This window comes from Adiantum capillus-veneris, chromosome 6, assembly GCF_014529385.1.
Source record: "Adiantum capillus-veneris isolate H3 chromosome 6, ASM1452938v2, whole genome shotgun sequence".
Classification (NCBI taxonomy): Eukaryota; Viridiplantae; Streptophyta; class Polypodiopsida; order Polypodiales; family Pteridaceae; genus Adiantum; species Adiantum capillus-veneris.
The window spans coordinates 81693507-81837685 of record NC_140936.1 but is presented as its reverse complement, the minus strand read 5'-3'; the positions used below and the strand labels follow the sequence as shown (position 1 = coordinate 81837685).

Genomic DNA, 144179 nt, shown 5'->3' with positions numbered 1-144179 from the left:
TAAAAATAATAATAAAAATATGGAGGAGTTATGGATATGGAAAGATATTGGAATCATATGATATGGTCCCTCCTTGAATTATTTTGGGTGAAAGAGGAAAATGTATGCAAGTAAATAATATAATAAAAGTAACCAATGAGTAGAAATCAATTTTTTGTTTTCACGAGGGTGAGGGTGAAAATGTGGGAGTGATTTGTATAAAGGAAAAATATGAGGTTAGAGTATGTACATATTGGCAAAAAAATAAAATTATGGTGTAAGAGGATGAAAGAAGGTGTACATAGGTTTAATAAAACACACACCTAAGTAGAAATATTTAAATAAAATACCAAAATAATTATAAAAAATCTCTATATTTAGGCCATATATACAATGAAATATTTACACACAAAGAGGCCATAATATACTTTTATTTTTTTTTATTTTTTTATTTTTTTTGGCTCACCTAGCCCAGTGACTAGCTAGCTGAGGGTTTTTAAGAAGATATGGGAAAAGTCCCGTGACTCACGCACGCCTATGTACAGTGAAATGGTAGGGATAGCCACAGTGTTTGGGTGATTTTGGTAGGGTGAGGTAACTCACTGTGGCAATCACAAAGAGCCTAAAAAACGGCTATCATTAGCCCTCCCCCTGGATGATGGTATATTCATGTACCATCATAGAGCATCTTTTCCAAAGAGAGTGCTTCAGAGTCCTTGACGAGATCTTCATTGTTTAGCCCCTCAGAATTTTGGCTGGAGTTACACTCATGCTTCATGTAACAATACTTACATAAGAGAGCGGCCTTTGGACAGATCTTTTGTAGATCCTTTGGTAGAAGGCGACTCAAATAGGGCTTCAAGCGATACCCGTTTACTTTCCTGGAGTGCTCTTTACCATTCAAGTCCATAAGCTGATAGTAACTTGAATTGAAAGCCTTCTTGACTATGTATGGCCCTTGCCATCTTGTTTCAAACTTGGCATCAAAACGATTGTCAAGTCGATTGTCATACCTTAGCACAAGCTCTCCTTCCTTGATGCCTTTGTCCTTCAGTTTCTTGTCGTGCGTTTCTTTCACTTGTGTGGCTTTCCTCTTGTAGCACTCATATGCTGCTTCTCTTTTCCACTCAAGCTCCACTAACGTAAGAAGTCGATCCATCCATACCTCTTGATCATCTTGTGCTCCTTTGCCATGAAGTCGCATTGTTGGAATGTTGAGCTCGATAGGCTGCAAAGCCTCTTGACCATAGACCAAGTGAAATGGTGTGAACTCCGTGGCTTCCCTATATGTGGTTCGATATGCCCACAAGGCACCATCCAAGAAGTCATCCCATAATTTTGTCTTGTTTTGCACCATCTTTCTAATGATTCCTGCAATGACACCATTAGCCTTCTCCACCAAACCATTTGACTGTGGGTAGTATGGTGTGCTATGACGATGTAGAATGTGAAGCTCTTCACAAACTTCTGTGAGAAATCCTTTTCTAAACCCTGGACCATTATCAGAAACAATCTCCAAAGGTGTGCCAAATCTACAACAAATGTGAGTGTAGACGAATTTGCTCACTGTCTTCTCATTTACCTTTGCCACACTTTGTGCTTCCACCCACCTAGTCATATAGTCTACAGCCACTAGAATGTAGAGTTTACCATTTTTTGTCCTAGGCAGAGGACCCATAGCATCAATGCCCCACTTTTCAAAGGGTCCATTTGCAAGCACTATTTGCCTCGGGCCATGCACCAACCTTCTATTTCCATTTATCTGACAAGTGTGACAGCTTTTACACCAATGTTGAACATCCACATGCAAACTTGGCCAAACATACCCCGAAAGCAAAATCTTCTTCACAGTTAATTCTTGGGCAAAATGACCACCACATGCCTCTTCATGCAAACCTTTTAGAATGGCTGGAATTTCCTTGATAGTTGGTACTCGTCTGCACACTTGATCCTTCCCTCTTTGATAGAGGGAGCCTTCTAGGAAGAGATATACGCTTGCCTTCTTCATGAGTCTCCTCTTCTGAGCTTTTGTGAAGTCTGGTGGAAACTCACCCTCCAAAATGTAGCCAATGATGGGAGCCAATGACTCCAATCCCTGGTACCTCGGTTGCTTCACAGCAGCCGCCACCATGATGACCTGCACTTCTTTCTTTACACATGCAACGGCTTGTTGTGCAAGTAAATCAGCATCTTCATTCTGTTTCCTAGGAATATGATATAGTTGCACTTCTTCAAATTGATTAAACAATCTACGAATGGCATGAACTTTTGTCCGTAAGCTCTCATTCTTGCATGCCCAAATGCCTAAAATCTGTTTAACAATGAGAAGTGCATCTCCCTTTACCATGAGGCGTTGTATCCCTTGGCCAATGCACATCTTCAAACCATGAAGTAGAGTGTCATATTCTGCTTCATTGTTGCTAGTTGAACCTGGTAGATTGACCTTCTCTTTCATGACCACCTCTCCACTTGGGTTGAGCAACACTAGCCCTCCCCCTGCTTTTCCTGTGGCTCGACGAAAAGCTCCATCAAAGAACAAAGTAAAAGCATTAGGAATACTTTTTGGTGGTGGCAATGGTAGGGTCTTTACTTCAGGCACCTTAATCTCCTTTTCGTGTACCCTATAAGTGAGAATCCCTGCCAATTGTGCACGCACACTATCTTCTACCTTGAAAGAGTATTGAAACTCTTGCAACTCCATAATCCACTTTGAGATCCTAGTACTAAGATTCATTTGAGATGACACCCAAGGGAACAAATTTTCTGCAGTGAGAATTACAAAAGGTTTTGGTAGCAGGTAGGATCTAAACTTTCTCACCGCAAACATGAGAGAAAGCATCATGAGTTCTGCTTCTTTGTAGTCTCTCTCCAAAGCATTCATGACCCTACTAGCAAAGTAGATGGGTCGCATCCTTGTACTGTGGAGATCTTGTTGTAGCAACACAGCACCAATTGTTTCCCTTCCAACACTAGAGCTAACAAAGAATGTGTACTCCCAACAAGGAGGCATGAGTGTTGGTAGCTCTGACAAAATGACTTTAATGTTACAAAAATACTCTTCAAGCTCATCAGACCATGCAAATTCTACTTGTTGTGTCAACTTTTGCAAAGGATGAAGCAACTCCGAGGCTAAGTGAATGAAGCGTGACATATACTTCACCTTCTGAATGAAAGAGATGACCTCCTTAAGACTCTTCGATGATGGGAGTTCAATAAGAGCCTTTGACTTTGAAGGATCCACCTCAATGCCTTTATAGGAAACTTTATGACCAAGCAAGATTACTTCATCCTCACCTATATGGGACTTTTCGGGGTTGAGTTGACCTCCCATGTCGTAGAGCTTCTTTAAACCTTATTCTACCCTTTGTAGATGCAATGATTTTGAGCTATAAATACAAAAATCATCAATGAACACCCTAATTGACTTTCCAAAGAATGCTTGAAACACCATATTCATGAAACGTTGGAATGTTGCAGGAGAATTTGTCAGACCAAATGGCATGACTCTAAAAGCATAACAACCCCAAGGAGTGATAAAGGTTGTTTTCAATTGATCCTCCAATGCAATCTCTATTTGAAAGTAACCTGAGTAACCATCGCACATAGTGTACTTCTCATGACCAGCTACCTCATTTAGTATCTCATCCTGGAATGGGAGGGGAAAGTGATCTCTCTTTGTTGCCTCATTGAGGGGACGGTAATCCACACACACCCTCCACTTGCCGTTCTTCTTAGGAGTGACAACAACAGGAGAGACCCACTCTGAATTCTCCACTGGATAAATGAACCCTGCTGCTAGAAGCTTTCTTACCTCCTTGAGTAAAGCCTGCTCCTTGATGACTCCTAGCCTTCGTAGCTTCTGAGCCTTAGGTGTGGCCTCTGGCTTCAACTCAATTTTGTGTTGAACAGCATCTACTCCACGCACATCGGTGTAGTCTTTAGCAAAAAGCCTAGGAAACTTCCTTAGCACACATTTGAACTCCTCTCTTTCATCCTTTGTAAGTGTTGTTGATAGCATACCTTCCAGCATCCCTTCATCTTGATATTCACCTTCGTTCTCTTGAGGACCTACCTCCTCCAAGCCTTGACAAGAGGTCTCTTGGTTGCTTGGCTTAAACCTTACCCCCATGACTTCGATGGAAGACTCCTCTTCAGTAATGCTGCCGCTACTTTCTTCTTCTGAAGTGCTATCGGTCCAACCTTCTTCCGTCTCACTTTGAGATGATTCTTCATGGAGCTCCTCTTGGCGTTGCTCCTTCATGTCAAAGACAACCTTCTTGTGATTGTCATTCCTGCAAATTAGCTTTCCACTCTCCCAATCCTGCAAAGCTCGCATTTTCATTAGCCATGGTCTTCCTAGGATAAATGGGTAACCATTTCCCTTGGTAGACATGACATAGAAATCCACTGCCTTCTTAATGCCAAAGGCCTCCACAAAAACATTTTTACAAATGCCTACGCACCTAGCCTTGCTATTGTTTGCCATCTTGACCCTAATTTCAGGTGTCTCATGGATGTGCATGCCTAGTTTTTGCATGAGTCCCTCTGTCATGATGCAAATTTGTGCACCCCCATCCACTAGACCTTTCCTAACCAATCTCCCTTTGATGTAACAGTCTAGCACCGGTGTAATGTCCTCATTCATTTCAGCTTGTGCAATTTTTACAACAGGCACACTCTCTTTTACCTTTCTCCTAGTGCTAACTGCCCTTGTTAAATCCCTCCTAACTTGTGGACATAATGCAAGAAATTGAGGCCATGAAATATCAGGACCCTTACCTCTCATGTCTTCCAACAAGTTGTACGGAGCCATACCATGTCCAAGAGGGAAGTCTTGGAGATTGATACGACGTCGAGTCCTCTTAGCTTCCTTGGTCTCTTTTGCCTTCTTGCCTTGTCCATGGTCACTCTGTGATGTGACTCCTTCTTTCTCTTTACCTTTTCCTCGGCCACGCTTAATTCCATTGGCTTCCATGTCAACCTCATTTGAATTTGTCACCTCTACCACATGCACATTTGGATCTGGCAAAGGTGGAACTCCTTCTACCCCTTGTGGAGGTGGTCTTGGTCCATTTGGCCTTTGTAGAAGCCTTGGTTGTTGACCAGTTCCTTCACCTGCATTCATCACTGGGTAATTCAAGTTAGGCCTCCCTGGCTCCCCACGGGGCCAAGGACAATTATACATCCCATGTCCAGACTCTCCGCAATTCCAACATTGCAAGACTCTCCTAGGTCGTGGATCTCGCTCTTCAGACTTCTTTGCTTGTCCCTTTGGACCTACAGCTTGTGCAAGGTGAATTGACAGGCTGCTTAAAGATTCGTTTAACTTCTCAATTACTTCCGCCGTTACCTCAGGAAGCTCCCTCGATGTTGATGCTTGTGACTTACCTTTGGGTCTAAGACCTTCTATTGGAACCTCTCCCCTTAAGCACTTGAGTTTCCTATACTTCTCAGCAGCCCTAGTTTCAGCTGCATCAAAAGTAGCAGGTGCACCCGCCTCAACTTTTACCTTAAGGTCAGGAAAGAGTCCGGCTATGAACCTCTCCTTCTTTAAAAATTCTGCACCATCACCAGGGTTAGCAACATTTCGTATCCATAGAGCCCAAAGACGTAGAAACTCTTGCTTGTACAAGTAGTAGTCATCTAAGTCTTTTTGCTTATGAGAAACAATGTCTTGCCATAGTTTTTGAGTGTTTTGGGGATCAAAGAAGTATCTCTTAAAACGATTCAAAACTTCTGTGTAATTCCCTTTAACTTCCTCAGGCAAAGAGTCAAACCAAGTACTAGCATCTTTCCTAAGGACCACCTCAAACATTTCTACACGTTCTTGATCGGTTACTATCCTCTTGATACGGCAAGACATCTTGAAATTTGCTAAAAATAATTCTGCATCCTCTCCAGGCTCTCCAAAGAAAAGAGGATATCCAGACATTTGGCGTTGGCTCTCCATTATTATGAAAGATTACAACACGAGTTACAATAAGGGATACAATAGAGATCTAGAACCACTCGCCTGCAAATGAAGAAGTGAGAAAATACCACTCTAGGTTTTCTTCTTCAGCTATCCAAGCTTCAATAAGGTCTCGATTTGTTTGATCAAAACAAAAGGGTAGACTATTGATGAGCTCTAAGAAGGGTTGAAATTCTTCAAAGCTAAGGCGATAAACAGAAATCTCTAGAACTTCATTTTCTGGATCCAAAAGAGCAACCACGTCCCAAGTGATAAATTGCACTTGCTCTACAATTCCCAATGCACAAGCGGTTTGTATAAAAACTAGATCTTCATGCTCGTCGAAGGCCGTGAGAAAGTAGCAATTGACTAGGAGCTCCTTTCCTTCGAGTTCCACACAGTCGGAGTGAGGCAACCTTCTCACAATTTCATAAAGAACATCCTCATCAAGTCCAGTCAAGTTTGCAAGATTTAAAGACTCCACTTGTGCTACAAAATTCCTGGACAAAAACTCCTTAGGATTATGGTTAAATCATTCAAAAGCATAAAGAGATTTACAATGTCTCTATGAACAAAGTGTCATAGAAAGTAGAGAAGGATGAGAATTTATACAAATTTGCAATCTTCTCTATGCTCTCTTTATTAAGACAAGCTCTGAATAGCTCCCTATCTCCTTTGTTGAAAGCGAAAGGAAGACTATTAATAAGACGCAAATGAGGGAAAAATTCACCAAATGTGAGTCTATGAAGCATGAACTCTGGCCGCAAGTTTCCTGAAGAGTCTTCCTCAATGGTGAAATGCACTCGCCAAACGCCAAATTTCACTCTATTTACCAATCTTAGAGCACACACTAGTTGGATGAATGCGCGGTCTTCCTTAGTGCCCAACAACAAGAGGAAAATGGAATCCACGCGTAGGACCTTCCGTCTTAACTTCACCACCCTCTTGTTATGAGGGAGACGCCTTACTACTTGCTCCTGCAACTCAATTGGTAATAGAGCTAGATCTCTAAGGATTGAACTTTCACTGCACACACATTCCCAGTTAGAACAAATGATCGTTTTTTTGTTTCTTGTAACAACTTGGACAAAGAAAAAACAAACATACACACTACTTTGCCGGGCTGCACTTCATTTTAAAATAAAATGAACACATGTACATCAAAAGAAGTGTGATAGTTGATGAGAGGTAGAATGACAGGGTTTGGTGATGCAAGAATTTCTCCTGCTCTTTGGGCACCAAACATGAACACCATTCGTTGTTGAAAATGGATCTTTCTACTAATTGCAACGTTTATTCTAATGTGTGGAGTAAAATGAAAGGGAAAAACCTCTATTCCTGGGCCATTATCCATGGCCTATGCATGTCCTAATGCTTAAAACAAAACAAAAATATAGACGTCCAAACTAAGGTCGTACCTAATGAGAGGCAAAATAAAAGGATTTACTGAAGCGTTTATCTCGGCCAACCTAAGAGGACCTAAAATTCTACGAATGACACGTTGAAATTGCAACTTAGTACTAACAATTATGTGTACCTTTTGCCTTGCAATGGGAATGAAGGGATCATACAAAGCTTTGTGATTCATGCAAACTACTTGACTATGCTAAAGCTTGATTCTACACAAAAATACACAAGCCGTCCTCCGTGGGGGCACCAATTTGAGGCGGTCCGGGGCGGGCAACAAGAAGAGTGGCCTCTAGACACCCTTCAAGGCTCCCGTGCTGCTCAATGGGGCTGGGGCACAACACAACACAAACCAAAACAACAAACCCACCGCCAAATCCCAACTACACAAGGGGCACCACCTAGTTTAAGAGCGAACTAGGACGCAAAAGAGGAGAATCGTTAGAGCAACCCACAAACAAGCAAGGAATTACACTAACCCTAACACCAATGGAATACTCTCACACACTAAAACACGAGAGAGAGAGATAGATAGATAGAGAGAGAGAGAGAGAGAGAGAGAGAGAGAGAGAGAGAGAGAGAGAGAGAGAGAGAGTGCTCGGGCTGCTTTGAAACGTATCGGCGATGATCAAGCAAACACAACTATATATTTAAGAAAGAGAGAGAAAGGGGGAGGGGGTGCTTGTTGCATTAATACCTTCTTACAAATCTGTCATGACAAATCAAAGTGAGATTAGTACTTGTTCAACATAGCTTGCGTAAATTTCACCACAACACATCACTAGAAAAGCCACCCCAATCACTGTCTTAAGGCCAGGGGAGTCCTCTCCACCCTGTCGCCCTCTTACAGTATGTGGGATTTATGGCTAGATTGATGACAACACCAGAGACAAGCTATCAAGAACTTAAAAAAAACCAAGACACTTACGCATCATTGTTGTCCATTACTTCACGTTGGAAGGGAGACAAAGTATCCAAGCTTAGTCCAAATCCACCCTCCTTGATTCAGCGAATGTTGGGCTTACACTAGTAGGAGAAATGATAGATTTCGTACTCTCAATTGAATGATCACTCTCTCTCTTACAATGGCATAGATTTCCCTTGCTAATCCCCTATTACAACACATGCACATGCATAAGACAATGAGCTTCCACTCAAGAGCTCCTTCTAGAGAGGTTGAGCTTGGCTTCTCAAGCTATAGCATAGTGCTCTTGCTTATGGCTTCCCCCCTTTTATGCTAGCTACACCCTCCTTTTATAGCAATTTTGAAGGCTAGGGTTACTCCTCTAACCATGGTTGGGTTAGATTTTCAGCAATTTATCTAATTTCTTTTGCTTGGAATTATCAAGAAGTTGGTGGGGAAAGAGAGAGGAGAGAAATGGAGGTGATAGGACTTTTCATAGTGGGTTAGTGTTAGTAGAGTTAGTATTAATTTACAAATGGAATTGAATATTTACAATGGGAGTATCCATGTAGGATACAAATAAGGAAGAAAAACTCTTAAGAGGTAAGAAAAGGTGGATTTCTTACAAGGTTGATGCTCCAAGTGTCTTGAGTAGGGCCAATTTTGACGCTTGTTGACGGTCCACTAGCTTTGACGGTACATTTTTTCTCCACTCTTGACCTTCCTTGAGAGACAAGGTAATTGAAGCCGAGTAATCAACCACCATGATGCTGTCTTTTAAGAGAAGAGGCTGAATTTTGTGGTTTTTTGATAGATATGGGTAATTTGGAGGAGGAAAAATGAGACTAGGTGGTCAATTTTGGAATGGAATTGTGTGTGGGAGGTATGAGTTCACCATGGTTTCTCTTATTCTTCAAGGTTGAGGAGAAGGTGAGTAGTGTGCAGAGAGGAGTGGTGAGAGAAATGGGGATGATGAGTGGAGAAGTGTGTGTGAAAGAGGAAAATGATAAAGTGGAAGAGAGAGTGTGGCTGCATAGCATGGGAAAACTGGGGTCCACTAAAAACATCATAGCTCACAGCTGGTAGCTCCAAAAATCATGAAAACATTTGGGGTGATTATTCAGAGCGTGGGCTACATTTTCTCTTTTGACCACCTTTCCAAATTCGGAGTGGAGATAGGTGCCAAAATTCTCACCAAAAAGCTTGTTTTTTAGGCCTGCAAAAGTCTTTTAGTGGTCCCCTCCTTTGTTGAATTTGTACAATGCATCCAAGAGTGAGCCCCTCCTTTGTCATATTATAATACAAAGCATTCAAGTTGCCCTTGACCCATGCATGGAGGAGGATTATTGGTGAAATAAGAAATATATACATGGTGGGACTAGTGTATGGACTATTCATGGACTTTAGCTCAATGAGCACATGGTGTTAGAATAATGAGTAAAAATAATAATAAAAATATGGAGGAGTTATGGATATGGAAAGATATTGGAATCATATGATATGGTCCCTCCTTGAATTATTTTGGGTGAAAGAGGAAAATGTATGCAAGTAAATAATATAATAAAAGTAACCAATGAGTAGAAATCAATTTTTTGTTTTCACGAGGGTGAGGGTGAAAATGTGGGAGTGATTTGTATAAAGGAAAAATATGAGGTTAGAGTATGTACATATTGGCAAAAAAATAAAATTATGGTGTAAGAGGATGAAAGAAGGTGTACATAGGTTTAATAAAACACACACCTAAGTAGAAATATTTAAATAAAATACCAAAATAATTATAAAAAATCTCTATATTTAGGCCATATATACAATGAAATATTTACACACAAAGAGGCCATAATATAATTTTATTTTTTTATTTTTTTTTATTTTTTTTGGCTCACCTAGCCCAGTGACTAGCTAGCTGAGGGTTTTTAAGAAGATATGAGAAAAGTCCCGTGACTCACGCACGCCTATGTACAGTGAAATGGTAGGGATAGCCACAGTGTTTGGGTGATTTTGGTAGGGTGAGGTAACTCACTGTGGCAATCACAAAGAGCCGAAAAAACGGCTATCAACGTTAATATGTGTGAGTTGATTTAATTAAGTCAGTATATGTGAAGTAATATCAATACTAATTTTGTGAGTTGTCCTATGTGCAGGTTGCGACGCCTAGTCATTAGTGGACCAGATTTCATCTATATGCTTTGTGAGACACATACACGCTTTTGTGTCTCTTTTTTGTACAAACAGTTAGTGTTCAGACAGTTATTGTTTCCCTTATGGTTATGATTATTGTCATTGTCAATGTATAGACAGTTATTGTTTCTCTTTCTGGTTATGCTTATGGTTATTGTTAATTTTGTTTATGGTTATGGTTATCTGCATTATGGTTTTGATCAAAGTGGTTATAGCCGGTTATGGTTTTAAGTTATGGTTATGGTTCGTTATGGTTATGCTTTTAAGTTATGATTATGGTTCGTTATGGTTATGCTTTTAAGTTATGGTTATGCTTTTAAGTTATGGCTATGCTTTTCAGTTGGTATGGTTGTCTTTTATTGGCCTTAAATCTCATGTGAGATCCTACATGGATAGAATGTAGCAGGCGTATACATGATATGGTTTTTTTTGAAAATTTTATGTAAAAACAAAGGGAACTCTGCCGAAATTTCTGCGCGCGGGAGCATGGTTGATATTTTGGTGCTGCTTGCTTTCTTGGGCAGAGGGCAGGAAGTCTGGATGTGGCTGTGTCCATCTTTTAACTGGGCACAGGCCAGGCTACCTGCCCTCTGTCCAAGAAAAACATTTTCTGCTATGGTCGTCGCTATATGCGTGGCTATGAGCGTTGCTATCCGCGTCACTAATAGCGACTGGTTTCATAGCGACGTGCATAGCGACGGGCAGCGTCGATATATGCGTCGATGACACCCGTTTTTGTTGTAGTGATTGTTTATGCATCCTACGTACAAATATCAGCCCAAAACAGATGCGTACCTGTAGGTAGAAGAGTGAAAAGCACCTGCCAAAATTTCCCGCCTACAAAGGCCTAGGAACACTAATTGAAAATTAGTGAAATGCAAGAATTATTGCATATGTAACCTTGGGTGTTTCCTTTGCAATCGAGAGCCCTTGGTTTAAAGAAACATTGTCAAACCTCTTGGTTAAACGTTGCATGAGAATTGCTCAACAAGCAGCCACAGTCCTCGGCCTTGTTCATGACCCCCTTGGGTTTGCCAGTGGCATTTCATTACTTTTGAAGTTGAAATATTTCCACTACCCCTTGGTAGTAATCACAACTAAATCTTGCTCACACCAAAAGATCCATGATCTTGGTTTGTCGTGAACAATCGTGTGGTCGAAAATGCTGGCGTCATCTATACACCTTGGTAGAGATAATCTCTTACGAGTTTCACAATTCAAGTTGACGTTCACACGTAAAGTGTGTAGATTGAAAATAATGTCCCACAATTTACTTATGGGAAGACTCTTGCTTGTCCATTAGAATCAATGGGTACTCAACAAAATAGAATTGTTCCATTACTAATGGACTACAAACAGATGGATTTTAACCATGCAAAAATAGGTGGTAATAGATGGCTCTTGGCCCTTCAACGGAGATGATCAACAATCTCTCATTAGAGTTGGAGAATGAGAGGCATTCAAGTATGGTTACAGAAAATGAAGCGGTTTCCAAAATCAGGCAAATTCAAGAAGAGAAGGCATCATTGATGGCGAAGATTTCTCAGGTTCAAACTGAAGCCGGCTTGCATATTTCTTACTGTTGTGAAGTTCATGATGCTCTTAAGAAAGTTGTTTTGCATAAGGATAATCAAATTGAGGATTTGAATTTTCAACTTACTCAAATCAAGAATATGGAGTCTTCTTCAAACCTTGATGTTGTGGAAGGTATCTTGAAGGATGATGTTGTCTTATATGATCTTTATGATATTGGTGCTTTTACAAATTTAGTCAAGGAGATTGGAAGTCCACCTTTTTCCAACAAAGTTTAGTTTCCTGATGGTATTCTTGAAGATATGTATTCCTTATGTGGTCATGAACCTGATGTCAATGTTGTGGATGGTGTTTATGATGAGGATATGGTTTTAACAGATGATGATGCAAGTATTTTGCAAGTTCTTGATGATGATCAAGTGGGTTTGGAGATTGTTCTATCTTTGTTTGTGATACATTGTCAATGAAGGAGATATGATGCGTAATATGTGCTTTATGCAAGAAGAGAAGAAGTGGAAGGAAATTGAGTGGTGGACACGAATCAAAAGTTGTCAGTTTCAGGGAGATATTAGTGATTGGAGAGATTTGCGACTAAAAAATGGATTTCTTGATGTTTTCAAGGGAGAATATGTGCAAGCCATCTTGGTGGTGTCTTTTATGTGCGAAGGAGATTTCAACCTTTTGTTTTCAAGCCTTGAATCAAATCATTTTGATGAAGAAGCAGATCAGTTTGGATGTTTCTTGAATCAAGATTTTCAGGAAAATCAATTGTTTTGGCATACTGAGTATAAATCAGGTCTTCGAGTGTTGCATCTACATGCAAAGATATTGGAAATGTTCAAGAGGTGTCTAAAGGAACCTGAATTGGAATCTAAATCTGAACCTGCTACTAGACCTAAATGTGTACCTGACTCTAAATTTGGATCTAAACCTGAACCTGTTATTGAACCTAAACCAAAACCTGAATGTGTACTTGAATCTAAAAATCGACTTCAAAAGTTGAAACTACTTGAAGAAGAGGAAAGTTTACTGATTTGTAGAAGAGATTTGAAGCGGGATGCATGAAGCAAATATCAATTTGCTTATTTTTTTCCTAACATGAGTCAAGAAGATCATGAAAATCTTGTTTTTGAGGATGTGGAGTCCAGAGTTGAATCTAATCTTCTTCCATAGGTGTTGGAGATGCTGAAGAAGCAATGTTTGATGGTTTGCAAGGTGTTTTCTCATATAGAACCATTTGTATCTCATTTTGAATTGAAACGTGATCTATCTAAAAGGTTATCTACTGCAAAATGGTGGTTAACATTGATTGTGGAGATGTTTTTGAAGTATGTGATGATGGTTACTGAGCTTAAATTTGTAGATGCGTCAAATCTTGAAGTGTCAAAAGCGGGTGAAGCTCAATCTGAAATCAGTTTTTCAAATTTCTTGAATTTTGAGATTGTAAATCAGATCTTGTAGATGGAAGATGTTTGTTTTGATGATTCAATAACATCAGTTTCATATTTTTTGGATCGAATTTTGCAAGATAATGATCAGGAGATGAAGGTTTTGGACCTAATTTTGTAAAATGATTGTGGAGTTCAAAGGGACTTGATGTTTTGAATGTTTTTCTTGCTAAAGTTGCAGACTTTGATGAGTGGAGTGATTGAGTTTCAAAGAGAGGACTCTTTTGAGTCTAATTTACCAAGAATGATGAATGTTGAAGAGGAGATGTTTGTGGAGAATTTGGATCAATTTTTCCATGGTTCTAGGAAGCAGTTTGTTTACTTAAGAAGATGTTTTGGGGATATATTTGCTGATTTTCAGATTTTCAAAGGGAGGCAAAATTTAGGAATGCAGAATTCAGTACTGCAGATTTCAGAAATGCAAATTTCAGGGATGCAAAGGATCCTAAACCTGAATTGGATTATTTTTATTGAATTTTGGTTGAGTGAAAACTTGATCATTGGACTGTGGTTCTACCAGTTTGTTTTGTATGAGCTCTTATGGATGACGATTTACTTGATGGGTTCCCAGCCTTGGCATGTTGCCAATAAATGGTGCACTTGTAAATCACTCTTGATGGTGAGGTGGTGCACAATGTTTGTGATATCAATGTAATCCTTTGGGGGAACAAAGGGTGGTGTCTAATGGCCTTAAGTTATGTGGTTGTATATCTTGGATTTAGTTCCAGGCAATATACTTTGCCTACTTTTGAGGAGTTAGCACTGAGTTTTTGGAACAAGGGATGTGTTGGATTCAAGTCCAAAGTTTTTGTCGGGAAAAACTTTTTGCCTCCGGGCTGTGTCAGGTGTTAACCTTGCATATTCTTTTAGTAAAGTGTTATTGAACCTTAGTAGTTTACTTTTCAGTTTTTGTAATTAGTGAAGGGCTTTGTACCTCTTCATTCTTCATAGTAGTAATTGGCCTCGCGCATGATTGTAGCACGTTCTATGAGAGAAGGGCGATGAATGAAAGGCTATGGCTATGAAGATTCTATGTTTCTCTGTGTATTATGTCTTCAATTTCCATTCAGTACCCTGATTCTGTTCCAAACCTGCACAAGTATTGAAATTGTTTTGAATTTGTAATGAGATGATGCACTATCTTAATTGTTGATTTAGTTGTTATTCCCACTCCCCTATGCCTCAATAACAGCTATTTGCAATGCCATAATCATGCTTTTTTTGTATGTGGATGATGTAGTGCTTCTAACACACACTTTAGAAGATGCACAAAAGCTTATGGTTGTCCTTGAGAAATTTTGCTTGCATAGTGGGCTGATTGTGAATGAATCCAAAACAAAGGTTATGCTTGTGAAAACCAACCATAAGGAGAAGCCATGCATTGCGTACAACAATGAGACACTTGAAGTTGTTGAGAGATTTAAGTACCTTGGCCTTGAGGTTCCGTCCAATCACAGGTATGAATGTGCTATGCATCAATTGGAATCGGGAAAGAGAGCATATTATGCATTTGAGAACATGTGTAATGCAGGAAACATCAAGTGTTGGGTTCTCAAGAAGTATCTTTTTGATGCATTGGTGAGAGCTTTAAGTACCTTGGCCTTGAAGTTCTGTCCAATCACAAGTGGTATGAATGTGCTATGCATCATTTGGAAGCAGGAAAGAGAGCATATTATGCATTTGAGAACATGTGTAATGCAGGAAACATCAAGTATTGGGTTCTCAAGAAGTATCTTTTAGATGCATTGGTGACACTGGTTCTTCTTTATGGAGTTGAAGTGTGGGGCGAAAGCATCTCAAATTCTACTTGGAAAGAGTTTGAGAATATTCAAAAGTGTTTTCTTACAAACGTTCTCTAAGTTAAGACACAAACACCATATACGCTTCTACATCTTGAGTCGGGATCTCTTCCAATTGAGGCTATGGGCATGAAACGGGTTGTGGAGTACATGATAAAGATGCATCAAAACCCCTCGCATTGACTTCCTACAATTGCATGGGAAGCAAGCAAAAAATTTCAAAAGACGTATAAAAGAGAGATCTTGAGCACGGGATGGATGCAAGACATAAAGAAGTGGTTTGGGAGATGGGATGCATTACACTTGCTACATGATGCTTCAATTGACTCCCAAGGGAATGAAGCTTTTCTACAACGCCAATGTATTATGGCTTGGGAGAAATTTGATGGGTCACACTTCATACATTGCACCACCCATATTGCCCCCAACTACAAAACTATGTTTTTCGCTGAAAGAGGAAACCGTACTCACACTTTCATGGTTGAGCCTATCCCCTTGTCAGCGATACATATTATCGCAGCCATTCGGCTTATCTCCCATTTCCTTCGATGCGTGACAGGGTGTTGGGGAAATGAAGAAGAGTCAAATTGACTGTGCACATTATGCTCACTACAAGCTCAAGAGTCTGAGTACCATACACTACTAGAGTGCTCAGCTTTTGGTCACATCTGAACTTGCTTCCCTCACATTTTCAACCATGACTTAGACCTACATACTTTCCTCTCCTAGCCACAGTGTGGTCTCTCCACATTTCAACTCTCATCACCACAATTTTGGAGCATCGAGAGTCACTCATCAGCCATACACATACTACATCACATGTAGCTTTGGTCCCATAGGTCACATTTGACCTTCGAGGATGATAATAAAATATATCTCTCTTTCTCTCTCTCCCTCTCTCTCTCTCTATCTATCTCTCTCTCTCTCTATCTATCTATCTATCTCTCTCTATCTCTCTCTCTCTCTAACCTATTTTTATATACTTCTCTCTATTTCTCTCATAATCCATTTCCTAATAAATCTACCACTTACATTCATTTGCAAACAAAGCTTGCATATTACAACAACATGCAAGAAGATTGCATCTACTTCACTAAGAAACCTACAACAAATGAATGAGGTATGTGCACTTCTCTTTCTCCTATTGTTTCTATCTTTATGAGTATTTTTTGCGGCTATGGTACAAGAGAAGTAATGTCCCTCTTCCTATTCTGTGAGTATTTTGTGCAAATAGAATAGGAAGATTTTGTGTGGCTAGGGTCTCAACCAGAGGCATGTATGGTTGAAGGGTGGATTGTGCAAGAGGCATTTTTTTACATTTCACAGTATTGGGCACACGTTGATCCTTCAATGCCTTGCATGTGGTCAGACAAGGAAGTTGCAAGGATGACCACAATTGCCAAGTGGAAAGGGAAAATTATTTAACATGGATATTAATCTATCCCGAGTGGTCAATAACTTTTGTATCCTCAATGCAAAGGTTATGACCAAGTGGATGGACTTGTGGACAATAGAAAAGGCAAGGGGTTTGCAAGAATGAGAAGCATGAAAACAAGTACATGGAGAAAGGAGGGCACCCCCAGTGCTTAGAGACCTTCCGTGTTTCCTAATCTCATTAATGCAGAGTGGATTCATGAGAGAATGACCGCAGAAAAAGCATGTGGAGAAGCTATCACTGACAAAGAATGAGAGTATGCACGAGGCTGTGTACCGAAGGTAGAGTATTCATATACCTACACCATGTTGTAAAGTTTTTTCTTGATTTTTTTTTTGTAATTGATAAAAGATGTTCTCCTTTTATGTAGTGCCTTTCCTTTAACTCTATGTGGTCAAAGGGTCGACACTTTTGTACGCGCCACATTGATGAGCGTAGAATCACCATCATGGAATGTGGCATCATGGGCAGCTTTGACACAGATGATGATGAAGTCTGGTACTGTGGAACTATTGAAAGGATACTAAAGGTTAATTTTAGAACCTTTCATACCTTCATGTTCCAGTGTAGGTGGTTTGCAAATGTGTCTAGACGACATGAGAATGGCCTCTACATGGTGGACTCTAGTGTGCACCACACAGGGAGGTATGAAAATTAATTTTTGCAACGCAATTGTGAGCAGGTGAGTGACTACCTTTTTTATTATTATTTTCTTGTAACATTAATATACCAATGTTACTCACTTTGAGATTCTCTTGTATAGGTAATTTATATCCCAACAATCCACCAACCAAAACTTTGGTTTGTAATTCCTGTAACACCTCGTGGGAGAACCACTTTTTCCATCAATGAAGTGGAGACCATCTTCGATCCTCTTCCACCTCCTACTTTGGATGAGGGGGAGATGGAGGAGAGGGAGGTCAATGAATCAAGTCCTACGACCACCAGTCTTAGCGAGGATGATTTCATGATGATGAAGATGATGAGACGAAGGATGACGAATTTGAAGATGATGACACCAATGCATCCACAAATGACAATTCTGTTTCTTTCTTTATTGATTTAGGAGTCATGGGTTTAGAATTGGATAATGCTTCTTGTAGGGATCTTTTGGAAGATGATTTATAAAAAAATTTCATACTGTAAATTTTGAAATTTTTTGGTCCTGTAATCCATTCATCTCTCTCCTCCATCTCCCTCTCTCTAATTTTGTGAAATATGCTAAACTATATTAATCAAGAGATAATGATTAGTCTAGTTGTAACCAAATGTAATCCTGGATAGCTAACTATTGTTTCATGTTTTCATATCTCTTTTTTTAAAATTTGAAAATCTCATATAATGTTTTTTAATTTTATTTAGAGAAGAAAAACACCAAAATTTAAGGGGGGTGGGGGGAATGTTTAAGCCAAAGTTTGAACGTTTAAGTGCTAAATCTTGCCACGGGAATAAACACGATAATAATAGTGGTAATAATGGAGGTAAATATTGTAGAAATACTCACGGTAATATTTGAAATGCAACCCCCCGTCCTCTTCTCTCTTTCCTCTCTAGTTGATTTTGTACATTCTCTCTACAAAACACGGTAAAAGACCGCGGTAAACACTTAGAGATTTTCATAGTGCTATCTATGCATAGGTAAAATGATGGGATAAATATATGTCGTCAATCTTCTCATGGGAACCCCACCTTTTGCTTTATACTAACTTTAGGTCTGTGTTATTAATAATAAATGTGAGTTTATATATGTATATTATAATTGAGGGTTTTTTTAATAAATAAGTAAAAATTTCTTCACCTATACTTTTTATTTTAAGCTTACCCATATAACTTTCTATGATACTCCTTGTTTATATCCATACGGTAATAAATAAGGTTGGTAATATCTCCACATGGGAAAATAGCTTTGGGAGGACTTTTTCTCAAGAGGACTTGTATATTTCTAAGAAGTTATGGAGATTTGAATGCAAAAAACATGAGGTGTTGGCTCCACCTTTGATTTCAAAGGAGGAGTTATACATTTCAACAACCTACAAGACTATATAAGAATATAGACATAGGTTTTATGCAAGTCATGGGTGACAAAGGTACACATAAAAAATTAGACATGTAAGATCTTTTCAAGAGCTTAGTGGTATGCGTGTAGCTTCTACACTTTTCCACAAAACCCTACCTCAAATTTCACTCTCTCTCCTCATTTTTGAGCCATTTTTCTCTCTCTCACACCTCTTACACATCATAAAAGGACCCAAGGACCAATGACCATGACTTGCGAGGGTTATTCGCGATCGGGCATCTCTAGGGTCCTAAAATGCGTTTATGCACTTCCAAATAGCCATTCTCTTTTTACACATTTTTCTTTCCTTCAATACTCTTATTACACATACACACACCACCATTAGTAGCATGGGACACATCTAGCATGGAGAAGATCATTAGAATCAACCATGGCTGCCATTGTATATATCTTCATATTTTTGTAACTTTCTACCATTAGTCATCTTTTTTTATTGTCTCCTTCTCATGCACACGTCTTCAATGCTCTAAAATCTTCTAATCTATTCCACGTATGACAAAGCGGACAAAAGGCTACAATTAGCGAGAGATCAACCAATTCAATTGGATTCCAAGCACCGGATGTAAAAGATGAGGGCAGTCATTCTTCATTTCCTTGACACCAATCGACAAGAGAGAGTGTGTAATCCTACGTGATTTCTTGCTAATTTCTCATTTTACACAACCTACCATTGAAAAAGTTATTTTCTATTATGTAAAGATACTAACTAGAGTTCTAACCTACTAACCTACTAATCTCAAATCTAGCCCTAACATCTATCTCCTTACCTACATCAAATTACTCCTAAGCAAATCTTTGTTATGTGTAATTAAAAGTGATATTGAAAATGCTAATCCGTCCGAAAAACTGTAAATGGAGGGCCTCTCTTTGTAGTGATATACATGAGAAGAATAAGTGAGAAGTCTAGAGAAGAAGAGTGCAAGAGAAAGTGTGAGAGAAGCTACAACCTTTGTGCAAGAAGCCTTTCATTATTCTATGCTAGCATTGTGAGTGTAAATAGCCATAACCCTTGTCAATGCTTGCTAAATCTGCAACTTCAAAGTGCTTACATAGTGTATGCCAAAGAGAAGAGAGGAGAGGAATTGGAGGTTGCTTCTACAATTGTATGCTTGTGTTGGTGGTCTCCTCAAAGAAGAGGTAGTTTTAGGCTCTGTGTCTTGATGGGTTTCCTTGATCTTGTCTATTAAACATCATAAAATCCACACAAATGTAAGTGTTTCAAGCGTCCTATTGTTTTGTTGGTCATTTGATTGATGTTTTTTGTGTGTATCCCTTGCCTTGACTAAGACAATGTAAGAGGGTTGCAAGGTGGAGAGGGCTCCATTGGTCTTAAGACAATGCATGGGGTGGCTAGGTTTTGAGTGTGTGTTTTGTGTTGAATGGGACCTGAAATTCTAACCACTGTGGTGCCAATTTTTGTTTAGTGTGTGTGTTGTAGTTTTGTTTAGTTGAGATTCTCATGTAACACTCATTTGTTTTTTTGTAGCATTGAGTATGCATGCTTGAAGTTTCTCACGGTGTTGGCTAAGAAAAGCACGGGGTATTCACTAAGGTTTACCATATGGTATCATGTGAGTGTACAATAGGGAGGTTTTCTAAGGCCAAATGGATAGATTTTACATAGGAGGGTCTCGTATATAGGGGTTAAAAAGGCAATTTTGCACGCACGTGGTGTCCCCCTATTACTACTAGTGAATCCCTTGTGAAGAGAAGTGGTATCTCTCTCTCTCTCTCTCTCTCTCTCTCTCTCTCTCTCTCTCTCTCTCTCTCTACACCTTTGCTCACGTCCTAAATTGTGATACAAGAAAACTAGATGGTGCCCCTATATTTTCCAGATATTGTGTGTGGTACTTGGATGTGTTTTTGTGTGTTGTGTTTGTGGGAGGTTCTCAAACCCTAGGAGAAGCATGGGAGCCTTGAGATGTGTCAAGAGGTCACTTCTCTTGTCGCTTACCCCGGACCACCTCAGTACAAAGGACTAGATAGCTGGAATTGGGTTAAAAAATAGGGAGCTTGAACAAAATAAAGCTAGACACATCAAAAGAGTGATGATGATTTAGTATAGGTAGATGATAGGGTGTGGGGATCTAAGAATCTCATCTAACACTTTTGCTCCAATCAAGAAAACAATCTTTTTTTGATAAAAGATTTTACTATCTACATATATATTCACACAGATATAACGTAGGAAGTGAAAAGGAAAAGTTGCATGCCCATAATTGTCCATGATACATACAGGGTAGAATCTTACTTACTCCAACTGCACCCTTTTGGCATTGACAAGGCTGTATAAGCATAACAAGTCTTTGTCCTCCGTGCCCTCCGCCTTTCCAAACTCTTCACCAAGCACATAAGGGATGACGACAACAATCTTGACAACCCTGAGTCTTTTAGCTAGTAGCAGTTGCACATAGTTGCCATAATCATCTTGTTGCATGAAATGCACATCGTTTAGGTTTAAATTTTCCTCAATCTACTAAGTTGCATTTGTGGTAGAGAGCTTCTTTAGGATGATTTGCAAGGGAGAGTAGGGAGGCTCTCAACTAGCTCCCCAAAACAACGGTGGTAGTAGCCAAACCACACTCTTTAGGACACGGAACTACCCTTGTTGCCTTTGCTTCGAGGTTAACAAAGTGGACTGGTTGCACCCGTATTCACACCGCAAAATGCTATGCAACCTTATGCCTTTTCTCTCGAAATACGACCTCCATTGTAGCTAGGTGGAATTTGGGCTATTATGGTCGGGGCAGTGTTAAAACTTGAAGCTTTAGCATTTCTAGGCACCTCCTTCCCTTTGTGGAACATGTAACCTCAGGTTTAGTTGAGACCTTCCTTTTCTTTTTCTTGTGTAGCACGTTTGGGCCACCTAGGGGTAGTTGTATCCCTCTTCTTCTTTGAAGATTCTTCAAAAAAGAGAGGCCTGAATACTCTCTTTCCTCCCTTAATATGGACAATTTCGCTACTCTGGATGTTGATGTAGAAAACCTTTGCTTCAAGTGTACTTATCAAGGTTGTATCACTCCTCTATAGAAAAATTGAAGGCCTAGCAATCTCTCCTCTGTGGGGGTGCCATTTTAATGAGGGATACAAAACGGTCTCGTTGGCCTCTACACAAAGATGATTCCTAGGGACCTCATCAATGGGGAGGTAAAAATTTTGGGGGGACACCAACCTAGCTCAACATGCAACTAGGATGCATGGTAAGGGATTAAGATGTAATGAAAACACACACCGGTGCTAGAATGCTCACTATCAAGTTCATCAACCAAAGCTAGGAAAGTGATACATGTCATCCACATAATAATGGTGATAGGGAACACGTACACATGGAAAACGTGAGAGAGAGAGAGAGAGAGAGAGAGAGAGAGAGAGAGAGGAAGAGATCCTTGACAATCACACCAAACATTACACTACAACTCGTGAGTCATGGTCATAAAACATCGAATGCATGTGTATAAATTAGAAAAGAGAATAGTTGGTACCCTACAAAAAAGAGAGCTCTGCCGTGGCCCATTCATTCATGTTGATGTGAATATGGGGATGCTTCATCACCAACACATTCAAGTGAGTTGGCTGCATGGTGCAATGTGCCATATAGAGCCCATGACCGGCGTACTCTACATCACTTTGCCACAAATGGTTGTGAGCTATGGGGTGTATCCTGCGGGTAGTCCTATTATATGACCTATGGGACCAAATGAACATGTCACGTGGTGTGAGTGGAGGTCATAAGTGACTCTCGATGCTCAAAAGTGGTTGAAATGAGTGTCGCAATAGAGAGTCCACATCGTGGCTGGGAGAGAAAGGTATGTAGGGAGAGCTCATGGCTGAATATATGGGGAAAAGAGGACCTAATGTGCAGGGATTTTAATTACGCGATGATGCATTTTGTTAAATGTTAATTATTGTTGTTATTATTACTAATTTTTTTATGTTAATAACATATCTAATGTCATGACCTACGAAAACCGGTAGAAAACGTAGAACCGGAGGGACAACCAACAATCTCGACAGGCCCGCCGGGTTTCATATTAAACCCGGCGGGCCCGGCGGGACAAGCAAGAATCCCGCCGGGCCCGTCGTGTACCCCCTCCATATTTGGCGGCTCTATATAACCCTTCACATCACATCACATCACATCACCTCTTCCTCTAAATTTGGTCATCCTTTAAAATTTAGAAGAAAAACTAAAGGTAAAAAAATGAATAGTCTTAAAAAAAAAAAAAACTTAATATAACTATGATCATGGATCATTAGTTCTTTTTTGGACTGAACTGATTCTTGAAAGGAGGTGAATCTTTGGGTCGGTATTGATACATGGTTTTTAGGACCCTTTCTGAAGATGCAATAAAGGCACAGTCAGTTGTTGGGGAGATGAGGATACTCTAGTCCAAGGGATCTCGAAAGAGAAGAAAAATCTACTTCACAAGCACCAAAGAGTAAAAAGTGCCATGGACAGAAGATACGTGGGAACGAGCTCTTATGCATGCCTACAACCTATATCTTACAGAATAGCCCATTCTAGGTGTGAATTTCTAGTGAAATTTACACGAGGATGTTTGTGTGGACTCACAGCACAGCATACTCCGTTTTCACTTTTTTATTGACAGTAAATATTTTTTACCACAGTAAATATTTTTTACCTACAGTAAATATTTTTCACCTACATGGTAAATACAAATCACTTTTTACCTACAGTAACTTTTTTTACCCATGGTAAATATTTTTTACTGTACCATAAGTATTTGGTAGGTAACAGTTCACTGTTACTAGAAGCAGTGATTGGGCATCAACAATGCAGTTACAGGAGGAGAAAAGGGGAAAATCTTATGGTAAAGGTGAGTCAACAGGGATAAAGACTTTTGAGTTGAAAAGAGAATGCTGATTTTTTCAAAGAACACATGTCAAAAGAAGCCATGGTTGAGGATTTTTTGAGAATTTGATATTCAGGAGGACCTAGCTGCCACCTCCCCCCCGCAGGTCCCCCCCTGACATGTGCAGAACCTCCAGTTTCAACAGCCACCTTACCTGCTCTTAAATGCTGGTCAAGGCCTTATCCCCATGTGTCACAATCAGAAAAATCAGCATTTACCTTCCCCTCTCACATCACTCTAGAGAATATCTTGATGGTGACATATCAGGTGACCTCAATCTGTTGACCACCCTAAGCAAAAAGTAACCCCAATCAGCGGATTTAAGCATGTTTATCCCTAATCCTAAACCCTCTTAGAAACCTATATAAGGAGGCCTTCTCTCACTCAAAACCAACACTTCACCCACTTCACCAAGCAACGAAGCTATGACGACATTGCTCACAACGAGGAGCTATGGATGGAGCTCTACTCTCTCTCCCTCTCTCTCTCTCCCTCTAGTATGCTACATTACTAGCCCTAAAATCTAAATAAGGAGTCTTCTCTCATGCTCCATGGCCACCATCCTCGCCATCATTCTCTAAGGTATTGATGTGTTCCTAGTAGGATCATACCTACTTGCTAGGTTGATTGTTTTTTATAAGGGATTATGCCATCCTTGGCTTGCTTCTCTATATCCTTGTTATGTATGATCAGATGCCGTTGTATTGTTAAGCTGATGTCTTGTGTATATATATGCTACATAAGGTCCCTAAGCTTCGTTTCTATGTGTTTTGCCATATGTTTTGATGCCATCATAATGCCAGAAGTCTCACTTGCCTATGTGCACTATGTGTGAGGTCCCTAAACCTCTTAATTTAGGGTGGTGCCCCCTTTGTTTTGTTCTTTGCTTGTTTGCATGAGGCGTGGTTTGTGGAGTGTGCACGAGTACAGAGGCCACCCGATTGCACTGCTCTTTTTCCCGCTATCAGGTATCTCTACATTTGGGATGGATTGATCTCATGTTTGGTTCACCGTTATATTTGCTAAATTGATTGCTATATTGATTAGAACTTCTATCATGGGTCATTAGTTCTTTTTTGGACTGAACTGATTCTTGAAAAGAGATAGAAAGGTGAATCTTTGGGTCGATATCTCTACTTTTGGGATGGACTGATTACATGTTTGATTCACTGTTGTATTTGCTTGCTATTCCGATTAGAGCTCCAATCATGGGTCATTAGTTCTTTTTTGGACTGGACTGATTCATGAAAGGAGGTAGAAAGGTGAATCTTTGGGTCGATATCTCTACATTTGGGATGGACTGATCACATGTTTGATTCACCACTGTACTTGCTTGCTATTCCGATTAGAGCTCCAATTATGGGTCATTAGTTCTTTTTTGGACTGGACTGATTCATGAAAGGAGGTAGGAAGGTGAATCTTTGGGTTGATATCTCTACTTTTGGAATGGACTGATCACATGTTTGATTCACCGTTGTATTTGCTTGCTATTTCAGTTAGAGCTCCAATCATGGGTCATTAGTTCTTTTTTGGACTGGACTGATTCATGAAAGGAGGTAGGAAGGTGAATCTTTGGGTCGATATCTCTACCTTTTGGATGGACTGATATTTGATTCACCGTTGTATTTGCTTGCTCATGTTTGAGTAGATTGAGGTTTATTCCCTTCAGGCTTCACTACTACGCTTGTGTGTGATATTGATTATAACACTAATGTTTGGTTTGAATAATACTTGAAAGAAGAGATAGCATACTGAGCTACAGCGGGCCTGGCGGGCAAATAGATTTACCTGGCGTGACCGCCTGGAAGACTCACTAGCCCGGCTGGCCCGGCGGGCAAATAGATTTACCCGGCTTGACCGCCTAGAAGACTCACTAGCCCGGCGGGCTACGAGCCGGTCTCCAGGTCTCCCTGGAGGTCAAAAAAGATGAATGTCAATTAACAAAATATTTGTTATTTTGCATTTCTATTGTTATTAACCTAAAATTATAGTGTGATCACGTCATTTTGAAATCCCTGCTAATGTGGTAAAAAGCTGAGCACTCAAGTAGTGTGTGGTACTCACTCTCTCGCACTTGGGCATAAGGTGCCAAGTCGATGAGATTCCTCGCCAGTGCCCCAATGTCCTATCTTGCAGCCTAGAGAATGGGAGCTAAGACGAATGGAGGCAATGGTGCGGATTGCACTCAATGGGATGGGCTCAAGGATGTAGATATGGCTTCGGTTACCGCATTCAAAGAAGAAGAGAGATTTGTAGTTTGGTGCAATGTGTGTGGTGTAATGGTTGAAGCGAGAACTTGGGAGTTGATCGGCGCATCCTTGACCAAGTGACATGCATCCCATCTTCCAAACCATTTCTTGATGTCAAGCATCCACCCCAAACTTAGTATTTTGCTCTTGCATGTCTTTTGGACCTTTTGAATTGCTTCATATGCGATTCTAGGAAGTCGATACAAAGGGCTATGTTGTGTCATAAGCATGTACTCCACAACCCTTTGCATGCCCAAGACCTCAATGGGAAGCGGTCCGGACTCAAGAAGTAAGAGCATGTAGGTTGTTTATGTCTTGACTTGGAGAAAGTTGGTGAGAAAACGTTTTTGGACATTCTCAAACACTTTCCAAGTAGACTTCCCGATGCTACCACCCCACACCTCCACTCCATAAAGAAGCACCGATGTCACCAATGTGTCAAAGAGGTACTTTTTGAGAGCTCAACACTTGATCTCTCCAGCATTGCACATGTTCTCAAATGCATAATAAGCCCTCTTTCTGGCTTCGAAGCGATGCATTGCGCAATCCTTTGATCTATGATTGGATGGAACCTCAATGCCAAGGTACTTTAAGCTATCTACCACTTCAAGTTGCTCATTGTTGTATGCAGTGCATGGATTTTCATCATTGAGGGTCTTTACAAGCATAACCTTGGTTTTGGATCCATTCACAATCATCCTGCTATGTAGACAAAAGGTATGTTCCAAGACACTCATAAGCTTTTGTGCATCTTCTAAGGTATGTTCCAAGAGCACTACATCATCGGCATAAAGCAAAAGCATGATCACCGCATTTCCAATCTTAACCTCTTCTATGCCTTCTTGTTGCATAAAATCAAGAACCATGCTATCCAATTCATCAATGAGTAGCCCAAAGAGGGCTGGGAAAAGTGGGCATCCTTGTTTGACACCAATGGTGCTTACAAAAAAATTTGAAATCCCATCTCCCATACGTAGTCGACATATCACTTTTTGGTAGATGCGAAAGACTGTATGCATAAATTCTCTCGGCACTTGAAGGCTTTGCATACATCTCCAAATATTTCCTCGTGGTAACATGTCAAAATATTTCTTGAAATCCACAAAGCAACAATAAATTTTTTTCCCTTTCAATCGAGATGCTTCCATAAGAAGTCAAAGAGTAACAAGGTGATCAATAGTGTGAAAACCTACTTGGCCTAGCGCACGTTTGCCATCCTTTTCAGTCCATTCACTTATCTTCATCTTCTCCATGACACATCCAAATAACTTTTCCATCAAAGAAAAAACCATTATAGTGCGATAGTTGTTCACATTGTTTACATCTCCTCCTTTGTGCAAAGGTTTTATCCATTTTCACTCCAATCATGACGCATGCCATGCTGAAGTGCAAGGTTAAACATACTACGTATCCAATATCGTGTTTTCTTGCTTGTCCATTTAATCATTTCATCCTTGACACCTTGAAGGTCCCCTACCTTGCGAGTAACAAGTTTCTCAAGCGCGCAACATACATCTTCAATAGTAAAGAAGGAAGGCATAAACGGAAGGGAGCTACAACACTCCATCTCATCAACATTGGGTTCCTCATAGAGGTTCTTGCAATGCGTATACATATCCGCAAGAGTCAAGTCACCAAAGCTCTCAACACGATTGCCTTTTAGATTTTACCAAAACTTTCCACATGCATATGCTTTCTCTTGTGCTAAAAGAAGTTGTTTTTTGACTTCCCACCTTCTCCTCTTTTTTTGAACAAGTGCTTTGTATGTGTGTGAATGTTTCACGTAACCTTCCTTATCTTTGCTTGCATCCAACTTTAGCAAGCATTTTCAAGTTTGACTACATTCCATGTCGAACCATTTCTTTTTGGTGCTACCCTTCTTAGATCTTTTGCAAGACATGTGTTTAATTAAGAAAATTACTTCTTTGAAAACTTTCCACTTGCATTCTAATGTTGGGCTCTCTTGATGCTCTGTCATGCTTAACATTTGGTCCACCATATCAGCATATAAGTGCTCGTTTGAAGTCTAGACGTAGGTACAAATGATTCACATCATGACTAGAGGCTACATGCTCGGGTCTTTTACCACACTTGAGGTCAATACATAGCATCCTATAATCAAATTTGGTCCACCATATCAGCATATAAGTGCTCGTTTGAAGTCTAGACGTAGGTACAAATGATTCACATCATGACTAGAGGCTACATGCTCGGGTCTTTTACCACACTTGAGGTCAATACATAGCATCCTATGATCAAATTCCAGATTCCATTCACCAAGTGTAAAGCTTTGTATGCATTCTAGTGTGGCTAGAGAGAGAGAGAGAGAGAGAGAGAGAGAGAGAGAGAGGCAACACCTTCTTGATGCATAATGGAGAAGAGAGAAAGAGAGAGCTTATTGGTGTGTATGTGTATGTGTGTGTGTGTGTGTGTGTGTGTGTGTGTGTGTGTGTGTGTGTGTGTGAGAGAGAGAGAGAGAGAGAGAGAGAGAGAGAGAGAGGCAACACCTTCTTGCTGCATAATGGAGAAGAGAGAAAGAGAGAGCTCATTGGTGAGAGAGAGAGAGAGAGAGAGAGAGAGAGAGAGAGAGTTGAGAGAGGAGATGGTGTGTGCACGTGTGTGTGTGTGTGTATGTGTATCTGAGAGCAGAAGAAGAAGAAGAAGAGAGAGACAGAGAGAGAGAGAGAGAGAGAGAGAGAGAGGCAAGGAGGCCCCTCCTTGGTGCCTTCTGTGCAAGCTAAGGGTGGCAGTGTCCATATGGGCCACCCATTCATTTTAAACATTACACATCTTTAATAATTCCCATAACGGGGAGCCCCATAGGAGGAAAAAAGAAAGCAAGAAGATGCTCGCGATTCCACCAATGCTTGGGAATAATCCAACAGTTTCACCATTTGTCCCATGGATCAATCTTGTGAGAACTCTTCCGTACAACTTCGAGGTTTTTTAAGTGGCCATTTGTTCATAGAACACTGAAAAACCTGACAAGTGCCCCCCTAGGATTAACTCTTCAGCAGTTTTCTACCAGGAATCTTTTGACTTGCCTAATATCTTTCGAGCATACCCTCTTTTGTAGTTAAAGTATGTGAAAGATGATAAAACGTACTAAAATTTTGCACCCAACATATCAACTAAAGCATTGTTAAGCACTTATCCTCCAAGAACACTTTGACTAGCTATGTTTTTTTCCTAGCCACCTAAAACATATCATATAGTGTTGCATACCTTCAAGATGTAATATGGGAATCTACAGGTGACTAGTTTTAGGGGGGCGATGAAAATCACACATCAGTGGGATCTCTGAGTCTAGGGTAGCTTGAGCCATTTCACTAAATTTTGAGCTAATGAAATTGTACAAAGAACCACTATAAATCAAGATTCGCACCTTGTGATGTTAGATAGAACCATGCATATGCACCAGCTCATGTGGACCAAAAGTCGGATTCCACATGCAGGTAGTTTCTCTTGTGGGATGCGTTTTGAGCTATTTTGCTCACTAGTTGCGTATATGGCGCTTTACACTCAGTTGAGCTATTTGTCCCAGATTCTATGCTTACAAACACAGAAAATCCTTGAGGGGTTCACCATTCAGTACCCCCCTATATAACGTGCATTCATGGGAAACCCCTCTTTTAACATGTCTGAATGAATAAAATGACCCCTTATTTTAGGATTTTTTTTCAAAATTGAATATAAAAACACCTTTTTTTAATGTATCTCTATTAAATTGCCTAAAATTTTAGAATTTAAAAACCCATCCTTTTGAACTTATGCATATGGGAGCATTGATTTTGATGCGCTTGATCATGGTTTTCATGATTGTGTAGTGGTTGAGTTATCTCTCACTTTGTTGCCAGTTTGACATGGTTTATGGTAGAGATTATACTTGAGTTTTTGCTGAATTTCTAGGGGAGACTCTACCAGATTTCTTCTAGGTTTTCTCCCATAGTTTGGTTTTTTGACATTCACTTATGATTGCAGACATGTGTGACAATTTAGAGTCTATAGTAATAACTCATGAGAGATGTGATGGTCTTGTTCTTGCCGATATGTGTGTTAGCAGCGAGCTAACACAGGCTACACCATTTATGCACCAAGTTGTGGATGTGCCATAGTGCACAGTATTTACTTTTCATTGTATAGAGCTTGGGCTCATTTAGGAGTTCCAAAGTTGTATGAGTCTAGGCTAGAGAACTCACTTTACCCCATAGTTGAAGGGTTTCAGGCCCAAAACTATAAAAGAGCCCTATGCTTAATGAGAGGTCATTCTTGAGTGGTCCTTTTGAGAACTCTCTCCCTAGAGGAGGTCTTGATGGCCTAGCCTTTGAGCTTAATGTCCATGCTTAGAAGGCTAGTGCTAATCACATGTAATTAGTGTAATCCTCTCTTAATTAATTTAGTCTTCATTATGTTGTCAATCATGTTTATCTAATTTCCTTCATTGTTTTGAAGTGTTGATCTTCTCTAATCTAACTCTTACTTATTCTAAGCTACTCCGATTAGTGGAGTCCTTATCTAACTCTCTCGATTAAGCGGAGTGGGCGTACTCGTGATTGAGGGGTTAGAGTTTTCCTCTAATGGTGTGCTTGTGTGTGTGTGTAGGTTTAAGAAGCCTTGAGCTTAATTTTATTGGGTGAAAGCATGTTAACTTGTCGCGCTTTTTGTGCTAGTTAGCAGTTTCAAGTTAGCACATTTTCAAAAAGTTGGGCGTTCGGAAAAGTTTTTACAAATAATATCAAAATTTGTCGGAGGTTGTACATTTGGATTCCTTGTTTCAAGTTCTTTCTATTGATATATCATATGTCATAGATCTTGGAGATGTAGCTCAAGTTATTGTACTAGTTAGCATATGTCAAAATTGTGCTAGTTAGCATTGTCCGGGACATGAAAAAGCATGACAGGTTAACATGCTTTCACCCTATTATGTGTGACTTGATTTGGACACCATGATGGGCATGGTTGGGGTGGCCGACTTGAATGCGATCTTGTGTGCTTAATCGTCAATGCATGTAATTAGAGTTATGCTTGAGAGATTCCAAGATCAGTGTGTTTCACTTCGTTGCTTGATATGTGTAGATGATTGCTTGAAATTGATGCTTGATGTGCAATTAGCATTAGTTGATTTGGGATGATTTCTATTTGCATTGGAGGATGCACGCTCTTGAATCCTCTCAATCTTTGCATCCGATGACGCTCTCGCACATTCTTTGTGTGATGCCTCCAAGCCCTAGCCGGGTCATGCTCTTTCTCTCCGGATTGATAGATTTTGTGGGAGATTGCCTATGCTATGGCGAGCCTCCCCGGCAGCGACGCCAATGTTGGAGGCTCGCCATAGCATAGGCAATCGCCCACAAAATCTATCAATCCGGAGAGAAAGAGAATGAACCGGCTAGGGCTTGGAGGCATCACACAAAGAATGTGCAAGAGCGCCATCGAATGCAAAGATTGAGAGGATTCAAGACCATTCATCGCCCAATGCAAATAGAAATCATCCCAAATCAACTAATGCTAATCGCACATCAAGCATCAATTTCAAGCAATCATCTACACACATCAAGCAACGAAGTGAAACACACTAATCTTGGAATCTCTCAAGCACAACTCTAATTACATGCATTGACGATTAAGCACACAAGATCGCATTCAAGTCGGCCATCCCAACCATGCCCATCATTGTGTCTAAATCAAGTCACACATAATCAAATTAAGCTCAAGGCTTCTTAAACCTACACACACACAAGCACACCATTAGAGGACAACTCTAATTCCTCAATCACGAGTACGCCCACTCCGCTTAATCAAGAGAGTTAGATAAGGACTCCACTAATCGGAGTAGCTTAGCATAAGTAAGAGTTAGATTAGAGAAGATCAACACTTCAAAACAATGAAGGAAAGTAGGTAAACATGATTGATAACATAATGAAGACTAGATTAATTAAGAGAGGATTACACTAATTACATGTGATTAGCACTAGCCTTCTAAGCATGGGCATTAAGCTCAAAGGCTAGGCCATCAAGACCTCCTCTAGGGAGAGAGTTCTCAAAAGGACCACTCAAGAATGACCTCTCATTAAGCATAGGGCTCTTTTATAGTTTTGGGCGTCAAACCCTTCAACTATGGGATAAAGTGAGCTCTCTAGCCTAGACTCATACAACTTTGGAACTCCTAAATGAGCCCAAGCCCTATACAATGAAAAGTAAATACTGTGCACTATGGCACATCCACAACTTGGTGCATAAATGGTGTAGCCTGTGTTAGCCGCTGCTAACATTCCCCCCTTCCTAATTTGGTGCACGTCCTCGTGTGCCAGAGAAGCAAGACACAGTGACATGGTAGAAAGAAAGTCCAAGGAAGAAATGTTGAGCTGCAAAACATAAAAACAAGTAATGGGCATCAAAGGCCACCAAAAATGAATAAACATGAAGCATAAATGAACAATCATGCAAAGTGATTTTTTGCTCCTAAAAGATGGGTCAATCATAGTAAAAAAACTAGACAACATAAAGCAAAAAAATACTCAAACTATTGTGAAGATTAAACCACTTGAAATTTCAGTTTTATGCATGAAACACAAGCAATCAATTATGACCCTAGGCTAATGCAAGTTCATAAACCTACTAGCCTAAAAACTATGTGAACAATCTTAATAAATCATTCAAGTCTATCATGTCTATGGGCTATAAAAAAACTCCTAATCTATTAGTACATTGTCAAAGTTTTTTGAAGCTCATGGAAGTTTTGATTTAGTCATTCATTGAAAAATTAAAGCACAATCACAAGGCTACCACCCCAAGGAAAGTCTAGGTGCGACTCTCAGCGACTTGAACCCTCAAGAAGGTGTTCCAAAAGCCTACTAGCTGACCAAGGCGACGGCTAACCCCTATCAACCCAGGGCAGCGGTTTAGGGCCTTGACTAAGCGAGCCAAGGTGATTCTTCTCGCCTACCAAGTGTCAACAAGGCGCTAGGCCTCACATAGACACAACATAACATAGAATTTTTATTTTCATGTGCCTTAGTAGTATTTTGCTACTTTTTTGGACACTTCTTTGCTTCATGGTTCATTTTTTAGCACTTTTTTATTGCTTCCTTTATGAGATGTTTATGGAAATTGGACTAAAAAAGATTAAAGCCTAATCATAGCCCTAGGTCATGACAAAAATGAGTGGAATATTATGACTATCACTAAGAATCTAGGACTAGCAAGAAATGAACCTACATTAACCTAAGGTCAAGGCTAATTACGTATGATTTACACACATACAACCTAATTTTTTAATTTTCACAAAGCAAAGTGTTGAAACTTTATGATGCCTAGCTTTCAACCATAAAAAACCCATAGCTTAGAAGCAGATTCACTTAAGCCAAGCAAGAGAATGAAGAGATGAACAAAGAGCCAAATCATGGAAGGATTACACCTATTCATGCTCTTTGAGCATCCGTGAGCAAGCATCCTTTGTGTAGAGAAGCCTCTTGATCTTTTTATTTGCAAAAGAATTTTTTTGAAGCTAAGTGTAAACACAAGCTCCAAAAGCCAATTATTGAAAATACACACAAAAAACATTAATGAAAACCTAAAGCTAGGGTCTTGCATACCCAAATTTGCCAAAGCTAAAAAACCCAAGGGAAAAAAATGCCTTTGGTTATGCACATAATGCTCTTTGATAGAAAATTTATACATACATATCAACAATATTGAGGGATAAAATGCTTCTACGTAAGCAAATTTTTAATTTTTACAACCTCTCATGCATGATTCAAAGTTGACTATTTTCTAGCTCAATGAAATATGGAATTTAAAACAAGCTAAGAGCTAAAACATAATGCAACTTTGATGAAATGAAGTGGCTCTCGATAGCCAAATTTTACAATTTAAAGCTTTTCAAAAAGTTGGCTAACAACTAGCTCACTAAATTTTACAATTTTAGAGCACACTATATGAGCTAGAGATGACTGCAACTTGATGAAATGAAGATGAATGGCCCTTACTAGCAAAAATTGTACTTTAAAAGCTCAAAAAGTTGGCTAAACACTGGCTCAATCTATGAGCTAGCATTACAACTTTTATTCCAAAGACATGGAATGGCTCTACGTAGACAAATTTTGCAATATTGCAATGATGACCCCTTCTTGGATCAATGAAATCACACTCCTGTCACATCCTTCAAAATAAAGCTCAATCATTAGTGATTCTAAGCATTTGAACATCCCATACAAGCACTGAAAATACATGATCAACCACAACCCAAATTTCAATGCTACCCATGGCCATTCAAGAAACCCAATTTAGTGCTATGCCATGATTTTTGCATAGATATTAAGCACTAAAAATATCGTCCAATGCCAAGTTCAAATTCTAGTGTATGCTTCATTCATAAACTCAACTTTAGTGCTATGCAAACATGTTGCCATTCAAGTCAAGCACTCAAATGCACAATCAATACCAAACTCAAGTTTTAATGCACAAGACTTCTTGACCAAGCATGTACATATCATCAATGTAACTATCAAATGAAGCTCACATGCATGTCAAATAGAGCTTGCCATTTTAGTGCAAATTAGAATTTCAATCAAGCCAAGCACTAAACCCTGTTCTGCATAAGCCAACCATTAGTTCAAAATACGATCATTTGTGCATAGAAATTATCATACAATCAAAGCACTTAATGTCAATGCTTGCATGTGTGCTCTCATGTAGCAATTTTGACATACTAGGCACCAAAAGTGAGAGAAATGACGTTGGTCAACGATTGTATACAAATATGGGTCACTCGCACTTCCATGCATCCTCAAGCACACAAAGAAAATGATATTATCATGAAAAAGGCTTGTCAATTTAAACACCGCTATGAGTGATCATTCAAGGTTAGCGTGCTTAATGGAGATATGATGATATGATGAGGTGGACCTGCATAGCCAAATGATGTATCTTGCCTTCCAATCACAACTTGAAAATAGCCCAACAATTAGAAACATCTTCTTCGCCAGCTGATCCCATTTTCGAGCATCCCCTGTGGCCTAATGCAAGACCAAAGTCGTTCAAACCCTCAAGAAGAAGATTATATTTTTGTTTCGAAGGGAGAGGAGATCAATTGTGGGAAAGGCTCTTTATTTTTATGTTTAAATTTTCACAAAAACTGGAGAAACACTTTATTTTATTTTATTTTATTTTTTGCTCGTCATGGCTGCAGATTCGGGGTCGCGAGAGAGAGAGAGAGAGAGAGAGAGATGCACTGCAACGTTTGCGCGTTGATGGGTGTGTGTGTGTGTGTGTGTGTGTGTGTGTGTGTTTGTGAGCCATCTTGGCCAAAGCGAGGCTCGAAAATCAAAGGAGGCCGTGAAGTCGTAGCAAGCACAGCGCGCCGCAACCAGCACAGCTGCGCGTGCTTTTGTGTCGATGGCGTAGACATTGTGGGCATGGCAGCAGGGTAAGCTGGTCATTGCAAGAAGGTAGGCCGTGATTTGTGTTTGTCCAGTGAAAATATATGGCAGTGCGAATCAAGGTGTGTGTTGATGCGTGCCACTCCAGGAGCCAGAGGCCCAGAATTGGACCTTGTGTGTGTGTGTGTGTGTGTTTGTTCGCTAGCATCAAGTTAACCGTGATTCACGGCCTTTATAGCCTGTATGTGGACAAAGCTGGGTGTGGGGGTCGTGGCAAAAAATGTGACCAGCGGATCTTGTGGCTTTGAAGGCCTCCGAAGGCACCAGTCCACGTGCCAGTGGCAGCGTGAGTGTGTATTGCGTGTATGTGTGTGATAGCCTGGGCCAAGTTATTAGGCTGGCCTTGGTTTGTCTTGTAGCACAAAAAAGGTGTGTGTGGTGTGTGTGTTCGGATAGCGCCAATCCAGGCTTGCCAAACATTCACCATTTTTATTTTTTATTTTTATTTTTTGAAAACTACCTTAAGAGGAGGTTTCCACAATAAGGTGTGCGAATTTGCAATGGCAAGCATCTCCAAAATTTCAAGTCACGGGTAGGTCAGAGCATGCCGAAGCGAGGGAGAGTGGGTAAAAGCTTTTTCATTTGATTCAAAAAACAAAATTATCCTTAAAGGGATGTTCATGCTGATGTGTATCAAAAGAGAGAAAGTGATCGGTCACGTTCATTAATGATTTAACATTGAGTACACACAACCATAAAAAACGATCAAATATCATTTGCAATGTTCACCAATCATTCATTGATGATGAACATATAAGGCCTCTCAAATGTGTATGCACTTATGCTCATGGTGTTTTTTATTCCTTCGATCACACCTCACAATTTTTTAGATTTTAATCACATGCACATGATAACTCCAGCTCTCATTTGCTTCAATCACCTGCTTGCTTGGACACATTCTTCTAATTCGGATTCACGTATGCACAAATTAACAAGTTTCAAGTCCAAATCAATGCAAAATGCTAATCATTTGAGCATACCCTTAAGCAATACCATCTCATATGTTCTCTCATTGACCATTTTTAAACTGACCGTAATCACTGCAATATGAATTGCTCATTTTCACTATCCTCGGTCACTTTAATCCAATTGGCACAAAACATTGGTCAATTTAAGCCGGTTTTTAATCATTGCAATTTTAATTGCTCATATCCAATAGCCTTAATCACTCAACCCGATTTATATTCGTCATTCATACGTGATTGTGGAAAACTACAAGTACACCATATCTAATCGATTTAGCATATGTGGTAATGGTATTGCACCTCAATCATCCCCAATTACGCACAAATTGAGTCATTCATATCAAAATCCCAAATCGATCAATTATGTACACACCAATCTTTAGGTCTAATAATCATCATAATTGGTACTTGCTACCAATTATTCATCCCCATTTTAGGCATAATTGGCCATTAATTAGGCACACACACCTAAATTTAGGCGGTCGATTTGTGCAAAAATTTCATTAAACACTCATTGCATTTCATCAATTGCACACTTGATCACACATACATGAGTATATACATGCTAAATTAACTCAATTTTAATATAAAATTGATCAAATTTTAACTCAATTTAGCATTACACACACACAAAAATTAGGTGCACAAATCCAAGTTTTTGCTCAATTAGCAACGAAATTAGGCCAATTCCTAATGTTTGCACACACATTTCTTGCAAAATCATCAATCTACACGCATTTAGGTGTTCAATTTGATTCCAATTTCATTCCAATTTCATCAAATTAGGCATAAATTCCATCAATTAGGCACACACACCTAATTTTAGCAATGATTTAGCAACTCAATGGGATCAACATAATCAATCAAAAATTGAACGGAGTAGGTCAATACACTTACAATTGATTGATTGCTCTCTTAGTCCTTGCTCCTCGCATAGACACTCCATTGCACACACATGTGTGCCACTCCGATTCGGTCCAAAATTGATCAAAATCAACACTCAATCACATGATTAGGCATAGATTAGAGCAATTAAGAGTGATGATCCTCCTCAATTAAGGGGACTTAGCATACATTTCAAATCAAAATTAGTGGTTAGGTTAGCACAATTAGCATGAAATTAGCATGGAATTAGTACCATTAGCACGAAATTAGCATGAATGGGATGCAAAATTAGTGAAGGTTAGTGAAAATTTAGCAAAATCAAAAGAGAATTTAGGGGTTTTGGGGGTGAAATGACTCTATACACATCCAATTAAACCTAATTACACTACACACAAATCAAATCCTACCTAATTCCAAGAAATCGGTAATCAAATTACTCTTATCTTTTTCAACCTCAACTCCACCAGCGTAGAAGGCTTAATGCCCATGCTTAGAAGGCTAGTGCTAATCACATGTAATTAGTGTAATCCTCTCTTAATTAATCTAGTCTTCAATATGTTCTCAATCATGTTTATCTACTTTCCTTCATTGTTTTGAAGTGTTGATCTTATCTAATCTAACTCTTACTTATGCTAAGCTACTCCGATTAGTGGAGTCCTTATCTAACTCTCTCGTTTAAGCGGAGTGGGTGTACTCGTGATTGAGGGATTAGAGTTGTCCTCTAATGGTGTGCTTGTGTGTGTGTCGTTTTAAGAAGACTTGAGCTTAATTTGATTATGTGTGACTTGATTTGGACACAATGATGGGCATGGTTGGGGTGGCCGACTTGAATGCGATCTTGTGTGCTTAATCGTCAATGCATGTAATTAGAGTTGTGCTTGAGAGATTCCAAGATTAGTGTGTTTCACTTCGTTGCTTGATGCATGTAGATGATTGCTTGAAATTGATGCTTGATGTGCGATTAGCATTAGTTGATTTGGGATGATTTCTATTTGCATTGGAGGATGCATGCTCTTGAATCCTCTCAATCTTTGCATCCGATGAAGCTCTCACACATTCTTTGTGTGATGCCTCCAAGCCCTAGCCGGGTCATGCTCTTTCTCTCCGGATTGATAGATTTGTGGGAGATTGCCTATGCTATGGCGAGCCTCCAACATTGGCGCCACTTCCGGGGAGGCTCGCCATAGTATAGGAAATCTCCCACAAAATCTATCGATCCGGAGAGAAAGAGCATGACCCGTTGGAGGCATCACACAAAGAATGTGCAAGAGCGTCATCGGATGCAAAGATTGAGAGGATTCAAGAGCGTGCATCCTCCAATGCAAATAGAAATCATCCCAAATCAACTAATGCTAATCGCACATCAAGCATCAATTTCAAGCAATCATTTACACACATCAAGCAATGAAGTGAAACACACTAATCTTGGAATCTCTCAAGCACAACTCTAATTACATGCATTAACGATTAAGCACACAAGATGGCATTCAAGTCGGCCACCCCAACCATGCCCATCATGGTATCCAAATGAAGTCACACATAATCAAATTAAGCTCAAGGATTCTTAAACCTACACACACACAAGCACACCATTAGAGGACAACTCTAATCCCTCAATCACGAGTATGCCCACTCCGCTTAATCAAGAGAGTTAGATAAGGAGTCCACTAATCAGAGTAGCTTAGCATAAGTAAGAGTTAGATTAGAGAAAATCAACACTTCAAAACAATGAAAGAAAGTAGATAAACATGATTGACAACATAATGAAGACTAGATTAATTAAGAGAGGATTACACTAATTACATGTGATTAGCACTATCCTTCTAAGCATGGGCATTAAGCTCAAAGGCTAGGCCATCAAGAACTCCTCTAGGGAGAGAGTTCTCAAAAGGACCACTCAAGAATGACCTCTCATTAATCATAGGGCTCTTTTATAGTTTTGGGCCTCAAACCCTTCAACTATGGGATAAAGTGAGCTCTCTAGCCTAGACTCATACAACTTTGGAACTCCTAAATGAGCCCAAGCCCTATACAATGAAAAGTAAATACTGTGCACTATGGCACATCCACAACTTGGTGCATAAATGGTGTAGCCTGTGTTAGCCGCTGCTAACAATGTGCAATGTTGGCATTGTGGTCATACATGGCACATTAGACATCGTTGTTTCAGATGTATAGGAAGCATCCGAGATCTATGCAAGATGTAGTAGAGGTTTTAACACATGCTAGAGTGGTGGCTTCATATGCCAGTGACAGTCATGTCAGGTTTCCCTTCAATGTAGCAAGGTTCCAATCTGGAGGGGTTGCCACTTCTATCTCAAAAAGGGGTTGATGATTTGTTACAGAATACCAAACCACCGATTTTTGGAGGAGACAAAAGGGAGCGCAAAAAATATATTATGAATATATTCTTGAAGAAATGGATGGGATTCATGATCTTAGATGTACTCCAGATGCAATTAAGGAACTGAAAATGACTTTGAAACTAGAAGGCAAGGCCTACAAATGGTAGATGTCTTTCAAAGAGAAGGGCAAACATTGAGACTGTGTTCAGCCAAGAACTTTTGCCCACAAATGAAGTGAATAGAAATTGGTATTCTTGGGACAAGGGATCTATGCACCAACATGAGATCAACATAAGACACTATCAGAGTATATCTTGAACTATCGTGATGTGATTCTTAAGTTTGAGAATCTAAATACCTTTTAGTAAGTGTGTGGGCTTATCCGTGGGTTGACACCAGAGCTTATGAAGCATCTCAAAACCCAGAACCCCAAGACCCTTGAGGAGTCCATAGTGCCAGCGCATAGACATGAGAATTTTGATGAGAAAGCATTGCATAACACTCACTTGTTTGACATTGCACATGCAAATGCACGCACATAGCATGAGCAGAATAAAAGAAATCCCATAGTGGTTTCATCTGAGGTTTCCAAGAAGATCAAGGGCTCTACGGGCCCTCTATCTAGTAAAGAGTTTGAGAAGGCTAAAAAGGAAAAATTATCCTTTACATGTTTAGGGAGTGGACACGACTAAAAGGATTTTCCCAAGGGAAATCTTCTACCCAAGGTAAGGAAAAAGGATTGCACATGGTACAACTATTCCTTGATTCCTGCTCTCATTTCTCCAATGTGGAAGTAGCACACAATGAGCTGGTACGTGAGTGTTGTATCACGGCCTGTCTGTTTGTAGCCACATAAGCATACGTAATCTTCACTCCTGTAATAGTGGGTACAAGAATACTAAACTATGTCAAAGCTGACAAAATCTGTTAAAATGGGAGTTAAACTTGATCACTAAACCATAAGAGAGAAAACTATAAATATATATAAAACATAGAAAGAATTTGGAAAAGATCCGACAAAGTTTCTCCTGAAAACTGAGTGAAAACTCAAAAAATCCACAAATGGTCTACATACACTACCAAAACTGTGGCAAACTCGCTCACTCTTGAATGAGTGGCTGTATGGATGTGTACCTGTCCAAAAACATTCTAAACCTGTGAACCTACTACCTGCGAGCTATAGCTAGCTCAAGCTGTATCTATACATGCATACATACAAGGATTTCATAATCACATGATCACAGTTTTTTGTTTGGTAATAACACTTTTGAACATGTTTTTAGGCTTGATTGAGTCAAGATTTGCAAGGCTCTATACAGATTCCTTGATTCTCTCTCAAGATCCCTCTTCTCTGAGGGGGGCTACGTGTATCGAGGAAGAAAAGATTCGAGATCTTGCCTCGTCTTTGCCGGGTCCTCACCAAAAAGCTTTAATATGATGCCGTTGAGCTCAACCCAAGCTTTTTCGCTTTCATGTCTCTCCGAGAATCCGTAGCGTGCACCGATCATTGAGCCGTTGCTTTGATACCAGTCGAAGAGTGTGTGTGCATGTATGCGTACGTACGCAGTGTGGATGCACTGCAATGTGCGTGCGGGAAGGGGAGAAGGAGAGAGAGACCATGTATGGGTGGACCAAGACTCATATGAGATACTCCTTATTCTTGGTATATGTACAAGAATAAGGTGAGTAATGGATGGACGAGCGACCATAACCTAGGTGACCGGGCAAGGCACATATGCCTTTACCTTAAGAGAGGGAGGAATAGTTAGAGAGGGGGAGATGTTAGATGGAAAATAAGGAGAGAGAGAGAGAGAGAGAGAGAGAGAGAGAGAGTAGAGAGAGGGAGAGGGAGATGGAGAGCAAGTAAGAATAGAGAGGGAGAGATAGAGATAGAGAGAAAGATAGAAAGAGGGAGAGAATAGAGAAAGAAAGAGCGAGAGATACAGAGAAAGGGAGAGGGATTGAGAGAGAGAGAGAGAGAGGGAGAGAGAGAGAGAGAGAGAGGGAGATAGAGAGTGAGAGAATAGAAAGAAAGATAAATGGAGAACAAGGGAGAGAATAGAGAGAGATGGAGAGAGGGGTGGGAGACAGAGAAAGGGCAAAAGAGGGAGATAGAGACCTTAAGATAAAAAGAGAAAGAGGGGGAGAGAATAGAGAGAAAGTGAGATGGAGGGAGAGGGGGAGAAGAGAGTAGAGAGAGAGAGAGAGAGAGAGAGAGAGAGAGAGAGAGAGAGAGAGAGAGAGAGAGAGAGAGAGAGCGTGTGATAGAGTAGAGTAAGGAAAGAGGGAGATTGATTATCCCGAGAGCCCAAGAGGGAGATAGGGAGAGAGAGAGAGAGAGAGAGAGAGAGAGAGAGAGAGAGAGAGAAGAGAGAGAGTATCCCAAGAGGGAGAGAGAGAGAGAGAGAGTAGAGAAAGAGGGGGAGAGAGAGAGAGAGAGAGAGAGAGAGAGAGAGAGAGAGAGAGAGAGAAGAAGCAGGTGATAGAGTAGAGAGGGAGGGAGGGAGATTGATTAGCTCAAAAGCCCATATAAATGTGTATATGTCTGTATATATGTGTGTATATGTGCATGTATGTAGACACTAAGTAAGGGAGAATAACACCCAATGGTTTAACGCTTCCTCTTGGGTATATTCGCTTTTTAATCATGGCATTATCGTTTACAATCCACTCATGTATGGATTACCGAAATGTACCCTTGTTTTTACTAGTGTAGAGATTGTGATGATATCTAAAGAGGTGCAATTAAACTTGGTACTTATAGCCCTTACTTAGGTCTAATAGTATATATGTGTGTAGGATGTTCTAATACTACCCTAACTTTAATGTAGATGTATGACAAGAGATCACATACTGTGAAGCGGCCGAATCACTCTTTATTTGGCTGGTTCATGGTCCCAGATGGTGTGGGACGGGTTTCTAACCTCACTCATATCTTATTGCAGACATAGCAAGAACCACTAACATAATCGTCAATCCATGGGACGAAGTTGACTTAACTAGTGCATACAGGCCACAAGAGGGTGTCAATCTCTTGGAAAACAATAGACAACTCGCATCTAACTCAACCTACACTCAAATGACCAAAGTCACCAAATGCTCGTCGCTAATCAACAAACAAAACATGACCATTACAGCATCAAATGACATCCTAATGTTACAAAACTTCTAGTACACATATATAAGACCTAAGCACACATTTTTATGGTCTCAAATCTCACTTTAGGTCAAGTGCAAAAATTGCGATTGAGCAGCAATGAGTTTTTGACCTAGTCATTTTTTATCCCAAATGCATCTACATTCTTAGCAATGATGCCCCAATACCCCGCTTATGCTTACTTTGTGATTTCCTAGCTTAAATCCCTACTTATGATGAAATTAGGCCACGGGTCGGTGACGCCAAAAGCTACAATTTACAATGAAATGTTTAGGTCAATGTGGAGAGATCTTACCTACAGCTGCAACACAACAAACGGCACTGCAATGTAACAACCGAGAAGGGAGTAGGAAGCGCGAGAAGGAGAGAAGTGAGCACCGTCAGCTCACATTGTGTTTCTATTATCCAAAACTTAATGAAAACTTTACAAAGTTTGCTTTTATACCTTAGCCAAGGTCTAAAATGTGTGATGTCCGGCTACCAATACCTTTGAGGCTCCACAGCTTACTGTATCTGCAACCTAGGTACACTAACTGACCTATTCTTTACATCTTGGAACTCTTCTTGAGCATGTGACATGTTACAATTATCAGAATGGCTAAATAAATTGGAAAATTTAATACATGGCCATTTTGGAAAAATGTGAGAAGTGTGTAACTCCAATCTTTACTACTTCTTTATATTAATCTTCAATGTGTATTCATAAGGCTTCAATCTTTAGCAGCTCCTATTAATTAACGTCCGCTTAGTTAACATCCGCCCCATGTGATTTTAGTGCTCGTCCTTGGGCACTGTTGAGAAGTGTCCATGGAGGCAATAAAAGGTTTTGATTGGTTGTTGATGGGCTGATCGTCTTTGTTTGTCATTGAATTTGTTGATGAGGTTCAATTTGCTACATCATCTTCATTGGTCCAAAGTTGTTTCTAATGTGAGAGATGATGTTGCATTTGTCCGTTGTAATAGCATAATGATGTGGTTGCTGCTGTATATTTATGAAAGTATGTATAAGGTAGTAGAATGATGAGGTTCTAAATTAGGGTCTAATACATGGATGATCAAAGGAAAAAAACCCAGTGGGAAAAAATTGCCTTTGGGATACGTACATTATTGGAGTACTTATTAGCATGAAAAATATTAATAAAGTACTCAAGGGATTATTTGTTGATATATATGGAATTAAAAAGGCAGCAAATATGAGAGGGTAGCATGATGGAACATTGGTTTGCCTACTGTAGTCCACTCAAGGTGCATAGGTGGAAGCAAAAAAAGGTGTCTAATGCATATTGTCCAATGGTGGGACATCCTATATATACATCCACAGAAATGCATGGAAAACAATATGCTATGCAAGAAAGATTTTGAGGGGTTCTTCAAAAAGATGGTGTAGCTATAAAAGCATATGACATGGCTTTGCAATCTGGCACCCGTTTAAGAAGGTTTTTGTTGTCGAGGATATGTGCTCTCATCTTACTCTGCATTGTGCATGAGTGTTGGGCTCTATGAAACTCCACCAATTTTAAGTTAATAGACTTCGACTCTTATGCGCATCTCATCCAGCACGAGCAACATGACTTAGTTATCCTGAACTCTTCCAGCTTGAGCATAAGACTATTAACTACGACTCTTAGCACAAAGTTTATTACATTTTGAAGCTTTGGGACTAATGCTTTGCTCATTTTATGGCTCAGTAGCACGACTCTGACTATGACCAAGAGTGTTTTTTGCACCCTAGCAACTTGAATTTTTACATTCTCTTACTACAAACATTTCTTCAAGTAAAAGTAAGCTTGAATCCTCAAAAAGAGGATTAGTGAAGGACCAAGTTGGCATTGAAGGTTTCTTTTGCCATACCTGTTTTATCTTCTTCGAATATGCATTCAGTTGTGTTGGGTTGTCCTTCTTTGATTGTGAAGACTCCATTATCTATGTGATTCTCCAATTAGACATGTTGATATGAGTCTTTGATGTTTTTGTAGGCCTCTGCTCACTGTTAGCATTTGGCTTTTGACTAGAAGCATTGAAAGACTTAGGAATCCAAATCTCTTGATAACCTTTGTATCTCCTTTTTTGACTGTGCTTCACTCTAGGTCTTGTTGAGTTCTTGAGATCTTCATGCAGGTCTAGTGTAGTTGTAGTTGTCTCGTGGTTGATTGGTAGCCAAATCTTTGTATAGCCTATGTAGAATCCTTGTTTTTGAGGAAGATTCTTTGAGATCCGTCTTTGTTCTATATCCTCTTGAGAGTTGTGGTCGAATTTAGCATCTTTGGATGTTGTTCTATTGTAAACCTACTTCTTAGGTATCCTAGGATATTGTCAAGGTTGATACCTTGTGGGCCTTCTTTCTTGGAAGGGACTTGATGTTACTTCATATGCCCTTACCGGAAGTTTTGGTACCCATATCTGTCTGTTACCTCTATAGTAATCATGTTCTTTTAAGCTCCATTGTGATGCTATCCATCCTATGTGTTTGTCTTTTTGTGTTGATTTCTTGCCTTTAATCTAAACCGGATCATTGACTTTGATTAAACTGCTCGGAAAAAACACTTGCTTGACTATCTTTTGCTTTCTTAAGTACTCTGATTGAAATATATTTGATTTGTTGGGTGGCTCCTTAGAGGTTTCAGTTGGGTCTGCAATTGACGTTGAAGTTTTGGAAACTTGGCTTGCTTGAAGAAACTGATCCATGAGGGTTCTTTAATGTAGAGGCATATGATGTCACACCTTTCATGTTGATCGGTGGAAGGTCCACTTAAACTTTACCTTTGTATGCAAGATTTTTCTTTGATTCCTGTGACTTTTGCAACTCTAAATCTAGCATTAATTGTACCTGTATCTGCTGCTTTCTATCTCTTGGAAAGTAAAGTAGTATTATTGTATCTTCTTTGTAGGCCTTGTGTTGGTCTAACCGATGTCCAAGTATGACATATGCATGTATGTGTTTTGAAGACTTTACTTGAAACTTTACCTGCTCTTCATGCTTATGGATGCTGAGTGTAGCAACCATTTCTTCTTCGCTCGCATCCTTACCTAGCATTGCCTTACTGTTCTATTTTTTTGGAGTGATCTCGAGTATTATTTGGATGCTATCTACAAACATATTGCACTTTTCTTCTTTATCCACTAGAGCATTGCATATGACACTTACTCCTTTTGTACTGCTAAGAACTACAGCTACTCTCATTGGAGGTTCTATTGAAGATTTTTTTCTTGCTTTTGTCAAGGTCTCATCTTGATCTAAGTGTGTCTGTATGGAGGGTGGTTTGAGACTTTGTGTTCCACTCTGACTTACATCAGTTGATTCAACTGGAAATGTGTGGATCTTTGGACTTCCTATTGTTTCCTAGGTGTTTGCAATTTTGATCTTCTTTACCTCTTGTCTTGGTGGCATTCTCTGCTTGATAGATTTCGTGGTTGCTCTTTGCTCTGTTTGATCGGCACTTGTTGATGCTTGATCTGCTTTAAGCTCTTCTGAGGTTATGTCCGATGGAGATGAATCATCTTCAATAATCTTTGCTTTAATCATCTTCCATTTTAATTGTGCTTCAGGACTTTGTGCTCTCACCCACAAGTGACCAGTCTTGGTCTTCATTCTTTGTTTGCTTTTATGACTGCATCTTCATTGAACTCTGTATGTCTAGGACCTTTTGGGCCTATTCCATTCCCAATATGATGTTATCTGGTACATCTTTTTCTGTTACCACATGAAATTGAGCTATGATAATCTGTGGACCTATTTGAATGGCAGTGGAGATGATTCCTCAACATTCTGCTTGTTTGTTTCCATATATGTCAATGAATTCAGGAGCATCTTCTAGTTGTGGTTGGCCACATTTTTTCTAAGTGTGAAAGAACATGAGGTTCTTGTCTAGCTCAAAATCTAGCTTTACTTTGCTTGAGAGTTTTCCTTCATTCTCAACAGCAATGTTGCACTTGATCGTCTCAGAATCTCTTTCTGTATTGAGTGCATTTGTGGTGACGGTGTCCGTGGGTTGAATTTTTTCTATATTGGCTTTTTCTTGATCACCTGCTTCCGTTGATGTTGACTCGTATGACTGTGATACTGCACATTTTCTTGCAACAACTGTTGAGGATTGTCTGCCTGCATTTGAGTAACTTTTGATCTTAGAAGATCCACTATACTTTCTGGCACAATCTGTCTCTTCAGAGGATATTTTGGTGGTGACCTTTGTGTAGCCTTTTGAACTTTAGTTTTCATTGATTTTGACTTATCTATCACCTGTTTCGGTAGCTTGAGGATTTGCATCATCTTCAAATATTCCTTGACTTCATCCGGGCCATGCATATAGGTTTGTACAAGGTCATGAACTTGTTGGTTCATTGCCATCTGCATCTCGATATGCATATGTGAGTTTGGTCACATGAAATTGTTTGAACACTATGCGATTTGTCGGTTGGCTTTGACTTGTGGAGATCAACTAAAACTTTTGTCCCTGATGAACTTCATAGAGGCATTTATCTGTAGACTCTGATGGAATCTCAGTAAATTGGAAGCTTCCAACAACCATATGATCTTTCAATGGTTTCTGCTTTGAAGGGGTCTGCTGGCTAGAAGTTCTAGGCTTTTAACTGACATCGTAGTTCCTAGTACTAGAGTTGAGCTTCATGGATTTAAATCTTCCCCCTTCCTAGGGTGATCACTATAGCCTGCTCCATTATGAGAGTTCAAAACTATTTAAGTGTGGTGGCACACCTTGAGTAGCATTGTTGATGTTTAGCATCTATAACCTTTTGCATAGTTTCCTATGTATCTCCGTGAAACATGACAAATTATTCCCCAAGTCAAGCTGTAGATAGAATTATCTTTGCCCTGATATTGTCTATCCCATGGGTCTCCTATGATATGAGCTTCTGTGGTTTCAGTACCCAAGTCATCATAGATCTTAGACTCTCGTCTATCTCTACGATTGTTTATATGCTCGTTTGGTCACAACGTCGAAGCTTGATTTCCAATGGAGGTGAGTTTGGTTCTGAACAGATTTTTGGGTTCACTCGGGTAATATCCTTCACCTCTAGAGAGGATGGGCTATAATAGATTCTATCCTTTAAAATGAACTATCCTTTTTGATCTATCACTGGACGCACTTCTATGAGCTGGGATGTGGGCCGTTCAAACACTGGTTGATCCTTTTTGTACAATCTCCCTCTTTGGTCCACATAGTGTGCATATGAATTATGTGAACCATACAATGCTAATATCATTCTGTTTGATGTGTCCCTTAGACTCGTGAGTGATTGTGCACTTGTGCAGTGGATGCAGAATCATTTGCAAACCTTACACTCTTTTTTACCTTTGGTGATAAATCGGGATTCACATTTCCAGGTTTCTCCATGTTTTGCTTGGCAGTTGATGTGTCTCTATTGTCTGGATTCCTTGGACAATCTTCATGAAATGTCAACTTTTTCTTCCACAATCTGAGCAATACACCATGACTAGTGGTATTTCAACTGGCTCTATCATGTCAAGCTCTTGCAAAGGAGCTTCTATTTTTGTGATTGCCAAGTTGTCGGCATCTTCTTTCAAAACACTGAGCATTAGGCTATAGACTGCTCCATCTTGACCTTTTAATTGTTTTTGGCCTGGTTCTCTAATTAGACTAGCTTCTATTGGTTGATTTGTTGGATCTTCCATTTTTGGTTCTCTCCTATAGATCTAACCACTGTAATCCATGTACAATGACCATGATTGCATATGCACTAAATGGATGCTTTGCGGGCCTGTGCAGGTTTTTGGATAACCACTTGGATCCATGTTTTGCACTTCTATCTGCACCTCGTCTTTGATCTTGCAATACCTAGCTCCACTAAAGTCTGTGAACATCTGGGAGTTCTCTGAATCTAGCTTTACTCTGATCAAGAGGATCATGGCTCATGTGTTGCTTTTGCCACTAATACCTATTGCCTTCCAGATCTATATACAAAACCTTATATGTAATGTAGCCATATAGCTGTCAAATTCGCTCTATTGCAGTTGTGCATGTGTTGCTACTGCTACTGGTTAGCTTTGATTCTCGTGCATTTGAACTCTCGGCTTGACTTGACTCGATGTTGTCTTCGTCTCTAAGAACTATCTCTTAGCATATCCTGGTGTTGATTAGCAGAATTACTCCTACTCGAGTTTGATAAGACTGCTTTTGTACTTTTGGCACTTGATTGCTCTTAGACTCACAAGAATTGATTAGCTCTAGCTCAAAAGTGTCAAAATTGATTGCAACCTTTGAACTGATGAAAATCTAGGCCTTGAATAACCTAACTTGGAATCCAATGTGATTTATGCCCAGATTCGCAAGTTCCATACGTGAAACTGTCATAATGGCTTGATTTTACTAAAAATTAGTTATATGCTCGATCCCATTTTGACAGGTCTTTGATCATTTGCTCAAACTGCTCAATATTTTTCTAACTATTGTGATTGATCTGTGTATATCAATTCAATCTGAGCTCAATGAGTCAGCAAATGAGATTTCCAAATTCTATCCTTGCAAAGAGCTAAAGGACTAATCTGCAATCCAAACTTGACCAGTAGCATTGTTGTGCAAAAATATCAATTCTGGAGCAAACGTAAATAATCCAATTATTTATTTTTCTCAATTTTTCTCAATTTTTAGAATTGTTTTGCCATATAGACACCTTGTTGAAGTATCTCGACAAGTTTCACTAGTTTGAACAAGATTTGTCCAAGTTATCAACTGTTTAGTATCTCCAGACTCAGTTTTTGAGAATCTGGCTTAAGTCTCACTTTTGTGATCCAAATTCTATGAGCCTTCACAAAAGATGTTTGTAATCATGGATAGAGTCTTTGGTATCAACCTTGATCCATTTTGACCCAAAAGCAAAAAATACGATTATTTATTTTTGACCTAAAATGAACAATTTTTGTAATTTTTTCAATACTGAATCTTTTTTGTGACATATTTTAAGCCTCTAAGTCAAGTTTCACCAAATTTGAATAAGATTTATCAAGTCAAAGTCAATTTCTCGACAATCAGTATAGATTTCAATTTTTATAAAGTTTTTGGTCTGTATTGTGATCCAAACTCTATGAGCCTTCACAAAAGATGTTTAAAATCATGCATAGAGTCTTTGGTATCAAATTTGATCCATTTTGACCCAAAAGCAAAAAATACATTTATTTATTTTTGACCTAAAATGAATAATTTTTGCAATTTTTTGAATACTCAGTCTTTTTGTGACATGTTTTAAGCCTTTGAATCAACTTTCACCAATTATTTTAACTAAGATTTATCAAGTGAAACTCAATTTCTTGGCAATCAATATAGATTTTAGTTTTTTTTCAAGTTTCTAGCATGTTTTATGATCCAAACTCTACGAGCCTTCACAAAAGATGTTTGTAATCATGCATAGAGTCTTTGGTATCAACCTTGATCCATTTAGACCCAAAAGCAAACAATGCGATTATTTACTTTTGACCTAAACTGCACAATTTTTCTAATTTTTTGAATACTCAGTCTTTTTGTGACATGTTATAAGCCTCTAAGTTAAGTTTCACCAAATTTGAACAAGATTTATCAAGTCAAACTCAATTTCTCAATAATCAATACAAATTTTAGTTTTTATCAAGTTTTTATCTTTAAGGGATAAACTTTGGTGAGATTCCTACCATGCACTTGTGACACCGTATCTCTCCTTGAACCCTTTGATTTCTATCGTTGTGGGGAGTCCAAGGGGGGGGCTATTTTCAAATTTTGAGAAATAAATTTCTTTTAAAGGAATTTCTAGTTGTTTTAAATTTTGTACACAGTCTAGGAGTTCATTCTGATTGTTTTCCTTCGGTTTCAAATTTTAACCGAGGGTACTCCTTGCAAGCCACTTTTGAAGGTGTTAGGGTGAGGTTTTGGGAAAGTTTTTATGTAAAAAATTCAGTCCTTAACACAATGAAAACATTGGTTCTTTGAGTATGTCTAGATTCCATGGTTTTAAGCTCGTTGGAGCCCGTAGATTAAGAAAAAGTATGAAATGTCTATTTTATATCATTTTTTTAGAAACTTCCAACTTGCACATTGATTTTTAGAGGATCCAAGCAAGATAAGATTTTTTTGCATCCACATGATGATTGAAGAGTGGGAGGAGATGAAAAAATTCATGTGAGACAAGCTCGGACAGATTCGGAGCCGATTGGGAGCTACAAGCTGTTGAAAACAGCCTAAAAGTTTAGCACTTCCAAACATGTGAAAAGTGTCTATGTCTAAAGTGCTTGCCAATTGGAAAAATGAGGTTCAATATGAAATTTAAGCCTAATGGTATTTTTCTACAAATTAAGGGATTTTTCCCAACTCGTTTGGGCATTATACCGACAAAACGGGGCATTGTTGGGCTAAAAAGCGCTAGAAATGTCCATGAAATGATTAAAAATAGCAAAAAAGGGCTCAAAATGCCACATCAACGATGATGCCATTGTTGCTCAAGCTGAGAGGGAAGTTTTAGAGCCAAGAATGAGCTCATTTTGGCAAATAAGCAAGGAGATACAACCATTCCAATCCAGGGTGCTAGTGTAGTCCAGTGCTACTTCCACTACATGTTTGAGGCTATGAGGCCTCCAATTTGGGTTTTCCCTCCTCAAATAACTACTTGGACTTATCCAATAAAGTTATGAAGCTTCCATGAAATGGTCACGATGAAGAATCAAAGCATAAATTTAGGGTTTTTAACAGGTTGAAAGAGCATTGTATCTGTGCAATTGGGAGCAAGGCTACACTTAATCTTCACACACACAAGAGTTTTGAGTTAATCTTGGTTCTTTTTCAAAGTGGAGCTTTTATGGATAAAGTTTTGTTCTTTTTTAGTGTATTTTTAGCTTCAAATCTTCTAGGCTTGCTTGACTGTGCTTAAACTCTCACAGTCAGAGGCTTGACTCTTTTCTAGCCGCACTACGCACTTCTTAACACATTTTTGGTGAACCCGATGCGAAGTAGGCTAGGGTGAGGGTTCAAAATCTTCATTGAAGATTTCAAACCAAAGCTTGAAATCCATGGAACAACAAGAGCAATAGGGGGTGCGGTTTGATCCTGTCACAATGCAAATGTTTCAAGCCTTTGTGGTGTTTATGCAGTAGCAGCAAACTGCTAAAAGGAGGGAGATTTCCTCAACCAAATCGCTCCAATTATTGGTAAATAAAATGGACCAATTCAATGGTAAAGATGTAACAAAGTATCTCATTAGAAAAAATATGAACCCTCTAGGGACTCTTTGGGATTAAGGTTAATTAAAGACCATCGAATAGAAAGAGGGTGGTGGACACACTCTATAACCTCATAAAAGTAGAGCGACAAGGTAGCCTTACACCTCTTAATGCCCTCTTACCTAGTGAGAAGGTAAGGGAGGTGGCTAGGGGAAAGGGATTGTGGGGGGGGGGGGGAGGGGGGCGCACTTTGACCTCTTTTCTCCCACATTTTGGTCCGGATTTAAATATACACCAAAATTTTAAAATGTTCAAAAAAATTTAAATTTCAAGTTTTCCCTCCTAAAAGATCCCCAAACCCATTTCATGGTCAAAAAAGCATTTTTGACCTCCAAACGTAAAAAATGTGCACTAAAAAATCCAAAAAGGTAAATTTTTTTCAAAAAAATCAAAACATCATTTTTCACCCTGTGCAAGTTTATATTTTAAAATTTTAAAAATAACTATAGAGCGATGTTTATATGTCTTTTGCCCAAACCTATTTTATAGGTAAAAAGTGTTTTTCTCTCTCTACAAACCCTTTTCCAAGCTCGCCACTGTTGCAACAACCACATGCACCCCCTAAAATCCAACATTATCTCTCTACTAGCTTTCTTCCACCTCCACTGTAGCACTAAGCAAGCTTCTCCCCCATCTCTTCCCCTTGCCCACCACATAGTTTCACACCAAGCTAGCTCATCTCCCTTCTCTCCCTCCATTATAGCATGACAACAAGATTCTACTCCTTCTACTTTCATTCACTCACACTACATGGAAACCTCTACTCCCGACAGTCGAAAAAGTATGAGCTCACATGACTTGCATACCACAACAACATGAGGTGTGAATAGTGTGTGGGCATTGCAAGGGTTCATCTCCAACATAAAGATAGAATGGTAATAAAACTACTCTTGCACCTTACATTCAGAGCTTAACATCATCTCTATCTTTAAGTTTATCATCCTAGAGAGAATTAGTCTCTTTATGGCTTTCGATTTTTAGGCTTCAAACCTCATAACATTGGGGTGTGCTATTTTATTGATGGCTTTGGTGTGCCATCTATAGTTCTGTAGCATGTGATTGAGTCTCAAAATGCAAGTAAGTTGTGTTATCTATGGAGAGTCATCAAAGATTCTCCTTCTAATTTCTTCTTTGTATAGTTTCAATAGATTATTAGAATGATATCATTTTGTACTTTATAACTTTCTGCTCACAAAGTCATTTGTTTACTTACAGACTCAACTTGTGTTGAGAGGACATGAGCAAGCAACCATGTGTAGAGATGGAAATCACTCTATTTTTGGTCCGTAAGGAGATTTTCACTACCATGTTAAAAGATTTTGATAAGAATAGTAGGATTTGTGTAGAATCTTGAACCAATAGGTACTCTCTAGGAGCTCTTAGAAAAGACATCCATAAAGTACTACTATCTTCCCTAGTGTCATAGACATACAAATACTAAAGTGTATATGAATCTCTAGATGAGGAAAACAAATACTTGTAAGAGAAGCCTGACAACAACAACATTATCTCCTTTGTAAATATTTTCATAAGTTTGGATTCCTCTATAAATGCTTTTGTATTTATACTCATTTTGGTGCAATATAAATATGTTTGTTTTGTGAAATGGTGTCGCATTGAGTGAGAGTATTTAAACTAGATAACTGGAGTTTCATCCAGATTTGAGAGACATTGTTGAACTTTATGGATATTTTGATTTGCCTATAAGATGTTTCAAGTCTCAAGGCTTAATTGCTCCACCATGAAGAAATCCAAGCAATATTTTGATTTCAATTTAATCATTAATAGTTATTCTTATTAAAGTGGATCATAACCTTTGTGAAGATGTCCTCATTTGGAGATGTTGAATATATAGCATTAGCAGCATTTCACAAGTTCACAAAGCTAAAATGTTTCTTTCCAACATGGTATTGTTTCCATACTATGCCTACGCCAAGCTTGACTTAGAGAAAGGACAACTTGAGATAGAGTTGTTGATCTATAGCAATGATTGATATGTGAACAATTAACTTATTATTGATTCGTGTTTCATCACACATATATTGTAAAGCCTTTGAGTTTCCACCTTTTTTAGTAGTGTTGACAAGTTTTTGGTATCAAATCTTCTTCAATATCCCAATTCATTAGCTATTGGTAGCTATTTCTTTGGTATTTCTAAAGATAATACCAATAGCTATCACCTTGTGAACTTAACTGTTAAATTAAGAATTTGATTTTTACTATGTATCTCATTTTGATAAAGAAAGTGTAAACATAAATTATAGATACATACATTGTTAACATAGAAGATATATACCACTCGAGCCTATGTAAACTGCTAATCAAGAAACCTTGGGTTGGATACTATAAAAATAGGGATCACATGTGGTTTCAAATACCAAATAAATGTCTTTACCAAAACATTCTCAAGAACATGAGGTGGACACTAGGAAGTAAAAGTTGGCTCCTTGTTTGGTCGATTTTTAGTGCAGATGATTTATGAGGCCTTTGACCTGGGGAGTTCACTAAAGTATATGTAACATAGCACATGTGTTCAATAGAGGGGATTTTATATTCTTGTAAAGTTACATAAGCATGTGTAGATAAGACCTATAAGCAATACTTTTGATCCACTTTGGTGAACACGCGTGATATAGGAAAATTTACATAGTGAATGTCCCGGGGCCTTTGAACAGAGAGCAAAAGGGGGGCGGGGGGGGGGGGGGGCTTGCTCTGAGTACAACAAACACTACACCTCTATCTCATGGCCATGCATTAAAAACAGGGCCCTATTTGTCATTTTACAACCCTAGGGACCCTCAACAAGAGGGACCACAAGGGCACACAAAATGGCCAAAGAGCAATCCCTGTTTGGCCCTTTTGCGCACCCTTTACTCAAAGCAAGACTCCCACCCTCCTGCCCTTTCTGTGTGTTCAAAGGCGGATCAAAGGTCTCACAAATTCTGTGCACTTAACATTAATCACTAGAAACCGACCAAACAAGAAGCCAATTTTTATTCCTTGTGTCCACTCCCTGTTCTTGGGAATTTTTTGGTAAAGGCATGTCCAAACAACTAACATATGCTTGTATTTGTCATTCTAAAGCCCTAGGGACCCTCAACAAGAGGGACCACAAGGACTCGCAAAATGGCCAAACAGGGGTCCCTGTTTGGCCGTTTTGCACGCCATTGTGGCCCCTCGTGTTGAGGGTCCCTAGGACTTTAAAATGACAAATACAAGCATATTTTAATTATTCGGCCATGACTTTACCAAAAATTTCCCAAGAACAAGGATTGGACACAAGGAAGTAAAAACTGGCTTCTTGTTTGGTCGGTTTCTAGTGATTAATGTTAAGTGCGTAGAATTTGTGAGACCTTTGATCCTCCTTTGAACACACAGAAAGGGACGGAGGACGGGAGTCAGGGCAAGAGTCTTGCTTTGAGTACATCAAACACTAGACCTCTATGTCATGGCCATGCATTAAAAGAATCTTGTGTTTTCCATTTTAAGGGCCCAGGGACCTTCAACAAGACGGGCCACAAGGGCGTGCAAAATAGCCAAACAGGGACCTCTGTTTGGACATTTCACGCGCCCTTGTGGAACGTCTTGTTGAGGCTCCTTGGGCCTTAAAATGGAAGCATAAAACTTGTTATTTTTGGTGGAGATCGTCCGCATTGAACTTTCTAGGCGAAACGAACGTGCCACTTTGAAACACTTGACATTTGTACATTCCTAAAGTAAATTAGACATGATTTAATATGGTAAAACATGCAACGGTGTCACGTCCCCGGTCTCGCTTATCTGAAAAGGTATGTATACACCTACAGCCGTGGCATCTGTTTTTGCATATATCACACTATGTACATCGTAGCATTCAAAAGCATTAAGAGTGAGGTAGATATTTTTAGTTTCATATTACATAGGTGCCACAGCACGACACCGCGTCTATTGCTGGCAAACCATTGTCGTGCCTATTGCCCGGAGAGTTTATGTAACATAGCACCTGAGTTCAATAGAAGAGATTTTATCTTCTTGTAAAGTTAAAGAAACATGTGTACATAACACCTACAAGGGATACTTTTAATCCATTTTGGTGAACGCACGTGATATAGGAAAATTTTACATAGTGAACGCCCAGGGGCCTATTGCCACAGATAGTATCACCAACGCAATTGTTAATCCGCGAAAACGCGGGCATTTCTCAATTTTCATTTGTTAATCCGCGGTAATAGAGGCGGTTCTCAATTTTTCCTCTTGGAGTGAAATTGTTGACTGTGGTGATGTGGAAGATGAGATGGGGTGATGACATGGACTTTCGATGATGTGGCGGCTTTCTTGTATGAGGTGAACAAGCCAACTAGGATTCAGAGGTGGACCAAACCATGGTATATGGACAAGGGTTAAAATTCTTAGGCTTGATACTTTACCAACAAATGTAAGGAGGCACACGTCAAGTAAATGGTACGAGAAAAAAATTTAAAGATGTGGAAACGTGTATTTTCCTAACTCAGATTGAATATTTTTTTTTTCGTGAGGACCTTATAATAAGAGTCATAACATGCATGAAAATCAAAATGAGTGACAATGTATATTATTTATAAGAATCTCTCTCAAGATCCTCTAAGTAGTAGGGCTGAACTAGAGTAGTCCTTGCACACTATGCCTCTCTCCTTCATTTTGAGTGCTTTGTCTTTAACACTAGTCCTGTAAAAAATCAGTCACTTTTGTGCCTCTTTGAGACTTTTGTAAAAATTTTCTCAACACTGTGTTGGTTATCTAAATAGAAAATGGTTTCATGGAATTATGACCAACACTCAATATGAGTTGATAAAAAATAGTACAGAGTTAAATGAAAGTCTAAAGGTGTCTTTCCATTGCCATCTTCTACAGCTAATTTGTGCAGATGAATTTTTTTTATTTTTTTTTTAAAGAAATCAAATCATTGTTAAGCAGGTCCAAACTTCTTTGAAAAATTCCTCAATAAACATGTGATAGATGTACCAAGCTTGTTTAACCCATATATAAAGACTATCGACATTTTTTACTTCTCGAAGGTAAGTGTTGAAGTGTAATTTTACATAAAATTTACTAATTTTAAAAACTTATTATTTTTCATTTTTGAGCTTTTTATGTAAATTGTGTATTCAAAAACTTTTTTCATATTTTAAACCCATAATTAAAAAGTTTTCATGAAATTTTGATGTCATATATAAAAGTTATGTTTCATTTATTAAAATCTTTACGTGAGCCATTTTTGTGACTTCAACCAATTTTGTGGCTCATTATAAATCTAGTGTGTTAAAGTGACTACATCATGCTATATCCCTCTATCTACATTAGCTAATAAGAGACTATGATAAATTAAAACTAATGTTAACAAAAAAAAAAAGGGACAACTCTATGCCTTTTGCCTTTTGGGCATATTAAAAAAAAATATTTGTTGTTTTACTGTAGTGTCAACTACAAATTTAGAGATTCACCTCAAGGCTCAAGTTAGTTTCAAAGACAAGGAATCCTCAAAAAGAATTAGAGAAAATTTGCGTGAAACTTTCAAATATATATAGTCTCTAAAGTCTTTGAGCTTTGAAAATTTCATGTGCGGGTTTTCCATGTTTGTAAAAAATTTATTTTATTCGGGCATGATGAATACTGAATACTGAATAGTGAAAGTTTTTCACATGTGCGTGTAGGTGTGGAAGACTGTTATTTGATGGAGTGTGCATGAGGTGGCCGGTTAGGGGCAGAGGTAGACGTCGTAGTCAGTGGTGCCGGTTCCGCAGCTCTTGGTGGCATCAGGGCCACCTGGATAGAAGCCGGAGGGGCAGGTGGCAGCGGTGGTGCCTTGGCAGATGATGGATGGGCAGCCACCATTGGTGGGCACCACACGCATACCAAAGTTGAAGCCCTCCAGGACCGACACGTCGTAGTAGTCGTTGCCACCAAAGCCGGCAATGGTGAACTCGAATTGCGTGACGCCAGAAGGAGGGCCTGTGTTGCAGGCCTGGCCAGAGCATCCGCCGTTGATGGCCCAAATATTGGCGTCCGACCAGCCGGCATCTACGCCCACCGTCCACGTACCGCCAGAGCCCTGCTCCGAGCAGCTGCCGCCAATGGAACTGTTGGGCACCCAGTACTTGGCGCACACCGTGCTGCCGCACTGATTGTGAAAACGGACTGTGATCGCCTCGCCCCCCATGTCATCTGCAGCCTCCAAAAAAAAAAAGGCAGCTAAAAACCAGCTACACAGAAAAAGCAGCTACAACCTTATAAATCACCGCTTGCGTGCCTTACCTCGCATCACGCTAACCGCTATCACGCACGCCGCCAGCAGCAACAGCGCCATCGCCGGCCTCATTCTTCTCTTATACTCCTTCACACCCTTACTTTAATCGTGAATCAACAAGCTGGAGCTGCACGTGTTGCGTCGAGTCCCTCTGCTCTTCGATCCCTTTTTATAACAAGTCCAAGTCTTTGCAGCCTTCATTTTACCCATGTTTTCTTCGACTTTATCTGGTCGACCTCGCTGCACTCACGCCTCATCAAGATTTTCAAAGCTTGCCCCGCGGTGTTCATACTGCATGTAGCTGCCAGGGCATTTTCAAAACAAAACTGGCTTGAAAATGTGCCTCCCACAGTGCCACGACTCCCACCTGTTAAAGCTGACAGTGGGGGACACTCGGCCTAGTCTAAGAGCATATTGGTTTCATGTGGTAGGATCCTGAGCTGTCTTCATCAGCAGGTAGATCAGAGTGAGAAAACTTCTATACGGTCAAGTTACATCACTCAGAAACTCCGTTTTATTTCCAAAAATCACCTATAGGCTATAGCACATGTATTCAAGAGATATTTTTAGAATCTCCACATTCACACCCCCCTCTTGAAAAAACTTTTCCCCCAAAACTTGGCCACCTTATATATTGTGGTGTACACGGGTGAGAGAGCAGATAGGACCAAATGAGCGTGCCATTCTTGGGAGAAGGCACCTCTTTTTATATCTCTAACTGACGGTTACAAGAGGGTTCACACCCAGGCTTGTCCGGCCACGTCACCGTACACACCACACCTCCCCCCTTGGGGAGAAAAAGATGCACATCTTTTTATGGACTTTTGGACTGTCACTTCCGACGCCTCATGTGGGGGGAAGGACTTACAATAACTTAGGGACTGGGTCTCAAACTGATGGGGGCTTGACTCGACAAAAAAGGAGCATAGAAACATCTTGCTTGTGCATCAGCATTAGGTCGCTATCCCAATGTGCATGGACAATACAAGGAAGGGCTAAGGAACTGTGTCATAAGGATGTGTCATAAGGACAAAGACACGATCTTTTTTCCGGTATACATCAATCTCAAAAAGGGGTTCAATGTGATAGATGGCTTATTGGTGGAAACATTACTAGTGGAAACAAAACCTAAAGACTAATTTCATGTCCAAAAAGGCACCTCTGCAACAATAGTGCAGCAACTCCTTACCTGGTGGTTATGCAATCTGCAATGCTGAAAACTGAGATATAATAAATTTTGAGCTGCTTCCATTATCCAAGCCCAGGAGTAGAGGTTGGTTCAAGCAGGTGAGTACTCAAGGGTTAGTTGAAAAGAAGAATATATCTGCTAAGCATAAGTCTACCTTTGTGTTGATCGAAATTATGCTACATGGATGGAGTGGGATGCTGCAGTTATGGTTCCCTGCGATGGTCAAACCAATGAAGTGGTACGCCCCTACTAGCCACATATAAACTCTCACTAGGCAAGCCGCAGCGCGTCCTGCTGCTTTCTTTGTAACCCCGCAGACTGGTGACAAAGCTGAAGGTGAGCAACAGGGTGGGCAATGGACCTCCTAGCGATGCTTCTCACATCTCCATGTTAAATATAATCGAGGGCACTTTATCTTCATGGTGACCTTGTTCCTCATGGGCATGCACGTTTCCCTTTTCCTGTTCTGCATCCAAATCCACAAGTTTGAAAGCGTTGGAGCTATGCACATTCAACAGACAAGTCTTGTCAGTGGCTCATCATTCTCCTTACTGGCCCCTTGCAGTCCCTTCTCAAATGAGTCTTCTACTTTCTGCCACCACCATTTGCCAGCAAAAAGCAGGACGAGCATGTTCTCTCTCTCTCTCTCTCTCTCTCTCTCTCTCTCTCTCTCTCTCTCTCTCTCTCTCTCTCTCTCTCTCTCTCTCTCTCTCTCTCTCTCTCTCCCCCCCGTGTCAAGCAGGAACACCATCTCTTGCCTTAGAGATTCCCCAAGAAAATCAAGGAAAACCTCCTAACTGCCGATCAACTGCACCAATGTAGTGTACACGGGTGAGAGAGCAAATAGGACCAAATGAGTGTGCCATTCTTGGGAGAAGGCACCTCTTTTTATATCTCTAATTGACGGTTACAAGAGGGTTCACACCCAGGCCTATCCGGCCATGTCACCATACACACCACAATATGGTAAATCTTAGAGGTAAATTGAGAAAAATTTTATGCATATACACCAAAGTCTACTAAATTTCTATGAATTTTGTAGGTTTTCTTACATTGAAATTTAAAATTCAGAGGTAAATCTAGCTTAAGGGGGTTCAGATTGAGGTAAATTGAGAAAAATTGTATGTATTTATACTTGATTTATATGTATTTACACTAAATTCTACTAAATTTCCTCCTTGTCCTCTTCCTCTTCTTGAGCTGCATATGTTGGATTGCCTTGACTCTACACCAACCAAAAATAGATTATATAAATCAACAACGCAAATTAAGTTTTAGTAAAATATTCATTGTCTACACTTATCGCTTGTTGCATCTCGAATACTGAGTCAAATTGCTTGTGAGAGATATGATCATTTTCCAACAATCATTGCCAAGTATCGAGTGTGTCTCTCTTGATACTTGACCATCTCTTTAGTAGGGCAGCTCAAAGTGAAATTTTCCTAAGTGAACATTAACCAAAAAAATTTGATAAGCTAAAACACCGTGTTATCCGAACTTGTACAGTTAAAAATAATTTACATATTTATCTTTCCAGGCCGCTTTGCCTCCCGAACCATAGTGCAACGGAGTTTTCCTAGCCCGGATGAGCCCGTTGTAGCTTGCTCAATCTTTTCTTGCATTGCTCACTCCTCCTACTCTGCATCTGTCATGTTGCCACCACAATAGCTCCCTATGAAAATGTTTTGATATACCCCTCCAGTCACTATGTCGAGCAACACTAATAGGGGGCATTTGAAAATTGAGCATGCAATGCTTCCTCGATAGCATACATGATCGGGCACTTGGTCTCTGAATTTTATAAGGCAATTCTTATACGTCAAGGGTATAAGAATTTGCAAATGGCATCAAAATGTTTTACCCTGTGCAGTCCGAAAGTCGATCTCACCACATTATAGTATCTCCCATGCGTGTCTAACATGAGCATGTCAATGTCCTCATCCTCTATGGTTGGAGCAACACGCTCCAAAATAGGTGATTCTATCCCCTCTCCACCACCAAAACAAGCCTCCCAACAGGAGCCCCCACCTACACTCTCGCTACCCTGAGACAAATTCCATTGTGCATTGCTAAAAGACGCTCATCCAACCACCTGCAGGTTGTCGGTTAGGTTTGGGTGAAGCATGAGTCGAAAGGAATGGTGTGGGTTCCTGTGATGCAATGGGGGTGGGTCTCTTTGATGGAAGGGGGGTGGGTCGGTAAGAAGGGAGGGTAGAAGGAGGTGCCATTAGTGGGACGCTCTAGACATATGGAGTCCCTCCCTTGCTCCCCCACATGTGGTCTACTGTAAAAAACCGTACCATAGGCCGCAAGCTGTTGTGCACTGTAGCGGCCAAACAATTCATGCGTCGTGAACACAGGTACTCCTCACTTAAAGACAATGCACGTTGTATAGCCGGATCTTCCACCAGTGGAGGAACCTTGGTAGATGGACCGGCACCTCCAAAGCTAGAAGAGGGCCATGCCTTCAAATAAAGGATAGAAAATCTACATTCAAGCTCACAAAGAACTAGCTAAAATCAAAATCCTGAGTTTGGCTGTACCGCCTCAAGACTCGGGTCCACTAGAGATGATGTCCACCCTAAATGGCCACTCTCTTGGGACGTGAACCATCCAAAGGAAGAGTAAGATGGCTGCTCCCCACCATACGATCTCTCGTCCTCAACATCTACAAGAGATACATTGGAAAGTATTAGGACTTAACTGATTTTTACTCTCCTATACCTAATCTATATACCTAACCTCTTTCTCTCTCTTCCCTCTCTTTCTATCTCTCCCTATCTCTTTGTCTACCTCTTTCTCTCTATCTCTCCCTCTCTCTCTCTCTCTCTCTCTCTCTCTCTCTCTCTCTCTCTCTCTCTCTCTCTCTCTCTCTCTCTCTCTCTCTCTCTCTCTCTCTCTCTCTCTCTCTCTATCTCTCTATCTACCCACCTCTATATTTCTCTCTTTCTCTTTCCTCTCTATCTCCCCCTCTCTCTATGTCTCTCTATATCTATGTTTCTTTGGACATCTTTCTCTTCCTCTCTTTATATCTCTCCCTCTACCTCTTTCTATCTCTCTCTCCCTCTCCCTCTCTTTCTCTCCCCCTCTTTCTATCTCTCCCTCTCCCTCTTTATATCAATCTTTCCCTCTTTCCCTCTCTCTCTCTCTCTCTCTCTCTCTCTCTCTCTCTCTCTCTCTCTCTCTCTCTCTCTCCTCTCTCTCTCTCTCTCTCTCTCTCTCTCTCTCTCTCTACCTTTCCTTTTTCCTCTCCCCCTACCTCTTTCTCCCCCCCTCTTTTTATCTCTCTCTTTCTATCTCGCTATCTACCCACCTGTCTATCTCTCTCTTTCTCTTTCCCTCTCTCACTTCCCTCTTTCCACTCTATTTTCCCTCTCTCTCTCTCTATCTCTCTCTCTCTCTCTCTCTCTCTCTCTCTCTCTCTCTCTCTCTCTCTCTCTCTATATATATATATATATATATATATATATATATATATATATATATATATATATATATATATAGATATATATCTATCTATCTCTCCCTATAACTCTATTTCTCTCTCCCTCTTTCTCTCTATCTCTCCCTCTCCCCCTATCTATCTCTATCTCTCCCTTTCTCTCTCTTTCTATATCTAATTCCACCTCTTTTTTTCTCTCTATCTCTCCCTCTACCTCTTTCTATCTATCTCTCTTTTTCTCTCTATCTTTCCCACCTCTCTATCTCTCCTTCTCTTTCTCCCTTTGTATCCTTCTCTATATCTATCTATTTCTCTTTTCTTCTTTTTCTGTTTCTCTCTTGATATCTCTCCCACCTCTCCATCTCTCCTTCTACTTCTTTCTATCTCTATTTCTCTTTCCCTCTTTCTCTCTTTCTATCTCTCTCTTCTCTAGATCTCTCTCTCTCTCTCTCTCTCTCTCTCTCTCTCTCTCTCTCTCTCTCTCTCTCTCTCTATATATATATATATATATATATATATATATATATATATATATATATCGTCCGACACTTGCAAGGGTTCTTCTTCAACAAGGTCCACAATCATTGTAGAAAATGATCCAAAATCTGCTAAGTGTGGAGATGGAAACATGACCACTCAACCAACGACATCGAAAACCATAATCATGGAATACTTGGTATCGTGGCAAGAGACCGTAAACAAACAAGGTGAAGACTTACGGTCACTTGCAATGGTGTGGTTGAGAATGAGAATCTCAGGAGGACACTTAAGAATGTAAACGCTCTCCTGTGGACTTTAATGCTTTAAAGGAGCGCATGAGCAAAGTAGAGCATGACCATGTATTGAAAGAGGATAAATTTGATACCATGAGCGGGGGTGTATATGACATGAAAAGTGTATGCACAAACAAGTCTTCGGCTGATGTATGTGGTAGCAATGTGGTTCCTAATTCCCTTCTCATGCAAGCTATGGCTCAAATAAAGAATGTTGAAAATGTGGATGTGGAGGAGTTGAAGCGAGACCAAGTTCCAAGAACATTTTTATTCGTGAAAATTTATGACACCAACAAGAGCACCCATTTTTGTAGCCGATTGCTACATTCCTCATCATGATTCCCCCTTTTATGCTTGCATGGATAGAGATCAACCATTTTTTGATTTAGAAGAGCACATTGCTTATTTCAAAGGCAAAGGTGATGTTATTGTATTTGGGGATATGAATGCTCACACAAAAACATTGCAATATGATACGCAACAATTTGATATGCCATACATTTCAAGGGAGTTGGAGGAAGTTCACTTGTATGATCATACTTCAATGGATGAGAAAGAGTTGGATCACTATGGAAAGTTACTTTTACACATGTGTAATGGCACGGGTATTCTCATTGCCAATGGTGTATGTTTATGGAGTGGAACCAATGGATTTACATGTAGAAAACATAATGGGGATCGTGTGATTGACTATATTATACTCTTCGAAGCCATCATGTATCGCATAAAGAGTTTTATGTTTGGCCAATGGACCCAAGAATCAGACCATCGGACCTTATGTATTGACCTTGCATTTGGAGAAGCAACTAAGCATGATAATCTCAGCCAAAGGGAAGAGAAGTTATCACTATGTATGGATTTTAAATGGGCACCAATGTACATTGAAATGGTTGAGAAAAAGTTATGGATGACAAAGCTTCGATGTGCCGTACTACAAATGGAGGCGCAGAGTGCCTGTGAATGCGTAAAATAACATGCTACAATGCATAAAACAATAAATCGATATACTAGAATCATCACACACACACACATGATTGAGATGTACACACACATTGAGAGAAAGAATGCGCGAGAGAATAGGAGAAACTGTGCAAGTGCACCTGCTAGTTGCACAAGCACAACGAGAGAGAAGAGAGGAGACGTTGTCAGGCATTTTTTGGGTGGAAATGAAGTTGCTAATCCATTCTAAAAAGCTTGCTCACTAGCCTCGAGTACATAGATGTACATAATGCTTTGAGTTTTTGGAGTGCTCTTGTAGAATTTATGTACAAAGCCTTGGTTTTCGTCAAGCTGTTGGTTGAGTTTTGGGTTGGTCGAGTTTTCAAAAAATAGTTTTTAATGAGCATTCCTAGCCGTGCTTGATAGCTTGCAAGTCGGACTCCGACATCATGAGTTACACGCACTCGAAGTGAATGGTTTTTCACTTAAAAAGTGGCGGCGGATGCACGTGGGAAGACGGCAAGTGGGCCGACTTGATGGTGTTTTTAGCAATGGTATGTTTAGAAATTTCTAGAGTTAGCCGGGGTAATAATATCCAAGCCATGCTTTACGGCGCCATATTTGGTGGTCGGGATCACCCGCTACGCTCCGAGAAAATGGCTCAAGTGGGGGGCAAAACAGAAATTTCAGGTTTGGACATGGGGAAGTCAGGGAAGTTGGGGAGAGCATGCCAAGTGGCAATGGAATAACCCCACATGGGGGGGAGCATGTGAAAATTGGAGGGTATAAGGGGGGGAGTGGGTACCCCCTAAGGGTGTATCAAAGGAGTTAATGGAGCTTCTTGGCCTTGCTTGAGAGGGGTCGTGGCCTTTGGGGAGAGGCGGGGGTGCCCAATATGTGTTCCCACTGCCTGGACAGGCGCCCTGCCCATTTTTTGGTCCCCGGACACTGTCCCCCCCCCACTTGCCTTGGTCAAAAAGTGGCCGACAACCCATTTTTTACCCCAAAAAAGGCTCAAAATGGACCAATAAAAAGGTGCCTAAAGGGGGAAATGAAGTCGACTAAGAGGGGAGAGAAAATCCCTTGGGATAAAAGCCAAAAAAATCCCCCTTTAATAGCGGCATTTCTCTGCACACCTGCAGACACTTTCCAAAGACCTCGTTTCTGGAGCTTTTTCCAAACCCCCGAACTTCAAATGCTTATAATTTTCTTATTCCTTATCGGAATCAAGCATATGGATTCCTTATCGGAATCAATCATATGGATGCTCTACGGACATGTACGCAAGCCAATCTACACACTCATGCTCTCTAATTCTCCTAATTCTAAGTGTGGTTTCTTCTAGAGTTGTTCTTCTCCAAGATTTACAGGTGTTTAACACAGGTGAATTCGACGGTATAACTGTTGTTCTTTCCAACGGTGTGATCGGTGCAAGGCTATAGGGGCATTTATTTTCATTTTCGTTTGTACTCCACATTGTTTTGGTGCCCCCATGGAGGAGAAATCCTCATGTGCTCCAATTTTTGCAAAATTTGTCCACTATGCAGGCAGAGAATGTAAAGGGGATGTGGGTCATTATGGACAACCGCCTATGTATGTGCTATTTGTGGATAGTATTTGAGGCGGTCATTTAATTTGGATTGCAGCATTTGTGAGGGTCGTGAGGTTTTGTGAAGCTGAGCACTGGGGGCCGTGTTACCCAGTGTGAGGTGGACTAGGTACTGGAGCGATCCATCGACATCCCTTGAGTTTTCGACGTCACATGTAAGTGTTTTTGTGCCAATCAAACATGGCAGAGGAGTTCCCACAGTTTCATGGATTGCCTAATGAAAATGCATAGACGTTTATTGAAAAGTTGGAAGTAATTGCTTACTACGTAATATACTAGACCAAGCTATATTGTTGCGTCTGCTGCAATATAGTTTACAGGATGAGGCAAAAGTTTGGTTACACAATTTTGAGGAGTTGATGCAGGTACAAAACCCAGGGGTGGTTTTGGACTACAATCGTGTGAATCAAGCTTTACTGGCACAATACCGATCCATCAAAGTACCAGATGAAGTTTGCCATGAAATTTTGTGATACACTCAAAGGGCTAGTCAAAGTGTTGATGATTTTGTCATGCAGTTCACCTATTTATGGGATAAATGGATCCGGGCTTTGGGAAACGAGATCGCTCCATCCATGTGAAAGAAGGACCGTTTTGTGGCAAACTTAAAAGAAAGTTTGAAGTTCAAAGTTGAACTGAAAAGGCCCGCCACCTTCAAGGAAGCAGTCGCCATTGCCAAAGAGAAAGAATGGAAAGCTCAAAGGCTTAATGAATACGGGAAAGCGATCCCTGAGCAAAATAATGGTATCCAAAAGGAGGAGAATCAGGCATAAGCTGGAGGCCAACCTGTCCAAAGGGTTTCTAGTACTGAACAGTTACAACGAAATATGCAAGACATGATGCCATGATTCAGGAATTACGACTTAGCGTTCTTGGTAGGTGGTCGTGGTCGTGGACATGGTAGAGGGATGTCTCAAGCATGTGAAGCTCATCCAAATGATAAACAGAGTCGTGGGCAAGGTGGTTTTGAGCCGCAGAGGAGGTTCATTCCTACTTGTTATAATTGTGGTGAGCTTGGTCACATCAGCACTTATTGTCCAAAGCCAATAAGGATGGGAGGGGATATGTTTCCACTTCCTCAACAGATTCAAAATAGAGCTAATGATTATGCATTGGATATACAGGGAGATCAAGGTACTATATAGGAAAATCAAGCCTCGACCTCTGGTGGTCATGTGGGTATTGTGCGGGTGGAAAAGAAAGACGCAGATGTGTTGCCAGTAGGCAAAGGAGAGAGGGAAGGCTATGCAGCACCAGGGCCTAGTTGAAAGAAAGGGAAGGAGAAGGAGGGTGAAGATGCAAAATTCAAGAGAAAGAGAAAGCCTCGTAGATGATTTGAAGTGGCAGATTTTCCTTTGGGAGAAGGCCAAACAGCTTACAGTTTAAAGGAGGACCTGATTGGGAGGAAAGTAGATTGTACTTTTGGACAGTTGATGAATATGGTGCCCAAACTCAAAAGGCAGTGGAAGTCATTAGTGAATCCAGAAAAAGAGCCGAAGCATGGACAAGTTAGAGTGTTGTACGTGGGAGAGTTATCCAACATCTGTCCTGTGGTGAATGCTTGGCACAATGGTGTGGGCATGGGAGAAGCCTACATTGATGGAGGTGCTCAAGTTTGTGTGATCACACAGTCATGTGTCGAGAGACTGGGTCTCATCACATGCGAAAGCTTTGGGTTTTGAATTCGACTAGCAAACCATGCCAAGGTGAAATGTTTGGGGATGATCAAGAATTTGGAAGTTGAAGTCTTTAACGTGAAAGTTATGGTGAACTTTCATGTTATGCCAGCCGATCTGGAAGCCTTTTCTCTCATTTTTGGGACGACCTTGGTTGAACGCCGTTGGTGCCGTGAAAGATTGGGGCAAGGGCACAATCGGTGTGCATGGCAAGAAGGGTGAAAAGAGGGTGTTTGATATGACTACCAAACAACCTATGGCACTTGAAGATGTGAGTGAGAATGATGAGTCCAGAACTACCAGTGATGATAGTTCTGAAGACTCAGAAAGTAGCACTACTTCAAGTTCCAGTGATGAGGGTGAAGTGTCATTCTTGTTGTTGGACGAGGAACAGAGAGAAGTTAGTGAAGTGCTACCTGCGTTGCATTTATACGCCCGTATAAAAAAAATTATACGTATAAAACGTCAATATACGCCGTATTTCTGAATAATTACCGAATATCCATATAAAACGATTTTCGATCGAGATATTTTTCGATCAAAAAATATCTCGATCGAAAAACTGTATATATATACAATTGTCGCCGTATTCGATCGAAAAGCATTGTGGACTTTTTTGGAGTTTGGAGAGCTTGGAGCTTTTGAGAGATTAGAAGATAGCGACAGACTTGTGTGATGCAGTAGTTTCGGCTCTCACGACAAAGTTGGCTTGCAGGTCGTAGGCCACTTCGTGGTGTGTATCCATATGGCTCACTCTAGAGGTGTGTAGAATATAGTTTTCTTTCCCGTGGTGTGTAGTTATATAACTCACTCCAGGGAAGGCTTAGGGTAAATTTAGATTCTCACTCGTATGATGCAGTAGTATATCTCTCACCATAGAGATGAGTTAGGATTAGAGGTCAACTCGTGGAGTGTAGTAGGCATGATTCTACACCTCTCACTTCAGAGTGGCCTATAAAATGTACAATCTTAAAGTAAATCATTATTGATTATTCTACATAGAAGCACAAAGATTAACGTTCGTCATTTTAAGAGTGTAGAGATGCATACTTTATGCCCTCTTCATCTTAATGTGACTTTCGTTATTTTTGTGCTTCTATTTCTGTAGTAACATCATTGTTCATCAGGAGATGACTTGGTGTTACTCTGAACGTAGATATATACAACAATTGATTTACATTTGAGATTGTTGAGCTGTTTGCTGATGGTTGTGTTGTGCATTCCACACACTCCATTAGAAATAGCTTATAAAATTTACAATTTTAGATTAAAACAACATATTAGTGAATTTGGGAATTTTTCAATTCCCACTTTCAAAATGAGCTTAAGATTTGACCACATAGACAAATCTTAGCCAAAGTTTTGAGAGCATGGCTCAAAAGACCTTTTCAAGTACTATCTTGTCAAAGGAGTTGGCCTTAAAAAATAGTTTGAGATTTATCCATATGGACAAATCTTTAAGACATTGGTAGTTTCCAAATTGGCTCTAGAGTCTCAAAATTTCTAATATGAATTTAAGTTTTTCTGTCATATGTGTTACATAGAAACACAAGCGTTACCACTCGTTATATTAAGAGTGAAGAGATGCATATTTTCATGCCCTCTTCATCTTAATGTGACATACTGGTTACTCGTGTGTTTCATATTCCAAAAGAACATCATTTTTCATCATTAAATGACTTGGTGTTGTTTTGGACGTAAACACATACGATAGATAACTTACATCTGCAATTGATAATTTATCCGTTGATAGTTGTGTTGTGAGTTCCACACACTTTATCAGGGATTAGATTGATAAAAACTATCAATCTATTTTACAACAGCATCCAGGACTTGTGCTGAGAATATCTCACACTAGCTGAGTTGTTCACATGTACGATTTTCCAACCCTTTAGATGTAATTTCTTTCATCATCTCACACTTCTGCACATAGCAGGGTCCAGTTCTTGTGCTGAGAGCATCTCACACTTCTGGCCTGTTTCTCTCTCTCTCTCTCTCTCTCTCTCTCTCTCTCTCTCTCTCTCTCTCTCTCTCTCTCTCTCTCTCTCTCTCTCTCTCTCTCTCTCTCTCTCTCTCTCTCTCTCTCTAATTTAATTTTCATGGTCGATTCGCACAATGTGGTTTGTAATCATAAGATTTTCTCTTTAATTTGTAATAATTTAATATTGTTTAATAAATTTGTATCATCATTTAATATATATAGGATTAACACTCATTATATAATAACTATGTTACTATGGTGTACAATCTTTTTGTAAGATTCTTAATTTATAAATTTGTCAGACAGATATGGCAGACACGAAGCTAGCAAAACATCAACGAAAGTTCGCCTCCGAAGTGATTGTGAGACACTTTCATTACACGTCAGAGGCAGAGATTAAGCGTTGTTTAAACCCTATCGCTCTGGAGAATTTTTATCAGCTTATAGAGACTTTGACCAAGTCTGTGTTTGAGCAGCTCCAGACAGATTTCGCACCAGCTATTTTTGACATAGCCCTCCTGACATCAAGTGCTTTAGTAAACATGGTCAAACAAACCATTGGACAGATCATGAAAACCTTTCAAGAACTAAAAAATCCTGCAATTACTTCCTTACTAAACATAGCTGAACGCATACATCTTGTGCAACAGCTTTACACGGAGTTAAAGAGCAAGGAAAAGTTAGAAAGAGCAGCAAAGCGTGCAAGAGTGGAAGCGAGCTCTTCTGGAGCTGCTGTTGAACCAGAAATCATTCTTAGAACAGAGCCTGCAGCGTCATCCGTTGCTACATTAGACCTCTCTCAGCTACCACCTATTTTACACCTTTTACCCGACACATCCGTCTTCAATATCCAAGCTCCACAACTGGGAGAGGGAAGATGGGCACATGTGAAGCGTGTGGGTGTCACACATCCCGCTTTCAAAGATCAAGTGTATGCTGCAAAAGTGTTCAAAGTACACTTACATGGGCCCACCATGGAGCAACAGATCAAAGACGAAGCAACAATTTTGGATATTTCACATCGAGGTATTATCTACCCTCTTGCCATGGTGTGCCACGTGGAGAGACCAATGCTCATTTCACGATTTTGGAATGGAGGCCATGTGGAGCAATGGATCAAAGAATGCACTGCATAACTACCTCCACAATGATCTACACTCTCGCAATATGATGCTGCATTTTGGCGAAAAAGGTGTTTACGTCGGCATTGTGGATTGGGGTTCATGCACCAAAACAAATACGACAGCCGGTTTTCCTCCTCTATGTGATATGCAGATAGAAACTAGAAAACAATATGAGAGAGAGATTATCCATGGGCAGTTATCCATGGACAGCCCGCGAATGTATATCTAGTAATCCTCCCTCCTGGACCAAAGCTATGGATATTTATTCCGTGTGTCATACATGTAAACGCATTTTGAAGTGCTTACCAGAGCCCCAAGAACAAAGCAAGAGACATTTTTTTAGTAATGTACTTACTCATCTTGAAACCGGCAAGCGCGTTCACCCCAAAACCCGGCCTAATGCTTTTGATCTCTCCTTATGTTTAAATGGTGTCCATAGAGTGGGTTACAACATTGTAATGACATCTGGCTTACGACCAGCTGATGATTAATGAAAAAACAGTCTCATGATTTCATCATTGTTTTACTTTTGGTGTCAGATTTAATTTTATGTTTAATTGAACAAAATATCTATGTTTGTCATTCGATATATTGTCCAATGTAAAATTAATTGAATGGGTATTTAAAAGTAATGACATGTTCACCTGATATGCAGATATGGAAGAAGAACTCAACCACGCTGAAGCTCGGGAAATTTTTAAAGAAGACAAGTTAGATGTGGACAAGCAGATCTTTCTACTATTTCCAACATTGAAGAAGATGAATCTGAGCTGCAGGGCAAACCATTAACCCTTAAAGAGTGCAAAAATCTTTGCCCTAATCACTTTGTATGCCATCAACTATTTCAAATAAGTGGGAATGCAAAAGATACAGCTCCGTTAAAGCTCTCTGATTTGCAACATAAAGGACTGGCACGTGTATTGATGCAAAGGTTTATACGACAAGAGAGATGCCTACCAAACAACAACCAAGCAGCAATTTACTTTATCCAGCAATGCTATGTTCGATATGTTTTGCTGAAGAGAGTGGATTGGTTAGATCGTCCAGGCACCGCTGGCGTTGGACGTGGACGCATTGCAGAAAAGGTGGCAGCATGCAATGCAAATAATCCAATGCCTCCTCGCAACCGTCGTATTGTTTTAATTCCTGAAGAGTAATTAAGAAACACTGACTGAATTAGCTAGCCAAGGACAAGACCTTGCTAGCCAAGGAGAAACACCGGACACATCAAAATACTTACATCAAAAGTAGTGTTTCTCCTTCAAAAAGTATGATTTTTGTGATCTCCATCTTCCAAAACTGCAACCATATCATCTACTTCGTCCATATCTGAGCATTCTGAAACTATCTCCCATTCCATATCATCATCATCATCAACTTCTGCAGAAATAGCTTCATGCATTTGGAAGACTCCATATTGCTTTTGAGCGGCTCTAGTTGCAATGTTTTGAGGCTTATAAATAAGTCTCATATTGCAAAAAACATACACCAAATCAGCAACCCGTTTAGTATAAAGTCTATTTCGCTTTTTAGTGTGCACAAAGTCGAATGTTAACCAATTTCGCTCACAACTTCCACTTGATGCAGCTACTGATAAAACTCTAACTGCAATGTGTTGCAACTCCACTTTCTCTCCACCATACTCCTTCCACCATAAAGGTGCACTTGTTTTGCCAATGGCATCTGTATGCCACGGATCCTGAAACATACCAGTTCTGTTGGCATAATCTACTCGCTGATGAAAAGTTGTTTTTCCATCTTCGTGCCCTAAGATTTGGGAGCACACTGTTTTGAAGTCGGACATAACTTCTTTGTTGGCAGATTGCTGATGCATTTGAAACTTAGGATCCAATACAAAAGCCGCACCATACAATGGCGTATGCAACTGCACCCAACGCTTGTTAACAATTATAACCATGGTAGCTTTATCCTTTGCACCAAAACTGACATTTTCTCTTAGCTTGCGTATAGCCTCTGACATATACCAGTAGACCCGACCAAAAATAAAATAATATGTGTCAACTGCTCTCAAAAGATCTACAAATGGCTTTGACACAGTTACTATTCTTTCTACATTACGTAAAAAGACTGGCGAGTTTACTATTTGCGCACATCAACCAGCTGCTTCCTGATAACTTGGATACTTGCTGAGCCATCCATCACATCTTCGGTCTGCTAAGGTTTCCATCAATGTAGGCTTCAACTCTTGCAAAGCAGCAAGAACATAGTATGCCGTAGCAAACCTTGTCGCGCAAAATATTTGCAAAGCTTTATTTGGTGACTTGGTTCGAAAAAGAGCATACGAAAATTGATGCTCTCTAATAAATTTCACCACATGATTTGCATCCAATAAAGTTTGCTTCACACATGCCATTTTACCAATATCTTTTAAAAGAAAATTTAAAGTGTGAGATGCACATGGTACCCAAGAAATCTCCAGATACTTGACTTGAATAGCTCTTCTTGCTCCTTTGTAGTTGGCCGCATTATCTGTGACAATAGCAGTCACATTCTTTGGTCCACGTGCCTTTGCAATTGCACGCTCATACACCCTTGCTAGGTAGGTGATAGTCTTCTCTTTCAATGAGCTGTCAATTGCTTCCACGAACATAGCCCCTCTAGGGTTAATAATCATTACATTGATTAAAGGTTTTTTCTGACAGTTAGTCCATCCATCCAATGCGATGGTGCATCCATATGCTAGAACAAACTCTAGAACTGTGTGTTTGAGAATGGCTTCAGTACTGTCTTTGACTTTATCAAGATATTCAGTTCGCATCTTGTTATAGTCAGGAAGCACAAATCCTTTTTTGGCTATACTTATTAAAGCATCTTGAAATATTGGATTGCTCATAGCATTGAACGATATGCCACACGCAACAAATGCTTGTGTCCATTTTAAATGCAACTCAAGCAACCATTGTTTACCTAATGCTTCAGGCATTATCTGTCCATTGGATGACACTCTGCCGGATTTGCTTGTGCTAGGAACGAAGAGGGTTCAATTGAGAACTTTGATCGTTTACTTGAGTGGCACACACCTCTTCTGTTGCCTCATTGCATACAGATGGTTCAATATTCGCATGAATATCTTTAGAAACATCACCTTTATGTTTAGCTGCAAGAATCAACTTTACTTTACGAGAATACATGGCAAATTTTTCATGAATATCTTTTGGTGGTGCCCCGCACTTTTCAACATTTCCAGGGACTTTAAATAAATGCTCTTTAATTCTGGTTGCATTACCACTGAACTCGTGGCCACAAGATTTACATTTAAGTCGAGATGTATTTCTCCCAGCTTTCAACTCATGCACATAACTCCACTCTTGTCCTTTCACCATGATGCACAAAAGTAATTTGCTAGTAAAAACAAAGTCAATGATCATTTTCATAATCAAAATCAATTAAAACATTAAATTAATTTAACTAACAATGATTGAATGAAATTAAAATAATTAAAAACAATGATTGAAAAAAAATACAATAATAAAAAACAATACCATTGGATTACATATAAATTGCATCGATTTATCTAAAGTGCAAGCTTGTGGCTTTAACACATTACGATAATCAATAATTACAATTAAATTAAGTATTAAAATAATTATCATTATAAATTGCTATACATACAAGAGCTATAAGTGACATTTTTAAATGTCAAAACGATAATCACTTACACTACTTGATAATTATCCTATCTATGTAAAGTGCGAACAAAAAGTTCTTACACTTTACCATAGATTTTTAAGCGATTATCTATCTACAATGCGAGCATGTGTACTCTCTCACACAGTACGGTAGATTTTGTAGTCCAAATAAAGATAAAAGAATATCAATATTTTTGGACATGTTTTTCCTAAATTTTTACTCGAGTGAGAGCATAGCAGTGTGAATAGCTCTACACAAAACGTAAAAATATAATTTTGTTTCATTATATTCATTTTGAAGTGAGAGAAAATCTCTACACATCAAAATCAAACTTTAAGTTACATAAAATTAATTTCTATGTAATTATATTTTTAAACTAATTATCTCATGTGAGAGTACACTCTACACACAACGATACTATCTTACTTTTTTTTTGTTAGTCACTTTCAAGTGTCAATTAATTGAACACATTGACAAGTGATTCTTATAATTACAGTTTGTATCAGGTGAGAGATTAAACTCTTCACAAAATACAAACTTTCAACTATTTACTAAGTTTTTCAAAACAAATTCATAAATTTGAATCACAAAACTTAAATTCTATTGAATTTTAACTTTTATTAAATTCAAATTGTTTTATTTTTTTACAAATTACTTTTTTGATCGTTTGGTGAGAGTACTCACATGGAAAACACTGACTGTGAAAGATGGTGTGAGGCCTGTCGCGTGCTGCTATATATACTAACATATTCAATCGTTATAATTTTTGATCGAAAATAATTTCGATCGAAAAGTTTTTTGATCGAAAAACCAAGAAGTTATACGATTGGCCGTTTATGATGATGTGGCACCGTATAATACGGCCGTATAATTTAGATAAACGAATAATACGTCCATTATTCGCGTATTATACGTCTCCCAAATAACGAATAATGCAACTTAGAGTGCTACAATTATAAGGAAATATAAATGCTTCAAGCCGTTTAGAGCAACTTGAAGAGTTGATGCAACCTAAACAGGAACTGCCAGTGAAGAAAGAGTTGATTCAAGATATGCTGAGTATTGATCTGATACAAGGAGAAAGAAGGGAGTACTTAGCAATGTTGGACAGGTTTCCAAATCTTTTTATTACCTCATATCAGGAAATAAGGGATCTTGTTTGGGATCCTGTGAAGATCGAGCTAGTTGAAGGGGCAAAACCAATCAGACAGAAGTTGAGGAGGATGGACAAGGAGCAGATGAATGCTTTAAAGGAAGAAGTGGATAAGCTTTTGGATACAAGGTTCATTGTGCTAGTGGATAATGTTGAATGGGTAAGCCCTATATTAGTCACCCCAAAGAAAGATGGGCGTTGTAAAGTATGTGTTGATTACAAGCCACTAAATGCGGTGACCAAGAAAGATCCTTACCCTTTGCCTTTTATTGATCAATTGCTAGATGCAGTGGCTGGTTTTGAGAGATACAGTGTCTGTGATGGGTATTCAGGATACTTTCAGCTTATCCTTGCTCTTGAAGATAGGAAAAAGACTACTTTTATCACGCCATGGGGTTGTTTCTGCTTTTGTTGCCTTCCTTTTGGGTTGACAAATGGGCCAGGAGCCTTTGAAAGAAAAGTAGACTGGGTCCTTGCCCCATTTCTTGGAAAGTTTTTCAAAGGGTTCATAGATGATTTTTGTGTATACAGTTCAAGGAAAGAGCATGTTCAAAAGCTTTAAATGACGTTTGCAAGGTATGATGAATGCGGAGGTCGATTAAACCCCAAAAAATGTCATTTGGCACAGCCAAGGGTGAAGCTTCTTGGACATGTGATTTTAGAAAATGGGATTGAGGCAGATCCAGAAAAAGTGGAAGCTTTATTATTGTTGTCGTCCCCAAAGGATACAAGACAATTGGCTACTTTCATTCAGAAGGTTAAATATCTGTCTCAATTCATACCTTTGGCATCACAGTTATTGTACCCACTGCAGCAAGAGGTTAAAAATGATCCATTGGAGTGGACACGGGATTGTGAACAAGTTTTTGATAAGGTCGAAGAAGTTTTGAGCACACTGCCTATTATGCAAGATCTTGACTGGGAGAAAGAATTTTATGTTAACTCGTCAGTTGGAGATGATGCCATTGGGGCTATGCTATTGCAAAGAGGGAAGGAGTCCAAGTATATGAAGCCTGTTTATTATGCTAGCCGAGTTAAAACCCCTCATGAAAGAGAGTACTCGGAGATTGATTTGGTGATGATCAGTATGGTCTATGCTTGCAGAAGATTCAGGCATTACCTATTGCAAAATTCATTCACTTTTCTCACCAGCTATTCATTGCTGCCTCAGTTGTTTAATAACTCAAATATATCAAAGCCAGTGATGAAATGGGTTATAGAACTGCACGAATTTCAATTCACTTTTTTGGTGAAAGAGAGTACTCAGGCTACCCTGGCAGATTTACTCACTTACAAAGAGACTCTTGTTTTGGTTAAGGAAGAGGTGGTGCAAAGGAAGAAGGTCAAAACTCTTGCTATATCCAATGCTTCACTGTTATATTTTGATGGCTCTTATCGAAGAAGTCATGAAGCTACTTCTGGAGGGATTGTTGTCTATGATGCGCAAGGAAATCTTGTGAGGAAACAAGGGTTAAATCTTGATGCAAAAAGTAATAATGAAGCAGAGTACATGGCCCTTGAGGGCGGTCTGCACATTTGCTTATAGTTGGGAATTAAACGCCTGCAAGTCAAAGGAGATGCCTTGTTGGTTGTGAAGCATGTATTGGGGGTGTGGAAGAATAAGAACCCTAAGTTGAAAAATTTGTGTTCCAAAGTGAAATCTTTGCTTAAAAAGTTTGAGGCATGGAGTTTACAGCATATTGAGAGGTCTCAGAATGAAGAAGCTCATGATGCTACCCAGGAAATGATCACTTGTGTGTTTGTGTTGAAGGCTGATGTCCCTCTATATCATGGAAGAGAAGTGCTATCAAAGGAAGTGGATTTTCTGCGTACAGGTGTTTTACCTGAAGATTTGCCATCATCCAAAAAGTATGCTTTTATGAGAAGAGTCAAAAAGTACAAAATGCTTGATGATGTGCTTTACATGAAAGGAAGTGATTTGATATTGCGATGTGTGCCCTGGAAAGAAGAAATCTATAAGATTTTGGAAGAGAACCATGAAGGATCCTGTGGAGGACATTTTTCCATGAAATTTATGCTACATAAGATTTTACAAGAAGGCTATGTGTGGCCGAGTGTCCAGCAGGATGTGAACCATTGGTGCAAGTCTTGTTTGTCTTGCCAGAAGATGGGGAAGAGAATTTTGAAGCCTGAATTGCGAAAGATGATTTTAGCTTTTGATGTATTTGAAAAATGGGGTCTTGATGCTATTGGACCCTTACCCATGACTGGTAAAAGAAATGTTTACATTCTGACAGCAATGGATTATTTGTCACACTGGGCAGAAGCTAAGGCTGTCAAACAGATTACCAGTAAAGAAATGGGGAAGTTTGTGTATGAAGATATATGCTGCAAGTTTGGTGTGCCTTTGGAACTACTTTCTGATCGGGGACCAGGATTTAGAGGAGAGTTGTTTGATTTCCTTTGTGGAAATATTAATATACAACATAGGTACAGTTCTCCTTATTATCCACAATGCAATGGTCTTAATGAGAGATTCAATGGAGAGTTAGTGAATATCTTGACAAAAATGACTCAGACACATGGGAAGACTTGGGATTTAGAGTTGCCTTGTGCACTATGGGCTTATAGAACTGCTATCAAAACAAGCACAGGGTTTTCTCCTTATCACATGATTTATGGCAAGGAAGCTTTATTGCCTATTGAAGTGGAAATCCTTGCACTTAAGTGGTTATCATTGGAAGGTGAAGAGCAGCGAGATGCTTGGTGGAAAAGATTGTTGGATTTACAATGCTTGCAGTTAGACAGAATTTTGACCTTGAGTCATTATGAAGAAGTGTCAAAGAAGGCTCAAATGAAGGCCAATGAATGCGTCAAGGATAAAGGAATTGAAAAGGGTGATCTTGTGTTGTGGTACAATAGTAAACTGGACAATACTTTCCAGAAAAAGTTTTAGATTAAGTGGAAAGGTCCTTTTACTGTTGTAAATAAATTTGAAAATGGCACATATCAATTGGCAAACTTAAATGGTGTAGAGCATAAATACCGTGTTAATGGTTACAGATTGAAGAAATATCTGGAAGGTTTGATGACAATTGTGACTGATGAAATGCTATCAATAGAAGGAGACAATGCGGAAACATCTGAAAATGTGGACGCGGTTTCTAGGGATGAAATACAGCAATTATTCACCCTAGGGACCTCTGCTTGTCATGAATGACTAAGTAGGCAAGGGGGGGTTGGCAAGCTATGTCAGGCATTTTTTGGGTGGAAATGAAGTTGTTAATCCATGCTAAAAAGCATCCTCACTAGCCCCGAGTACATAGATGTACATAATGCTTTAAGTTTTTGGAGTGCTCTTGTAGAATTTATGTACAAAGCCTTGCTTTTGGTCAAGCTGTTGGTTGAGTTTTGGGTTGGTCGAGTTTTCAAAAAATATTTTTTAATGAGCATTCCTAGCCGTGCTTGATAGCTTGCAAATGGGACTCCGACATCATGAGTTACACGCACTCGAAGTGGATGGTTTTTCACTTAAAAAGTGGCGGCGGATGCACGTGGGAAGATGGCAAGTGGGCCGACTTGATGGTTTTTTTAGCAATGGTATGTTTAGAAATTTCTTGAGTTAGCCGGGGTAATAAGCTCCAAGCCATGCTTTATGGTGCTATATTTGGTGGTCGGGATCACCCGCTACGCCTCCGAGAAAATGGCTTAGGTGGGGGGCAAAACAGAAATTTCAAGTTTGGACATGGGGAAGTCGGGGCAGTTGGAGAGAGCATGCCAAGTGGCAATGAAATAACCCACATAGGGGGGAGCATGTGAAAATTGGAGGGTATAAGGGAGGGAGTGGGTACCCCCTAAGGGTGCATTAAAGGAGTTAATGGAGCTTCTTGGCCTTGCTTGAGAGGGGTCGTGGGATTTGGGGAGAGGAGGGGGTGCCCAATATGTGTTCCCACTGCCTGGACAGGCGCCCTGCCCATTTTTTGGTCCACGGACACTGTCCCCCCCACTTGCCTTGGTCATAAAGTGGCCGACAGCCCATTTTTTACCCAAAAAAGGCTCAAAATGGGCCAATAAAAAGGTGCCTTAAGGGGGAAATGAAGTCGGCTAAGAGGGGAGAGAAAATCCCTTGGGATAAGAGCCAAAAAAATCCCCCTTTAATAGTATCATTTCTCTGCACACCTGCAAACACTTTCCAGAGACCTCCTTTTTGGAGCTTTTTCCAAACCCCCGAACTTCAAATGCTTGTAATTTGCTCATTCCTTGTCGGAATCAAGCATATGGATGCTCTACGGACATCTACGCGTGCCAATCTACACACTCCTGTTCTCTAATTCTCCTAATTCCAAGTGTGTTTTCCTCTAGAGCTATTCTTCTCCAAGCTTTAGAAGTGTTTAACACAGGTGAATTCGACGGTGCAACTGTTGTTCTTTCCAACGGTTTGATTAGTGCAAGGCTATAGGGGAATTCATTTTCATTGTCGTTTGCACTCCACAACATGAAAGAAGGGCACAAGCCCTAGGTGCAATCTCGCCCCGTGCGAGAGTGAGCATTTTCCTCTTGCACGTATTTATTTATAGATTCTTCAATGCTCAAAAAGGAATACACACCGGTCGACATAAATGGCCATAGCTCGTAATGAGCACTTAAGTAATAAATGTACATATCACTTATCATAACATACTCTGGGGTTGGAAAAGCAACTAGCCTCAGTTGTTGCAAGATATATAAGTGGTGGGATCCAATGCAAGGTACAAGATGCTAGGTATATGCCTGTATAGCACAATGAGTAACTAAAAACCAAAAAAGTAGCAATGATTAGTAGGAAGCAATTTAAAAGTGCAAAAATGTATAGCATGTGTATGGTGTGATGGGAGTGCAAAAGATAAAGTAAATGTGCATAGGTGCGGAGTGCAGCATTGGTTAGAAAAGTTGTTCCAAAGTGGGCCGTCATATGTCACCCTTCCATCATTCCATCCCAATTCATCATATCCTTTCATATCAATCCATACCAAATGTGATGGGCCATTTCCACATATAATGTTACCACAGAGAGTCTTTCCTTACCAAGCGTAGGCACTCTAGTACACATGTATCGACATAAATAAATTTATAGAACATTATTGCAAAGCGGAGAGTCCTACCTCACGAGGCATAGGCACTCTAATGCCCGTGTCACCATAAGTTTCCATAACAAGGTGTGGAGCGGAGAGTTCTACCCTCTTCAGGTGTATGAGCTTTAGTATGTGTAGAAAGGTTGCCATTCTAATTCAATCCAATTGATAAGATCCTTGCCATAACAATGTACCATGCCTCAACTAGTATGTTGGGATAAATTTCAAATCACTAGAATAAAAATAGTGTTGCTTATGTATGAAGCTTGTTAATACAAAGTGTAGCAATGATAATGAGAGTTGCTAAGGTTACTCATCACATAAGTTACCAATCTAATATTACATAGAAAGAGCTTACTAATCAGGGTTAATTGAAATGATTTTGCTAGAGGGATATTATCAAAATATATATAGAAATTGCATACCTTAAGATTCTCTAATATGATAACATTGTACTCAGCTTTACCTAAAAAATTATTTCTCAAAGACAAAGCACTAAAAACAATTTCTTGTTGTTAAATTCATCAAACAAATTAATCGTACACTAAATACATTAACATTTTAAAAGCAATTAACGGTAAAATTGATGCAAATTTTTGTTTGAAAACATATAGGTTTTAATATAGACAAGCCGCTAAATAAACCTATTGCATCGACCCTTGAACTGTCTCCTTTTTAATCATTGTCTTCGAACTTTTACATGGGGTTTCACTTCATCTCCTAGTGCACGATCGTCCATCTCTTGGCAAAGATCTTGCCTCAATTAAATCTTTCCTTGTCTTTTGGAAAACCGGTTTCATTATCAGGTCCGTCTTCTTTTTTTTAAATAATAAAGTCGTCGTGAAGCTCTTGGCATGAAAGAAACTTATGAGAAAAAACTATTGGCACATTCTACGTTAGAGATTGCTAGTTAAGAGTCATTTGTCACTTTGCTTAGCAAAGCTAATGATTCTACATATGTTTGTTTTAGATCATAACTTTTTAGATTCAAGAATGATCTTTGTAATTACGAATGAAAGGAGACACACACATATATAATGTGGCTAAAATGAATCTGATTCCTAGGGCGTTGTCGAAATGTGTGCGGTCTAGCTGGGAAGGTGCAAAACCTCTGGCTGTGAGAGTTCGTGATGAGAGTCACAAAAACTTTGTGAAAAAGCATTTGTGGAGAATCACCAACTCTCTTTCTAAGGGTGACAAAGAATCTAAGATCGTTCGTGACAGCAAAGTCACAAACCCTCTTTCCTATCGTTGTCGTGCAGCCCGCTGCCATGATGAGAAAAAAAGCAGAGAAATTCAAGCTAAGCTTCTTTGAAGCCTACACATTTAATGGTCAGTGATTAGGGCTTGTTAATAGGCCAAGTCTAATGATTAATGTATGCCAGATGCGGCTTTAAAGGGCCAATTGATGCCTTAATGATGCCAAAAAGGAGTATGCTTGAAGTGAGCACATATGTGATTTTATGATCTAGACCTGCAGTGCTTGAAGTGCTCTACCGGCCTGTCTTTACGGCTCGTCCATTGGAGTCACGGTGAAGAAGTTATGGCACTTTGAAGTTTAAGTCAATTACAGATATGTACCGGATTGGGCAACTGTAGCTGAGTTGACAGAATTGAAATGAATCCATGGGCCTGAAGTGCTCACTTTGTGGAGCACGTCGGTCTTTCAGACCAGTCATCGGAGTTCCGATCGCCAAGATATTATCCGTTAAAGATTCACCGGGGGTCGGCTCCGTACCAATTCAGTCCGCTTGATCGGAGTGCCATCTGGGAATTTTACAGCCTCGACAGGGCTTGTATGCATTTTATGCAGCTTAAGAAGTCTAATGGGATTTATGGCTTGGCAGGCAGAGTCCGGTGTCAGTTGTTGGCACGCTGAGCTGGGTAATTTTTGCATTATTCGGGATGTTGTTATGGACAATAAGATTCTCGAAGATATTGTTAGTCAAGGCTTACTGGAGAACAATATCGTGCTTCACATTGCTTGGCCGACATGTGTACCAAACATGATGCCTTTTATTTGTTGCTTAACATTGCCCGGATGATATGCATGCCAGTTGTGGTGCCGTTACGAAAGCACAAAAAGTTATTGTTGAGGTCTTAGTCGAGAATGTCGTCTTTTGGAATGCAATGATTGCCGGCGGTGCCTAGGTTGATATGCATGCCAAATGTTCTGCCTTTATGAAGTTTAAGGGCCGAGAGGCCTCCCATATGCACCAAAGGCCAAGGGGCATGGCCGCCCGCCCCAACCCAAACTAAATGGGCACCCAAAGGCCACCCAAAAGGTTAAATGAAAGTGGGAAAGAGAGAAAAATAAAAATGTAAAGAGGAGGAATGGCGGGCGAGCAGGGAAGGCAGCGCAGAGAGGAAGGAAGGGAGTCATAGCTCCTTGAGAGGCGCTCAAATGAGCAGGTCCAAGAAGAGAAAAATGCTTAGGAGGTCAGGGAACCAAAGTTCGGCACTATCGGAGTCAATTTTGCCGCTGGTCTGTGGTCTGTGGTCTGAGGCCCGACCTGCCACGTTATTCAGTCTTGATCCCGCGCCACGTCATTAGCGCCTGGAGCCACTGCATATGAAAAGCACGCTATGAATAGTGAGGGGTTATTGCATGCGAGAGGAAGGAAGGGCACGAAGCCAAGGAGGAGAAGGCAAGCTCCTTAAGCTCTCCAAGGAAGCAAGCTTCTCGATCTCCATCGAAGCAAGCTTCTCGATCGCCATCGAAGCTAAGCAAGAGGTAAGAAGCAAAAGCTTTCTCTCTGGAACTCCATCGAACCAAGGGGCAAGAGCTTCTCCTTGAACTCCATCGAAGAAAAAGGCAAGAGATTACTTCTCTCGCTCTCGTGTTGGAGAAGGGGAAGCAAGGAGAGGAACGAAGTCTCTTTCTTTCTTCCGACCTCGGCTACCAAAGAAGGAAAGAAAAAGGCTAATCAAGGGCTCTATCTCTCTCGGCCTTCTGGTAAACTGGAGGAGACTCACTCTCGAGTAAGCAAGGACAGAGGATAAACTCTCTCTACTGTATTTGAAAGATACAAGGGTATCAAGCAGGGGATTTTGTCGGATACTTACCTCGTAATTAGTTTATAAAGACTCTAATGGCGAGTATAAGTGGAAATTTTACAGTCTTGATCTAATTCGAGAGCATTAAACTCTCCTAACTCCATCAGTGCCGTTAACGGCACACATTTGTAATCAAATTCCACTTCGGCTAATCATTAGCAGTTTAAACCATTTCGATTGTCGAGTTTTAAGTATTTAAAGTGTTGACAGGGATCTGTTGCCTTGTGCCGTGCGTCTTGTCTCTCCTATTTCCCACAACAAGCAGCCCGGTGCTGACCCGGCTCACCTCGCGAACCCATATCCCCCGACACTTGGTGAACCCGACGCGAAATCGAGCCGGGGTGGAAAAATTGTTGAAGCATATGTCTACACCACAAGAAGCAGCCATGCAGCAGTTTGCAGCAGACATGCAACAGCAACAGGCTGCCCAGCAGCAACATAATTTGCAAGAGCGGATTCGTAAAGCTCGTCAAAATGTTACGGAAAAGCTGCAACGGTTTGAGGGCCGAGATATTTCAAAATTTTGAAATTTGTATAAGCAGCCTATGGAAGATAATGGTATTGAAGACCAGGATTCAGTGGAAGGATTTCATCTGATTGCAGTGCCAAAACTTTGGGCCCGGATTAAAGAAATTCAAGCGGCTCAAGGGCCGAACTGGCAGGATTTTAAGAAGGCGCTGCAAGAGGAGTATTTTTTGGAGGATTCTCAACGGGTGACCAGACAGAGTTTTACGAAGTGGGTGCAGAAGAAGGGTAAAAATTTATCTGCACAAGAACTGTTGTGAGAATTTGAAAAGAAGTTTGATCAGTTATCGTCAACAGAACAACGTTCCTTGAAGGATCAAAAGGTGGAATTGTTTATTCAAGCTGCTGATACGCGACTACAAAAGAATTTGGTGCAATTATTGGAGGATCCGGCGGGAGAATTGGGATTGACATCAGATTGCAAAATAGTATCTGAAGCGGTGAACATGATCGTAAAACAACAGAATCGGGCTGATAAGAAAATCGTGATCGAGGTAGTGGATGATGATGAAGAAGAGCTTAAAGAGAAGCCTCCCTCTACATTACCCAAAGTGGAGGGGCCTGTTCTTGACGATCTCGTTAAAGGTATTCAAGAACTAAATTTGAATTTTAAAACTGTTAGATTTGAAGGGTTAGCTACAAAGGCGTCTAATCCTGAAACTAAGCAGCAGCAACCACCACGTAAAAATTGGGATCGATGCATGTGGTGCGATAGTGAAGACCACAGGTTTGTGAGAGAGTGTCATGATTTTGATGAAGCTTATAAGAAGGATGTGGTTTTCTGGAAAGACAAGAAGATTCATCTCAGGGTGATAGGGGAACTGCTCCGCTTGAACTTTGGCAGAGGCGGAATGAAGAAGATAGTGGAGGAAATACAGCATAATGTTGCCCTTATGGAAGCAGCTGCATATGGGCTGCAAGTTTGTGGTAAGGAAGATGATGATGGTATAGGTGCAAAGAGTCAGTTTTGGCCATATTCTCTAAAGATAGCAGAAGCAGGAAAGGTAACATACGGGAAGTTACGCCAGGTGGGTAATTCAATTCGAGAAACTACTGGGTGGACCGATCCAGTGGATTCTCTTTCAGTATATGCTTATATTGCTAAAGCTCAAGTCAATGAAGCTATGGTGGAAGAGAAGCGGAAAAGAGATGAAGAGGTGGTTGAGACGTCAAAAAGGCAGACGAGATCCAACAATAAGAAAGAAGAAGTGCCAGCTCCTAAACCTGCTCCGGAGGTGGTTATGGAAGAGGCTCCGAAGGACAAGAAGCAAGGTAAGCCTAAAGGGCCCTCGTATAAACTCAAGTCTGATATTGAATTGGCTATAGATTTGAAGAAAGTTTTTGAAGAACGTATCCTGAATAGTAAAGTGGAGCTCACCTTGGGGGATATTCTTGGAATTGCTAAGCGCGAGTTCCATGAAGAGATCATCGACATTATAAAAAGAAAGCGGCACGTACTGAGTGATCAAGAGTCAGATCCAGTTAAAAGCCAAGTGGTTCGTCACATTGAAGCAATTTTGGAAGACTATGAAGAGTGCTTAGCAGATCTTGAAGAAGAAGAGCCAAAGCCTGTGGTGGTTCCCAACTTGATTATACCTGAGGTAAGAAACATGCATTTTAATGACGGTGAAGATGAAAAAGTTATACCTAAGAGTCACTTTTCGAGGACTCATTGGGCAAGAGCCACGACAGAAACAGTGGTAAAGCTTGGCGACATTGAGGAGCCGGTCTTAGCCCTCATAGACCATGGTTCAGAAATCAATCTCATGGCAAAGAATTTGCACCAAAAGGGGAAGTGGCCTATTGATGTAGATCACGGGTGGCGGATTCGAGCTGCCAACATGCTTCCTGGAGATCTTTACAGTGCATGTGCAAATGTTAAGGTAACTATTGGGGATGTCTGTGATGAGCAAAACATTTTTATACAGGAGCATTCCTCCTACCCATTGATTCTAGGACAACCCTACATTACGGCTGTGCGGATGGAAACTAAGGTTCTGGATGATGGCTCGGCCTATGCCAGGGTTCGAAGCCAAGATGGTAAGAAAGCGGTTCAATTTCTAACTGTATGTGTTGATCGTGTTAGAAACAAAGACAGTTTACGTGATCGTCCAATGCCAAAGATACGTAAGGAGTTTAAAGAACAAAGATTTGCTCAGGATTTTCTTGGGGTACCACTATAAAGCGGGACTATGGTGGTGCAAGTGAGGAGAAGCTCTCGCAAAGAGAAACCTTCTCTTCAGGATTTCTAGGGTTGACATCTGAGGGTTCAGTATCTTACAAGAAATTTAATGATTTAACTAAATGGGAGAAACAATATGTTTCAAGAATTCAAAGTGACTTGTAGGGATGTGATGTGCTAGAACCGGATGATGTGATTTCAGGAATCTTCGAAGAGATCTCTTATGTTGATACTATGTCGGAGCTTGAGGATATCAAGCAGAACAGGTTAGAAAGTGGAACTGAAGTTGTTAAAGTGCACTCAATGGACATATACGGGCACTTATGCATATTGAGGATGACTTGGATAAAGAAGTTGAAGCACAGGTAGAGACGAAGTATAAGATAGTTGCAAAGAAAGTGAGACCTGTGGCTACACCTCTACCAGAGGGAAGTGAAGCTTCTCGACCGCCTATGCTCAGAAATCCTAAGAACATTGGGCACAAATTCACTAAAGAGACATTGAAGCAGCTTAAGGTGGGAGAAGATGGTTTTCTCAACGAAGAGGAAATCAAGTGTTTTCAAGGTATGCTCGAAAAACATGGTAAAGCTTTTGCCTTTGATCCAAGTGAGATTGGGTGTGTGGATCCAAGTGTTGTAGCACCTATGGTTATATTCATTGTTCCTCACATGCCATGGAGCTTACGTCCTATTCCAGTTCCTAAAGCTCACTTGCCAAATCTTATCAATTTTCTTAATGAGAAGATACAAATGGGAATCTTAGAACCATCATGTGCACCATATTCTAATTGATGGTTCACTGTTCCGAATAAAAATGGTACTTTAAGGTTTATACAGGATATGCAGCCTGTTAACAAGGTAACAATCCGTAATGTGGGTACCGGTCCAATTGTGGATGAATTTGCTAAGGATTTTGCAGGTAGGTCAATTTACTCTATGGGTGATCTTTATTCTGGATATGATCAATTTCAGTTAGCTTTGGAGAGCAGGGATCTTACTACGATGCGTACACCTCTCGGATTGGTAAGGATGTGCACTCTACCACAGGGTGCTACTAATTATGTAGCTCATATGATGAACGGCATGAATAAGGTATTAAGGGACTTTATCCCACATGTTACTATGCCTTTCATTGATGATCTACCGATTAAGGGCTGTGAGGAAGGCTCAAAAGATGAAGTAAAAGATCAGAGGGGGTGCCGACAGTTTGTTGCTCAACATATTGCTGACTGTGATGCTATTTTATCCAGGCTCGAAGAAGTTAACTTAACACTTTCAGGGCAAAAATCAGCTTTTGGTGCCAAAGAGGTTCTAATTGTAGGGCACATGTACAGTCCAGAAGGTAGAAGGCCAAGTCCGGCTAAAGTTGAAGCTATTCAAAAGATGAAGGAAACGTGCTCTTCGGTTACTGAAGTTCGTCGATTTCTGGGTGCATGTGTATTCTATCTTATTTGGATGCCACATTTTGCTCATGTTGCAGAAGTGCTTTATCAGTTGTTGAGAAAAGGTAAAAGATTTGTTTGGGAAGAAGTTCACACACGAGCTATGAAGAAATTAAAGAAGATGCTCCTTGAGGCTCCGACCTTGAGGAAAGTTGACTACAAATGCGGAAGGCCAGTAATCTTAACAGTTGACACTAGCCCGGCAGGTATTGGCTGGGCTATAGGTCAAGATGATGAAGAAGGTAACAAGTATGCGATTCGATTTGGAGCTAAAGTGCTCAATGCTCGCCAAAGAGGCTACCCACAGGTTAAGAGAGAACTTTGGGGCGTTGCTACTGCTCTAAGGTTTGATAAAGAATACTTTATTGGAGCTTCAGTCATGGTAGAGACAGATTGCTTGCCACTGATAGGGATGATTGCAAATTTCTCTACTCCGGATATTGCTATGCTACGATGGATAGCCTACATTAAATCTCTTAATCCTGAATTTTGTCATATTGCAGGTAGAGATAATCCTGTTGCAGATATGTTATCAAGAGCTAGATTTGAAGATGAAGAAGAGATGTTGACCACAAGTGATGATGTTGGCTTGAAGTTCTATTCGTCTTCTTATCTGCATGCAAATTGTGGCAATATTGCTCATACTTTTGAGATATTTTCTGAAGAGTTCTATGAAGGAGAATGGATTTTGATTGGTCGCTACCTTAGCACTCTTACTAAGCATGAAGGGTGGACGGATCAAGAGTACAAAAAGATAAGGAAGAAAGCTTACGGCTATTTTCTGAAGGATGGCCATTTATGGAAGCAGCCAAAGCGCTCTAAAGGAGTACCACAGTGGGTTGTTTGTGATAAAGTGATTCAACAACAGGTTATCAAAGAGTTTCATGAAAGTTTATGGGCTGGACACAGAGGGGTCTGGGCAACTTTTGTCAAGATTAAGGATCGTTACTGGTGGAAAGGTATGTATAAAGATGTGGCTCAGTTTGTGGAGACATGCCTAATATGCCAACAATATTCTAATGTGCGACATCGAGATGGATTGCATCCCACCTATCCACTAGCTATGCACTACAAGTGGGTGGTGGACCTGATTACCATGCCAGTAGGTGTCTGGCAGATGCGGTATATTGTTCTTGCAAGAGAGGATCACTTGGTGGCTCATTGTACTATGTAACATTCCTAGACGATGCGACTAGAAAAACATGGGTTTATGTCATGAAGAATAAATCCGATGTATTTTCCATATTTCAAAGGTGGAAAGCCTTTGTGGAGAATGAAAGAGGTACCAAGGTTAAATGCCTCAGATCCGACAATGGAGGCGAATATTGTGCTAGCAATGGCATTCGGAGGCAAAGGACAACCCCAAGGACACCTCAGCAAAATGGTATTTCGGAAAGGATGAACAGGACAATCATGGAGCGAGCACGAAGCATGCGGCTACATGCAGGCCTACCGCTTGAGCTTTGGGCGGAAGCTGTAAGTACGTCTGTGTACTTAATCAACCGGTCACCCTCAACGGCATTGGATGGGGGAGTTCCAGAAGAGGCATGGACAGGTAAAACGGTGAATTATGCATTTCTCAAAGTGTTTGGGTGTGAGGCTTTCATGCACATAGATAGAAGCCTAAGATCAAAGCTAGATGCAAAGTCCAAAAAGTGTTTCTTCATTGGCTATGGAGAAGGTGACTTTGGGTATCGCCTATGGAATCCTGAAGATGGTGAAATCTTAAGGAGTAGGGATGTAATTTTTAACGAACAAAATATGTACAAAGATTACTTGGAAAGAAAACAAACAAAAGAAACAAGTGATGAGTACATGGAGCTTGAGGACGGTGAAGACTCGAGGACTGCAAACGGTGACAATGTGCAACAACGTCAACCAAATGAGGAGCCTCAACCTATTCCCCGAAGATCTACAAGAGCAAGTAGACCTCTAGAAAGGTTTGTTCCTTCCTTCAACCATCTCTTGATCTCAGATTCTGGAGAGCCGGAATCATACGAAGAAGCTATGCAACATGAATCCAAAGAAGAATGGACGAAGAGCATGCAAGTGGAGATGGACTCACTACATCGCAACCAAACATGGGAGTTGGTCGAGTTGCATAGAGGTAAGCGGGCACTTCAAAACAAATGGGTGTACAAGGTGAAGGAAGAAGAAGGTGGGAAGAAAAGGTACAAGTCTAGGCTTGTGGTAAAAGGGTTTTCTCAAAAGAAAGGTATTGACTTCAATGAAATATTTTCTCCTGTTCTAAAAATGATCTCAATTAGGCTTGTCTTAAGCCTTGTGGCTGCTCATGATCTAAATCTCGAGCAAATGGATGTAAATACGGCATTCCCTCACAATGACTTAGAGGAGGAAATCTACATGCTTCAACCAAAGGGGTATGAAGTAAAAGGTAAGGAGAAAATGGTTTGCAGATTAAAGAAGAGCTTGTATGGTTTAAAGCAAGCTTTAAGACAATGGTACTTGAAGTTTGATCGATGGATGGTGGATCATGGATTCACAAGATGCAACTTGGATCACTGCGTCTACACAAAGAATTTGGGAGATGGGAAATTCATCATCCTAATGTTGTATGTTGATGACATGTTAATTGCAAGTGCTAACATGCAGGACATCAAAGACCTAAAAGAGGAGCTGTCTAAATCTTTTTCAATGAAAGATTTAGGTGCTGCAAAGAGGATACTTGGTATGAAAATATCAAGGGACAGGATGAAAAAGACAATAAAGTTATCTCAAGAAGATTACATCAAGAAGGTACTAGAAAGGTTTGCAATGCAAAATGTAAAACCAATTTCTACACCTTTGGCTGGTCATTTTAAACTAACGAAGGATATGTGTCCAAAGACACAAGAGGAGATAGCCGATATGCCTAAATTTCCATATGCTGCAGCGGTAGGTTCTCTAATGTATGCTATGGTCTGGACAAGGCCAGACATTGCACATGCAGTGGGAGTTGTGAGTAGGTTCATGGACAACCCAGGTAAAGATCATTGGCAAGCTGTGAAGTGGATACTTAGGTATCTAAAAGGGACAACAACAAATGCTTTGTATTTTGGAGGAACTAATATTTTTCTAGAAGGGTATGCTGATGCAGATATGGCAGGTGACAAAGATACTCGAAGGAGCACTACTGGCTATGTGTTCACGGTTGGAGGCACAGCAGTAAGCTGGGCTTCAAAGCTGCAGAAAGTGGTTTCACTTTCTACCACGGAAGCAGAGTATGTAGCAATGACGGAGGCAAGCAAAGAAATTCTGTGGCTTCACAGATTCTTAGAAGAGCTTGGATTCAAACAAGACAATTGTGTCTTGTACAGTGATAGCCAAAGCGCTATCCATCTTGCGAAGAACTCAGCCTTTCATTCAAGGACAAAGCACATTGAGGTGAGATATCACTTCATACGCACTCTTTTGGAAGAGGGACAGCTAAAGCTAGGAAAGGTGCATACAAGTGAAAATCTTGCAGACATGTTTACAAAGGTGGTCAACAAGGAGAAGTTGAGCTTTTGCTCATCTTCAATCGGCATTCAAGGATAAGAAGCCAGAATGGAAAGCAGTCACAGGTTTGTTTTGGAGATCAGTCTTCAAGTGGGAGATTGTTAAGTATGGAGCCTGATTTACCCTTGTAATTATCGGCATGTAAAAGCGCACATTTGTAAGGCCCCCATTATGATGAGAAGCCATTGTGCGTGAAGGAAAATCACTCACCGGAAACCAAAATTTTCACGGACAAGAATCAGGGGCAACTTTAGAGGCCGAACGCCGGAATATTATGGCCGGACGGCGGCCGAAAAGTGGTTGGAAAACAACCGGTCGATTGGCCGGTGGCCGGTAGTCAATGGCCGATGGCCGGTGGTCGGAAGTCAATGGCTGGTGGCCAGTGGCCGAATTCAAAAGAGGACTTGTCTTCTCAAGGGCGGCCACACATAGGCAGATTGGAGGGTCCGATTTGGACTTATTCACACAAGGGCGGCTACACATGGTTGTCTCTCATAAGAGAGGGCAACCCTTTTGGCCTATAAAAGGAGGCTATTTCTACACACATTTCATAGTGTGAAGTTGATGCAACAAGGTAAGTGTGAGGTGGTGAGAGTAACGCAAGGCGGGAGCTCTATTAAGGGTTTAATCCCTTTGTAAACTACTTCTTCTTTTGAAGTGCTAAAGCCATTGAGTGGCTGCTTTTCCGTGGACGTAGCCCACATTGGGTGAACCACGTATATCGTGTGTACTCTCTCTCTCTCTCTCTCTCTCTCTCTCTCTCTCTCTACTCTATAATCTCTTGTGTGTGAAATCTATCTCTCTCCATTAAGTAATCTACTCAAATATCTATTTAGCTACGTCTTATTTCCTAACATGCTTACCCTATCTTTGGGAGGCCATGGCTACTTGCAATAGGGGTCAAACAGGATTGGGAGAGCAAGGTGTTCAACTTGCCTAATGAAGAGAATGGTCGATAGATAATGTTGGACCTCAAGACCAAAGGGAACAATTTCCATCCTATGATAGCAAGAGGTGAATATGACACAAAGACAAGCTATGAGTACGAGACTGAGATGACATATGATGAAGGTTACATTGATACAAAGGAAGAGGAGAGTGAGGATGACATGTTGAAGATAGATGTTGATCTGTTTGGTGTTAGCATAGACAATTTTCATGTAGCCTCGTATTCATGGTATAGGTGCAAAGGAGGTGGTGTGTATGTTGAGTGAGGATTTGAACAAGCAAGAGAAGGAGAGCTATGTTCAAATTTCATAGTATGTGGATCCCCTTCAAAAGATGGCCCACAAGCTTATGTGTTATGGTGGGATGAAGAAGCATAGGAGGCCTTTGATAGGGTGAAGGAGATTCTCTGTCACCTACCAATTGTGAGGACAATTTCTATGTTGCTATGATGGTAGGTACTATTGCTATTGGAGTGGTGTTGCTATAGAAGTTATGAAAAAGTTACAAGCCCGTCTACTTTGAAAGCAAGGTGATAAGCTCGAGGGAGATGACCTATCCCGAAGCAGAGCAATGGGTGATTGCTTTGGTTTTTTTCAGGAAGTTTAACGTACATTTGATTGCATGCAAGTTTTATGTGCTTACATCCAATAATCTGCAAATTGAAGCCAGGGAATCATATTATGAAGTGGGTGCTAGATCTGCAAGAGTTTGAGTTCAAGATCGACCATACTAGCCAATCCCACTTAGTAGTTGGCGCTAGATCTGCAGGAGTTCAAGTTCGAGTTCGAGTTCAAGATTGACCATACTAGCCAGTCCCACTTAGTAGATAATTTGGTCAATGAGGATGTTGATTTTCCAATGTATCTGAGGGTGGTACGAGATGAATCTAGAGAGGATCCAGACCTGGACAATGATTTTGTGATGTGGTGCTATGGAGCATATCGAAGAGTAGTGCAGAAGGAAGGAGGTGGAGTAGTGATGCAGAACCCGTAGGGCATGGTTATTTTCTCAAAGGCCTATGACCTTGAAGATGTCCACACCAATAATGAGGCAGAGTAACTCACTCTTTATTTGGGTCATAAATAGTACGTGTAATTTGGCATTTCAAAGTTGGTAATGAAAGGTGATGCACTGATAGTTATCAAAAAACTTTTGGACCAGTGGCAGGTAAAGAGGGATTCCTTGAGCATTGGTGTTTTTATATTAAGAATATGTTAAAGTTCTTTGAAGTGGTCCAATTTAAGCAAGTCAAGAGGGATCAGAACCAAGAGGTGGATCAACTATCAAGTAGATGAGTAATACATGTAGCAGGTTTGTATGTAACACCCGCAAATTTGGAAATCTTGAAGGAGATAGAGGACTTTTTTAGCACAAGCCAGTGTTTAGAGGGTTTTTCCAAGTTGCAGAGAAGAAGGATTGTTCAAAAGGCTCACAAGCATTATGCACCCAAAAACATTTGCCATGAGAGACCCAATCATTATGGTCCGATAGTTGTTTACATTCTTTACATTCCCTCCTTTATGCAAATGCTTGACCCATTTAGTACTCCAATCAAAAGGCATACCATGTTGAAGTGCAAGGTTGAACGTATCACACATCCACTCATGGGTAAAATCTCCCGTCCATTTGATCATCTCCGGCTTGATACCTTGAAGATCTCCTGCTTTGCGAGTGGCCGACTTTTCAAGCCCACCGCATACATCCTCAATAGTAAAAACTCGGGGGGTTCACTATGTGTAAAACTACCATATCACGTGCGTTCAAGACATGTTTGTAAAACCCCTTATCTGTGAATTCTATTAGGAATATAATGTACCCTTTTCTTTTAAAATCTGTAAGTTTTTTTCAAATTTGAAAAAATAATGCCCTTCTGTATATATATTTCTGTAAGTTTCAAGAACTTTAAATACCCTTCTGTTGAACTCACGTGATAGGTTACATTTTTATTAGGTGATCTCCCCGGGAGTAAAAAAAGAGGGCATACATGGGTGTGAACCATAAAATGGAAATTTTCTAGCATTTGGTTGCTCATATAATTGCCTCGGGGGGTGCACTGTGTAATCATGTTGATGTATAGCGTGAGTTCAAAAGAAGGGGTTTTAAAATGAAAAAATCTCAAGCAATTTAATAGAGATATATTAAAATAAGGCGTTTCCATATTCAAATTTGGAAAAATTTCCTTAAATAAGGGGTCATTTTATTCATTCAGACATGTTAAAAGAGGGTTTTTTTTAATACCCACAAATGCACATTATATAGGGGGTACTGAACGGTGAACCCCCCGAGATAATTGTCTACAATGTGTATACATATCCACAAGACTCAAGCTACCAAAATTCTCAACCCGCTTGCCCCTCAAGTTTCTCCCAAATCTTCCACATGCACGTGCCTTTTATTGCACTTGAAAAAGTTCTTTCTTTACTTTCCATCTTCTTCTCTTCTTTTGAATCAATGCCTTGTATGTATGCAAATGACTTTGATAGTTGTCTTTGTCCATAGTTGCATCAAGCTTTATCAAGGACTTTCAAGCATCATGGCATTCTTTATCAAACCACCTTTTGTGTGATCTATCTTTGTTGATACCATGGAGATGCTTTATGGCAAAGCATTCTTTGGCACAAGAACAAATAACTTTCTTGAAAGCTTCCCATATAGTTTCCAATGGTGCGTCATGTTATGGATAAGGGATATGTACATTTATTACCCAAGTGCTCATTACGAGCTATGGCCATTTATGACGACCGGCCAATGTGTATTCATCTTTGAGCATTGAAGAATCTATAAATAAATACGTGAAAGAGGAAAATGCTCACTCTTGCATGGGGGGAGATTGCACCTAGGGCTTGTGTCCTTGTTTTCTCGGCGCCTCTCTTCTCTCTTGCCATGCATGTGCAACACTCCGCTCTAGGAGGTGCACTTGCATAGTTTCTCCTATTCTCTCTCGCGTTCTTTCTCTCAATGTGTGCGTATAACTCAATCATGTGGGTGTGCGACAATATAGGTATGCCAAGTTATCATTTTATGCATTGTAGCATGTTATTATATGTATTGTAGGGCACTCTGCACCTCCGTTTGTAGTAGTGGTATCAAAGCCAACAAAAAGTCCTTGGCAATATGGACATCACACCAAAAAAAGGGAATCATAATAGCAATCATACTCCAAAGCTAAGCTCATTTATAAAACTATGACAATGATTTTATTGATCAAATTTGCTGTTTTTTTCTTCTTCTTAGTTTGATCATTATGTAGTTTGGTTAAGTTAGAGCATCATGATCCATGGATTACTTAGGTGTTGTGAAGGATAGTTAATTAGGATCAATAGGGATGAAACATGTATGGAGAATCACTCTTGACAAAAGAGTAGCAGAGGAAATAGAAGACGAAGTCATGCGATTATTTTTTTTAATTTCTTCTTTGGTCTAATCTTGCGCTTCAAACCCCTTATTATTCATGATGTGTTGACATAACTTGCCTTCGTGGGAATGAATCCTAAACGTCCTTTGAAACAGGTCGATGCACTCTTACGCACCTCAACAAACGTGAAGTCAGCCAAGCCACCTTTTTCTTCACCTTTATAGCTTCCAGAGTCCCACCAAGGATTTTCCAAAAATTTTGGCATAGAGACACCCCCCGCCCACCCTCCCCCCCAACTACCCACGATAGCTGCAGTGCACTGCATGAAGACTTTCTTCATGATAGGTGGGTTCATGCACATTCGGAGTACTGGAAACACTTTGACCCCAACCTGAGCTTCGACACTGCGTTGATGAGCTAGAGGTTCCTCGAGTTTGCAAAGCGGTCATTGAATGTATGGGATACAATCTCAAGGAATTTCTCATTGAGGTATCTGACAATGCACTTGATGACATGAATGTTCTTCATGGTGGGGCCGAGTCACAACAGATTTTAAATAAGTATAGCTTGCCAAAGATCAATGTCAAGAAGAAGATGATGAGCTTTGGAACCCAATATATAACAACATTGAGCATCATATCATTTTGAATACAATGAGCATCATTATCTTCACCATATCACCCGGATGAGATTTTCCTTTCCTTTTCACCTGCACCTTGACCTTTCCCTAATCAAAAAAAGTAGTACACCATGCGTAGAGACATCCTCATCATTTGTGACCCCTCGATGAGCCCCCCCCCCCCCCCCCCCCCCCCCCCCCCTCTCTCTCTCTCTCTCTCGTTTACTAAAAACACCATGCATAAGGAACTTCCCAATCTCTTCCTTGCTTTCTACATGATGCAAAGGGAAATCTACCTACTCTAGCATGCAACAAGTCATTCCCTCGTGCTTGCCAGAAGCCCATCATTTTCAGACAAAAGATGGAATCAATAAGCAATAGAGAATTGACGCCCGGAAGGGTGATGAAGTGGTCAAGTAGGGATGGAGAATGAAAACTCCTGTAGATGATGACAAAATCAAGGTAGCCAAGGATGAGGTTTTCAGTGTGTTGTGACTACAAAAGGTGTAGACGCAAATGTGGAGCATGTCCAGATGATTGGAGATAGAGACCTCAATGAGGGATTATCTCTTATGTAGCAGGGCTTGATTTTTCATCTCCTGCAACTTTGAAGGATATAATACCCACAAAACAAAAAAAATCTCTCTCTGTCTCTCTGTCTCTCTCTCTCTCTCTCTATCTCTCTCTCTCTCTCCCCCCCCCCCCCCCCCCCCCCAATACGACTACTTACAGAGGTAGACTTTGACAAAACTCTTCAACAACGTGTGCAATACTTTCTTAGACAATGCCCACTATTTGGCATCCACACGCATTCACGATGATGATATTTCTTTTCATCACGATTTTAGGCTTTTAGTTTAAATCTTTCAGTCTTTCACTTTACTTCATTTTATTTTTGTACCCACACATTGGAGTAGATCCACAAGGATTGTATCACTTTGGTCTCATTATTCATAGGTCATTTTGGCTTTTGAAGACGTTTGATATAACATTTCATTTTGTTCTCTCTCTCTCTCTCTCTCTCTCTCTCTCTCTCTCTCTCTCTCTCTCTCTCTCTCTCTCTCTCTCTCTCTCTCTCTCTCTCTCTCTCTCTCTCTCGGATCCCTATACATGGAATGATATATATATTTCTTGCTGGGGTCTTGATGGCTCCCTAGTCTTCCACCCCTTATTTTAACTCATTGCTTGCAATGAAACAATAATTTTAAGTTCAAATCATGTATATGAGCAGATCAACTTCACAACCATGTTTTTCTCTCGCATGCAACATGAATATTGAACTACTTTTCCTTTATGGAGTGAGCTCAGCCTATAACTTGTGATATTTTGAGACACGCTATCATGCCGTGGTACGTACATAGTGTGAAATAAAAACATTCACCTCACTCTTGACACTTCTCGATGTATGCAAATAAAAGCAATCATGTACATATTGTGATATATGTTGAAGCGTCTACTGCAGTCATTATCATGTGCATACCTATCCGGGGAGTCGTGGCCCTGGATGTGGCCGATCTGCGTGCTTTTCCACTTGATAAGATTCTTAATTTGGTTCTACAATGCACATAGTCCAAGTGTTTCATGGTGGCACACTCATCTCGCCTATAAAGACTGATGCGAGCAAAAACTGCCAAAAATAGTAGCTAACAGGCGCCATTGCAGAATTGCATGGAAAGTGACCCAAAATGGTATATTGATGAAAAATCATGCTTATCTATGATTTTTATGCTTGCGAGTGATCCCACGAATTTAGGGATTTTTCTGACTACATTTGAGATTTTTCGCATAAAAACTGGCATTTTTTGGATAAAAGATGAGATGAAAATGACCTAGTTTTGGTCCAAAGTGGCAAAATGGCCCAAAAATTGACACATCAGCTGAGAATGCTGTGGGTAAGAGAGAGAGGGATTATTTTTACAAAAAAAACCCTGCAATTTATCACTACTGTGTAATGGCTTCCATGGTTGCTCAATCTATGTGTAGGGCAGTCCCGCCTCTTCGCAATCTTGTATCTGAGCTTGTGAGGGAGTGAATTAGGGTTTCCCCTTATCAAAATGGTGTGTGGGATTCACTCTAGAAGATTATAAATCTCTACAAAATCATAAAACTGTCATCGTGAAGATGGAAGCTCGAGCATTCCTTTCAACTGTTTGATGCTACGACTATGTAATTGGGGGCGAGGCTACATGATACCATGAAAGAGGTTTGGGTTTTGATTAAGAATTGTGCTTGTATGAGCATTGAGGTTTCATGCCTGAAACATTAGTGTTTTCAAATGGTCTTTTAGTGAAATTGAATGTGATTTGATGATCCTCTTATCATAATCTCAACTACGAAAACAAGCAATTTCCAAGCACGATAGGAAAGAGGGTTTGTGACTTTGCTGTCACGAATGCTCTTAGATTCTCTGTCACCCTTACAAAGAGGGTTGGTGATCCTCCACAAATTCTTTTTCACAAAGTGTTTGTGACTCTCATCACGAACTCTCATAGCCAGAGGTTTTGCACCTTCCCAGCTAGACCGCACACATTTCGACATTTCTGGTGAACCCGACACGAAGTTACTGGGGTGGGAGTTTGTGAATTGATCTAGACACTTTGTTAGCCATGGAAAAAAATCAAGAGACACATGGGATGCACTTTGATCCTACAGTCATGCAGATGTTTCAAGCATTAGCCATGTACATGCAGCAACAACAAGCAACACAAAGAAGCCAGATTTCAACCACAAAAGCACTACAATCCATTGTGAAGAGAATTGACCAGTTTGATGGCAAGGACATCACAAAGTATCTACGAGATTATATGAATGAAATGGAGTTTAACTGAGTGTGTGAGGAAGACATGGTTCAAAGTTTTGAGCTACTTTGTGTCCCAGAGATTAGAGACCGTATTAGGGCAATTCAAAATGCTCATGGAAGAAATTGGGAGGAATTCAAGCTTGCTCTAAAAGAAGACTACTTTATGGAGGACTCTGAGAGGGTGACCAAGAGAACTTTCTTAGATTTGGTTGCAAAGCCTAAAGAAGTGATTTTTGCTATAGAGCTTCTGAGAGAGTTTGAGCGACGCTATGCTCAACTATCACAAACTGAACAAGCTTCCTTGGATAGGGAGAAGGTAGAAATTTTCCTACAAGCAGCGGGCAAAGAAATTGAAGAAAAGTTAGAGCTTCTCTTGGAAGACAAAGATACAGAGCAAGGTTTGAAGACAAGGTGGAATGATGTACAAGATGCAGTCTCCCTATTGGAAAAAAGACAACGCAAAAGAGATAAGATGGTGGTGAACAATGGTGCTCCAGTTCTTGCTATGATTGAGAAGCATCCAAAACCAGCTATTGTAGCTTCTAAGGATGATGGGTCTATGCTTGAAGAACTTGTGAAGGGCAAACGCGAGCTGAAATTAAAGCTAAGGCTTGAAGAAAAGGGCAAAACATTTGTATAGTCATCAAGTCAAAGACCTCAAAACAGAGAGGGATTTGTAAATAGGTACATCTGGTGTGATAGCCCAAACCATCCAAGAAGGGACTGTGAAAGCTTCAAAGATGCCTTGGGTAAATATCTTGTTTTCTTCAAAGAAGGAAAGATATATCTTAGTGAAACAGGGAAGCCCTTGGCAACCAACTTTGGCAAAGGAGGGATGAAAAAGCTAGTTGAGGACATGGAAACTAGTCATGCTATCTCAATGGTTAAAGAAGTAGCGTTTGGCTTAAAGGCTGGTCAAGTCATGCTCAAAGGGTCAAAATCTTTTGCAGACGTGAGTGAGGATGGTGAAGATGTCTGGCCATCTGCGATGGAGTTAGCTATGAAGGGAAAGTTGACCAAAGAAGTCTTACACAAAGCAGGAGATTGTATCCGTCTTGAGACTGGGTGGAATGAACCTGTAGATGCCTTGTCAGTGCATGCCTACATTGCAAAGTGTCGAGGAAACAAGGAACTTGTTGAAGAAAAACGTAGGAGAGAAAATGGGGATGAAGGCCCCTCAAAGAGGGCTACTAGAGGTGGAGGGAGAAAGGATCCAAGTCCCTCTCAAGAGCCCATGGCAAGGGATCCTCCATCACAAGAAGTACCAATGAGAGATGTTGCACCAAAGGAGAAGCAAGATAAAGAAAAGGGCAAGGGAAAAAGCCCATCATACAAGCTACAATCAGATATTGAAGTTGCCACAGATTTAAATAGAGTTTTAGAGGAAAGGATCTTAAATAGCAAGGTGAAGTTTACATTGGGAGAAGTCCTTGGCATTGCAAAAAGAGAGTTCCACAAGGAAATCATTGATATCATAAGAAGGAAGCGACAAGCTTTAACGGAGTCTATCCAATCAGAGGCTGAAGAGAGTGCTTCAAAGACACATGTGATACAAGTAAAACAAACAGATGAAGATGAGAATTTTGTAAGCTGCTACCAATCTTCGGGCGGTAGAAATAGGCATGTTAAATTTGAAGATGAAGACGAAGCCACTCATAAGAGCCACTATTCTAGAAACCATTGGGCAAGGGCTACAACAGAAACCTTGGTTAAGGTGGGAGATCTTGAGGAGCCTTATGTGGCCTTGATAGACCATGGTTCGGAGATTAACCTCATGTCCAAGAGTCTCTATATGAAGGGAAAGTGGCCAATTGATACTGACCATGGGTGGATGATTAGGGCCGCAAAAAACTCATCCGGGGATCTCTATGGTGCTTGTCCAAATGTTAATGTAACCATAGGGGATGTGAAAGGTGAGCAAAATTTCTTTGTTCAAGAGATGTCAAGGTATCCTCTAATACTTGGACAATCGTACATCACCGCAGTGCAAATGGAGACAAAAGTGTTGGATGATGGATCTGCCTATGCCAGGGCCAAAAGCAAAGATGGAAAACGAGCTATTCAATTATTGACAGTTTGCGTTGTGACCATGAGCAAAATCGTGACAGCTTAAGGGACCATTCTCTACCAGAAAAAAGCAAGGAGTTTCGAGATCAGAGGGAGATGAGGGGTTTTGACCGAGTATCATTGTAAAGCGTGAGTGCAATGGTACGCAAGGAAAAAGGTTCTCGCCTGATCCGAAGGGAGACGAAGCTTTTTCTACTGGTGCCCTAGTAGCAAAGGATGGATCATTATCTTTCACAATGCTTGGAGATTTAAAGAAAGGACAAAAACAATATGTAAATAGTGTACAGAGAAAATACATAAACCATAATTTTCTAGATGAAGACGAGTACATTTGAGGTGTTTTTGAGGAGGTTTCTTTTGTAGATACTATGGGTGATCTCAATGCTATAACAAGTTCTAGTTTTCAACAATGAAATGACCTGGTAAAAGTAGCTTCTATGGACATGTATAGAATCATTGAGTCTTTCAAAGATGAGGAGTTCTTCAATGTGCAAAAAGATCTAGAAGTGCGAGTGGAGACGAAGTACGAAACTATAGCAAAGAAGGTGAAAGTAGTGGCGTTGCCTTTGCCTACAGATTGCAAGGAAATGATGGATTAGGCTTCTTTGAAATCTAGTCTCCGAGATCCAAAAAGAATTGGACACAAGTTTACGCAAGAGTCATTGAAGATATTAAAAGTTGGAGGCAATGACTCCTTGACAGATATTGGAATAAAATGCTTTGAATATACACTCTCCAAACATGGAAAAGCTTTTGCATTTGAGCCGCATGAGATAGGGTGTGTGGATCCATCTATAGTCGAGCCAATGGTAATATTCACTATATCTCATGTACCTTGGAATCTACGACCAATTCAAGTTCCAAAAGCACTCTTGCCAAAGCTTATAGATTTACTGAATGAAAAGATAAAGATGGGGATTTTGGAACCTTCATGTGCCCCCTACTCAAGCAGATGGTTCACAGTGCCAAAGAAAAATCGAGCTCTACGCTTCATTGAAGACATGCAGCCTGTCAACAAAGTCACAATCAGGAATTTGGGTACATGGCCAAATGTAGATGAGTTTGCAGAAGCATTAGTAGGAAGGGCAATATATTCTATGGGGGATTTTTACTCAGGGTATGATCAATTCCAATTAGCAATGGAAAGTAGGGACTTGACTACCATGAGAAAACCCTTGGGTTTGGTAAGGATGTGCACCTTATCGCAGGGAGCAACCAACTTGGTTGCGCACATGATGAACTGTATGAACAAAGTCCTTTGTGACTTCATACCTCAAATTAAAATGCCTTTTCTTGATGACGTTCCAATCAAAGGATGTGACTTAGCTAAAAAAGATGAGGCTCTGGATTCGAGGGGGTGCCGTAAATATGTAGCAAACCACATCAATGATTGTGATAGAATTTTAACAAGGCTCGAAGAAGTGCAACTTACATTATCTGGGCAAAAGTCAGTGTTTGGGGTTGAAGAAATATTGATAGTGGGACATCTTTGTAATCCTCGCGGTCGCCGACCTTCTCCAACTAAAGTGGATGCAATACAGAGGATGAAGGAATTATGCGTAAATATCACTGAGGTGAGAAGGTTTCTAGGTGCATGTGTCTTCTATCTCATATGGATTCCACATTATGCACATGTCGCAGATCCTCTTTATCAATTGCTAAGGAAGAACCAAAGGTTTCAATGGAATGATGTACATGTAAAAGCTATGAGAAAGTTGAAGCAATTGTTGTTTTCTTCACCAACATTGAGGAAGATTGACTATGAGTGTGGAAGACCGGTGATTGTGACGGTGGAAACTAGTCCAACGGGAATTGGATGGGCAATAGGACAAGACAATGAAGAGAAACACAGGTACGTGGTGAGGTTTGGGGCCAAGGTGCTAAGCTCTTTCCAAAGAGCATATCCACAGGTAAAAAGAGACTTATGGGGGGTGGTTACAACATTAAAGTGTGACAAAGAGTACTTCATTGGAGCATCTGTAGTTGTGGAGACTGATTGCTTACCACTTCTAGGGATGATTGCAAGTTGCTCTACTCCTGATATTGCTATGCATAGGTGGATTTCTTATATAAAGTCCTTGAACCCAAAATTGAATCACATTGCAGGAAAAGATAATGCAATGGCAGATATGCTTTCAAGGGCAAGGTATAAAGATGAGGATGATATGATTGATGAGGAAGAAGATGTGGGCACAAAATTCTACACAATTTCTCATGCAAATTGTGATGATATATGCATTGTATCTTGACTTGAGTCCTTTTCAGAGGAGTCCTATGAGGATGAATGGTTGCTCATAGGTTGCTACTTGAGTACTTTACAAAAGTAAGATGATTGGACTCAATCAGAATTCAAAAGGATCAGAAAGAAAGCATATGGATTCTTCTTGAGGGATGGCTACTTATGGAAACATCCTAAAAGAAGAGATGGGAATCCATTACGAGTAGTATGTGATAAGCCTACTCAGCTCAAAGTTATCAAAGAGCTTTATGAAAGACTATATGCTGGACATCGAGGTGTATGGGCTACATTTTTCAAAGTGAAAGAGAGATATTTGTGGGAAGGCATGTATAAGGATGTAGTGGATTTTGTAGAGTCTTGTGTCACATGCTAAATGTATTCCAATGTACGCCATCGTGATGGATTGCATCCTACATACCCATTAGCCATGCACTATAAATTGGTTGTTGATCTAGTCACAATGCCCTTAGGACTTTGGCAGATGAGATACTTGGTACTTGCATGAGAAGAGTTGACAAACCAAGTGGAAGGGCGTGCATTGAGGACAAAAGCTACAGAAGCTGTTTGTAAATTTTTGCTTGAAGATGTAATTTGCCGCTATGGCTGTGTGGGAAAGATAGTTGCTCATAGAGGTGAGTTAGATGCAGATGAAGCAAGGGATTTCTTTACGAGAATTGGTATCAAGCTAGCCCTGACTTGTGCTTATAATCCAGAGGGAAATGGAAAAAGTGAAAGAGGACATCCTCCTATTGTCAAAGCTTTGGCTAAGGCATGCAAAGGTAGAATGCGTGAATGGCCAAGGTTGCTACCATATGCTTTATGGGCTGATTGTACAACTCATAGCTCAATGTTTGGTTACATGCGTACTAAATTGATGTATGGTCAGAAGCCAATCATGCCAATTGAGGATGTAGTTCCTACTTGGAACATATTACCTTGGGAAGATGGTGTAAGTAGGGAAAATCTACTTGCTTTGCGCATAAAGCAATAGCTCGATTGAAGAATGCAAGACTAAAGAATAAAGATAGGTTTGATAAAAGACATAGGCTTTGACCAAATCCTATTGAAGAGGGTGATTGGGTCCTAATGTACAATAGTAGCTTTGCAATCAACACACCACACAAAGAAAACTAGCAAAAAGGTGGTTTGGTCCCTATATTGTCAAACATGTGCATCGAAATGCTACATATACTTTGAGGGAGCTTGATGGAACAGAGCTTAAAATTCCCATAGCAGGCAAAAGAATTAAGATGTTCAAGAGGAGACATGATAATGATCCTTTTGATTCACAAGATGATGATGAAGAACCTAATGACATTGCTACAGATGAGGATGAAGAAGCAGAGGATGATCTTCCCGACTTTGCAGAAGATGAAAATGACATCCAAATATTTGTGGATCTTAATGAAGATTAAACCTACATAGGGAATATGTTGGCACATGCCAGAGCCTGTGCAGGTTCAGAGGGGGTGGATGTCATGCCGTGGCACATACATAATGTGAAATAAAAACATTCACCTCACTCTTGACACTTCTCGATGTATGCAAATAAAAGCAATCATGTACATATTGTGATATATGTTGAAGCGTCTACTGCGGTCATTATCATGTGCATACTTATCCGAGGAGTCGTGGCCCTGGATGTGGCCCATTTGCATGCTTTTCCACTAGATAAGGTGCTTAATTTGGTTCGACAATGCACATAGTCCAAGTGTTTCATGGTGGCACACTCATCTCGCCTATAAAGACTGATGCGACCAAAAACTTTCAAAAATAGCAGCTAAGAGGCGTCGTTGCAGAATTGCATGGAAAGTGACCCAAAATGGTATATTGATGAAAATCATGCTTATCTATGCTTATGCGAGTGATCCCACAAATTTAGGGATTTTTCTAACTCCGTTTGGGAATTTTCGCATCAAAAATGGTATTTTCTGGATAAAAGATGAGATGAAAATGACCTAGCTTTGGTCCAAAGTGGCAAAATGGCCCAAAAATTGACACATCAGCTAAAAATTCCGCGGGTAAGAGAGAGGGCTTCTTTTTACAAAAAAAAACCTGCAATTTATCACTACTATGTAATGGCTTCCATGGTTGCTCAATCTATGTGTAGGGCAGTCTCGCCTCTTTGCAATCTTGTATGTGAGCTTGTGAGGGAGTGAATTAGGGTTTCCATTATCAAAATGGTGTGTGGGCTTCACTTTAGAAGCTCATAAATCTCTGCAAAATAAAAAAATTATCGTCGTGAAGGTGGAAGGTCGAGCATTCCTTTCAACTGTTTGATGCTACGACTATGTAATTGCGGGCGAGGCTACATGATACCATGAAAGAGGTTTGGGTTTTGATTGAGAATTGTGCTTGTATGAGCATTAAGGTTTTATGGCTAAAACTTTAGTGTTTTCAAATGGTCTTTTGAGTGAAATTGAATGTGATTTGATGATCCTCTTATCATAGTCTCAACTACGAAAACAAGCAATTTCCAAGAACGGTGTCGGGGGATATGGGTTCGCGAGGTGAGCCAGGTCAGCACCGGGCTGCTTGCTGTGGGAAATAGGAGAGACAAGACGCACGGCACAAGGCAACAGATCCCTGTCAACACTTTAAATACTTAAAACTCGACATCGAAATGGTTTAAACTGCTAACGATTAGCCGAAGTGGAATTCGATTACAAATGTGTTCCGTTACAGGCACTGATAAAGTTAGGAGAGTTTAATGCTCTCGAATTAGATCAAGTCTGTAAAATTTCCACTTATACTCGCCATTAGAGTCTTTATAAACTAATTACGAGGTAAGTATCCGGCAAAATCCCCTGCTTGATACCCTTGTATCTTTCAAATACAGTAGAGAGAGTTTATCCTCTGTCCTTGCTTACTCGAGAGCGAGTCTCCTCTAGTATACCAGAAGGCCGAGAGAGATAGAGACCTTGATTAGCCTTTTTCTTTCCTTCTTTGGTAGCCGAGGTCGGAAGAAAGAAAGAGACTTCGTTCCTCTCCTTGCTTCCCCTTCTCCAACACGAGGGTGAGAGAGAGCGAGAGAAGTAATCTCTTGCCTTTTGCTTCGATGGAGTTCAAGGAGAAGCTCTTGACCCTTGGTTCTATAGGGTTCCAGAGAGAAAGATTTTGCTTCTTGCCTCTTGCTTAGCTTCGATGACGATCGAGAAGCTTGCTTCCTTGGAGATCGAGAAGCTTGCTTCCTTGGAGAGCTCACGGAGCTTGCCTTCTCCTCCTTGGCTTCGTGCCCTTCCTTCCTCTCGCATGCAATAACCCCTCACTATTAATAGCGTGCTTTTCATATGCAGTGGCGCCGGGCGCTAATGAAGTGGCGCGGGATCAAGACCGAATGACGTGGCAGGTCGGGCCTCAGGCCACAGACCAACGCAAAAGTTGACTCCGACAGTGCCGAACTTTGGCGCCCCGACCTCCTAAGCATTTTTCGCTTCTTGGACCTGCTCGTTTGAGCGCCTCTCAAGGAGCTATGACTCCCTTCCTTCCTCTTTGCGCTGCCTTCACTGCTCGCCCGCCATGCCTCCTCTTTACATTTTTATTTTTCTCTCTTTCCCACTTTCATTTAACCTTTTGGGTGGCCTTTGGGTGCCCATTTAGTTTGGTTTGGGGCGGGCGGCCATGCCCCTTGGCCTTTGGTGCATATGGGAGGCCTCTCGGCCCTTAAACTTCATAAAGGCAGAACATTTGGCATGCATATCAACCTAGGCACCGCCGGCAATCATTGCATTCCAAAAGACGACATTCTCGACTAAGACCTCAACAATAACTTTTTGTGCTTTCGTAACGGCACCACAACTGGCATGCATATCATCTGGGCAATGTTAAGCAACAAATAAAAGGCATCATGTTTGGTACACATGTCGGCCAAGCAATGTCAAGCACGATAATGTTCTTTAGTAAGCCTTGACTAGCAATATCTTCGAGAATCTTATTGTCCATAACAACATCCCGAATAATGCAAAAATTACCCAGCTTAGCGTGGCAACAACTGACACCGGATTCTGCCTGCCAAGCCGTAAATCCTATTAGACTTCTTAAACTGCATAAAATGCATACAAACCCTGTCGAGGCTGTAAAATTCCCAGATGGAACTCCGATCAAGCGGACTGAACTGGTACGGATCCGACCCCCGGTGAATCTTTAACGGATAATATCTTGGAGATCAGAACTCCGATGACTGGTCTGAAAGACCGACGTGCTCCACAAAGTGAGCACTTCAGGCCCATGGATTCATTTCAATTCTGTCAACTCAGCTGCAGTTGCCCAATCCGGTACATATCTGTAATTGACTTAAACTTCAAAGTGCCATAACTTCTTCACCGTGACTCCAATCGACGAGCCGTAAAGACAGGCCGGTAGAGCACTTCAAGCACTGCAGTTCTAGATCATAAAATCACATATGTGCTCACTTCAGGCATACTCATTTTTGGCATCATTAAGGCATCAATTGGCCCTTTAAAGCCGCATTTGGCATACATTAATCATTAGACTTGGCCTATTAACAAGCCCTGATCACTGACCATTAAATGTGTAGGCTTCAAAGAAGCTTAGCTTGCATTTCTCTGCTCTTTTTCTCATCATGGCAGCGAAGCTGCACGACATCCACCCCTCTGAACCTGCACAGCCTCCGGCAGCCTTCGGTCTGTGCCAATAGCACTTCAATCTACATCTGCTACAGCTACAGTACCTTAAGCTCCTTACCATCATCAGACTCACGTAACTAGTAAACTTACGAAAAATGAAATAAGGCGTATACCCTATTATCAATGTCCTAGGTTAATCATTAGGCAGCTATCCATCAAAAGTCTCCTGAATTGTATCTGTTGTATCTTTAAAGCATTCAATCATTGATAACTTTTTTAGTGAACCCTGCCAGACTCAAGTGCTCCAGTTAATGATGCACACGGCTTGACCATTAAGATCTCTTTAAGGAACCCTGCCAAGCTCAAATATGCCTTACTCTGTCTGCACACGGAATGGCCATCAAGTCCTTCAAGTTCTGTTAGCAGAACCAATCTAAACAAAAATGTGAAGATACTTCATCAATTGTCCAAAGAAGTCAGCCATGTAAGCTTATTGACCGCATAACAAAAACTCTTTTGACTTAGCATAAATCTAGAGCATCATCAGAATTGTCGTGTGATGCATACATAACATTTTCTTCAGGAGGTTGGTCTGTGTTGAAGTCTCCAATATTAATCTCACCATCTCGTTGCTTAAACAACTTAACTCTTTTCCCTGCAATAGGCACCTTGAGCTTAGTGCCATCAAGCTTGCATAACTTGTAGGTCGCATTATCATAAACATGAAGTACTACATATGGTCCAAACCATCATTTAACCATTTTCCGCATAGCAGTGTACTGGTTTTCCAGGCTACTGTCATATACAAGGACCCAATCCCCATCTTTAATGGCACGAGGTTGTAGTCTGTGCTTATCATCAAACGCTGCCTTGTTCTTCAACCTTGCTTCCTTAAGCATTACTTTAGCCTGCTCAATATCTTCTTCACGTCTCTCAAGTTGGCGTATGCGCAATGCAAGCAAATCTTCTATAGATATACCTTCTTCCCATGGCATTATGGTCCAAGAGATAACCGCTTCCTCTGTAGGCATAATGGGTTTTTGCCTGTACATTAGCTCAAATGGCATAAAACCTGTAACAAAACTATGTGTAGTTCGATCAGCCCATAAAGCAAATGGTAGGAGTTTAAGCCAATCACCAATATGTCCCTGGCATGCCTTTGCTAAAGCTTTAACAATAGGCGGATGCCCTCTTTCACTTTTACCATTACCCTCTGAATTGTATGCTGTAGTGAGAGCCAATTTAATGCCCAAGTGAGCAAAGAAATCCTGAGCTTCATCTGCATCCAGCTCTCCTCTATCAACAGTAATTCTACCAACACATCCATACCTGGAAATAACATCCTCAAGCAAGAACTTGCATACGGAACTGGTAGCTTTGGTACGCAAAGCTTTGCCTTCCACCTGATTAGGAGAGAGAGAGAGAGAGAGAGAGAGAGAAATAGAGGGAAAGAGATAGATAGAGAGAGAGAGAGAGAGGAAAAGAGAAAGATATATATATATATATATATATATATATATATATAGAGAGAGAGAGAGAGAGAGAGAGAGAGAGAGCGAGAGAGAGAGAGATATCCATGGGGAGAAAGAGATAGATAGAGAGAGGAAGATAAAGAAATAGGGAGATAAAGAGCAATGGTTGTAGGCGAACCACCCATTTTTGTGGTGTGCGCAATGCGGGTATGCTTTTGCTTCTATAGAGTGCTATGAAAAGAACCTTCTTTACGTGAAGCCGATGGAATTCAAAAATTACTTTCTACTCTCTTCTCCTTAGCTTCTCTGCAAGGTTAAAGAATAAGGACAGATTTGATAAGAGGCATAGCCTTAGGCCTAAAGTTATTGAGGAAGGTGATTGGGTGTTGGTGTATGACAATATTCTTGAAAACCAGCATTCAATAATAAGAAATCTTTCAAAGAGATGGTTTGGTCCTTATGTGGTTCAGCATGTACATGGGAATGCAACTTATACCTTGCATAAGTTAGACAGGACAGAAATGAAGATTTTCATCACAAGGAAAAGAATCAATTTATTCAAAAAAAGAGGTGATACAGATCCCTTTGATTCACAGGAAAGTCAAAATGAAGGCTCTGATGAAAATGTTATGGATGTGGATGAAGAACGAGAGGATGATGGGTTAGATTTTGTTGCAAGCGATGATGAAATCGACATGTATGTGGACTTAAATGAAGACTGACAAAACAATATGTGTGGCACATTTCAGAGGATGTGCAGGTTTAGAGGGGGTGGATGTCGTGTCGTGGCACGTGCATAATGTGAAAAAAAAATCAACCTCACTCTTAATGCTTTTGTTGTGTGGGACCAAATCCTACAATGTACATAATGTGATATATGCGAAAAAGATGCCATGGTTGTAGGCGTGTACATACCTTGTCGGGCAGGCGAGGCTGGGGACGCGACATCGTGGCATGTTTTAACACATTAAATAATTCTTAATTTGCTTTAGAAATGTACAAATTTCAAGTGTTTCGAAGTGGCACGCTCCTTTTGCCTAGAAAGTTCAATGCGGGTGATGTTGGCCAAAAATAGCAGGTTTCGTACGTGGGCATAAAAGACGTATCCAAAGTTCTTACCAAGTGGTAGAATGAGGTTCAGTATGAAATTTGAGCCCAATGGATTTTTTCACAAATTTGGGGATTTTTCCCAGCTCGTTTGGGCATTTTACGGACAAAAAGGGATATTTTTTTGCTAAAAATGGTCAAAAATAGCCTAAAAATAGCTCAAAATGCCACATCAACGACAGTTCCATCGTTTCCTAAGTAGAGAGGGAAGTTTTAGAGCCAAGAATGATCTCATTTGGGCATATAATCAAGGAGATACAGCCATTCCTTTACAGGGTGCCATTGCAGTCTCTTGCTGCTTTTACTACATGGTTGAGGCTGTGAGGCCTCCAATTAGGGTTTCCCCTCCTCAAATAACTACTTGGGCTTCTCCAATGAAGTACTTAAGCTTCCATGAAATGGTCACAACAAAGAATCAAAGCATAAATTTAGGGTTTTTAATAGGTCGAATGAGCACTACATCTGTGCAATTGGGAGCGAGGCTACACCTAATCCTCACACACACAAGAGTTTTGAGTTAATCTTAAGTGGAGCTTTCATGGCTGAAGTTTTTTTCTTTTTTAGTGTGTTTTTAGCTTCAAATCATCTACGCCTTGCTTGATTTTTCTACGAATCCTTACAGTCAGAGGCCCTGCTCTTTCCTAGTCATATTGCACACTTCTTGACACCAAGGGTGCTTTCTCTTAAACTCTACGTCTAGATGCTTTGCAGAGTGAGCCCCTTGGGTCACTTATAAAGATTTCACAAGGGTTGTTAAAAACAGAGCCCCAAAAACATTAAAATCAAAAGAAATGGCTCCCAAAAGCATTATCTCAAAAATTTGCCAGCAAAAAGCAACCAGCAGTAATTGCAAAAATCCATACGCACTGCCACGTCAGCAAATCATTGTAGCCTACAAAAATCGGTACAGTCGATCAACGGAAAATTTGAGCGTTCATACGCTATCATGTCATCCAGTCTGCGCATAATCCACTCGTCCGTACTGTCAGCGGGAATTATCGGATTTTGAACAATTTCCACGTCATTTGAGTGTGTGTGTGTGTGTGTGTGTATGTGTGTGTGTGTGTGTGTGTGTGTGTGTGTGTGTGTGTGTGTGTGTGTGTGTGTGTGTGTGTGTGTGTGTGTGTGTGTGTGTGTGTGTGTGTGTGTGTGTGTGTGTGTGTGTGTGTGTGTGTGTGTGTGTGTGTCCGGGCACTGCCACATCATCAATTTGTGGCATACCTTCCTCTTGAAAGAATTGCAATCGCCCTTGATTACGCCTGCAAAATAGACAGAGGCCATAAATTGTCTTAGTAGACACTTACTGTTAGTACCGATGCACTAGACACAACATGCCATCTAGCACTTGTACGAAACGACAGTCACATCACAGGACATCACATGAAAAATCACAGAAAAATTCATTCCAAATCTCATACCATGACTGCCAACAACGTATTTAGTAATCACATCTATATCCATTCCAGACCTCATTGATTTGTTATTAATCATGTCTATAGAGATTTATGAGACTGAAATGCTGCAATCATTTCATCTTTTAGTTCCTGCACTCAAACAATTCAAATGAGGGAGTACAAATCAATCATATTTCAATTTTGAAAATTCTGTGTCATAAAATCATATAGCAGAATATTGGTCAACAACCCATTAGTATCCTTGAAACCCAAAGGGGACATCAGCGACCTTATTCAAAAATTGGGGTAATCTGTTGACAAAGGAGCGGAGTAACTCCCCTCGTATGCAAACCCACATTACTAGATTCACCCTTGTTGAATTCGGGGTTCTATCGGGGTAGACTATGCTAAACTAAATGCTTCAAGGTAAGGTTCCAAAGTTTGAGGAGTATCTGCTAGGTCCTCTTCCTCCATTCACTTTGCATCCAATGCATGATAGTTCTTGAATCCAACCAAGAACCACCAATCACTTTACCTTTTGTCTTTCTTTCCTTGTGTGCCAAAATCTGTTCTAGAACAAGTATCTCCTTGCTTTCCTCCACTTTGGGTTGCTCATCAGGCTCCCAATCAATTGGCACATCACCTTTAAAAGGCTTCAGTAGACTCACATGGAGTCAAAAGGCAACAATCCGAGATGTAAGACTTCAATAAATTGAGAACAACTAAATTTGCAATCTTAGATTGCCCATCTGCCTACGGGTGGAATGATGACGAGAACTGCAATATTGTGCCAATGTTCTCTCAAATATCCCTCCAAAACAAACTCATGAATCGGGGATCTGTGTTGAAGACTATTGTCTCAGGCATTCCATGTAGTCAAAATATATGTGCAATGAACAATCTCGCTAAATGATCCGGCTTGACTGTTTTCTTCACTGGAATGAACTGAGCTTGCTTGCTAAATTTGTTGATGACATCCAAATGCCATCGTGCCCACTCCATGTCTTCTAAAGATCAAAAATGAAACCCATTACAATACTTTCTTAGGGGCGATCGTAATTTGCATTGACAGTACGGACGGTCAGATTATGCGCTGACTGGATGATGTGGTAGCGTATGGACGCTCAAATTTTCCACTAACTGATTGTACAGATTTTTGTAGGCTACACTGATTTGCTGATGTGGCAGTGTGTACGGATTTTTGCAATAATTGTTGGCTGCTTTTGGCTGGTAAATTTTTGAGATAATGCTTTTGGGAGCCATTTCTTTTCATTTTAATTCTTTTGGGGCTCTGCTTTTAGCAACCCTTGTAAAATCTTTATAAGTGACCCAAGGGGCTCACTCTACAGAGCATCTGGACGTAGAGTCTGAGAGAGAGCACCCACGAGTTGGTTGTACTTTGCTCAAAGATTAATATAAAAGAAGAACTGAAAGGGACGCCAGTATTTGGGGCCAATATCTCTTGGCACGGAACTATGCCGGCCCTTCTTGAATCTCTTTTGATTTGTGAAATGTTTTGAAGTGAATCTTTTCTCTATCACGGTAGAATCTTGACTTGGGGTGTCCAAGTTTGTTATAGTGGTATCATAGCACTAATGATTTCTCTTCTACATAGAAATCCGATCCCTTTTCTCGTGAGACTTACGGATTCCAAAAAGAATCATTTGAACTATTCTGCAACCGCTAAGGCGGGAGGAGACAACCCAAAAGATTTAAATGACTTAACAAAAGATGAGTATGGGCCACATGGGCCTACACAGTATGAACATCCGAATGTGTGTGTGTGTGTGTGTGTGTGTGTGTGTGTGTGTGTGTGTGTGTGTGTGTGTGTGTGTGTGTGTGTGTGTGTGTGTGTGTGTGTGTGTGTGTGTGTGTGTGTGTGTGTGTGTGTGTGTGTGTGTGTGTGTGTTTGAGCATTGCCACATCATCAATTTTTTACATTACCTCTCATTCTGAGTTGTTTACCTCTCTTGAGGAGGTCCCTCATGGGAATATAGTCACTTGTGCCAACAATGCCTTTTGTTTGGTCAAGGGAGTTGGAAAGATTGTGCTGACTGTTGCAAATGGCAGTTCTTTCACACTTGTTGATGCACTTTATGTACTTGGGATAAAAAAGAACCTTATGTCTATATTTGCACTTTCTAGACTTGGTCTTGTTTTTAAATTTGTGGATGACATATCTGATCAGTTCATGATCTCATTTTTGGTGATAAATTATTGCATCTGGTATTTTGTGCCATGGGCTATACATGCTCACTTTTTATGACAAGTGTGGCAGAATTTTGCAAATCATTTTATTAAATCTTTCATGCCTCAGTATTTTGTGATGTAGTACTATGTATGCATAATGCATGCACTTTTTAATGTGCTACAACTTTGAACGTAGGACCCTAAACCAAATTATGTGTTGTAGGAGGCATATTTCTAAACTCATTATATTATGAATGTTGTGAAACTATATTCCACACAATACCATATTTGATACTAAATATTACCAAATTTAGTACTATTTAATACATTATGCATGCTATGGAGTTTAATTCTATATAGTATAGGTATGCATGTTTCAATGTGCTACAACCTTGAGCAGGTTAGAAAGCTAGAGTATGTGTTGTAGGATTCACATTTATGAGTGGCATATAGTATGCATGTTGTGAATTACATGTTGTAGGAGGGACATTTATGAGCTGAATATAGTATGCATGCTATGAATTATATTCTACATAGTACCCAATTTGGTTCTTAAAAGGTCCAAATTTGGTGGTATTTAGTATAGTATGCATGTGCAAATCTATGGTCTATACACCAACACTTAGTTACGAATTTGGTATTATTAGGACAAAAACTAGTTTATTAAACTGTGACTCTATGTACTGATCTACTAGACCACATATGTCCAGCACTTGCATAATGACAATAGTCACATCACATTCACATCATTATTCCCATTCAGTATAGAGTTAAGGAGGGTAGATTAGTGTGACATTCATGGAAATGACATGCTTGTAGAGGTTAGTGCAAAGCTTGAGAGAGTCACAATTGCACAATAGACTAGATGAAAAATAAGTTGATTAATGCACAATAGACTAGATGCAAAATAAGTTAAAAGAGATTACAAAGAGATGCTTAGGTATAAGCTTGTCACATGTACCTTGCCTGTTGCACAAGCTACACACACACACAGGTACTACTACTTTGACTAGTAAAAGCAGGTCCACCGTTCCCCTAAGGAACTAGACGAGATCAATTTATAGCACTCATTTTCCTTACCTTCAGCACTGTACATCTGTCATCCACAAATTTGACTACAAGTCCAATTCTAGCAAGCGGATACAGACAAGAGATTCTTCTTGATCCCAGGTACATAAAGTGCATCAACAAGTGTGAAGGAACTGCCATTAGCAGCAGTGAGCACAATCTTTCCAACTCCTTGAACTGGATAAGAGGTGTTGTTGGCACAAGTGACTGAATTCCCATGAGGGACAGACTCAAAAGAGGTAAACAATTCACGATGTGAGGTAATGTGCTTTGTAGCACCACTGTCGAAATACCACACATGTGAATCTACAGCAACTGACAAGCATGCATCATGGACAGCAGGATTGTAAGTGCACTCTGCGCTAAAATCCCATTCTACATCAACATCAACATTACTGTCTCCTTTCACAGAAGACTCAACAATGGCTGCATTTGTAGTGGAACCAGAATTTGCAGTGGAACCACCCTCTTTCTTCTTAGCCTCTTTGGCCTTCAACTTAGGACACGACTTTATCAAGTGATCATTGGCTTTACAATAATGGCAACGCATCTTCTTTTTGCCCTTATCACCAGAATTGCCAAGCGAAGTGCTGCCAGCAGAAGCATTATGAACAGAATTTTCGCCACTCGCAACAGAACCATAAGAAGTGGTTGCATTACTGTTACCACCCTTATTTTGAGAAGCAATAAAAGCCTGTTCAACTGCACGCTGCCTAGTCCTGTTTTTTTTGGAAAGTGACTCTTGCAACAGCAATGTGCATAATGCATCAAACTTGACAACTTCAGGATTTCCTTGGGTCATAAGTCTCCAAGTACTAGCAAAAGTCTGGTAGGAATCTGGTAAGGCATCAAGAACTGTCTGCACAAGGGAACTATCTGAAATAACTTCACTTGCAGAAATAAGTTGCTCATTGATATCCTTGACACTAGCAAGGAAAGTGTCCATATCATCTTCCTCATGCATAATCTTTGACTCCAGCTCTTTATGCAGCAAAGAAATTTTAGCCTCATTGCGGCTTGCATAAAGACCTGCTAAAATATCCCAAGCCTGTTTTGCAGATTTTGCTGCACGGATGTGAGGAACAATGGTGCGCTTCACAGACAACGCAATCAATGCATGAGCCAGCGCATCCTTAACATCCCAATGAGCTTGTTCTGCCGTAGGCAAAACAACTCTAACAGCTGCAATCCTCGCAACAAGACCTGCAACATCCTCAGAACCAAGACGTACATCAATGCCCTGCACAATGTTCCAGACACCCTTTGACACAAGAACATGCTGCATCATATAAGCCCACATAGGGTAGTTGTCCCCATCCAACCTATCCTCAGAAGAAAACATCTTGAACACATCTGTGTTGTTGTTGTCAGCCATGGTAAATGTTGCACCTGATGTGAAAACTGCCCGAGAATAGGTGAAACGGAGCAGGAACAACCTGTGCTATATAGCACAAACCGTAGAAGACTATAAGGCACCTGTTATGCAAAAAACGGCACTGACAAAAATTCTGCACAAAATGACAAAATAGCCTGTGCAGTACTGCCTGTAGTGGAAACGGAGGCGGAAATGAGCCCAAATCAAAATTCTGAGCAGACCAAGCTCTTTGAGCCCCCCCAAATTTTTGTCGACCTGCGAACGCTCGCCAAAGCTCACTGAAATCGGAGAAAGTGAGCAGGCGTGTGCTGGAGCAGCTGGTGACTAAGCCCGGGAGGATGTGACCTGCTCTGATACCAATTGTTGGAATTAGGGTTGCAGAGAAACACACACAGCTTGGAGAAGATGAAGGAAGCTCAAGGCACACAATAGAGAGTGTGTTACTTAGTGTGCAATGGAAAGATAGATAGCCCTAGAGTGATGGGCGTATATATAATGCACAGGGGAAAAAACCTCCTAAAGAGGGAAAAAATGCCCCGGCGGTCCTAGTGTGTTCACACACATCACTACCACATGTATATGGTAACATGAGAATCTATGCATATACTATTTTTAGAAAAAAATTGTCGACTTGTTTAAGGCCTCAAAAGCATGTATGCTGTTAAATTTAAAAGGCAGTTTTGTGGCTTCTTACTATTTTTAAAAAACTAAATTTTTGTAATTTTGCACTTTTTTGGGATAAACGGTATACTAGAATTTTCCTCTATGTCATAGGACCTCAATGATATCCTATGATCAGGTTTTCTTGAAAAATAGACAATCTTAGAGCCAATTTTATGGAATGAGATGCCAACCCACCATTGTGGCTCAAACACAAACCTAGTATTAAAACACACTAGGGGTTAGGTACATAATTTTGCCTCCTGTGGACATGAGGATGTAGGCACACAAACTTCCCCTGAAACAAACTAGCGTATGGAACAAAAAATCCCCCAAACACAATGTGGGCTCACACAAAATCCTCCACTACAACAAAAATGAGGGTTTGAGGAATACACATAGTAAGTGCTTTCCACTGAAACAAAGTAGGGTATGGAACACAAAATCCTTCAAACACAATGTGGGATCACACAAATTCCTCCCCTACAACACAAATGAGGCTTTGAGGAATACACATACTAAGTGCTTTCATAAGTCTGGGCATTCCCTTTGAGATATCACACCGCTCTTTGTACCTTGGAGTACTTTGAGTAAGGCCCTCCCATAAAAGAAATGTCAAATTGCTGGATAAAATCAAGGTCTCTACAGGTATCTTTAAAGCCAGAAAACGTATTGAGATTTAAAGCCTACCCACCCTCCTTCAAATCCTAAGCTTTCTTGCCCTCATCCTCCAGGTACTCATACTAGTTGGCTTCGTAAAACATATTTTCTCTTTGTTGCGTACATGAGCTCATTGGAACCTAAGCTCTCAGAGGACAAGGAGTCCTCATCCAAATTGTCAAAACGCTTTTGAGATTTCTTGCGGGACCTGCTCTTCTTGCGTTTGTTGTTTTTCTGTGTTCTTATTCTTGTTTTTTTCTGCTCTCACCACTGGAGTCAAAGGAAGAGGAACTCTCCAAAATATCAAAAGAGAACAATGATGAATTGGGATCATCCTCAAAATAAACACACTTCCTTGGTTTACTAGCAGTGACAAGCGCAAGCACAAAACGGACCCGAGTGGCCTCTACGCCAAGCCCGTGTGCACGCAAAACTCATCAGGGGAGTGAGCAGGGGGCAGACCTAGCTTTGAGCAACTAGGACACGGACAGCAGCGGTTTGAATGACAACAACATAGTGCACCGCGGGAGAGAGAGAGAGAGAGAGAGAGAGAGAGAGAGAGAGAGAGAGAGAGAGAGAGAGAGAGAGAGAGAGAGAGAGAGAGAGAGAGATATGAATTTATCATCCTCGGGAGGTCACATATAACCCATGGGACCAAAACATGCGTACAAAAGAGTGACTCCTCTCACTATGAAGAGGGAATAGGTTGTTACATTGAAACAAAGACTCAAAAGTCGGTATGGTTTGGTGATTCCTAGTGGCTAAATGGGTACAACCTTAGGGTTACAAAAACAAGACAATACAAAAAGAGAGAGGGGGGGGGGGGGGGGGGGGGGGGGGATCTAGAGGCTAAGGGGTGTGTTTGACGATGTTGTAGACGGCTTGGGAGAGAGAAACTCCCATATGGTTGCCTTCCCTCCCTGATACATAGTCAAGGTGTATCGGCTTGAGGGTTTTGTTGAGGACGTTGAAGAGCTCGGAGAAGTCATTCTTAGTTGTTTCCCATGTTTTGGGTAGTCCACCAATGCGAACATTCAAGGAGTTCTCTTCTTGGAGTCATCGTTCTCAGAGCTCCACTACCACACAAGTCTTCACCTTAGCAAGCTTTGGCGAATGGGCTTGGGTAGCCTTTGCTTCGACTTCCTTAACCTTGTCGATCGTGAGATCAACCATAGAGTCAAATTGAGCCTCGAGCTTGCTAAGGCGAGCTTTGCGGTCTCTATTTTCCTCCATGACCCGATCGAGGGCAGCTTGGAGGTTCTCGATGCGATCAAGTTTGCTTGGGGCTGCTACAATGGCAGTGAAACTTGGTCACATTCTTGCGGGGATCTTCGGAGTGTTGGGTTTTGCCATGACTCTCCAATGATGATGGCCAAGAGGGTAAAGTCTATGGCCGGTAGATTAATTCCCACACAGTGTGGTGGCGGCTTGATGTCATAGCAAAGGTGAGCAAGAGATTTTGAATCGGTTATTTGATGCAAGCAACAAATGTAGCGACGTGGTGAGCGTGGTACACAATAGCACAAGCACAAACTTGTGCTTCATCGTTGTGAGAAGCCTGACATGCAGCAAGGCAAGCAGAGAACGAGTCATGGTGAGGAGCTTGGCATGCAGCAGTGCGTTGACCTTGTGAAAGGTGGGCTCGGCTTAACGCCCCCCTCGCAGGGCTGCCCCTCGCATCTGGGGGGGACTGGAAGTGGTGAAGAGAGAGAGAGAGAGAGAGAGAGAGAGAGAGAGAGAGAGAGAGAGAGAGAGAGAGAGAGAGAGAGAGAGAGAGATGGAGACATAGATGGAGGAGATGAAGACCCTTTGGAATGTGCGGGCAAACTTGATTCAAGATGGTATTTACTAAACCCCTCGTTTTGGTGAGATGGAGACCGCGGTGAGAGAGAGAGACCGCGGTGAGAGAGAGAGAGAGAGAGAGAGAGAGAGAGAGAGAGAGAGAGAGAGAGAGAGAGAGAGAGAGAGAGAGAGAGAGAGAGAGAGAGAGAGAGAGAGAGAGAGAGAGAGAGAGCGAGAGCGAGAGAGGCTATAGTGCATTCTCTAGGGAAATTTCATGTGTAGAGAGATCCTACTCATGTGCATAGTGACCCTTGGAGTTAGTGTATGTGCATGACTTCTCCTAAGTGCACACCTCCCGATAGTGACCTCTCAGTGCTCTTTTATAGGTGCAGGCTGCTTAGTTTAGCACAAACTAGCTTGGTTTAGGGCCCTAAGCCAGATAGTGACCTCTCAGTGCTCTTTTATAGGTGCAGGCTGCTTAGTTTAGCACAAACTAGTTAGGTTTAGGGCCCTAATCCAGAGAGACAAAGTGGGTAGCTAGGTCCCGGATGGTTGACTGGTGCTTTGTTTGGGAGAAATAAGAAAATGATATTCTCCTAGGTGGGCCCTGGTGACCATCACCTAGAGAGAGGTGGCATATACAAATGGTTTTTTACAAAGTTTGGCTTTGGAAAACGAAAAATGAATTACCCTACGGATGTTTACTAAGGAAATACGTCATGGATGAGATACGAGTGAATCACAGGCTTTACTGGTGCATTGGTGTAGCGCGCTCCTCAATTTCTGTGCCGGCTGGGACATGCCTACGACGTCTTTCTTTGAATTGTTGTCACCATCATGTGTTTTTGGTGTCGTTTGTCGATGCATTGATGTCCACTTTTGTTGCTTATTTTCCTTCTTATGCGTGCCATGTGCGTGCATTGTTGGTGCATACGTTATTGTTTGCATGTGCGTATGCGTGTAGGGTATGTATGTGTGTGTATGTGAGTGTGTGAGTGTGTGTATGGAAAGAGAGAGAGAGAGAGAGAGAGAGAGAGAGAGAGAGAGAGAGAGAGAGAGAGAGAGAGAGAGAGAGAGAGAGAGAGAGAGAGGGCTGAATTTACTCCTTGTCGACACACACACACACACACACCCAGAGAGAGAGAGAGACAGACACACACAGAGAGAGAGAGAGAGAGAGAGAGAGCTAGAGATTGTGAGAGGTGTGTGTGTGTGTGTGTGTGTGTGTGTGTGTGTGTGTGTGTGTGTGTGTGTGTGTGTATGTATGAAAATAGAGAGAGAGAGAGAGAGAGAGAGAGAGAGAGAGAGAGAGAGAGTTAAGTGTGTGCGTGTGTGTGTGTGTGTGTGGAAGAGAGAGAGAGCAACAGAGAGAGAGAGAGAGAGAGAGAGAATTTTTGTTGTGCTAATGATGAACCAGAGAGAGAGAGAGTTGTTTTTTCGATAATGGAGGAGAGAGAGAGAGGGGGTGGTGCCAAGCTTCAAGGGGGGAGAGAGAGAGAGAGAGAGAGAGAGAGAGAGAGAGAGAGAGAGAGAGAGAGAGAGAGAGAGAGAGAGGTGGTGCCAAGGGTGGCGTCCCCTCTCTGAGCGCAAGGACAAGGAAAGGGGGGGGGGGGGGTGGCGGCAGCCTGCAACAGGAAAAAAACATTTTTTTAAATTCATATTTAAGCTCCCGTCTTGGGGCTAGTTCCCACGGCCAACGTTTTCAAAAGCCGGTCATCATTAGCCCTCCCCTTCTGGCTAGAGGCATTCATGCCTCTAGCTCTACGTTTGATTTGCTAGTAGCAAATTTGGAGGGTTCTCCCTCCTCTGGAGTATCTATCATGAACTTCGGATCAAACCTTAAGAAGTACCTTTTGAGTGTATTATTGTCCTTCTCTCTCTATCTCTCATTTAAACATCATCCTACTCTGACAAACAATCTGACAAACACTCTGACATTCACAAAATTCCACCATTGCTACAAACTTCAGTACCGACTTGCAAACATACTCTGGAAAGACTCGCTGCTTCCATTATGCATTTATAATACTACATTGATGAGAATTGTCATAAAAACTAATATCTAACCAACCCAAATGATTTTCTCATATTAAACTGATCACTTAATGTGGGAGAATAAACGAAAACAAGGGTTAAGATATAGACATGTGCTTATAGATCTATCTCAACACGGGGCCAATGGTAAACGAGCCCAAATGAGAGATGGTCTATCAAAGAGCAAAGCTAACCAATGGAGCATAAGACTTTAGGGTTAGCTTCATTGAAGACTTTATTGGAGGTCTTCAATGAAGCTAACCCTAAAGTCTTCAATGAAGCTAACCCTAAAGTCTTCATTGAAGACTTTAGGGTTAGCTTCATTGAAGACCTCCAATGGTAAACGAGCCCAAATGAGAGATGGTCTATCAAAGAGCAAGGCTAACCAATGGAGCATAAGACTTTAGGGTTAGCTTCATTGAAGACTTTAGGGTTAGCTTCATTGAAGACCTCCAATAATGTGTGTAAAAGTCCTTTGACCTTAAGTAAGCTAGGGCTAAGCTTGAGGCATGGGAACCCGACCCAGCTCGAGGTGCTTGTCATGCTTGATGACTAAGGTGCTTGAGGTGCTTGATGATTGAGGTGCTTGACATGCTTGAGATGTTAGGGTTGCACTTGAGGTGAGAACCCACTTAAAGTGCTTAAGGGTCAAGCTTGTGGTGGGAACTAGGCCTATGCATAAGGGGTTGAGGTGTCAAAAAGTCAAAGATTCAATCCCTACAAGGGAGGGGCGAGCCCTACATGAGGGGGGATGAGAGAGAACACCCACACTCACACAAGGCATGCACGGTACAAAGAAAGCAAAAGGGACACTTGTCAAGTTCCTCCTCATGTTGCCCTCATGGTGTTCCTAAAGCCTATTGGTTGGCCACCCAAGGGGTCCAATGATAATTTAGGGGATTTAATTAATTGATTTTGCATTTATCAAGTCCTCTCTCTCAAAGGGGAAAGGGGGACACTTGTCTCAAGGCTACCCTTGCTGCTTGTAATGCCTCCTGCTTATGATTGGCTAGGCCTGGAGGGGTCCAATGAGCTTCAAGCATGAGCTACAAGGGGGGATCGACCCAAGCAAGCTAGGGGGTTGCTTAGGGGGTATACTCACCCACACACACTCACAAACACTCTCATTGTGTTCTAGGCAAGGTGCAAGAGCTCCATCTCCTTCTCCAAGCTCCTTGAGAAGTTGAGAGCCTACACCGACACTCTTGGCTATGGAATGCAAATCCAACCAAGAGCTATGCTTCAATGCTTAAGCTTTCCATCTTCTCCATCTTCATTACTATGCTATTATGTATGCTAAGCAAGAAGAGTGATGATAAGTGAGGAACTATTTCTTTCTCCTATGGAATACTTCTTCTTCCTCTTCCCTACCCTCATTCCCTGCTAGCTCTCTCCACCTTCGAAGGTGTTTGAGGTCTTGGGACTGAGGCTTGGGATATTTAGTGCTTTCCACAAAGTGCATGTTATGCTTATTGCAAGAAGGCTAATGGTTTATTGAAAGTAGATTAGTTACTTAATGCAAGTAGATTGATTAATTGTATTGCAAGGTAGATTAATTGTTGCTTTAGGCACAAGTTGATGCATAAAAATATACATCCTTATGAACTCAAATGATTTAGGGAACACAAAGACTAATGATGTTCACGAGTTCTTGATTGTTTTCAAGCTAAGATTGATTGTTGATATTATGCAAAAGCTTGGTGTATGAAGCTTCCATCTCCATACTGCCAAAGAGGTCTCAAGGAACACAAAGATTGTATTGTATCAAGTCTCTCTTAATGAGAGAATCTATAATACAAATGCCTTTTGGAGGGGGGACCGTGGAGGGGGGACCGGCTCCACATAAATCCGGTCCTCAACTGTTGTCATATTCTCTAAAATCTCTCTCTCTCTCTCTCTCTCTCTCTCTCTCTCTCTCTCTCTCTCTCTCTCTCTCTCTCTCTCTCGCAAAGGTATTGCTCATGCCTAGTTAATTAAGTTTTATGATTAAGTTTCTACTACCAATTAAGTTCACCCAATCCTGCTCTCAAAGTTGCTCACTCTAACTCTCTTAATTCCGCTATTCTCTAAGTTCATAGGCCATTTCCATTACAAGAATACAGAAAGAGAGAAAAGACAACAGTGTTGACCAAACATTTGTCACTTTCTTAATCCCACAGGAATCCGCCATTACATCTTCTTCATCATCGTAATGAAAAACTGCCTATTGCCGAACACTTCTTGACATAAAATAAACATCCCTACACTTAAGATCCCAAAATACACACCCCATATTAAGGTTCATTACATAGTCACTTTTAAAGTCAAAATCCTACTCCACCGAGGTGTAGCCTTAACACTTGGCACAACCCGGTGGCTTGAGCCATAGGCTGACCTCGGACCCATGATCCCTTGATCCATGTTCAGCCACTTTGATTTTCTGCATCCATTCCTTGCTTCTGCTCCACTTCAAAAATTGCATCCTCTACCACAGGTAATTGTACTGCCAGCGGTTCTGCATCCACCTCAACCACAAGAAGTGAACCTTTTGCAATTGTCTCCATGCTACTCTCATGTATTTCATGCACATTTGTAGCTTGTGGTCCCTTTTGAATACTAGTCTACTACTCCATCAGCTGCTTGCGGATTGATTCCAATTGCATTTCCAACTCAGCATTCTGCTCACGCAGCGTGACATTCTCCTCACAGACCTTATGCTCTCCAGCAACTTCAAACCACAACTTGTACCTATCAATCAGCTTCACCATGTGTTCTTGAAAAAACCCTGTTGCTTGGTGCCACAATTCCTTGGTGTAATCAAACACCTCTTTCTTCATAACATCCATATCTGCATCAGAGATCAAAACCCCTGTGACACCCTGGCCATCCAAAGTGGCCCTCTCCAGATCCACCAATGGAGTTAACCTATTCATCAAGAAATTGTGATCTGCAATAAGATGTGCAATCTTATCCTCCACTTCATGAAACTGCTTCTGTATGGCCTCCTTAAGCCCATCAGCCCATATCTGAAACTCTTGTGCAGTTCCTGCCATCTCAGAAATCCGATTACACATATCCTCACTGACCCAAGCTAACTCCTCCTGAAATAATGTCTTTTCCTTCAATACTTCATCCACCCAGCTTTGCAGCTGACGACTTCACACTCAAAACTATCAATGCGTTCCCCCTCTGCCTTTTACATCTCGAGGGTGAGGATCATAGCCTCCTGATTGCAGATAAACCGACAAACTCTGAACAGTATCTTGAACTGAGAACACCCCATCCACTTTAACACTTGCAAGTTTAGCAAAAGGGGTTGTTTTAAAGGCCTGTGTCAACGAGATTGTTCCCTTGAACCCTCGTGAACCTTCCGCGGAAATAGAGTTATGGTACGGCTCTTGGTGTCGATCTTTTGCAATCCTATTCTAGAAGGGAAAAGAGTGACCTTCCCTAATGACTGCACCTTTTCATTTGTGCCAGCTGCTAACTTACTTCCTTGGCCCAATGCAGATTTAAGCATGTCCCCACTAGGCATATCACAATCCAGCTTCCGACGCTTTGCATCACCCAAACTCTGCACATATGGACTCTTAACAAAGCTTGCAGGACCCCAAACATCAGAATGAACCAACTCAAGTTTTTTATTTTTTCTTTCATTTCTTGATTTTTGAAATTTTACCCTCTTTTGTTTACCATAAACACAATCTTCACAGAACTCTAAGTCCACTTCTTTCAAACCTGGTAGAAGCTTCTTTGTTTGAAGGATTTGCATTCCTTTGGCACTCATATGCCCAAGTCGATAGTGCCACACCGCACTGTCAACTTCTGTAGTTGCCGCACAAGCTGAAGGTTGCGTGCTAACAGTACACAAGTAAAGTGTACCGACCTTTTCTCCCTTGGCAAGTACCAAAGATCCCTTTGAGATCTTCCACCGTTTGTTTCCGAATGCAATGTTGTAACCTTCATCGTCCAATTGTCCTGTAGAGATCAAATTTTTCCGAAGAGAAGGAACATGCCGAACATCTTTAAGCTTCCATTCATTTCCATTAGCAGTTTTGACAGAAACTGTACCTTTGCCGACAATCTCACAAGCTTCATCATCTCCCAAGTATACATACCAAAAATTACCTTTGGTGTAATCTTGGAAATGCTGCTTGTGTGGTGTCTCATGGAATGAAGCCCCCGAATCTACTATCCAGGAATTAGACACTGATGGGGGCTTTTCACAAGCCAAGCTCCCATACCCCTCTTCTCTCGTCCCCACCCCATGAAAACCCCCTCTTAGGGAGGGAGTGATAAAAGGCATTGGAAAAAGTAAGAAAAAAATAAAGTATGATTATGTAAATATATAAGAAAGGTAAAATAGGCCACCTCATGCCTGCGGGGTAGCCCATCCCCACCTTGCCTCCTTTTTCTTCACTGTTGCCCCGCCGTGTGTCCCTTTTTCTCTCCTCCACTCAAAAGGTCAACCCCCTCCCTCTTCCCCTTGTCCTTTCTCCTTTCTCTCTCCCCTCAAGCTACCCCACCTCTCACCAATAATGCATTATAACTCACCAATAATGCACCCTAACTCACATACAACTTACCCTATCTTCCAAAATAGTATACCCCACCCCCTCTTTCTCTCTCCTATCATATCCCATGACCCAAATACCCCCCTCTCTCTCTAAAGGGAGCCATATCTCTTTTCTTGTAGCTAAATAACCTTCCCCACACTCACACACACTCAGTTTTACTGAAAAAGGTGCCCACTGACCCATCTCCACCCAGTGGTTACCTGTTTTTTTCTTGTGTTCACACACATCTGCACACAGATTCACCTCTGAACACACTCCCCTCTCTCCCCTCTTGTAATTACTTTATTCTCCATGTCACCTCTCACTTTTTTTCATCAACCCATCTCTCTCTCTTAGTCTCTCTCTCATGAGACTGCTGTTCTGGCACATATACACACAGCCAGACAAGTGGGGCCCACAGTCACATGGCCTATGTAGATAATGATTTCTTCATTTCTAAACTCTAGAATTCCTCCCCCCTCATCCCCTATATAAAGAGGGGTCACCATCACACTAAATACACACACAACATCACCAAAGAACACACTATGCACTGTGTGTGCCTAGTGCACACACACACACCCACACCATCACCATCACCGCAATCACCATGCTTGTCTTGAGCATGACCTCTACACCCTTGGCTATGGAAGATGAAGGGCAACTAAATGAAGGATGATGGCCATAACCCTCGTGCGAGTCTTCGCCATCAACTCCCACCTATCCGCCATGTGCTCTACCACTCTCTCCCTTCTCATTCCCCTACCCTATGCTCCCCATTTCATTGCCTTATTCTCTAAATAAAGCTTGAGGTTTTGTGAGTATGTTTTCTTGCAATGTTTTTCCCATGTGAGGTGTGCGGAATCACCACCTAATCTTGTGTTTGGAGTGAGCTTGTGTATGTGTGAAGGGTGTGCGGATTCGCCATCCTTTTGTGGTGCCTAAGTACTAAGCCCGTATACCCCCTCCCTCACTCTCTCTCTCTCTCTCTCTCTCTCTCTCTCTCTCTCTCTCTCTCTCACTTGATCTCATTGCCTTTCCTCTTCATCATTACTCCCAAGAATCCATCTCTATTGGATGAAAACTTTGTTATGGTGGTGTGTTGTTTGCGTCCTAGCCGCTGAAGCTAGGTGGTGCCCCTGTTTGCTTTACCATGACAGGCTCGAGGCGCGCCATTTGGTCCCCGATGTTTTAGACGCCGTTGGGGTTCGGGGTTCGCTTTGCTCCCGTCATTTGGTGCCCCCACGGAGGATCTTTTCATGAAACCCTTCAGTTTACAAGACTGAAACCCCTAAACTATTGTGAATGGATGAATGGCTAGCAGGATTTGCTAATTGGACAACACAAGAAGAAGAGCTCCAAGCACAACTAGACGAACTCCGCATCGCCATCGAAGCTCGAGTGCCAGGCGTAACGGTAATCGATTTGCAGTGGGAGAGTCAACCAACACGCCAAACCCAGTGGATATACATAGGCCAAGTGCCAAGAAGAAGAAGGAGAAGGTCGAAACCATGTCCGCAACCTACAACCAACCCACAACAACAAAATGGAAGGAGCTCTACACAATAGAGAATCAACACTATTCTACTTTGAGAATCGGGTAACTCAAGTCACCGAGGTAATTATCACAGTCAGTTTTCAAGTCGCACCTGATGCTGCAGCACAGATAACGGAATCATTGTCTCACACTCTCACTAGAGAAACTACGGATCTACTGAGTTTGTTTCAGGAAAGAACACCACCCTCTCCCACAAGCTTGGACAGTGACTAAGCACCTCTAAGCTTCACATGAATCAGTACAACCTACCTCAAGACAGATCACACATACCAACACGTGTACGCTCAATCAAGGTAATACTGGATTTGAAGGCTCACTACCAGCACGTCATTGACACCATGCTGGGTGGGGAGCGATTTTTTGAGGTTCTGGCATCAGATCAACCATTTGTCTTACCTTTGGTACAAGGCAATGTACCGTTTGAAGTTTTAATCTATGTCCTAGTATAAGAGGGTATACACGCCTCCTTGTAAAGAAGAAAAAAACGTTTGCAAGTTAAGCAGTGTGTCTTTCTAGCTCTCTCTCAGTAATCATGGCAAGTGTAGCATTTCCAACATTTAAAGGAAAGAAGGGGGAGGATTTGGTAACAGACTTCCTAGATGACTTTGAAGTAGCATGTGTAGTGAGCAACAAAGATATGGATGAATCCCGGGTTAGAATCTTTAAGCATCTCATGAAGCTAGAAGCTAGATCATGGTACAATGCACTTCCACAAGCAACCAAGGATGACTGGGAACCCTTAAAAACCGCTTTTAAGAGGTGCTTTGGGGGAGGTACCACTTCAAAAAAGTTGTGGGACAAGTTGAGAGACTTGAAGCAGGAGGGTCTTTTAGAATATGCCACCTATGAGTCCAAATTTGTGGATTTGTGGGAACGGTGGGTTGAGTCACTGGCAAGGGGGGAAGCCGCACCCGATTTCCTAAAAAGAGATCGGTTCACGCATGGCTTATGGCCGCTTCTCAAGGAGAAGGTGAAAGGTAGATTCCCGGCTACGTACGAGTTAGCTGTTGAGATTGCTCGCCTTAAGGACAAGAAGCTGCGAATGAAAGCCAAAGAAATCGAGTCAACAGAAGCAGGAACATCACGTCAACCAGCAATTGCGACAACCACCATACCACCACCACCGGATCTTGGGGTAAGAGATGACCAACAAGATATGTTGGCCCATATTACTGACCAACTGTAGAATTTGTCTGTCCACTTAATACAGCAAGGGAGGAGTCAAGAAAGAGATCAAGACCCTGGAAGAGCACGACGACAAAACAGGGAGTATCATTGCTACAACTGCGGAGAAGACGGTCACGGTATGTACTACTGTCCCAAACCACGACAAAACTATAATAGAGGAGGTAGGAGGAACCAATTGTCACCCCCTAGAGAAAGAACACCCCCACCCCGAGCACCACCCCCACCAACACAAATTCTACGTCCACCCCAAACACCACTACAAGCATCCATCCCACCTCTCCCACTAGCCCCACCACCTGATCGCCCTGTAAACATCATAAGGCTAGAAGAGAAAGGAAAAGCCGTAGTAGTGGATCCACCCAGAGAAAAGGAGAGGGACAAGGGTAAGGAGAAGGTAACCTTTTTAGAACCACTTGAAGCCATGACTGTGAAAAGAGCTAGGAGGGAGAAAGCTACACAATCAGATGATGAGAGAAGCATGAGAGGAGAAACTAGCAAGAGGCCATCCAGGCCACGACGGAAATTGGGCATCACCGACTTCCAGCTAGGGGAAAGTTCTAAGCCCTATGATCTAACATTGGATGTGGCAGAGCAAGGACCGAAGATTACATGGCCACAGCTGCTACATCTTGCACCAAAAGTAAGGCGACAATGGTCTAAAATGGTAAGTACAAGACGCTCCAAAACAAAGGTAGCCGGAGCAATTTCGGGATGCAACATGGATGACATCCTTCCAATTGTAGACGTAAACATAAAAGGAAAGAGGGTTGGAAACACCTACATTGATGGAGGTGCACAAATCCGTGTAATGAGCGAAGCTATGATGCTTCGATTAGGGCTCGAGGTTGACATGCCTTCTCCATGCAAGGCAAAGATGGCAAACAACGCAAAAGTAAAGTGTGTGGGTGTGGTAAGTGCCGTGAAAATAAAAGCTTTCAACACTGAGGTAGAGGTAGATGTTTTTGTAATGCCTACTAAGGGGGAGAGCTATCCACTAATTTTGGGAAGGCCATGGTTGATTGCCATGAAGGCAAAACAGGACTGGGGTACTGGCCTTCTACGCATGACCGGTAAGAAAGGGGAGACAATCTACTACGACATGAGGATTGGCAAGTAGAAGCAAATGAATCTAAAAACATCGGCAGATGAAACCACTAGCGAATCTTCCAGTTCTGAGGAGGAGACCACATCCACCGACGAAAGTGACAGTTCCATTGATGTGATGGGTATCATTATGAAGGATCCACAAAGGGTAAGCACAACTGGTGATCCATCACCAAAAGGGAAACCCAATGAAGAGGAGAGAAAATCACCTGGCCTAGGAGGAAGTAGGTTGAAGGGTATGTTGTCTACGGAATTAACACTTGAGGAGAAAGATAGTTTTTTGCAAATGTTGATGGGATTTCCTAACCTGTTCATTGACAACTATGAAAGAATCACAGGCATTACAGTGGTGGAACATCATATTAAGCTGAAGAAAGGGGTAAAACCAGTTGTGCAAAAGCTACGACGACTGGGGGTCATACAAGAAAAGGCACTCTTGGCCGAGGTAAGGAAACTGCTGGAGGCGGGATTCATCTATCCTGTAGAAAACTCAGAATGGGTGTCACCCGTAGTGGTGACGCCTAAAAAGAATGGTAAGTGGAGGGTCTATGTTGACTACAAACCACTAAATGCAGCTACAAAGAGAGACCACTTTCCTCTCCCTTTCTGGGATGAAATTTTGAATGAAGTAGCGGGTTTTGAATGCTATACCGTCTGTGATGGTTATTTAGGATACTTTCAAATACGCATAGCCTTGGAAGATCAGCTAACAACCACTTTTATCACGCCATGGGGTTGTTTTGCATACAGGGTTATGCCATTTGGTCTCACAAATGCACCTGCCACATTCCAAAGATATGTCACATATGTTTTTCAACCGTTCTTTGGAACATCCATAAGAGTGTTCATTGATGATTTTTGTATATATAGCTCCCGTATTTCACATTTAGAAAAGGTAATTGAAGGTTTGGCCAGGTTGTAGATCCTAGGTGGGCAATTAAATGTGGATAAATGTCACATTGGGGAGAGTAAAGTCATTCTACTAGGCCATGAAATTTCAGCAAGAGGTATCAACGCCGACCCAAGTAAGGTTTCCGCACTCATAGCCCTACCTTCACCAACAACCGCACGTCAACTGGTCTCTTTTCTACAGAAGGTGAGGTACTTAAGTAGATTCATACATCTACTATCACAACTTGTTCTACCACTGCAACAACTCACTCAAAGATCAACTTTCACTTGGGATGAGGAAAGCGAACATCACTACAACAAGGTAAAGGAGGTCTTAGCCACTCTGCCAACTATCTCACCACCTAAGTGGGATGAAAAATTCTATGTCACCTCAAGTGTTGGTGATGACTCATTGGGGGCTGTGCTACTCCAAAAGGATACGACGACATCTTTCATGAGGCCAATCTACTTCTCTAGTCGAATGATGACAGTAGGAGAGAAAGGTTTCACCCATGTGGAACACTTAGTCCTAGCTCTTAGATTTGCAACTACAAAGTTTAGGTCATATTTGCTGCCTAAGCAATTTGTGATTCTAACCACAGATGAAATATTTCCCTATGTTGTACAACACATGGATGTGTCTGCTAGAATTACTAAATGGCTAGTTCGTCTGCAAGAGTTTGACTACACGGTACAGGTAGAAAGCACGCCAAGGGCAAGTTTGGGGGGACTCATGACCTACCAAGTCTTTGAAGGGAAGGAGAAGCAATCTAAGGAAGGAGAAGTCCGATTACCTCCATTACAACCGATGGTAGAAGGAGCATACTCTCTCTACTTTGATGGAGCCTACAAGCGAGCGTCCGACAAAGCAACTGCAGGCATAGTGGTCTTTGATGACAAAGGGACAAAGGTATTTTCGTTGGGCCAATTGTTAGATTCACATTCTAACAATGAAGCTGAGTATGCAGCACTAACCAAGGGTCTACAATGGTGCGTCTCACAAGGTGTACAACGCCTTAATGTATTTGGGGATGCTCTACTTCTGGTAAGGCAAGTAAATGGAGCATGGACATGCAAGAATCCTAGTTTAAGGACTCACTTAAGTGGTGTAAAAACCTTATTGGGTAAGTTTGAAGAAGTTCAAATACACCATATCCCAAGGGCTCAAAACCAAGAAGCAGATGCCCTAGAAAGTGAAAGACTACAGGAAGTGGTGGTTGGAGCAATAAAACTAAAGCTCCCTCTATTTCAAGGAAGTGATGCCTTGCCTGACATCATGCATTTTTTGGAAACAGGGGAATGCCCATCAGATTTAACAGAGGGACAGAAGCAATGGCTGACGCGAAAGGCCACAAGGTATCGACTCATCAATGACGGTTTGTACTGTAAGGGTAAGGATCAGATCAACCATTTGTCTTACCTTTGGTACAAGGCAATGTACCGATTGAAGTTTTAATCTATGTCCTAGTATAAGAGGGTATACACACCTCCTTGTAAAGAAGAAAAAAACTTTTGCAAGTTAAGCAGTGTGTCTTTCTAGCTCTCTCTTAGTAATCATGGCAAGTGTAGCATTTCCAACATTTAAAGGAAAGAAGGGGGAGGATTTGGTAACAGACTTCCTAGATGACTTTGAAGTAGCATGTGTAGTGAGAAACAAAGATATGGATGAATCTCGGGTTAGAATCTTTAAGCATCTCATGAAGCTAGAAGCTAGATCATGGTACAATGCACTTCCACAAGCAACCAAGGATGACTGGGAACCCTTAAAAACCTCTTTTAAGAGGCGCTTTGGGGGAGGTACCACTTCAAAAAATATGTGGGACAAGTTGAGAGACTTGAAGCAGGAGGGTCTTTTAGAATATGCCACCTATGAGTCCAAATTTGTGGATTTGTGGGAACGGTGGGTTGAGTCACTGGCAAGGGGGGAAGCCGCACCCGATTTCCTAAAAAAAGATCGGTTCACGCATGGCTTATGGCCGCTTCTCAAGGAGAAGGTGAAAGGTAGATTCCCGGCTACGTACGAGTTAGCTACGTACAGCTACGTACGGTTCACGCATGGCTTATGGCCGCTTCTCAAGGAGAAGGTGAAAGGTAGATTCCCTTGCTTCACTCTCACCACCTCACACTCACCTTGTTGCATCAACTTCACACTATGAAATATGTGTAGAAATGGCCTCCTTTTATAGGCCAAAAGGGCTGCCCTCTCTTATGAGAGACAACCATGTGTAGCTGCCCTTGTGCGAATAAGTCCAAATCGGACCCTCCACCGCCCATGTGTGGCCACCCTTGAGAAGACAAGTCCGCTTTTGAATTCGGCCACCATCCATTGAATTCGGCCACCAGCCACCGGCCATTGACTTCCGACCACCGGCCAATCGACCGGTTGTTTTCCGACCACTTTTCGGCCGCCGTCCGGCCATAATATTCCGGCGAAAGGGAATATTTCGGCGAAAAAATATTCCTCTAAAGTTGCCCCTGATTCTTGTCCATGAAAATTTTGGTTTCCAGTGAGTGATTTTCCTTCACGCACGATGGCTTCTCCTCATAATGGGGGCCTTACAAATGTGCGCTTTTACATGCCGATAATTACAAGGGTAAATCAAGCTCCATACTTAACAAAGCATTCTTGCCTACATTCATCATAAAGAAGTCAATAAGACACTCTATTACCATCACCTTCACCCTCACATCCTAAGCCACTCCCAGAAACCTAGCTTCAACATGGTTGTCCATCCTCATACACACATTCAACTTGGCCACCACCTTGGAACCTTCATCTCTCATAGTTGCTTCTACTATAACACAAACCTAAGCTCCACTATCTATATAAGCATGTACCTGCATCTTTATAGAATCTATAAGAGAAAAAGCATATGTCAGACTTCCTACCCTTAAGGGCATTTTTTGTACCGCATGCACACCACCCTTATTCCTTAGAATTCTAGTGCTAACACTTGTAGACCATTGTCTTCTGATCTTGGGATTCAACATCAATAGTTTTCCAGAAGTAATGTTAACTTTTTGACTTTGAACATCACTTGCCAGATCATACTCGACATGACCACATCCCAACTGAAAGTCGGATTGCTTGATTTTGTAGTGTCTCCTTCTCTTGCTGGTCTCTAGCTGCTGTCTACCTTCATACACTTTCTCCTTACCTTTACGAACTTTGGTTTCCTGATCAATCTCTATTTTCCTTTCACCTCTTTCTCTCTCACTAGCTAAGACCTCCACATCCTGCTTGTACACCCCGATGAACCTGACCATTATCTGGTGGAGCTAGTGGCACCAAGTTCTTGACTGTGTGATCTCTTTGGCCATTAAACTATCCTTGCCCTCTCCCTATGTCAAACAACGGGTATATGCCTCCGCTTTCCCTAGGTGGATGTGGGAAATCCAAAGCATCATGACCCTCTTTCCCATAGTTATAATGTTGTCCAGGCAATGGTCTCACCCTACCTCTTCCTCCTCTTGGTTTTCCCCTATCCATCATGCTTAACTACAACTTCTATATCCATCATTCTTAGTCACAACTGCTTCATTTACCTAGGCAGATCCTGCACTGTACGCACCCAATTCTATGAAACAATTTCCATACTTTGATTCCAATGATTCTCTTCATGGACAACATCATGAGGGCTCTGTGGCTAGGTAGAGCCACCATCTTGTAGCCCAGCACCCCCTGCTTGATCTTCTTCTCAAATCTTCTTATTCTTTGATTGTGCAATTGCCACTGCACCATTATAGTCCTCTTGGCTTTCAAAGTCTACTTTTTCTCTTACCTTGGGATGCAAGCACACCATGAATTTATCCAGCTTGAAATAAACATCATTAGCCAACTGCATGGCTGCTGCCAATTCTACCCAACATACTTCAAAACGATCAAGAAATAGACTGAAATCCTCACTTGCATCTTGTTTAGGCTTTAGTTTTGCATCCATCTCGACTGGAGATGCCTCCCTACAAAAATCGTGCAGAAATTGTGGCCATAGAGCCGGCCATGCATGCCTCAGATTTCCTTCCAAAGATTCAAACCACACTTTAGCTTTACTTCACATCACTAAGAGAAAAGTCTACATCTTGCTATCGCCATTTGGCATACACAATGATAGCATATATCAAACTCAAAATCTTCCATCTATTTGTCTAAATTCTCCTCACCCGTGAAAATCGGTCCATAGCTTTGTGTCGCCATGATTACCAACGCAAATAATTGTGCCTTCTTGTGGAACTAGGAGTGATCAGTGTCCTCCTCAGTGATGTAAGTTCCCCGATTTTTGGGTCTCTTTTAAAAACAACAAAAATAGATTCCAATGTTCACTTCGTGAAATTTTTAACTCGGAATGTGTGTTTAATAGTGTCGTAAGGTTTTTAAAGTGAAAAGCAAGGTCAGTTCCATGTTCCAGTAGGTCAAACGAACGTTTGATTCAATTTTAGAAAAGTCCACTTTTTGTAGCTTTTTCATGTTTTTTTGGGCTTTTCGATTATTTTTTGCAAAAAGCAAGACCAAATCCTTAATCTACGATTTTTGCGGAATCTATCATTCCATTTTGAATAAAATATCTTTTTTCAGTTCTTTTTATGCTATTTCTAGCTTTTCATTATTTTTAGTGCTTTTTAGTGAAAAGCGAGTCCGTTTCTTATTCTGTGGACGAGGGGAACCCATGGTTCAATTTTAGAAAATTTTACTTTTTTGGTTGTTAACGCTACTTTTAATTTTTTGTACTTTTCGGTGTTTTAGAAAAGCAACGTGCTTTTTAGGATAACCTAAATATAATAATATTATTTTTAGTCACCTTCGGGTATAAAAATGACCACCCGATGAAAAAATAAGATTAAATGAGAGTTTTATGGGAATTATTTTTATAAAAAGCGGCACCGTAAATACACCGGGGTAGTATGCAAAATGTCGAACATCATGGTGTATCATATTTAGTTAAGGAAGCGTTAGTTGCCCAAATACTGTTCAATTGTTCATTTGCCATTGCAAAAATGTAAGGATAAAGGCTAGAGGTGACCAACAAACATTGTGCCATGCTTCTAGAAAATATTGGAGTCTTTTCCTAAAAAGCTGAGCTTTGATGCAATGGTATAGTAGATAAGGTCAATGACACGATTTGCAAGATAGTTATTAAGCTAATAGTCCCTAAACCAAAATATTGGGATAAGTGTTTGAGTGTTGCACTATGGTCCTACAAAACCGCTTTCAAAACCTCTTTAGGATACATTCCATATCATTTGGTGTTTATGTTACCATACATATGTGGTAGTGATATGTGTGAACACACTTAAGACTGTCGGGGTATTTTTTCCCTCACTAGGAGGTTTTTCCTCCCGTGCATTGTATATGTGCCCATCACTCTAGGGCTAACTTATCTTTCCATTGCACACCAAGTAATACTACTCTCTATCGTGTGCCTTGAGCTTCTTCGTGTTCTCCAAGATGTATGTGTTTTCGTGCAGCCCTATTTCTAACAATTGGTATTGGTATCAGAGTAGGTTGCATCTCCTCGGGCTTAGTCGCAACATTGCCAGCACACACTTGCTCCCTTTGTCAGATTTCGGTGAGCTTTGGTGAGCGTCAATAGGTCGACGGACACTTTGAGAAATCTTTAAAGCTCCGTCTGCTCAAATTTTTCATTCAAGCTCATTTCGTCCTCCTTTTCCACTGCAGGCAGTGTTGCCAGGTAATTTCATCATTTTATGCAGAATTTTTGTCAATGCTGTTTTTTGCATAACAGGTCTCTTTATAGTCTTCTTGGGGTACATTTTTCACATTATGTACAGGCAATCGCCATGTCTGACAACAACACAAATGTATTCAAGATGTTTGCTGCTAAGGATAGATTGGATCCCAGGTACAATTATCCAATGTGGTCTTACATGATGCAACATGTCCTTGTGTTGAAGGGTCTTTAGAATCTTGTATAGGACACTAATGTATGTCCTAATTCTATGGATACATGCGATATTGAGGATGTTATAGGTTTTGGTGATAGAATTGTTGTTGCTAGAGTTGTTTTGCCTACCGATGAGCATGCTCGTTGGGATGTAAGAGGTGCGCAGGCTCATACATTGATTGCATTATCTGTGAAGGGCACTATTACTCCTCACATTTGTTAAGTCAAATCTGCAAAACAGGTTTGGATGTTCAGGGTGGTATTTATGCAAGTCGAATGAGGCTAAAATTGCATTGTTTCATAAAGAGATGGAGTCAAAGATTATGCATGAGGAAGATGAAATGGACACTTTCCTTGCTAGTATCAAGGATATTAATGAGCAATTTATTTTTGTAGGGAAAGTCCTTTTTGACAGTTCCCTTGTGCATACTGTTCTTGATGCTTTGCCAGATTCTCACCAGACTTTTGCTAGTACTTGGAGACTTATGACCCAAGGAAATCTTGAAGTTGTGATTTTTGATGCATTATGTACATTGTCGTTGAATCACTTTCAAGAAAAATAGGCCTAAATAGTGTGCAGTTGAGCAGGCCTTTATTGTTGCTCAAAGAAAAAATGGTAACAGCAATGTAGCCACTCCTCATGGTTCTTCTGTAAGTGGAAAATCACTTTTTCATAATTCTTTTGTTGGTCGCACTTCGTGTAGAGATTCTGGTGAAAAGGACAAAAAAAGATGCGTTGTCATTATTGTAAAGCTCATGATCACTTGATCAAGCAATGTTCGAAATTGAAGACAAAAGAGGGTAAGAAAAAAGAGGTTGGTTCCACTACAAGTGTAGCTATTGTAGAGTCTTCTGTGAAAAGAGATTGTGATGTTGATGTAGATGCAAAATGGGCTTTTAGTGCAGAGTGCACTTATGATCCTTTTGTCCATAATGGATGTATGTCAGTTGCTACTGATGCTCATGTGTGGTACTTTGACAGTGGTGCTACAAAGCACATTACTTGAAACAAACTTGCACACTACAAGTCAAGATTCTACTGCAACATAGCAGAGATTCACTTCAAAACAATTCACAAATCGAAGAGTCGACACAGTCTGGCGTAGTTCCGTGCCAAGAGATACTGGCCCCAAAGATTGGCGCCCCTTTCGGTATTTCTTTTATATTAATCTTTGAGCGAGGTACAATCGACACGTTGTCCAATGTGGCACGTGCATAATGTGAAAACAAAAATATCTACCTCACTCTTACGGTTTTTGTTGTGTGGGACCAAATGCTACAATGTACATAGTGTGATACATGCGAAAATGGATGCCATGGTTGCAGACGTGTACATACCTTGTTGAGCAGGCAAGGACGGGGACGTGGCACCACGGCATGTTTTAACACATTAAATAATTCCTAATTTTCTTTAGGAATGTACAAATGTCAAGTGTTTCGAAGTGGCACGCTTGTTTTGCCTAGAAAGTTTAATGCGGGCGATGTTAGCCAAAAATAGCAAGTTTCATGCACGGGCATAAAGGACACGTCCAAAGTGCTTACCAAGTGGTAACATGAGGTTCAACATGAAATTTGAGCCCAATGGGATTTTTCCACAAATTTAAGGATTTTTCCCAGGTCGTTTGGACATTTTACAGACAAAAAGGGGCATTTTTGGGCTAAAAATGACTAAAAATGGCTCAACAACAACAATGCCAACGTGCCACATCAACAACAATGCCAACGTTGCCTAAGTAGAGAGGTAAGTTTCAGAGCCAATAATGAGCTCGTTTAGGCATATAAACAAGGAGATACAGCCATTCCTTTATAGGGTGCTAGTGCAGTCTCGTGCTGCTTCCACTGCATAGTTGAGGTTCTGAGGCCTCCAATTATGGTTTTCCCTCCTCAAATAACTACTTGGGCTTCTCCAATGAAGTACTGAAGCTTCCATGAAATGGTCACAACAAAGAATCGAAGCGTAAATGAGGGGTTTTAACTGGTCAAATGAGCACTGCATCTGTGCAATTGGGAGCGAGCACTACAAGAGGTTCTTCATATTGACGATGCAAGCAGTGTGACACTCAAATGTGAAAATCTATGGCATCGTTATGATCGTCGCTTTAAGTGTCTCTATATTTTTTGTTTCATAGCGACAATTATAGAGACGATCATAGCGACGCCGACAAGGATAAAAAAATAAACCGAGAGCGCCAAAAACTTAGATCTCACATCTGAGTTTCGATGCTTTAGCAAAACAGGTATACCCGCGCCTTTATCTCTCTCTCTCTCTTCCCCCATCCCGCCCCCCCCCCCCCCCCACACACACACACACACGAGGAGAGGAAGGAGAGCCAGGTATGCTCCTTCCCTCTCATCCCTCTCATGTTCCCTTGTTCTCTCTCTCTCTCTCTCTCTCTCTCTCTCTCTCTCTCACACACACACACACACACACATTCTTTGTGTGTGTGTGTGTGTGTGTGTGTGTGTGTGTGTGTGTGTGTGTGTGTGTGTGTGTGTGTGTGTGTGTGTGAGAGAGAGAGAGAGAGAGAGAGAGAGATAACAAGTAGAGAAAATATGAAATGAAATGTTATATAGTTTAGGGTTAGGTTAGATTTACGATTACATTTAAGTTAGATTTAAGATTAGGTTAGATTAATATTTACGATTAGGTTAGATTACATTTAGATTTAGGTTAGATTTATGTCAGATTTAAGATTAGGTTTGATTTAAGATTAGATTAGATTTAAGTTTATGTTAGATTTTAGATTAGGTTAAGATTTAAGTTAGAATTAAGATAAGGTTAGATTAGGTTTGCGTTACATTTAAGATAGGTTAGATTACATTTAAGTTTAGGTTAGATTTATGATAGATTTAAGATTAAATTAGATTTAGGTTTGTGCTAGATTTAACATTAGATTAGATTTAGGTTTGCGTTAAGAACAGGTTAGACTTAAGATTAGATTAGATTTATGTTTATGTTAGAATTAGATTTATGTTAGAATTAAGATTAGGTTAGATCTAGTTAGATTTAAGATTAGATTTTGGATTTAGCTTTTATATTAAAATTTACTTTCAGTATTATGATCCAAATTTAGAGTTAGGCCAATGGTGATCCCTCTCTTCCTCTCCACGGATGTGGCATTAAGTTGGAAATCTTTCAACGGCATGATACTCAGATTGGAGGCATACGTGTAATGTGCACCGTAATCCCTTGAACAAGGAGCTGCTATGAAGAGATGTTAAGTTGTTGTGAGGAGATGTTAGGCCCGGTGTTTTCCCTTGCTTTAGCTCCTATTTATGCTTCTATTATGTTTTGTAGTATATTTGCAATGCAAAATCAATGTGCAATGTTAGTGGACTCTAAACTAAGTGCAAAACAAATTAAGACATAAAGACTTAAAATGTGTGTATCTAAAAATAATAAATTACAGGAGCCTTTAACTTTTGGCATGGGTGGGATCTTTCTCATCAATTCACTCCACTTGGTGTAACCATATACATGCTACATGTACTTATCTATTAGAGCTTTTAGGGCATGTCAATGAAGGGGGAGTTCTAGCTAAGCTCAATGCTTTGCCCAAAGAGCAAGCACTAGGTACATAACAGTACATTGTATATTCCCATCAAAATCTGACACCTATTAACTCTTCCACTAACCATGTTCAATTAGCTCTAAAAAAATGCAAGAAATGCCATATTTTGAGAGATTTTTTGGGCCAATTTGATCTTCCCCTACCTATAGATATTGCGATGTACCTTTGTGTACCTTAGGTCTCCCAGTGGACCAGTGACACCAATTGAACTTATGCTTTCTTTAGGTAATATTTCATATTCTACAAGGTTTTCTTTAGAATCAAAGGTTGATGCTTTTTATGTGAAGAGATGCTAAGCTGCTGTGAATTGCTACAGCTAAAGAAGAGGCAAAGGGGTTTTGTCCACTACATGCATTGGACGTGGGTGTGTAGATTTCTCGTACCCACAAATATAAGCATTGACCAATAAAGATGCGATTATAACCCGGTGGTTTTTATCTTCATGCACCTCTAGATCGAGGTGTGCGGGAATCGGACATGACTAGAGAATGTGAGGTAGTTTACAATGTGATCTATCACAGAGAGAGAGAGAGAGAGAGAGAGAGAGAGAGAGAGTTAAGATTAGATTAGATTAAATTTATGTCCAAGTTATCAGGTTTTTACATTCATTATGATTATTGACGACAATGTGGGACCGTCCAACCGAAACATATATCTCTCAACAAGGATTTTATGTCCTTGTAATCAATGCAAACATGTTGTGCGATGGACAAGACTCATTTCTTTGCAGCACGTTTACAAATTTGGCAAGTTGGACCCATCTACTATAGATCAAGTTGTTGCCAATTACAACTCCAACATTTCTTGAGTGATTCTTACTAAATTTTTATAAGCTTCAAGCTTAGCTGCTTCCATGTCTAGAGAAGGATAGTTTTTCCATTTGTTTTCCATGTTTTGGCCTGCTTTAAGCCCCACTTTATAGGCTTCCAAGGTCGCAAGCTCAAAAATTTTGTCAACCAAAATTGATCCTCCAGATTTCACGGTTGTTTCTTTGATTTCACTTCCAGGTTCTTTCACCTTTTCCTGGAATAGCTTTTTTGCTTTCTCCTCGATTTTAACCTTTTGTTTCTTCCTTCTCGTCTCATACCTTTTGCTTCTGCTTCTTTTGGTCTTTTGAGAGATAATTTTTGTATTCTCCGAATCATCAAAGGAGTTATGTTTTTTTTTCTTAGCTTAGGCTCTAGTGATTACCTCGATTGGAACAATTGATTCAGTCTCTCAAATGAGCTACTAGGTATCACTTGGACTATGTTTTACTATTGTTTTACCCTTGTTTAAAGGATTTTTAAGAAAAGCTTCTGGAAAGTTTCCTCCCTTTTTGCAGCATTGTATGCAATAAGCTTCAACTGGCTTGAGGTTCTTGTCATGCTCTCGGCATTCATTTTTCCAATGATCATATGCACCACAGTTATGATAGTTTCTCGTTCTTGGCTTAACCATGGGTCTTACCATAGGAGGTCTAACACCTTGATTAGCTACATAATACATTGGTGTGAGCTCTGGTGGAGCATAAGTAACAGGTTCTTCCATTGGTGCTTGATGTGAATTATACCAATCTCCTTCTACCATTACTGTGGATGGACTAGGTTCAGCATAGGGTGTGACAGGCACTAGTGATTGTTCATCTATGACTCCTTCTGAATGCATGTACTTTACAAGCACTACATTATGTCTTGGATATGGAGGTTGTTGACCCAACACGGGTTGAGGTCTTTCCATACCCATTGGTGGTCTTTGAGCTGGTGCCATGTTACCATTGTTGTCATTATCTTCGTCAGAATCTTCAGTGGTGGCAAGGCTCATTTTTGTTTTTGTTTTATCCTTGAAATTCTCTTTGTAATTGGTAACCCGTGAAGATTTATCCTTGAGTCTGCAATATTTTGTACGTCTCAGACTCTTTTTTAGATTCAACATCTGAAATGTCTTTCTATTCGACTCACTAAAAAACCGGAACAACAATGCGCTATAAGCATATACTCTCTTTTTATAAGACTAATAGCCATGGAGCTCAAGTTTACCTGGATCCTAATGAAGAGTATGCTATTCGCATTGATGACCATGGTATTGATTTTGAAGAAGAGATTAGGGAAAACAAACAAGGAAAAATGTACATGGATCTAAATAGAACTCAGTATTTACAAGGCGAAGACCTTGACGTGATAGACAAATGGGGTTTAGCAGTAAATACCATAATTCCATATATGGCCGCAAAATAAGGACTCCCAACTTTAGAATTCGAGGGATACGATCAAGTTGATTTGAAGCCCTTGAAACAGCTTAGTACTGATAATCATAGGATCGAAGTCTATTGTTGGGAGGATAGAAACGTAAAAGATCTTCTGTAGACTTCACATGCCAAATCAGGACAGCTGACGGCCATGAAGATCATCTATATCTTCAAGATCAAGGATAAGGGATCAGCAGACCTACCAACCTACCTGTTTAGGGATTGCTATAACAATAGCTTTGTTATGATGACTCTTGAGGAGGTAGAACAAACCAAATACCAAGGGTATTCCATAAGGGATTGGATATTGGGACAAGGAGCAGAAACAATTCCAAGAGATGAACACCGTGAGAGATCATCTATGAGTAATGTTAAGAAACCAAAAACCATCTCATCACGTAGAAAACCGGGTGACACTAAAGCCAATCCAGGGCTACATCAGTCTATTTCCAACAGACTTGTTTGAAGGACTTGGAACGGAACCAACTGCTAGGAGACACGGAGTTGAACCAAATAGACGTGTCAGACCAGTTGATTTTCAAAAATGGGTCAAAAAATACAGTGGATCTGAGGATCCATACGACCACTTAGCAAGCTTTAAGCAAGTGCTAAGAGCGGAAGCATATTCGATTTCCATACTCAATTCGAGGGGTTTGGAATGACACTAGAAAGAAAAGAATTAACATGGTTCCAAAACATTCCACCAAGGTCAATCATGGACTTAAACACATTAGCTCAAGGATTTGTAGCTACTTGTTCCAAAACGGGGATCAAACACAATACGGTAGCTCAAATCTACAGCTTTAAACATAAACATGGTGATTCTGTTAGGGATTGTGCAACTCGAATGAAATAATACATTGTCAGATGCCCAGGGCTAGAGATAACTACATAAGAATGACTAGTATCATTGTTTTTTAGAGGAACTATTAAACAAAGAACTTCATGCTATACTTTATAGCAAGAAGCATACAACCCTAGAAGAGTGTGTGTCAGATGCTATTGACTTAGGAGACAATTGTGATATTTTCAATGAAGAAGATGTCCCTAAGGATAACCAAAGTGAGAAAACAACATCCACTAAACCAGCACAAGTGGGAACAGCTGCTGCAGCACCACTTTCAACCATAGAAGACATGCTCAAAAGGATGAATGACATGATAAATAACATGAAAAAAGCACCTATGAGGGGACCAAGACAAGGGATACCTTAACAGGGACAACCAATTAGACAGCAGAAATGGTGTGCAATCGAGTTCTCCAAGTATGCCATGATTTCCTAGTACACGACCAGATCTAAGGTTCATAAAGACTTATGAAGCCCTGGATAGAGTACTTACCTTTGGAACCTGGAAACTGATTGAACATGTATCAATTTGGATCCGATTGAACACAAAATTTCTCAGTGGCTTTGTATTGTACCGGTATAATA

At 40.7% G+C, this 144179-nt stretch overlaps 1 protein-coding gene across 1 annotated transcript; it reads right to left on the bottom strand.

Annotated features, from left to right (window-relative positions):
• Nucleotides 1-57250: 57250 nt before the first annotated feature.
• Nucleotides 57251-58246, bottom strand: LOC147455777 (pathogenesis-related protein 1A/1B-like). The gene is made up of 2 exons (XM_086515332.1): nucleotides 58113-58246; nucleotides 57251-58022 (listed from the first exon to the last, which is right to left on the bottom strand). The coding sequence occupies exons 1-2, from the start codon at nucleotides 58174-58176 to the stop codon at nucleotides 57556-57558; spliced, it is 531 nt and encodes a 176-aa protein (XP_086371458.1). The 5' UTR covers nucleotides 58177-58246; the 3' UTR covers nucleotides 57251-57555.
• Between the last annotated feature and the right edge of the window lie 85933 nt (nucleotides 58247-144179).

Excerpts from the sequence above, each read along its gene's own strand:
- LOC147455777 (XM_086515332.1), bottom strand. The coding sequence starts at position 58,176 with ATGAGGCCGGCGATGGCGCTGTTGCTGCTGGCGGCGTGCGTGATAGCG. Across the intron at positions 58,023-58,112 it reads AGCGGTTAGCGTGATGCGAG|ATGACATGGGGGGCGAGGCG; the intron begins GTAAGGCACGCA and ends TGGAGGCTGCAG.